Source organism: Lepeophtheirus salmonis, chromosome Z (genome assembly GCF_016086655.4).
Source record: "Lepeophtheirus salmonis chromosome Z, UVic_Lsal_1.4, whole genome shotgun sequence".
NCBI lineage: Eukaryota > Metazoa > Arthropoda > Copepoda > Siphonostomatoida > Caligidae > Lepeophtheirus > Lepeophtheirus salmonis.
Genome location: NC_092584.1, coordinates 18,969,871 through 19,114,049, shown reverse-complemented (window position 1 = coordinate 19,114,049; position 144,179 = coordinate 18,969,871). Strand labels below are relative to the sequence as shown.

The window sequence follows — 144,179 nt, the reverse complement described above, 5'->3', positions numbered from 1 at the left end:
GCGGGAAAAATACCCGACTTTATAGAAAAAATGCGCAACTCGTAAACAAACAAACAGATTAAGTAAATTGCTCATAAATTTTGCTTTTCTTAGAGAATCTGTCATCCACACATGATACTCCAGTTCAAGTATGCGCACTTTTGGACGTAGAAAAATTCCCATCGAAAATCTCCATGCTTCTGGGCGTATCTAAGGGATCTTTTTACAATTTGAAAGGCAGAGATTGAGTTAAAAGAATTCTAGAAGTGGTAGGGATAATATTCTTGATGCTGAAAAGGTAAAGTAGATTGTGGAGGCCAATCCTTGGAAGTCCTTGCCCTCTCATGCTCACAAAACTCATCCCATTGATAAGGGAGATAATTATTGATGCCAATGTTTTTTTTCAACTGGAACAAAAAAAAAAGATTAATCCTTTGAGATACAAGTACCACAACATACGAATTCGAAGAAAGAAATCAACACAAATCCCACTCCGTTTCTAGCAATGATATGTAGATGCAGGAAAACCCCCGATGTCGATCTTCAAAGATACTCCAAGTCCAACAAAGACTTAAGCTTATAATTATCCAGCAATTATAACAGTGATCCTTACCATTATCCATCCTCTTACGCACTTTATACTTGGAGGGTTCCTCCTCAAGAATGAAGGACTAATGGTAACAGATTTGGAAAGTAAAAACAATGTTCAGGTTAACGACAACAACAAACCTTGCACGTTAAAAGTGCTTAGGATTTTCAACCCTACCTGTGTAGTCACATTATATCTGTCACTTTATTAATATACCCTAATGACTTCATCAATTTATTATACATTTATTTAGATAGATCCATTTAATGAAAAAAGTCATAAAATATCGACTTTCATTATATTTTGGTTCGTATAACATCGATTTCCTATTAACCTATAAAGTTATATGTGTGTATATGTAGCGTAGCAGCAAGCCTTCCCCTTGGACTTGCATACTTTCAACAGCTGCATTTTAAATTCATATATGCATGTATTTCCCAATACTGAATAGGGATGTGAATATTGGCTAAATTGAGGTAAAGTTTTATTTTGGTAAGAGCAAAATCGGATTGGATTTTTGGAGAACACGATGAGAGGGCTGGAGCGATACTTATGGTATCCCTCTATTAAGGCCTTTGTTAATAGTGATGCTAATCGGTAGCATTCTGGGCGTGCTATAAAAAAACAAAAAACAATATGGTAACCCTGACAATTTGAAGAATATTTTGGAAGAGAGCAGCTTAGCCGTCATGACTTTTCATTAAATCAGCTATAAACAACTTTTAAGAGGGGGAGAAGTAAATGCACAAGGGTATAGATCCTCAATCCAACTCTAGGTCTAACAGGGACTTACAATTATAACTACGTAACAAATTAATCTCTGTCTTTTATGAGCACACACAAATGAATGTTCCATCTGGTTTTGTATATCCTTGAATGTAGTTATAAAGGAAGTTCCCTCCTCAGAAACTAAATGATTATGACAACAGCTCAGAATAAGAAATGTACTCTAAAGTTTGCCAACTCCAAAAAACAACAACAGGCGAACTTAAAAATACACACGATTTACAAAACTAGAAATAAGTATTTGATCCCTTACTGATTTTGAAAGTTTGCCCATTGATACTTGAATACTGAAAAGTAGGGATGTAAATATTGGATAGATTGAGGTGAGTATCAAAATAAAATAACTCTGAGAGACAAGCTGACAAATTCACATCTATCAGTAGGGATTAGTATTGAATCGGTCTAAGAACCAAAAACGACCACAGTCCTATCAGCCTTGATATATTTTGTCAGTCCTAAAAACCGATATTTGGGAGTCTTTTATAGTAACTACATTATTTCGGGTGTTGAAGTTCTATCTTATCCTCTTTCAAAAAGACGAGATACTTGAACTTTAAAGGAGAAGATGTGTGTTTAGAGCGTATAATACTCAAGTATAGGAGTGAAGAAAATAAAATGATAGCTAGAAGCGTAGGACTGAAGAACCGACTAAATTACTTTATATGTCTTGAAACACCTATACGTGTGCTTGGGTTAAGTAAGTAAATCTTAGATAGTTTTAATTTTTTCTGAACCGATCAACGGGGTAATACGGTTCGTTAACACAAAAACGGCGATACCATTTTGACACTCTCTTAAAATAATATCTAATGTTCAAAAACAAGCTTTCCAAAAAGCAAGTGTATTTTATGAGGCATGTGAACGTCTAAACGAGGTTTCGGAGCCATAGTGTTTTTATTTATCATAAAACAATTCATACTACCTGAGCGGGGGTGGAATCATTTGGACTTCAACCGAACGACTGTCCAAACCTACTCAAATATATATTTTAATGTTTTCGAGTTAGCTTATATTTTTATATTGACTATTAGGTGCACTACAAATAATTCCATTTTTTTTTTTTTTTAATAAATGGTTTTATTAATGTGTATCTCGCTTTGTATAATTGAAATCTGTTTAAGCTTGATGGCATAAGAAATGTAAGATTTTGAACTAAAAAGAACTATATGACGTTTTTTGTAATTGTTTCAACAGGCGTCAAAGATGGACAAACGCTAAGATAAATAGGTCATATTTAACAATTATCCTGCGATAAAGGGTAAAATGCCACCCAGGCACCTGAATATGTGAATAGTATTTCTGGTCCTCATACTCTAAGAGCCAATCACACGCAATTATGATTTAGGCAATTCCGTTCTATTAATTTTGATGCAACAATGTTCACCGCTCTGGAAGGCCTAATGTCGAAAATAACGATAAAATAATGGAAAACATCCAGTCAAACCCTCATGTAAGAACTGTTTTGATTGCTAAGGAGATAAATATTCATGGGAAAAAGATTTAGAAAATTCATATGAAATATTGGACTTATTTTACTGTATCCATTATGTTATTCAAAACAAACACAAATATTATCATTTTTTTGTTGGACATCATAGTTTTGAAACTTTGATGGAATCATTTTTTGATGTTATTTAACATTTTAATTAAAACTGATGAAGCAGTAAAATTTGAAACAATAAAAAATGTAATACAGTTTCAAATTATGTCTAGAAGGATTTTATATATGAATTGGAAATGACGTCATGCGTCACAATATACTATTTTTTTTAATCAGCATGGAAATTACATAACAATCACGTCTTGTCAGATATATAATTTTCTCTTTTTGTAAAGGACAATTTCGAAAGTAAAACGTTTTTGCAGCTCAACTGTAAGATATACTCCTTGGTCAAGTTGCCATTTGTATAGAATACGAGGTCACATTGATTGACTACCTCAGCTGTAGCACTTTATTTATACGTAGGTATGTATAGATTTATAATGACTTGGGTAATATCCGGACATTAAAACAAATTACTTGCCAATTTTAGCAAAGCAGTATTATATTACTATTTGAAAGTCTCTCCTTATTACATATGCAATAAATATTTAGTCATTGTATTTTATAGATCATCATATTTTACCTATCATCATCATCATAAATGAAAAACAATAGGATTATGGAAAACGGAGGGAAGTTTTGTAGTTGCAACCAAGGTTAATAGAAATACAAAGTTGGCCCATCATGTTGGCAAGACAGGCGGATTTTGACAAAACACACAACTAATCAGTGTCTATGACATTAATATTGCTAGAATTTGCAATTAAATGTATCGTACCGACTGCTGAGCAAGAACGACAGATTATAAAAAAACACACAACCCCTCATGCACTCTGATGTCAATATTAAAAAGCGTGGTGGAAGTCAAACATGAGTCGTACACTCGTTAGTGCATAGTCTTGTATTTCTATTAACTTTAGTTGCAACTTAAAAGGTATTTTAATTTTTCAAAGCTGTTATTATTATTATTTAGCTTTTGAAGAGAAAACAAAGAGTAGTCACTTGTGCTAAAAGTAATTCGAAGGATTTGTGGTGGAGTTATACGGGCAAGTAATTGTTGGACTTGGGTTAGAATTGAGGATAGACATCCAAGAAATTCCTGCCTTTATCATTGCTGGATACGAAGTGAGTTTTGTATTTATTGTCTTGCCCTCAAAGCAGCCCGCAGTTAATATAATGACACAGTTTGACAGCTTTTCTACAAAACATTCTTTAAATTATATGGGGCACTCCCTTTATTCTTGATTTCTGTTCTTTGAGAATCCCAGTAGATTAATTCACTTAACTATTTCACAACATTTGTAGAATTTTATTTTTACTATTGGTGTAATTACATGAAATCCTTCCAATTTTTAGTCATTATTTTTCACATGTATTCTACATGTCCATATTAAAGAACTTGAAGTACACATGAAATATTCATTAGGCTCCTTAAAGGCGTTTCTTTGGGAATACTTTATGTGCCAAGTCTCAAAGCTATAGATGTAAAAAGTATCACCTAAGAGGTGATCAGACCTTTTATTAATTGTAATCAGATCAGTGTTTTTTACATATATTTTCTAAGACTGTTACCATTATTGTCTAACCCTCCAGGTGAGAACGTCAGAGTTTAAAGTAATCACAAGGGAATGTGTACATTAAAAACTTTCAATAACAATTATTTTGTTTGGCAGTTATAATTGTAAGTCCTGGTTGAACTTAGAGTATAATTGAGATCGACATCGGGGTCATTATTATATATGTCCTTGCTATAAATGAAGTGGGATTAGTACGTATTTCCTGCCTATTAACGCTGTCGTCACGTAATTTAATGAAGCGTAATTAATACTAAGCTACGATTGTCCTATACATGCTTCAAATTGTCAGGATTAATGTGTTGATGCTCATTTTCTTTTGTTTGAATACCGGCTGTTCATATTTTCTACAACTCTACTCCTGGTACAGCGAAGAATGGAAGAATCTTTAGAAGCAGAGCAGCTTAGTTATCATGACGTTTCATAAGATTAACTACAAACAGCTATAAGGGGAAGAAAATGAACATAAATCTCTCTCCAGATTAAGTAGAGACATGGAAAAGAATTACTCCGAGGTTGATCAAAAATTATACTTTGAGCCCAACAAGGACTTAAACTTATAACTCACGAACCAATCCTAAGTCATACTCTTTATTATCCGTCTTTCATAAGCACACGCAATAAGAAAACCACTCTTTAAAATACCAACCAGAAAAAAAATTCACACAGTACAGGTCATACATTATACAGCTCAATTAGGGATGCTTGATAATACTGATAATCAAACGTCATGACAACTAAGTTGAGGGTTGTCATTGCATTATTCGTTTTCAAAATATTTTAACACCCTTGTAAACTATATTTTATAGCACTACATCTACATATAACACCCAACCAATCCTCCGTCTTTAACCGAGCACATCCACTAGTGATAGCTAGAGTTGCATAAAATATGACTTTAAAGCGTGCCAGATATTTTTGTATTTGGTAAACACGTGTAATGGGTGTACTCAGGAAAGACAGAAAGTAATTCTGAAGTTTTGTGGGAGGGGTAAAAGTGAAAGTAATTGTTTGACTTAGAGAAGTATTGAGGATCAAAATTGTAGATAGTACGTGTCTCATTTACAAGAGAGGGCAGTCAGCGGTTCCATCAGTTTTATTTTTTCTTTCATTTCAACTGTTTTGGTCGTTCAACTTTATCCGTCTCAGTTCCCATCTTCGGTTTAGTTTTTTTTATACAGGTTCAGTACAGTAACAAGGACTTAAAACAAGGGCGTCACTTGAAAATTCAGGCCTACATAAAGGATATTAGATACAACCAGGGACACAGCTATCTTATACGTAGAATGTGTATTGCACCAAGTTTCAGGAGCTACCCTGAAAACTATGGTTGTTTGAGACAATGGTTTTCCATGTAGGCCGTGAGGGGAGGTTAGGGGGGGGCACAGGAAGATGGATAATTGAGGTTTGCTTTTAGTCTACGTATACATAGTACACATATTTCGTTTAAAGGGGGTATTAGCTAAATATGTATTAGTGTAGGGGGGCCTTGACATAGTAAAGTTTGGGATACCCTGACTTAAGAAATATAATAGTAAACATATTATAGGGGCCTGACAAGTATAGTAACAGACCTGGATCCATAATCTACCTGACCCTTTCCATCTTTTATTTACACAGTCTGGCCCCTGAAACCCCTTTTCTAGATCCATAAGAAGTTCTTAGCCATTTCGAGCTCAGACTGTATCACCCTTGCCACATACAAAAAAAAAACATTGAAAAAAGCTTCAATTGTACAAAAAAAAAAAAAAAAAAAAAAATTAACTTATTGATTAAAGTTAATTTATTTTTGATAATATATATTGTATTTTCTTTGTATATTCTATATAGGAACAAAAGCACTAGAACCGAGACACATAAGCAATATATTGTGGTCGTGCTTCCAGTCTCAGTGCGTCTTTGTTGGTTCCGGTTCTGGAATTACAAGAACCGCTAGAACCTCTAGATCAATAAAGGCACAACCTTTCAAAGGGTTATTTGATTCTAGAAAATATTGCTCAGCTACAATATTGATTTGAATAAACCTTTTAGAAGGAAATATTTATAGGGAATAGAGCTAAAGAATTTGTTTTGAATATAATGAATTATATTCTTAAAAAAGTAAATACTTGTAAATGAATTCAAGTATAAATAGGTAAGTAGATTATTATTTTATGAACCTCTTGTTGATTCTTTTCCTAGTAAAATTGAAAACAAATCCCATTTTTTGTTCTCCCTTAATATTAATCGGGAGTATTGGCCTCTCAATAATCCATATCCACAGTTTTTATTTATTTTTCAAATCATAAATAAAACGTTGGGGAGGAGGCGTGGATTTGGCCTTTGATGTAAATATATGCAATCACTTAAAAATAAATTGCTAAGATATTTCAAAGGATTTTTGTTGACAATTTAAGTAGGATATTTTATTATTTACATAAATATCTGAATAAGTGATGATGCTTTTCTATTTATATTAATTTTTGACAATAATGTATTTTTAAAAGAAATAAGGACAAAAATGAATTTGGTATTTAAATTGTATATAAAGAAGGGTTTTGACGGGTTTGTATATGTTCTTAATAAATATGTTTTTATATAAAAACATTGTAAAATATTGTATATTTATTCAATCTGCTATGATCTGTAGGAACAGAATAAGTGCAATGTGTATTTATACAAAAATTTATAGAAATCCCCTTTAGAAAAATAGGATATCGATTGCTTTCAAATATGTAGAGGGTGTACGGATATTGAGATGTAGGCGTAAATATATTTGTCTCTAGCTTGTCGGAGTTTTCGTGATATCAGGTTATTTTCTGCAAATTCATTCTTACTCAGCCAGATGATATCTTCCAGTCATGAAAACATTATTTCACAAATATGATCCAAACTGAGAACTAACAGAAAGGTATCCTCTAGTGAATTCAAGACGGAAAATCCTAGAGTGGCATTTCCAAGATGATTAAAGTTAGCAAAGTCGCTATCTGGAGGACTTGGAAGAAGTTTCAAGAGATAGGAGGATTTACAACTGCCCCAGGGAAGGGTTGGCTGAAATCAAAAAGAACACCAAGCTCATAAAGTCTATGAGGGAAAATATACGAAGGAATGGCAAGAGGTACATCCAAACCTTGGCTAAGGGCCATAGTATGGGCAAAATCACCATGCAGAAGCTTTTAAAGAGGGACTTGATGGTTCTCCCTTACAAAAAAAAAAAGCACCGCCAAATACTTTCTGAGACCACAATAAAAAAAAGTTGGATAGAGCTGTGAGAGAAAAATAACAGGCAAGCTGCCAAAATTGTTTTCATGAAGGAAAATAATTCCACATTGTACATGACAAACAGCGTCCAGAATGACCTAGTGTTGAGCAACGGTGGGAACGGTGATACGAAACCTGTGTACAATCACAAAACCTGCATGGGACATGGTTTGGGTAGGTAACTGAGAGGGGAAAGGATATCACTGGAGTTTATTCCATCTAGTTTCAAGGTAAATGCCAAAGACAACATGAAGGACGTTCTTGAGGTTCATTTCAACCCTTGGGCAGGGTTAGGAAAGAGCAAGATTTCTAGCATGATGGTACCCCTTCCCACACCTCCAACAGTCGTCTCATTATGTGTTCTAAACTTTTTGTCAACAGAAGAACGGCCTCCAAACACCCCGGATTTAAATCTTACGCAGTACTCTTTATGGTCCCTTCTTGAGGTAAAGGGATTATGAAGCCTCAAGAATTTTGAGGGCCTGAAGGCTTCGCTGATTAAGACATGGGACTAAATTGGTCATGAAGTGTCCTCACCACTATCAAGGAAGCTGTCTGACGGTAATTGTGAAGGCTGGAAGTAACCACGATAAAGTCTAAGTCAAAATTGTTTCTACGAAGTTTAAATATCGTAATTTCAAAAAGGAACTAGCTAGTAACGTTATTTTGGATTGTCCCAATTTTCCTACACCCTGTACAATTTAACGAAAGTTATCCTAAAAAGTCCCCAAAAATATATAATGTCATATTGGAGCATTAAATTGGGTTATGCTTATCAAAATTTGTGTATTTCATTACGTCAATTTTAGATAACAGCAGTCTTGTATTGGTCTCAATTCCTTCCAAGTCATGATCTCTGAAAAGTAATACCAAAGCAACTAGTAATTGAGAACAAAACGTTCGAGGACCAGAATGCAGTAAAACTGGATTGCTATTTTTCAGATAAAAAGTTGACTAAATCTGTATTTTTTCCTATATCTTAAGTTTATAAAAAAACCCCAGTTTTTAGAAACTTGTGTAAATAAGTAAATTTTGGCTCCAGAAAAACTGATAATCCAAATTTTTAACAAATAAACGGCTATTTTTTTGAAAATAAAAAAACAGTACGTAAAATTTTAAGAAATATTCTTTCTCTATGTTGGTATGTATCTCTGCACACTTTTTTTAAAAGAAGAATGTAAGCTTTTGAGAAGAAGAAAAAAAAGATGAGAGAATAAGGCAAAGGATTTTTTTTTACAATCATATGAAAGACGAGAGAGCGATAATGTATCTAAAATATTTTTTCTTCTCTAAAACTTATTAGTAATCTCCTTTACACATACAACAAGAATCATTCAGTATGTTTTACTGTCTAAATTTCTTAATGTCCCGGGGAACGCTGGGCAAATGTTCAAAAAGTAAAACGAGAATAATTCTTAAAATTTTAGGATCTTTATTTTTTTTATATATGTAGTAAAAGAGGTCATAATTAATTTTAATTTCTGAATGTCTCGGGCAACACTGGGACAACCTACTCTTTTTCCAAGGTTAACCCATAACGCGTGTACGACTTATGTTTGACTTCCACTACGCTTTTATTAATGACGTCATAGTGTATAAGTGATTGTGTTTTTTCTCAAATTCTGTGGGTTTCTTGCCCAGCAGTACGATACATTAAATTGAAAAATCCAGCAATAGTGACGTCATGGACTATGGGTGGTTGCGTGTTTCGACAAAATCTGCCTATCTTGCCCAGCAGTCGGTACGATACATCAGATTGAAAATTCTGGGTGCATAGACACTGCGAGAATAATTTTTAGAATTTTATTGCCTCTAATTTATGTTTTATATTAAGTAAAGGAATCCTTCATTAATTTGAATTTCTTAATGACCCGTGCAACGTTGGATAAACCTACTTTAGTATATTATAAAGAAGCAAAGTTTGTCAATTTGTCAGAGCTAAAGTCATTTTTGATTGCATGCTTAATGTGGATTCACTGAATTTATTGTACATAAAATATCTTCAACACTTTTGTTACAATCATTGGACTTTATTATATAGAAAATTTTGGAAATTTTACAATTACTACCCTAAGGATAAATTAGAAGGAAAAGGTAGAAGATATGCAGTCGAAATGCGTGTATAAGCACATCAGGGAACCCACCTTTTGAACTGCGTGACTACTTGGTCACAGAAATAAATATGAAGCAGCGAGCGTGTTTATCTTTAATTCATTGCGTCATATTAAAAAAGCAAATAAAAACGGGAGACATACATTTAGTGTTGTTAAGCTTTAGTATTTTTTAGATTGTGAGTTTTGCTGTTGTTGGCAACCTGAACCATGTTTTTTTTTTGTTTTTTTTTTAATTTACAACTTTATATATTTCTCAAGGAAAAAGTGTCCCTCTTTAAGTATGTTGATTGACGGCTAATTACTTCTAGCAATGTAGGGTATTCCCAGTAGTAATATTTAAATCAAATATCACTTTGAGCTTTGCTGCCCGCTCCAAACCTTAACATTCAATAGAGGGAAAGTTTATATAAAAACATTATGGAAGGTATCATAGTTTTGACATAATTAATTTTCTCTGTGAGAAAACTTTCACCTGATAAATTAAATTAACAAGGGGAATTCGTAAAAGTTGCATCTTAAGTAATAAAATAACCTACCTGACGAACAAAAACTTGCCTTGCAGCCACCAAAAAATTTGCAAAATAACTGATCACGCAGTATTTACTTTATCCTTTACTTTTATTGAAATTCATTCCCAAAAAGTTAACCGTGCAAATATCTAATTGCCTGATTTTCCTTTTTAGGGATTTACGACAATTAAGCTATGTAATATTTGATTTATGGTATATAAAAATAATATGTATGTTTTGACTTTTTGTTGTTTAATGGAAAAACTTGGATGTGAAAAGTAAGTTTATGACTAATTAGTAATTTTATTTTAAGTTTGAATTTGTTCTAAAGGCGGTTTATCATATCCGAGTAAGTGTTTCCTGTCAGTTAAAAAAAATTGGCATTGATTAACGAAGTATTCATTCCACAATCGTGGAAATGGCAGAGTGTCTTTGTTTCAATCCACTCCAGATGAGACAATGGTGAGTTTGCAAATTCCTTAACCCTAGAGAGATCCTTTGTCTAGAGAGTCAGGAAGGAACTGGAAGAGTCTGGAGGTAATTATGAATTTGAAAATAAAAGAAAAGATCAGACTGCAGGAGGGATCAGGTTATCAATGCAACTTTTGTAAATAAAAAAAAACAACGATGATGAGCCATCCAAATCTATGAGGTTATTGCTAGGGATCTCAATTCTGAAAAACTGATCCGGAAATATGTGGCAGATGACTTCCGATATATAGCATACAAGATACGAAGAGCTCAATTTCTGACAGAAAAGACAAATGTTGTATCTTAGAATTTTCTGTTTGACTTTGTTGAACCCCGTGTTTGGCCTTCAAGCTTACCTAACCTCTGTCCCATGGAGTTATTTGTGTGGATTGTAGCTTATAGACACAACAACCATTTTTTGTGCAAAACAAATCCGAGCTGACGTCCTGGTGGAATTCCATAGTCGCACAAAGGAAACTGTAATCAAGACCTGTTCTCGAGTGAGACCTTTATTGGCGCCAAAGGCGAGTATATTAAGTAATAAAAAATTATTTTTATTCATCTTTCTTTTAAAATCGGATGATTAGTTCAGGAGAGAATCCACTTAAAAATCAAGATTGCACCCAGTATATAAAAAAGAATAATTCAATTTGAATAATGATTTGGAGCGGAGACGCTTAGTTTACATGGAAATTCATTAAATTAGTTGCAAGCAGACTCCCTCCAGTACGGTTACTTTATACTTTGATGCTCTCTTTTCATTCTCAAGGATTATAAAATAATGATAACAGCTTTGGAAAATAAAAAATACTCTTCAGATTGGCAATTATGAAAAAATCTTGCACGTGTTTAAGATTATATTTCTTACAATTTTAGGGATAATTCATAACTAAGAGTCAAGTTTTCCGTAATGTATGAGTGAACTAAAACAAACATCAATATCCACACGACGGGGCAAATAAGTACACAAACAAAATATACGTAAGGGGGCACCACTATCCATAGGTATGTAAATAAACTACTAGTAAGTAAACAGCGCTGCCTCATTTGCTACTCCATAGAAACCCCCAATTAAAAGTTACTCCCTTTGATAAGTGGCAAGATCAGTTCCTATTGATGGTAGCAAAACCAAGGGATTGACTGTTTTCTCTTTATTTTTTGGTAGGAAAAATCAAAAATAGTTTTATGCTCCAATTAGTTAATCAAATCAAGCCTTTTTCTGGAATTTAGCTTCCTATGATGTGTCCTTGTTATGTTCTATACCTCTATATATAGTAAAGTTAAAGCGGAAATCAATTTTTCCGTCATCTTAGAACGCTCAACCAACTTTTAGCTGAACATTTTTTTTTTACCATATATTTATAAACTATTCAAGATATGGAATTGGAAGGTTGACATAAAATATAAGACACCTATAATTATCAAAATGCTTGAATATTTTTTTTTTTTTTTTTGTTATATTTAAAACATAAATTTCAATTAAAAGTCATTAATGCCACCTTAGTCATCCTAGTATTAGCTCTACAAATCTTACAGTATTGTTAATAATTAATGCAAATCCCCGCAGTGGATGCTGAAATGTATCTCTGAACATTATAAAAGCTCATTATCGATAAAGAAATCACAATCTATTAATTAACACTAAGTGAATTAGTATGATTAAGAAGTGGAAGTCTTGGATTAATATCTGTAGAACCTCTAGAAAATTTGATTTGATTTAAAACATGATTTGTGATTTTGTTCTTTTGCTCTTTGAATAAAAAATAAAATAACTCTGTTTTTATTGAATACCTTTTCAATAAATTTGGAACAAATGTGAGTGCACCCACAAGAGGCAGATGTTACAAAAATAGGATATTTTGAGATCGCACTCTTAATAATTGCTATCTGAAAATAATTTTTTATTTACCAAAGCTGTCGTAATTATTCCTTTGTTTTTGAAGAGAGAACAATCAGTATAAGATAATCACTAGTGAAAGAAAGGCGAAGAATAACTCGAAGGATTGGTTGTCGAGTTATAAGTAGTGTTGAAAATCGGTTGCATTTTTTATAGCTCGCCCTTTTTTTTTGTTGTTGTTTTTTTTAGTTGGCAAACAGAAGAGTTAATTTTCTTATCCTAGGCTGTTGTCATTATTATTTACCTCCTGAATAGTGAAATTCCTTCTTTACTTACTGCAACATATCATTGATACGTATGAAAGCATATTGAAGATTTGCAGGTGCACTTATAAGATAAAGAGTAACGACGCAGACCTGTATCTCCTTATTGTGCTACGAGTTGAATTAAGAATCGACATCAGAGTACTTTTTGCCCTTGCTCTTCTTTAATTCCTTTTCCTTCTCGTCATAGGTGATCTAATGAAACGTCATGACAGCTAAACTGATTTTCTATAAAGGCATTCCTCAAAAAATCAAGTTTACTTTGTTGATTTTTGGTTTCTTTCATTCTTAAACATGTCAAAAATGCTCCTGATTAGCATCACTGGTTATAAATGTAAGCCCCTGTTTGAAATTGAATAGAATTGTTTTAATTCCAGCCTACATCAATACTATATACGAAGTGCAATTGTATTAATTATTTTCAAGTAATTTGTAAAGTCAAGTATTACATTTGTAAGTTTGAAATACATTTGGAGCTTTAAAAAAATAGCACAGAAAATGTAAGGTAGATTTTTTATTCATTGACTCTTCATTTCATTTGTATTCTTTAGTGAATTATCCTCAATTTCTATGCACAAATTATTCTTATGAGACCATTGCAAACCCTTTAAATTGTATTTAAATTAGCCAAAATGAATTGCCACAATAAAATAATGATAAATTAACCTATTCGCCTATATTTTTTGACATATCAATTAAAGGTTTTAAGCTGTAGCTAAAATTCTTGAAGTCTAAGCCTATAATTGACTTAAATATGTCTATGAAATATTCCATTTTAATAAAAGGCGAAATAATTTGTTTGTATTTTAAATTTTCTCCCAGTTCTATAATAAATGACTCATATTAATGCTAAAAATATATTAAAATAATTTGGTCCTGATAGGGATATATGAAGTAAAAAAAATACAAACTGTGGTTGTCTCTTTTTCTTGATTTTCATTCCAAATTATTTTATGTTGACACATATCTCAATTATGTTCTGAAATACATAAGTATCAGCTATTCTTACTTACATTGATCTATGTTTTACGTTAGAGTAGTTTATGCCCCTCCTCATCCATAAAAATTATACTTTTACATATAGCAATTTTAAATTTAAAGTGAGTTTCAGAAATCATTTCAACTTAAATTTCAATTTGAGGGCTGCTAACGTTGGTATAATAAGAAAAATCTTTCTCTCCCTCCTTTTCGGAAAGCATGAAAAGAAAATTCATTTAGAGGAAAGCTTATAGTATTTGATGAATACGCATCAAAAGTAAGGTTTAAAATGTTTCAAAGGAATAATAGAATGTTACATAGTTCTAACATATTAAACCTAGAACGACAATAAAATCCTTTTTTGATATATATACTCAAATTTAATTAATTATATGTCGGAGTTGGGTGATTGTAGAGAAAAAATTCCGACGGTTCCATTCATCTAACACTGTAAACCTTTATTTGAGATGATTTTTTTTAACTCAAGTCATCTACCATGAACGGAAGATGATGAAGGTAGCTCACTACTGCACGCCAGACTCCCCTTCGCTGATGTTATCAAAAACGTCCTGGGCTACTGTTTTCCAAGTCCAGAAGTGCTTACAATATGACCACGATATGACTACAAAGCCCAAGAGTCGTAGGCCAAAAAAATTGGGCTTAATGAGGTGAAAGGAAGTTTTCCAAACCAATTCCAAGATTTCCTTGTCTAACTTTGTCAAGGACAAGGCTGTCAGCCTCTCTATTGTGTCCAGGGGTATCATGAATGAAGATGGGACCTCTCAACGAGCTCATTTGTGGCCTCTCTTAACAGAGTCCCGCCTTAAAATCGACAAATATGGTGGGCTAATAACATACAATTCGGAAAGAAGAGCTTATGGTCACCACTGAGCCTAGATCTCAATCCCTTGGTTACTCTATATAGTGGCGCATCGAGAGTCCGACATCTAAAGTGTGCCATCTAAATATTGAGGACTTTCAGGCCTCTGTCGACCAGGCCTGGGCTGCAATGTCCAAGGACTACCTCATCAGGGTATGCCAGAGCTTCCGGCACCGTTTGGAAGACATATTGGAAGTTGATGGTGGCCATATTCAGTAATAATTGCTATTAGATTGGGGTCTGGAAATCCTGGACCGGGTTCTTTAAAAATTTGGTCTAGATCGGTCGAACGAAAAAATTTGATCTAGACAGATTTTACAGATAAATTGTTTATAACATTTCATCTTCTGTTTTTTGGATTAATTGAATACGAAGTTTAAACAGAGATAGTTTGGATTTATTTTCATTCTGCCCTCTCTTGTATGTATACAGTATTTATTCTAGAAACTATCCTGTACTTTTGAGATTTTTTTGAAAATCTAGATCTAGTTTATCTAGAAAAAAAATGGTCTCTCATAATATATGAGACCAAAAAAATGGGTCCATAAATTGAGAACGAAAAAAAAATGTGTCCATAAAGTGAGACTAAATCAAAAATGACCCACAATGTGAGACTGAAAAAAATCTGTCAAGAAAAAATAACTTAAGACCGAACCGAAAAAAAAATCGGTGTTGGAACGAGTTTCAAAATTAGTAATTCTACAGAAGATCAAATATTAAGCCACTTTTGTTTCAATAGAATACAGAAAAAATGTCTTTAAAATGAATTATTTGTGTTTTATTATATGTCTTCAATGAGTCTCAATTCTTTTGAACGGACCGGACCGATAATGTCCAAAGCATGTGAACGCCTACACGAAGTTTTGAACCCATAGTCTTTTTAATTATCCAAAAAGAATTTATACTATCTCAGCGGAGCGTGAATCACTTTTACACCCAACGATTGTTCAAATATGTACTTTGATATCTCAGAAAATCATTTTCAATGGTTTGTAATAATTCTATAGTAATTATATCACTCAGAAAAGACTCAAAAACCGTTACTTTGTTTGGCAACATAGTTTTGAAACTTTGATGTGATCATTATGCATACCAATAGTGCTCAAATAAGGGTACTATATACCCGTGCGTAGTTCTAGTATAAATTTACTATGTATTTTTTGTTAAAAATGTATCGTATTAAAGGATCAAACACCAATAATATCCACAATGTTTGGAGTGTCAATTGCTACGGGGAGTACCCGATATTGCTCAAATATGTTTTTTAACTATAACGCAAAAGTTTCTGTGCTTTTTCTTTCCACATTTAGGATATAGTACATTTAAAAAAATGTTACTTTTTTGTATCTATGAAAAATTCTGCTTAAGTTTAAATAGAACCATATGAGTAAAAATTGTAATTAATTTACGGAAAATATTAAATACATCATTCTCAAAAATTACTCAAAATTGCATACACAAATACTGAAAGACTTCTTTTTATTTAAATTTTTATTTTACTAAACTTTACATCCTTAATGGCAAAGAGAATAACAAATAATGATGTGTTGTTAGATTCTCAGAAGCTGAGAGTATTTGTAATTACTGCAGCAGCAAGATAGGCTGCTCTTTCAATTAAAGTTTCGTCTCTGGGGAGAAATAAATTTTTTACTTTGACTGGAGAAGAAATTAAGTACTATTTGTCAACTTTTATACAGCATTTTATAGGGCTTGAAAAGTACTTTAAGACAATCTAAAATTTAAATTTGAGGCTTGTTTCTAGTATTTTCATCAATTATCATATTTTTTTGACGTTTTTTGCTGAATTGTTAGCTATTTCTTAGACCAAGTTGTCACGCAGTTCCAAGATATTAAGCACTAAAAAGTGAGTGTTGATCTACAAACTTTTCATTATTAATATACACTAAAGGTAGTACCTGGCATTACTTGGAGTTATTAGGGATTAGTAAATAGACAGATTTGGCTGAAAGTTGGTGTGTATGCTTCTAAGAGATGCTGTTAACTAAACATAACCTACATAAGCGCCAATAGAGTCATCTCTCGGAGTTTACACAGACTTTTCAAACGACCCTCGTATATATTTGGCTTATTAATATTTGTGGAAGAAAACTCCTCAAGAAATCAACAGCGTTATTCTCCGTCTTTCATGTGCACGCACACACAGACATAGTAAATCAATACTAAAATGTTTTCTTCTCAGGCTGTTATACGATCGCTTATAGCAGGCTGAGAAACTTTAAAACAATGTTCATGTTGGCAACAATAAGACAAATTCTTAGGATTACATCCATATATATATATATATATGTCTACTCCTTTTTTTTTAATGTGGCGCGCTCAGCTTTAACTACAAACGCTCTTTGCTAAACCTCATCAAAAGACAAATTCGCTTTTTGTTTTTTTTAATGACCTCTACTTTTCTTTTTAATAAGTTATGCTGAGCTATAGCTACAAGCGCTCATCGTATAAAACGAGTCCTCCACTGACTATCAAACAAGCAAACAGAAATACACACACGTTCGCGCCCCGGTGATTCCTAGAGAAAGAAATATACTATATGTATATGGAGTTCACCAACAGATTCCTAGGTTAGATGGAGTAATTGTAATACTATAATGTTTACTTATACTTAATCAGTGCAACTCCATCTAACCAATTAAAGGAGCATTAATAAAAGAAAAGGAACTTTGAAAAAAAATAAACACTTTTTTTTATTAATATAAATGATCAAACTACCAACATAATCAATCATTAATCAGTTAGAAGTTATGCACTCAAAAATTATAATACAAAAATTTAACTTCATTGTATTTAAACAGTTAAAATTCCACAGAAACCATTTTTAGTTTTTTAAAGTACATGAAAGCATTCTAATTAAATGCAAATATTTTTGTTATAATTGAACACATAGATATCTATGTATGTAAACAAGGCAAGTAAAGAGAAAGGCAATTAAGGGAAAGTGGATACTCATTAACAAGGTGGTTCGAAACGTCAATAGCTAACTACCCAGTCTTCATGAAATCATCCTTTTAACTGAATTATGGGAGAGGAAGAATAAGTTACATACGTCATAAAGGAAAATGATCATCCATTTTAACTGAATTCTGGGAGAGGAAGAATAAGTTAAATATGTCATAAAGGAAAATGGCGTAGTGACGTCATCAGTACTGGTATCATAAAAAGTGACATTTTGTATGGGAAAAACCTATCACTACAGCTATGAATTTCATCAAGCTAATTGGTGCTACATTGTTCATAAACTTTAAATGAAACCAGCTTTGAGTAATTGAGCCGAATTATGTCAGAAAAATTTACGTAAAATAAAATAAATTATAATAAAATAATATGGAATCAGCATTCAATTTTAAACTCTTGTTAAGAGCTCTGCATCAACTTCTTAAAACCATAAAAGTTTATTCATATACATTTGTGTTGGGAAGACCGGGCCAACACTTTTGGCTTTTGGTTCAATTACATGGAGCTGGTTTAACTACAAGGTTAAAAACAAAGCAGTGTGGAATTTTAGGAAAACTTTTTGAACTCAAAAAATAAAGTCGTATGAAAGTCCACTTCTTTGATCTATTACGATTATTTATCAGAAATTATCCTCCCAAATACGTCATTCTTTATTTTCCAATGACGTTAGAAATAGATTTTAATCAATCTAAAAACTAATAGGATGATTTCCTTATTTTTGCCATCAATGAGTCTTATGAGAAGGCCTGGTCAAAGGAAGGAGTTCTGTATCATAAACATAGATGAAAATATTATAATTCACCGGTACGTTAAACAAAATGATCCAAAAATTTACGTGGCTACACTATCAATTGGAATGTTTAGCCTGGCTGTCATGACGTTCCATTAAATTAAATGTGAGTAAATGTGAAATGGAAAAAATAAACATATTATTCTGTATCAACAAAAATGTAATATATGAAGGATTTACTCCGATGTCGATCTTCAATTATATTCCAAGTCCAAGTGTAGAAGCTGGTCTGTGCTGCGATCCTATAGAAGCTGATAAGCGTATGCTTTACCATCTTGCAAACATACCATCCTCAAACAAAGTTGTCTTTTAATTAACCTAGGCTGCTGTTCTTCTTACGCCCCTTCATTGAAGATATGGATAGAAGACGGATTACAAACCAACAACGATTAGCGATATATAAGCATAACTCAGTTGCATGCTCTACTTGACGATACATTCTGCAAATCACTACCTGCCTATCATGTGACTATACATCGTCATTCAATGGAAAGGGATATATAAGACTACTAAACCCCTCCCCCCCAAAAAAAAAAAAAAAAAAGCACAGTCAGTTTTAGACTGGTTGGACTTGCATCTGAAATCAACACATCCACTATTGCCTCAGTTGAAAAGTTTTTGTGCGAGATGTACACCAAGAAGAAATTGACATCTGTAAATGAAGTACAGTTCCAGTTGTTTTTAAAAACAAGTACAAACCAAAGAAAGGTGAGGAAGGTATCACATGTGTGCAAATGTTGGATGGTAGTTTTTTACAACCTTGTTCAAGATCACTACTCCAAAAGATACATCGCACTCATTTAGTTGCAAGAATATGGTTTACTGCAACTAGATTGACCCAAGCAGAATGATCTCCCAGGAGTATGGATGGAAGAATGTAAATGGTTGCCACTAGTTTGGGTGGTTCATATATTGGATAAAAAGGGTGAATTCAGTTTAAAAACTGAAAATTTGCATGCCTGAATTTTGTCCCTACTAATGCTACATACTTCAAAATTACATCCCAACAAAATCTCAATCATAAAAGTAGGCAATGAATAACTTTGCTTAGAAAATGATCTTAATGAAATTCTATTACTTTTTTATTTTTTTCTTTAAGTGCATGTTGACAAAGATGACAATACTAGTGAGGAAAGTGAAGTCTTGGTTTTTTTAAATGCCTTGAGATAATACCACACATTGACGCAAGTTTTGTCTATATTCTTGAAGCTTCAATGCCGTAAATTCAACATTATTTGGGGTGTCTTGGCAGGGGGAGTCTCGGATCCTATTTTTCTCGTCGTAAATTTTTGGCCAGTCTTGGTTTTTTATGAGGTCCTGAGATAGCACTATACATTGATGCAAGTTTTGTTGATGTACAAAACATCCAGAGGCTATTTTCAGGTGAGTCTAGAGGCCAGACGCAGCAGGGGGTCTGGCTGACAAAAAAAATTCAATGTTCTAGGTGACAATTAATATAATTAATTATATATTAATATAATAAAATTAGTATAATTAATTTCAGAGGGTCAAACCTTCTGTACCTTATCGGGTGAAATCTTCCAGGCCAGGCTCTTGGACTACTAGTATGTTTAATATTTTTTGGCAAAAAAGTATATAAAATCCGATGCTGCATGGGGTGTTGTTAAATAAAAAAGAAAGATGCGTTCTATGGTTAGGAACAGGTAGCAGGAGATAAATTCTGACAAGAAATCGAGAGAAGAACTGCAAGGCCGCCCTCACCTTAAAAAGAGATTTTTTGGATGCAAGTGGAAGTTATTTGATGCCCCACAAACATCTAAGGGAATAATGGGCTTCCTTTTATTCAATTCAATTCATATTTAGTCCATATGGACACATGGAATATATATATGAATATCCTTCATTTAGCATCTACTATAAAACCTAAATAAATTCCGAATTTAATTACGGTCTTAATCGAAGCATCATTTCGAAGGTCTCATTAATTTCTGTCTCCTGTAGTCTGGGGTCAGCATTTGCTCTCTTTTCCGTCTCAAAAAATGAGCATTCCCTTTACAGACCAGTATTCCGATTTAATCGTAGGGATTTCCATCAATTTCTCCATCTCTGGAGAGATACAACAAATTACTTGTATTAAGGATTTAAATATGTAGCCTTGAAGTTTGAAGCCCAATGAGAGTGGTTCTTTCTTACTAAAGCACAAGGTCTTTTCTGAGAAAGAAACCGCTGGTACTTTGCCAAATAGAATTGTAGAATCTTGTAAAACCCTTTGTTTCTTAGGAGGAAAGCACCCGATACAGTTATTTGGACGAACAAAGGAAGACTCCCGAATGAAACTTGATTGTCTAAACTCAATTCATCCTTCCCAAAGACCTCTTGGTGAATTTTAGAATGAAAATCCTCTCAAACATGAGACAGGAATGTTCCTGTAGGTATCATGCGACAGCGGGCAGCAACGCCATACATCCCCCATTGTGGGAGGGAGTTGACTAGCAGGGTTGCAAGAACATTCCTTCTCTCATAATTCTAAAATGATTGTTGACATGGTTAAAAAGGTTCCTTGAATGACAAGTAGCAGAGTTGTCAAAGCAGACCATTCTTTGAAGACTCTGATACATTAATCTTATCACAAAAATAATTAAACTCTACCTATCTACCTCTAGCGGACAAAAAAACTAAATTTTGACCAAGACATTTTTCAGCTATTGATGACGTTGGAACTCAATGGATTTTTTCCTCCTCCGGCCAATCAACCAACACATGAAAGCCCGTATGCTTCTGTCACATTGCAATTCATGTCAGCCCAGTGACTTATTCTTGTCATTACTTGGTTCTACCTAGTAGCGAGACGCGACAGTTAGCAAATAGTATGTTCAGTAATCTTCCTGTTTTCCCCCAAGATGTTGCATTTTCTATGAATTTATTCATTTGCTTATACTGAAGATGATTACAAGAGTTTATCTATATTACATAGATAAACTCTTGTTATCATCTTCAGTATAATTAAATGAATAATATTCATAGAGTAAAGCTGAGTTAATTATTTTTATTTTAAGTTAGAAATTAATCCTATCAGATGTTTAGCTTAATATACCTGAGTTTTCTTATAATGGTTTAGTCTCTAGGCTCTGCAGCCGATCCTTTAAAGGAGTAGACTTTTTTATGATCATGCCAAGATTCATTTTTTATATAACAAAAATTCTTCTAAAGATTCGTCAATCTCTTCCGATCATTTCCCTTGCAAGGATTGTAAGGCTTTATTGCCGAATATCTGAGACATAGTTGAAAATTATAGACTTTGGAGGAGTTTGATTTATATCAGGAGGTCTCTAGAGGATATAAATACTATGAAGTTGAGGAAGGATGTCTGTCGGTATCCTCTTTGCCTTCTAAGTCGTGTTTTGTACAACCAAAAAGAAGTGTAGGAAGATAATACTTTGAAATTAGGTCGATGAATCTTCCGATTCCATTGAAGTAAAGGAACCGGGTATCTCCTTCTCAGAGGAGTACCTTTGTTTGACAAGAAAATAAATTATCTCGGAAGAAATTAATCTCTCTAAAAAAACTATTGTAAATAGTTATAGACATTTTTCAACTGTTTATTATTTTTGTCCCCGTTTTTCTACTTGGCTTAAAGCTTGTTAAAAATGTAGAGGGCGCCACTATAAAAACCATCAATCGGATTAAATACCATGTCCTCCTTTTTTCAAACGAGTTATTCAGCAATTTTTTTATTATATAATACATTGCTTATCTTTGATTTAAACACTATTCAATTTTCATAAAGTTTCGATAGATTCAGAGTTAAGGTATAATATATTCATCATATTCTTAAAGATCTCATGTACATATTTGTCCAGCAAATTAATAAGCTTTGTGAGTTATATCAACATTATTTCGCCATTAATATTCTGTTTTCAAATTCTTGTCCCCCCCTATGTTAGATATTTTTGGACTTCCAAGTACCTCTGGTTGATTTGAGCAATATTTGGATATATATGAGGTAAACTATAGTATTTTATCTATTAAGTGGCCGATTTTTTGTATGATATACATAATGGCAATAGTCATAGTTTCAAGTGCAAGATACATTCTTCAGCATTAATAAGTATGTATGCGTTGTTATGTTTGTTATGAAGATCTTTTCAAATTCGATGTGCCATTTAGTGTTCAAATAGACTCAACAAACTCATGAAAAGTGTGACAATTTTGAATGATAAAAAGTTTTAATTTTTGCAAAGAAAAATTGCAATTACTTCGTCTTTTTTATTTTATACCCAGGTAAGGTAACTTTGGCGTCGTCATTGCATTTTTAAGCTAAAATTAAATAATATTTATTATACAAAAAATATAGAATTGATTTTTTGTTAAGAAACATAATCCAAGTGTGTAATTATAATTCATTAAAAAGGATATATATAATCTGCTTTTTCAGAATATATGTTAAGAAAACAGTTATGGAAATTAAACTTACTAGACTTCTCTTATTAAGTATACGAAAGAAATATATTATTAATACTTATAATTTACAATATATAATATTTAATGATATATTTTTTTTTAAAATAATAGAAAGTCTACTTTTATTGCCGAAGGCAAGAAGATCACATTCAAAATCATACACCACCTTGGAATCACTATGTTAGATGGAAAGGTAATTAATGTCCTGTATGACAGGGTCTACAGAATCATGTATTATATGTAAAAGAAAAGAAAATGAAAAAACAATTCAAAAAGAATTTAAAAAACAAATAAGCTTAATAGTGGGTCAACATAGAGTGGGAAGTGGAGCTAGAAATGACGGCAACACTACACGAAGAATCGTTCAAATTTCCCCATAATTTGCTGAAATTACTTTAGGTTACATTAAGTTCATGAAAAGGCTCAACACTATTCTTCAAGTGATATCTGCAAACACTCATATTACTGTGTATAAGTTTCATGAGTATGTATACTTTTCAAAACGGGGGATAATTGATGCCTCCCTCTATAACTAGAGTCTTGATTCATGGAAAAGAAGTCATTCAATCACAATTTTTTCCAATTGAGGTCTATTCTGAAGAAGTACTCCATAAAGAAATTAGAAATACCAGACTAACTCACACAAGAATTAAACCCCTTACAGATTAGATTGACCATCTTTTGATAGGCAGTGACGTTAAATCATTATTGTATATTGATACAGTAAATGATGACTCTAATGAGGATTAGACTAAATATATTCGTATGAACAAATAAATTATATTTGCATAAATTTCAAAATGAAGGATTTACAAATCATTTGAAATCAGTCAAATCTAATATGTTTTGAATAAATGGGTTATTCAAAACTGAAATTAAAACTTGAATGATAAAAATAAATATGGTTTGGACCACTTGTATGGAGAAATAAAGCACTCTGCCCCACTCAGAACACCACGCCAAGATATACTTTTTTGACATAAATGTACACAGCTACACAAGCCACAACAGTTCCTTATGATGAGTAGGAGAAAACAAGAGAGAAAGGTAAGATTTATCATCATTGTTGGTAGTTTTTTTTGTATGAGTTATAAACAAACATAAATGCTATTAAGGTATTCCTTTCTACTCACTTTTCAAAGTTCATAATATCCTACCTTGGACCATGGAAAAAAGGCAATAATACATAATATTTCTTGGAAGATCCATTGTCTGTAATGTTGTTGAAGAAAAAATGATAATGAAACTTGGCCTTTCTTTCTTTGGAGAGAACAAAATTCTATTGTTGTCCTCGTATTGCTCTTTATTTATTATTATTATTTGCAATAAATGTCTTTTAATGATGGTCAAGTATTTCATTGTTAATTTATTTTTATCAAGTATGTAGGTCTTATTATTATTATTCAATAGAGAATGTCAAATTGATAAGAGCTAGTTCTACGCCACCAGTTGTGTATAAGATGTAAAATACAAAAGAGCGAAAATGTACATGGTCACCCTCAAAATTTGAAAAATGTTGTGCATAAAATCCCCTTAGCTCTAAGGACTTTTTATTAGATCAGCGGCAAGAAGCCTTAAGAGGACGAAAATAAAACCAAATCCACCACATTATACAGCAAGGACATATAGGCTGGAATTATCTACTACGATGCCAATCCTCAATACTACTCCGAGTCCAATAAGAATTTACCAGTGTTAACTTCGTCAGCTATTTTCCTTTTCGTCTCGTCTTCGTAAGCAAATAGTCTCGACCATCATTTAGTCAGCTTTCACCTTCGTCAGAATTTCGTCTGCGTCATAATATTGTCTGTGTCATAGCTATCTTTTATATTATCTTCGCCAGAGTTTAAATTTACTTTGATTGGTGTTCTATGATGTATCAGTTATTTAAAATTGAGTAGACTATCTTTTAAGTCGTAATGATTTGTCAAAAAAGCATACAGACTATAAAAATATGGGTGCCAGTATTTGGAAAAACTTTGTAATAAATATTCATTTCATTTTTTCACCTGATCATTTTGAGTTCAGATGTAGTTTATACAAAAACCATTCAATATAAATTAATTTACTTTCCTAGTTCACCATCTTCAAGTTCGAATCCATGAGGTGTCTAATTAATAAAATAATCTTACGGTATACTTTCTAAAAATAAAAATAAACCTTTCAATTCCGTTATTTATAAATATATATATATACTAGTAAAGGGTTACTTGGCATTGCTCGGGCCTCGGTGGGCATTCACATTGAAAATGGTCAAATTAATTGAGAAAATTAAAAAAAAAAAAGTAAATACTTTTATATATGGGAGAGGGAGAATATTTGTTTCGGAGGAGACATGTTACACTAACAACAACTTTAAAATATGAACTTATCTAAGTATCCTGTTCTTATGCAATTGAATGTCTTCCTTTGTATAGCAAATCAACATGAAGCCCTGGTTGCCAAATGCTTACAGTTATAGAAAATTTCCATATTGAAATTTTTTACACAAAAAGTAAAAATTTTAGGGAAGTGTTTGTTGAGATATATATTTTTATTATAAAACATGAGATTTTAATTTTATTTTATTAAATATCATAGTCTAGCATGTTGTTCCATTAATTAACATACTTTTAATATGTTATTTGTTTCAATATTCAGTTCACATCATTTATTAGGATTCCAACATTATGGAGGAGATTTGTTACACCCTATTTTTATTATATATATATATATTATATTTAATTAAGTTTTGTTATTTGTGTAATTTAATATTATACTTTAATTATCAATTACAGTAAATAGTAAAAAAATATTTTTTTAATTTTATTATTAACTATTCTTCGTTTCTGTAAATGTTTTATTTGTTTATCTTATATATGTAATTATAAGTATTTACTTTATGCTCACACACTCTAATAAAAAGCAAAATAAATCCTTGGAAACATGAAAAAACTCCCATTTGTTATAACAAATTATGGAAAAACTGCCATTTGTTATAACAAATATACAGTTTTTACATATATAATCCTGTTGTAACATGTCTAATCCTACCCAAAGTTAATAAAAATACAAGGTTAGACCATCATGTAATCGAGCTTGCTAGAATTTTCAATTTGATGTATCGTACCGACTGCTGGGCAAGACAGGCAGATTTAGACCAAACATGCAACCAATCATATTCTATGACGTCAATATGACTAGTCTATTCAATTTGATGTATCGTACCAACTGTTGGGCAAGAAAAATATATTTTGACAAAACATGCAACCCCTTATACGCTATGACGTCAATATAAAAAAGGCGTGGTGGAAGTCAAACATGAGTCGTACACGCGTTATGGTATACTATTAACCTTGATCCTACCCTGTACAATGTCTCCTTCTAGTGAATCAAGTATCCTACTTTTGGTTAGCTTCGAAAACACCAATAAATGGTTATTAATTATTACACTACATCAATAATACTTTGGAATTATTTGTCTTTAGTAACTACCTATATCGTGTTGCACAGGCGTTGAATTATCTTTTAAATTGTGAAACTTATGACAGTTTAAAAGGAAAAAAGGATTTTTTGAAACATGTCTCTTCACTATTCCCTCCTACATATACTAAAAATTATAACATGATTGTTTCGTTGTTCTCGAAAAGGATCCTGATAATTCTAATTATTATTCTCTTAGATTTAAAAAAAAATACTACTTATTGGCTCTTGCAACCTTAATAGTAGTATTATGAATATATATAAAATAAAGTGTTATAAAATTTCAAATAACACTTCTCCGGATGAGAAGTCCATATTTATTTTCTTCAAAAAATTCCAAATTGAAATTCGGGAAGAAAATTGCAAAAACCTTTTTTGTACTGATTTTGCAAAAAAAAAAAGTTGTGACTGATATTTATTGGAATTGTAAAGAGGAACTCAAATCTACTAATATGTTTTTTGTACTTGCAAAAACAAAAAAGTTAGGATGAAGTAACCCTCGATAATTGGTTCATTTTTAAAAATATTGCAAAAGATATGCAATGAAATATTCGAAAAATTGAAAATACCATATTTTATTATAAAACCATAAAGTTTTATATATAAAATGTACCATTTTGTGCCATTTCTTTAAAAAAAATTGAAAATTTACCTATGATGAAAAAATGAGAAAAAAAATGAAAATAATTAAAAAATTATTCAGAAAAGGATAGATATTGCAGTTAAAAATCCTTTTTATGGGTCAAACTTATATGCAAACGAATTTATAGACAAATTTCTACAAACTTTATTTAATTCACTAATCCATTTTTTCATTGAGCCGATTCATTTTGACCGATTTTTTTTTTTTTTTTTTTTTTTTGCACATAACTTTTTTGATTTTGAATAAATTTAGAAAACGTAGTTATTCGTATATAGTTGTTCTTTTGAAACGCCAATAACTTTTTGATTTATAACTCACCCCCCTATCTAGTCTCCTTGAACTGCAAAAAATGTTTTGTGTATTTTGGGTATAGTATAAGGCTGACCAGGTTCGAATGAGGGACCCACGTAAAATTTTAGCCTCGGTTCAACGGTGTGTGCATCTATAAAGGACAGACATTCTCTTTTATAGTTATACAGATAAGTACTGCCATCTGTAAGCTCAGAAAGTAAACTTTTCAAATCCTCATAATGTAAATATATTGTTGAACAAACGAAAAAAATCCTAATTTCTTTTTTTTTTTACTTCATAAACAGTGTGCACCAAAAGTTTATACAAATTATTTAAAACTGAATAAAGAAATATATTTTTAAAATTGTTCATTTATTACGAAGAAAAATAAGTTGTGTGAACGTGTGAGAGCTTTTATTTGAAATCCTTAGTGTCTTCCTAGCATAATAAACGAACAAACACTAAAATTGCTGCGTGCTTTGACACTGGGGACAAGATCAAGGACATTGCCCAACGTTTCTGAGTCTCCACAAGTCTGTAATACAATGTCAAGAACAATTAGAATGTCACCAAGAACTTTTCCGATTATCCTTCAAATAGGAGACCACGCTCAGAAGGCAGAGAAGCCGACATCAGTGCAGTTAAGGCCAAAATTGAAGCTGCTCTCCGTAGTAATATCCGTCAGATTGCTAGAGAGTTAAACACTGACAAAATCCCACGAGGCTCATCGTGGGGAATAACCTAGATCTCAAATCAAAAGCCTGCTTCAAAGTTCAAGGACGGACATCCCAACAGTCCCATAAAAGATTTGAGAGATGCAAGAAAATTCTCAACAAACTGAGGTGTACCTAACCTAATTCACCAAATCTGAATCCCTTGGATTACTTTATGTTGAACGCCTTAGAGTCCAAGGATATTACACTGTAGAGCCCACCACCCCAAAGTTGATGCCCTGAATGGCTCTGTGCCCAGAAAGTGGAACAGCATGGCCGCAGTGAAATACGTGTGCGACAAGGTGAAGTCCCGTATTTAGGCTTGCATTGCTGCCAAGGGAATAATTTTTGAGAAAAACTCCAAAAAGAACAATTGAAAAAATTATTTGTGATAATTTTTTTTCTGAATTAAATACATCATTTTCTTATTTTTGTACAGATTGATTTTTTTTTTTTTTTTGGCTTTTGCAAAGGACTTTTGATACACCCCTTATAAATACAACCAAATATTTCAAATTTTATGTTTCATAGTGAGGACTTTTCTTTCACTCCTTTATTCCTATAGCAACCGACAATGCCATGATTTAAACCTCTTGAGTGAGGAAGTAATGCAGGTTGCCAACTTAAATTTATATTGTTATTTTACACGCTTCGGAAGCCAATTTTTATTAAAGTCTCTAACTTCATGCATGCAAGTCTGTTGTGGCTTCTCCTTCTTTCTTTGACCAAAGGGATTGGTGTATGAATAACTAGGGTTGTATAAAATATAACTAAAATAGGTGCCATTTTTTTTTTTTTTTTTTTCTAGTTCGCAATCTGAAGAGGGATTTTCATTTTTTAGGGCTATTATCATTATTTTTTCAATCTTGAAAAGTTAAAACCTTATTTATTCGGTTAGTTAACTCTTTGGAACGGTCGAATCTGCCCTTAGTACTGTCGGTCTTTGGAATTTTTCCTAAAAAAAACTACAAACGTACAAAATTTTATTTGAATAATACTAAATATGTGGTTTGTCTACACTAAAACAATCTTGATCAAAAATTAAGAAAAGTAGAAACTCCAAAGTCATTATCTTACTTCATATTTACACATACAGCCCAATATTTCAAAGATATATTTGTCAAAGTTAAGGTACCCAAGAGTTTTATATAATGTTCAAAAAATTGTATTGTTTAGCATTAAATATATAAATTTTATTTACGTAAAGAAAAACGATATATATTTAAAGTGCTACTTATTACATAATCACTCTAAAAAGTGTCATGGATAATTATTAAACAATAATTAATATTTTAACTAATAAAAATGTTTAAAGGATCACTATTTGAAAAATTATAATTAAATAAAAGAAAGTTATTTACACAAATTTTAACTCTTTGTTATTTCATTATAGTAGAAAGTGTTGGGTCGGTCTAAAAAGAAATGTGTCCAAACAGTCCGGTCCTAATAACATTTTACAGTCGTAGGACCGCTCCTTATTCTTCTTTCATATTAACTGCATCAGCTGAAATGACAAACTTACTAAGTCATTTGAGTTGTTTAACAGAACTTCTTTCAAGGATAACTGATCTAAGTTTAAAGTAGGGAGTTTGTAGTTAGAACTTATTATTATAGGTTCTAGCTATTTTTCTTTATTTCCTTCGTTTTTAAAGGGTGATTCAAAACGAGTGGTTTTTGGGTTGTTGAAATAAAACACATAAAATATTATATTATGGTCAAAACTTTATTATGAACCGAAAAAACAATTCTTTACAATTATTTCTAGAAAATAATCCCCTTCATATGTTAGCCGCAGCTCCCCTTTAAATGTTCCATTCTTTCACGCCAATTTTCGATGACGCATTCGAGCATTGTGACCGGAATCTCACGAATAACTCGCTCAATATTTGCTTCAAATGCTTCAATCGTTGCTGGTTTATCCACATAGACTTTTGCTTTTACGTAGGCTACTTTAAGTAGAATTTGCAGTTTCTCAAAAAAATATTAATAGGAATAGTTTGTTCATAGAAGTTGACGATAATCTGTATAAGAATAAAAAAAAACAATTTTAAACAAATTATTTTAGCTTGTTTTTAAATTGATGGGCTGCATATTATGTCAGAATAATTTAATGCAATTACATACAATAAAATATCATTTTCAATATACTTACAATATAACAAAGAACAAAAACAAACAAAAAACTAAATTGTTGCATATTTTTTGCGTGTTGAACTTTACAAAATTAAATATTATATAAATACAATCATATTTATTGCTTGTTTAATATGGAATGAATGAAATCAAAATGAGAGATAAAGAGGCAATACATAATACAAACAGATGCATATTTCTGAATTAACATAAATTACATATGCAAAAGCCTGTCCATTACTTTTTGCACTAATGAAAATAGACAAAATTAATGATTTGGAAATAAAATGTTTAATTTAATATTTCAATAGTTTTACATACATACAATACATTAGGAAGATATTATAATACTACTGCATGAGGCAGACAGGGGATGACGACATATGGACACACACAATATATGCACTGCATGAATACATATTATACTTGTATGCAAGGATAATATGATATTTTAATGATATTAATATTATATCATGTAAAGAACCGCCATCAGGAATGGGAGTCTTTATTTCCTATATACAGCCTGCAACCGTTGTTTAACAAGGATTTTTAAGCATTGCGACAGCTGTGTATGTGCAGGTAGGAGATTGTTTCTTGTTTTGGGGTCTAGTTAGAAGTGTTTGCCGTTATTTTAAAAGAAATTAACAAAATATTTATTCCACAATTGTGGAATAGGCAAAGTCCCTTGCTGTCATTGTCACGAGACAATGTGAGATTGCAAACTACTTAAACCCGGAAGTTCCTTAGTCTGGGGAGTTAGGAATGAACTGGAAGAGTCTGGAGGTAATTATGAATCATCAGCAAAGCGTGCTGATCAGAAATGAGGTCAACCTGCCAGAGGGATATCAATGCAAATTTGCAGAAAAATATTGATGATGAGCCATCCAAATAAATGAGGGCCAATGCAAGGAATCTAAACTGCTTAAAAAGGCTGATACGGATCCTTTTCAGCTGGGAGGTCATTCGTCGGGCATCCAGACTTTCTCCATGCCACGCTGCAAAGAAAACGTTGACGTCATTGTCATAATTTTTAGGTTGTTGGGCCCAGTGTCTTCAAGATCATTGGATCTCAACCCCATAGACTTATTTGTGTGAGGTACAGTTGACTCTCCCCCATAACCGCCCCTCCTCTCCACACACTAAAAGATCGTTCTGCAAAATCTGACCTCAGGATCCGAGAGAATAAACTGGAATCTCCTAAAGGAGACTGTCAATGCAATCAAAACAATGCTTCCACGACGGTCGGATGCGGAGATTGCCATCATTTTATCTATATTTTGGACAATATTCCTTGCATCTTTAATATCATAACTACAGGAACGGAATCAATGAAACCAAAATGGTGCATGATTGGCTGTTAGAGTATCTTGACCATAAACACTATTTATACTTTTGCCTGGGTGGCTTGGATTTTGGCCTTTTTCGAAGAAAATCTGTAAAATATAGCGTTATTTTGCTAGTGTCCATTTTGGACAACCACACAAACAGTACTCATCAAACAATCACAAAACTAATTCAGAAATTATTTTAATACATAATCTTATCTTTGTAACAACATCTACCGTAAACCGATTACATTTATACAGTACAAGATACACAATAACTAAGCCATCTATTGGAAAAAGAATTTATTTCATTTTACTAAAAACATACCGGACGTATAAGTAGTTATTAAAATACTCATAACTAATCAGTATGATGTTGTACATAGAAAATTCTATTTGATAATATTTTTTACTATACCAATGCACGGCTCTTCAAGCCTGGCAAGGTATGGTATCTGAGGACCTCGTTGTAAACCTCTGTGTTGACTTTCTCGTTAGCCTTGAAGAAGACGGAAGGCATCTTGCTATCGTTGAACGCCGAGGACTGAGCTAAATGTTTGTTCTTGAAGGTTCCCTTGCCCAAGAAGAAGTTATTTCTTCTGTTCAGAACAGTGTCCACTTTGAAGATCTTATTGTTGGAGATCGACTTCTCCGCCGAGGATATTACTTGGACATTTTTGATCGTACAAAAAGAAAACAAACATCAAATTGTAGTTTTTGTCAGTTCTTTCAAATAACACCAAGTATAGCATTATCAAAACTTTTAGAACTGAATCTAGACGTCCTGGAAGAGGATTCTAATTTTTTAGTTCTCACCCTGTATGAGCCAGCATATGTTAGGGTAGAGATAAGATGGATCTTGGACCTGGATCTAAAGAACCACATAAGTAAACTTGTATTATTCAAAAGGACTCGTGACCCAAATTGGTATCGGGTACTAGAACTTTTATGGATCTTAAAAAGCATATAATATTGCTTAATAAAGATAAAAGGGTTATTGTACCTGGATCTGAAGTACTCTGGTATTTTATAGGTAAACTTGTATTATCCAAAATCAGGGATCCCAACAGGCTTCGGATAATCAAACTTTTACGGATCTTGAAGCAGATTTTTAGGATTTTTGAAAAAGATTATCGATATTGCATCTCTATTTATCTTGATTAGTACTTTGAGCGACATCTCCATAAACAGTTACATCGCCTGGTTATTCTCCAATGTGATCAAACAAAATTTGTAATAGTAATAACATTGGGCTATTCATTTTTATAGCATAAATAATCAGTAAGAAAGTGAACTTAATCCGCATCCTATTTTATCTAGGACTTTGGATAAAATCCTCATAAACTTCAAAATAAATATTCTTCCAATTTCGGTCTTGGACTCAAAAGTTCGAGTATCCGAATTGTATTGAATATTTACGTCTAAAGATCCGAACCACCTGGGAACTTGAAAATGTGAATTTGTCCTGTCTCTACATTCAACTTTATTCCTATTTCCATTATAGCTTAAATCAATACTTTATTTTCCATTAAAAACCTTTTAATAGACATTTTTCTAACCTATAAAACCTAGGGTTTTTTTCTAAAGTCACCCTATAGAGAAAAAAGAGATAACAAATTAGGGAAATACAGTCAGAAAAGTGGTCTAACGACCACCTGTTTGATGTATGTAAATCCACCAAGTGGTTATATTCAGTTTTCAAATGTAGAATTCTTACAAAATAAGTTTCTTATCTACAGAGGTGGACCCCAAAGCTTCATTACAGTTTTTTATATTACGAGATTACATTACGCAACCAAATGATAGCTGAAATAAAAATAAACAAGTTTTGTTACTATAGCATGTCTCAAAACGTGGACGGTGTCAATACCAAGAAGATTTCACCATCCAGAATCCCTACAACATCAAAAGAATCAATTTCAGCCACATATAGCAAAGAAAAATTAAAACTTATGCTGCAACAATATAGTTGATAAAATGGCCTGCTTCTAGGTGGCCTCCTACAGACCTGACCTCATCCTCAAGGACATTGTAGTTTAGGGGCTCTAGGAGAAGAATGTCTGCCGCACGTCTCACCCAAACTTGGACATACTCCGAGTTGCCAATATGACAGCGTGGTATGCCTTTGACACGGTCTTCATCATCAATAGCAGCCAATCTGTTGGTCGGCGTGTCAAGGTTGTTATTGCTTTTGAAGGAAGATATAATTAATAATAACTACATCTTAATATAGTATTTAAGCATATCAAAAATTTTGTTTTCCTTGCCTCAACGTTTAATACAAGTTTGACTGTATTTTGATCTTTCTCGTTTGAAAATATGAAAAAAATATATATATATATGGGCAATTTGCACTTCATCAACATCTCCTTAAGTTATTCCTGCTATTTACTTTATAGAAGAAATTAAAAAAATAACAGGATAAATATTTTTTATAGGTTAGAAAAATGTCAATCAATATTATATTATGCAATATTTAAAATAATGGTTGATTTCATCCCCTATTAACTAAATAAAGAATGCTTTCATTTTTTCAGAGATGGACAGAGATGGTCGACCTAAAGATGACATCACGTCATCGAAATTCAAAAAAAGTTGAAACACAAACCCGAGAAATGTATATACATAAATAGTTTGAACTTTTGAGTTATTTTAGCCCATACCCAACTATTATAAATTAAGATGGAGTATCCACACAAAAAAGTCTTGCTCCAATGATTAATAACAAAAAAAAAAAAAAATACAGGTATATGTTAATTTTGGTTCCATTTTGTTCGTCTCTTTTTTTATATCTAATAAAGTTATTTATTTAAAGAAGGAAGATTTTTTTTAACTTATAGTTTGTTATTTTTGCCTTCAAAGAAAAAATTGTATATAAAAGAAATGTTAAATCTATATTTATAATTAGAGTTGTAGCCTTTTTAGCGTGAGAGTTTTTTTTTGTTATGGCAATTTATTCTTGAGGAGAGAACATATAAGTATATAGTGAAACTAAAAATGTGTTTACTCATGAATGAAAAGGAGTAAGCACGTCGTTACTTTTATTCTATTACGGAACCTTTACCAAAAAAGAAACAGGAAAAATGCTCAAAACCGTCTACTAATAGCCAAATATGTCAATTAGACTAACTGCTATTTACCTATTAAGTATTCTGATACTATTACTTTTATATTATTGTACCACAGTTTTTCAAATGAATTAGATATACATAGTAGTGTAGGGGTTCGCTCTGGGCATCCTTGGCCGGTCTGAGACCGTAACATTGGACCAAACTAATTTAACCAACTAAAAGCTCGGTCTAGACTGGTGTCATAGAAAAAATCGGACTAGATCGGTCTAAAGGAAAAAGTCGGTCTAGATTGGTACAAAATAAGAGTTCAGTCTAGATCAAAGTGAGACAAAAAAAAATCAATACACAAAGTGAGACATAAAAAATGGGTCAACGATCTGAAACTGTGGTCTGGACCAAAATATACGTTCAAATAGATATAGAAAAAACACTTAAGACCGAACTGGAAAAAAAATTTGGTGCTGGACGGAGTCTCAACACTAAAATATATAGGTATTTCATGATATTAAAATCCTAGATAGTAATTGATTCCAAACTGTATTATAATATTACTGAGTAAAATTATTTTACTAAAATTGTAGCTATACAATATTTGTATTTATATATGAGAGCCAAAGTTTATTCATCTGATCTGCGAGCCACACTTGGGAACAACCTGACTATATTGTATAGTCAATTTCCTGCTCAATCCTTATCATCCTAGTAAGAGAATAACAATCATAATTTTCTGGATCTTTCTAAACAACAACGAAACATTCATATTATAATTAATAGTCGACAGAAGTATTTTTTGAATAATTGTTCAATTTTTTTACCATTGGCAATGTGATAGCCCGCTCTTTCCTTGGTCGTAGCGAGGCCGGGTAACCCTTTGCTAGTAAAAGAATAAAATAAAGCAAAGTTTGTTTATTTTCTATTTTTTCCGTAATGTCCTTTTTGAGTGTACATATTTTAGGACTGCATAGATACTTGGTATAAAGAAAAAATATGAGATGACTACTCATTTTTAACTATGAGCGTTTGTTGTTCAAACTCAACCAGAGAGCGCTTTAGGGTCTAAAGTACTCATCCCGTCATATTTAAAAAATTAAAACTATTATTATTAGTGATGTAAATCGTGTGTATTTCTTAGATGGCCTCTTTTTGGGAATTGGTAATCTGAAGAATGAATTTTCTATTCATCAGCTGTTATAATCATTATTTAAGAGGTGCAATTCTTTTCCAACACCATTGTATTGTATTCAAAGCTTGACTGTGTGCTCAATTTAAACAGGTAGTAACATATAGGATTTGTAAGAGTGTAATATTTGTGAGTCATTGTTGGACTCGGAGTAGAATTGTGGATAGACATCAGAGTAATTCTTGGCAATATCCATCTTTATTTCCGTCTTCTTCTCCTCCCTTATCAAAGCTGATTTTAGTTGATCTAATGAAACGTAATAAGACAGTACCTCTAAAACATTTTTCAAATTATCAGGGTTAACAGGGTTAACATTTTGATTTTCGGTTTAACATGACCAAAATAAATAGGATTTTCATCACAAGTTTGTTTTTATTATTTGTTTATTCTTGAGGAAATAACATTTAAGTATTGAGTAACATCGTGTGAGTGTGTTTATGAAAGAACAGAGTAATATTGAGGATTAGTTGAGGAGTTATCTTCAATATTATCAAAGCAGAGTCTGATTGTTTGTCGACAACCTAATAACTCCGAGCAATACCAGGTATTCCCGCTAGTATAAATAAAACCTAACGTTAGAGAGAGAAAGGTTTAATTGATTTTATTTGGGAGCCCCATTTTGAAATCCAATGGTTTATTATGTTCCTTAGTATTAATGATAAAAGGGTTTTCGTTTGTATTAAATTTGGTTATTTCGTCTTCTTTTCAACATGGCAACAACGCAGAGGACAATGATGTCACGCGTTTTGAATAAGGTTCATTGTACAATACACCTACATTAATACTTGAAGCAATGTCAATGTACAATAAATACATTAATACTAAGCTGATAATAAGAATGATATTGCTATTGCACTTTAGCCTTAAGTACCCATAAAAAATAAAAGATTGTTTACATTTTATATTCACTTTCACACATACACTAACTACTATTTACAAACAAGTAAGTTTTTAAAAAATTACATAGAGAAACGCCTCAAGCCTCATGCCTATATGAATGCTTTACTCCCACATAGAATCTTATTTCAGTCAGATAGGAAAAATAAATCAAAGATATTTTGAGAATTACTTTTTTATCACACAACATTCTTGGTAACAATCGGGGTTTAACGTTTGAAGATACAAACAAGATGCAAGGGGTTTACTATTTTTCATATTACATACATATTTGTATGTTTCGTACTCGACAACACTTTTTTTAATGAGCAATTCAATATTAACTAAGTCACCCATTTGTCAATCCGTCTAGTCTAGTTTCGTGAGATTTCCTCAAGTCTTTTTTTTTTGTGTGTGTGAGATTTCGTCTGATCTCAGATTACCTCAAGGCATTGTTCCCTCAGATTTCGTCTCATCACTGTTTAGTCTCATTTGTTCTCATTTCGTATATTCTCGTTGTATCATATTTCTTCTAGTATCGTTTTATCATATTTCGTCAAGTCTAAGTCTAGTCTCATTTCGTCAGATTTTGACAAGTGTTCGTTTCTTCGGAATTTGTCTCGGCTTTGTCGTGTCTCGTTCCTTTCCATTTATTCTGATTTGTTTCTTCTTATTTTTTCAAGTCTTCGATTCGTTAAATTTGGTCTCGTCTTTGGTTAGTCATGTTTGATCACATTTTTCAAGTCTTGTTTCGTCTCATTTCTTCAAGTCTATAGAGTACTTCTTTCAGCGTTTATATTTTATTCAAATCTTAACATATACAAAAAATACATTTGAATTATTATATACATTAGGGACCAATAACAAAAACCAAGAGTAGTGCTCTTTGTCAACAATATGCACATGCCTGCAATATTTCAATACTACGACTACATTATAATTTCTTATATAAAATATATCTATACGATTTACATCAAAGATAACTATATAAAGTGCAACCTAAATACACACGCCTACAATAGTTCATGAATACGACTACATTGTTATTTCTTAGGTCAAAATATGTTGATGATATACATAATAGAGCACAATGCATCCGGTGACTCGTTTTTATATATTCAGGCATTCCGTTAGACAGACAGACTAACCTTGTTTTATAAATATAGATAAATGTCAAAAATCAATTTTGTTCCAAGTTCCAAGCCCAAAATTTCAAACTTATTGGACAAGGCAATCACAATCTTTTGAGGATTTTTAGCAAGCCTTTTATAAGGCTTCTTGACAACTCTAGTATATTTATATATTAGTTTTTCAAAATATATCCGGCATGGAGTCCTGAATCAAGAAAGAAGTCGGGGTCAATCAAAAGGGTGACCTCAATAACAGACTGTCATTGAACTTAGATTTTTTTCCCAATTGTGCACAAAAATCAACTATTAAATAAATAATAGTTGATGGGAGTGACTAAGTGGCAAACTATAGGCCATGTTTATGGAGTGTTGTTATTGATGAACTTATATTGAGTGTGTAAGCGTATTGTATCGTTATTTATGACAACTTCTCTTGTCAAAAATATCTACTAAATGTATGAATGAACTCTAGTGAACTGTATTGATAGCACAACTAATTTATATTTTGTAAATGTTTTTTTGTTGTTACAATTCAATATTATACAAGTTACATAATTTTGTATAAGTATCATGTGTAGAGTTGTAACATATATGACCTTCCAGATACAAAATGGGATTAGTGTTTATTTTACACCTGTAGCTAATCAAATAAAGCTTCACGAAAGCAAAGCTGTTCTGCTTCAAAATATTTTTTTTAAATACGGAAAATCCTCAAGCTATAGTAAAAAAATTGAGCCTTCCAGTATGTCAAACAAAAAAATAAGCAAAATAACGTCACAAATACAAATTTTATGATATATCGTTATCACATTTTTATACGAAGTTGAACGGAATTTTGTTTTTTTGCCTCAGTCTGTTTGTAAAGAGATTACGGAAAAAGTTACAAATCGATTTAAATAAAATTTGGTATGGAGGTTATATTTATTAACAGTATGACCCCATTAAATTTTGACATGTCAAGATCGCAGGTGAAGTTTTAACAAACCATTATTATTATTTTTAAGCGGGATTACGGATAAAGTAACAAAACAATTTTTGTATAACTTTGTAGGAAGGTTACATATGTTAACAGTGAGAGGCCATTAAATTTTGGGGGATTGAGGTCAAAGGTGAAGGCTACACAAAATGTTAAAACACACAAAATCGACAATAACTTTTGAAGAAATTGAGATGCTTAGCTCAAATTACATTTTGAGAGTTCAAGGTCCTACAAAACAAATTGAGATACTGAAGACAAATTAGTCTCATTTGTTGTTAATTTTTAGGGAAAGGGATCTTTAGCGGAGGTTGGCACTCAGCCGAGTGCCCATTCCAGAGTGAGAGAGCAGCATTATATATTTTTGGATTTTTTTAAATTTTTGAGCCCATTAATTTAAAAATTTTTGAAAAAAAAATCAAAAATCCATAGCAGGTCAGTAAAAATTAAGTTTTGGGTAAAAAAACTTTGAAAATCCACAGTTATTAATAAAAATTAAATTTTTTGGAGAAAAAGAATCAAAATTCAGGCGTCACAAAAAAAAAAATTTTTAGTCAAAAATTTCAAAAATTATATTTCCAATATTAAATTTTTAGAGAAAAATTTCAAAAAACCTAAGCTATTTACACAAAATCAAATTTTTTGGAAAAATAAATAAGAAAAATTAAATTTTCTAATTAAAAACAAAAGTTACAGCCCCTCCAGTCCACTCCTTGAGTACGCAGTTTGACCATTTTTGACCTCAAAAAATTAATGAATTTTCTTACTAAAGACCTGTTCCAGTCTTGCAAACATACTGTCCATCGAAAAAGTCCTAAAACCCCTGTTTTTTTGGTTGTTGTTTTTTAAATTCAAATTTTGAGGTGTTAAATGTAGGAAATCATTTCTTTTTTTATATAAATATCGCTAAGATAGTCAGTCAGTTACTTTGAAAATTAAAATAATTCTTAATAAATTCTTTTAAAAATCGGAAATCTTTGATTTTGACTGATGTAAAAAAATTTAAAAAAAAGTTCTTCAAAATAGACAAGGACTTCAAATGCAAAAATAATAGAAATTATGACACTACATTGCAGTGACAGTGGAATTAATTTGCAAGTGGGGACCAAATTATATAAGGGTGACGTCATCAAGTGTGCCCTCAGGATTTTTGGGGGCCGTGACTAGAATTTTTCTAAGAGGAAGTTTGGCTTTTTTAAGATAATATTTTTATTTCATGCCAAATTGGAGAAATGAATTAATTTTTTGTAGAAGAGAGAAAAAACATTTTGAAAAATTTTAGAATCATGTTTATTTGTAATATACTAATTTTTTATTGTTTTGTTTCCAATTTTACATTATAAATTCTTTAGGGAAGACGATCATTGTATCTTACGATAACGGTAGAAATTCAGTCAAAGGGGGGGGGGCGCTTGGCCCTATGGTTCCTGGCGCCACTGTTCGGTATACAACCATGAGGGAATAACATGATTTTATAACAACTATTTATGAGATTGAATTTTGGAAAAGTAGGATTCATACATAAAATTTTGAACTGCGTTGGTATAATCTTTTTTATGATGTTTAAGATGTTCAACATGTGGTGATTTCTTCCATTTTTGTACATATATTTCTCTTCCAGCTTCACGTCGAGGCTTTAATACTTTTTCTTCCAGGTACCGATATGGTAAATATACATCAGAGAGAGAATAAATGAAGAGCTCTGGGCAATTTGACTTTATCAACTCATCTCGACAGAAATCCCCACTCCAGGTTCTGTTGATAAGACTAATATTCACTTCTTTTCCCTGAAGACGTCTCCAAATATTGATAAATCCCCGTTCCATCAAAAATCTATGTAGAATGAATTTTAAAAAAATCTGATTAGTCATAGAACTCGCTACTTTTAACCATAAAAGTATCTGAAGATTAAATCATTACTCCATTTTACGTCAATAAAGAAATGCACCTTACTAAGTTGTACAAGTTATCATTCATGGGCAAAGGTTCAGTAAATTTATGAAACTATTATTTACAATTACATTTCAGAGATATTTGCTTCTCTAATCGTGTAGAATCTTCTTTGGATTGGTCAGATGGAGTTACAATGGTTTAGTATTAATAAACATTATAGAATTACAATTACTCCATCGAAGGGAGTCTCCAGGATTATATAAATCTCTATATATATTTTTTTTTTTGTTGGGGGGGGGATTTTTTTTTAAATCACAAAATAAAAATAGCTATTGACAAAAATTTCAAATATTATATTTTTTTCCAAAAAATTCGAAAAAAAATTAAACGTTTTGGAAAAAATTTCAAAAATCCCTAGTTATTCAGAGAACATTAAATTTTTAAGAAAAAAATTTTGGAAATTAAATTTCTAAATTCCACAGCTATTCACGAAAAAATTCAAAAATTTAATTTTTTTCAAAAATCCACAGTTATTCATACAAAATAACAAAAACTTTTACAAGAATACTGAGTTTTTTTTCTTAAACACATTTTTTTTTAGAAAAAGTATTAACGAAACAAAGAATCTTCCGTTTGTGGAGCCCCTATGTTTTAAAATCAAGTGCGGGTCGGGTCAAATGCCCCAATGTTTCCGACAGCCCTCTGGACTGATCGAATTCGAATCATTACACAATAATAATTTAGGAATAGAATGTTAAATATCTTACATTTTACAAGCAATAATTCTTTGCCATAGACTGTAGCCATCTCTTCCACAACAAATCCAATATATACCCATAAATAAAAAAACTTGACTGATTGTTCCTTTTGGGCTTGGCGCTGGACATGAATCAAAAATGTGGCCCTTAATGTTCAGAGGTGGGAAACCTTTTTGTTTAATGACATGATCCATCCCTTGATAAACCAGAATACCTGGAATGATTTTTTGGTATATATTTATATCTGCATATACATTAAATAGCGATTGTGTGTGTCCTTTATGGGTGCACACGCCCTTGAACCAAAGAGTTTTAAATTTTGTATGGTACCCTCTTTGAACCTGATCAGGCTAAAACGGGGGTGCCAATTTTTGGAGAGTCATATAAGGTGGGCTTATTCTGTACCCAAAACACAAAAACTGTCTTAGGAACTCAAGGAGACTAGATAGATGGTTAAGTTAAAAATCAAAAATTCACTAGCGTCTCAAAAAAACAACTATATAAATATGTACATCTTCTATATTTATGCAAAATCAAAAAAGTTATGGACAAAATAAGAAATCAGTAAAAATTGCACTTTCGTTTTTGTTTTTCTCAGGAACAAAAAAATGAACTTTCAATGGAATATTGGATTCGTAGATAAAATAAAGTTTTTCAAAATTTGTCTAGAAATTCGTTTGAATATAAATTTGACACATAAAAGTAGTTGTTTAACTAAAATATTCATTATTTTCTGATTTTCTTTTTTTTTGTTTTGTTTTTTCTTCTTTTTTTCCATCAAGTTTCAATTTTTAAGAAGAAATACCACAAAACGATGCATTTTTTACAAAAAAATAGAGAAACTATTAAGAGAGTATTTTTAATTTTAGGAACATTTCATTACATAACTTTTCCAACATTTAAAAAAATAAACCAGTTTTGGTGGCTTACTTTTTCGACGACATTATTCTCCATAAGTTTTTAGTTATTACAACTATAAAAAAAATATTAGTAGCTTTGTTTTTCTCTTGACAATGCCAATAAATTATTATTTTTTGCGAAATTAGTGCAAAACAGGTTTTTATGCAATTGTTTTCGCGAATTTCGATTTGGCAATTTTTTCACAAAAATAAAAAATGGACTTCTCATCTAGACAAACAATTTCGTGCATATATGTTGCTATGTTATATGAAGTTTATAACATTAAAAAAATTCTTAATAATATATAAATATATATTTATTATAATGCTCGCCTACGCCAAAAGGGTCTAAAGGTTAAGAAGAAATAATATTGACAATTGTACATGTAATTTCTCGCTACTTCATTGGCCCAAGCAACTCTAGGTAATCCTTTGCTAGTAGATACATACATAGACAAAGGTGAAAATCCAGTCTGGAATGTTCATGTTAAAAAAAAGAAACCTAAAATCAACATGGTACCCTTGAAGAAATGTTTTGGAGGAGAGAAAGAATAATTTTCATGACGTTTAATTAGCTCAGCTATCATCTGTGACAAGAGAGGAAGGAGAAAAGGATATAAACAAGGACATTTGCTAGAATTATTCCAATGTCGATTTCCAATTCTACTCCGAGTCCAACAAGGACTCACAATTATAACCCTGCAACAAATCCTCAGGGTTACACTCCGATTTTTATGAGCACACACGAACGTTCAAACAGGTTTTGAAAATAATTGAATCTATTTAGGGAAGGATGTTCACTACTCAGGAATTAAGTAATAATAATGAAAACTGCTTAGGAAAATAAAATAAATTTTTCTTACTACCAATTACACGTTAACGGCCCAGCTAAAAAACACACCCCATTAATATCATTGTATATGTATATATATACATATCAATTGTATATGGACTTGCCTGTATCCGAAAAATTATGCATATAAATGGGTCTTTCATGTAGATTATGCTTTTTAAGCTCTTGTAAGAGTCTTTCACTTAAATGAGGAACTCTAATCGTCTCTAAGAAGATAAATCTTGAAGGGATAATGTAGGAAAGAGTAGAACAACCGGCTTCGTGATAGATTTTAGCGTATTTTTCTATATTTTTATGATTTGCACCAGCCCAGCCAAAAATCAATATGAGTGGTTGAAGTTTGGTGTCTTCAAGTCGAAATTTTTTGTTCATTACTTCATCCGGTTTTATGGTCCTTACAAAATTAGGTTACTAAGCACTCGTTTTAAATCTTATAATATATGTATAAAGCATACAATTTGTAATTCATTTAATTAATCATTTGCCATAAATTGAAGAAAAATAAAATAGGAAGTAAAATAAAACATCGAGCTCTTAGTAATACCTAAGTTTGTAGTCGAAATCCCTAAAGAAATGTTCCTTTTCATCATCTCTTAAGAATTCTTCTTGCTCATGAACTATTTTTCTTGGAGAAAAAACATTGAATGAGGATTTTTCTTTGGGATTTGTAGAGGCTGATTTCTCTGAGTGTATCATGCAAGTACTCAAGTTTCGGCTTAAAGAAACGGAGCACTGCCTTCGTAGTGTTAATAGTATGCGATGATTCATTTTAATTTTAAAATTATATATTTTTTTTTCCAATAAAAGGCTCTGTATGTAATTCTAAAAAAAATAAAAGAACCTTAATTAGTTATAAGTCTTTTGAATCATTGTAATATATACTGAAAAATAAGGAATTTATACATTTGAAAAAATTGAACTGATGACGTCAAATAAAAGGCCCAAATAGTTTTTAATATTGAAGCAATTTGATTTATATCACATACTAAAACATTTTGGCAGGTATATTATAGGGACATATTTTAATGGGATGAAATGAGTCACTAAAAAATGTTGCCTTGGCTCCAATTTTTTATCTTGATTTTTAAATTAACTTGCATATGATTTCTAACAAAGTTTAAACATAAATAAATATAGACAAATACGTTTGGAGTTGAATTTAATCACTCTCAGGGTTTATAATAAAGAAAAATATGATGAACTATTATTTAAAAAAAAGCTTTTTAAGCTTGACGAAACAATTTAATATGAAAAACACAGAAAGACTTACCCTGTGAATATATATATATGTTATATAATGTAGAACAACTCTTCACATGAAATATTAATGTTATAATGAAATTAAATAATATTGTAACTAAGATTCAATTCGTACAACTCAACATGTTATATTCAGTTGAACCGGGTATGCGAAAAAACAGCAAACTGTGTTTTTTCTCGCTAAATAATATATCCTCTCAATAAAAAAATATCACGTTTCTTGTATATTCTCTATTTATTAGAAAATAATTTGGGCCACATGGTTTACATAAGATAAAAGTCTCAAATAATTAATCAATGCAGAGCAATTTAAAAATTACCAATGGATTTGAAGACATTTTTAAAAAGGTGTGATGACAAAATATTCAATAATGGATAATATAAATCCCCAATTCTTCAATATAAATAAACTTAATATTATACATTTTTGGGAGAAATTTATGGATATACTTGACCATATCAATGAATTCTACTAATATCTGGAGTGGGCCAAGGGTCAATCATTTAGCCTCGTGATGGGGAAGTGTATCTTTTATGATTAAAAATCAAATGGCAAAACCTAATTGACTTTGTACAATATTACACCCTTTTTATGTCATCAACATAAGAGAATCTATCTGAAGTCACGTGCTACAATTAATATACTTTCCACAAAAAGTGTTATAAATAAATAAAAAATGTATTTCTGTTCAAAAAGGTTGTTTTCGTAGAAGAAATATTAATTGTAGCACGTGGCTTTACATATATAGTAACATTGGATTCTCGGATCTTGATGAAATGAAAAGGCAAAGCTAGACAAGGCAGTCCTTGTAAAAAGGGAGTAATATTGTACAAAGTAAATTAGGTTTTGCCATTTGATTTATAAGCATAAAAATTACATTTCCCTGTACATGAGTGTAAGTCATTGACCCTTGGTCCACTTCTGATATTTTTTGAACTCATTCACCATAATACCATTTCAGAAGCTTTTTTTTCTGGAGCAGGACTTGAATATTCCATTTTAGTCGGATTACATCTCCAATATTATGAAGTAATAAACTTTGGAAACGTAACATTTTAATGTAACCAACTCAAACAACCTCTTTCTTTCACATAATATTAAATAATAATGCTGGGAGTACAAAATTGTTAAATCTAGCTATTTTACAAAACTTAACGCTTATTTTGTAAACATATATTACCTATTTACCTAGGAAGAGGATATGTACTGAATTATAATTATTATCAATTATATTAATAATATTTGATAAAAAAATATGTATAAATTAATACTCCGAATTCTCAATAGGTTTGAAGTATATTTTTAACAGAAGGGATGTGTTAATGATGTTTAATTATTTTCATAAAAAAGGGTAAACTTTATTAGATAAAGGATCTTTATTTTTTTTTAGTTTAAAAAACCATACAATTGCTAAACCTAAACTAATTGAATAACTGTATTTCGATGAGAACAGTCCTACAGTTAATCGAGTTGCCAAATGCGTCTTCTTAATTTTAACTTATAACATATTAAATGTAATAATCTGAGCCTAAAAATTGCATCGATAAACAGGAACATATGTTATGAAAGGATGTAAAACGGGTTTTACATATCTGTGCCTTCACGGGCCGGAAAAGATATTTGTATAATTATTGTAGTATTTCATGAATATTCTTTTCTGATTCAAACAGTCTATAATAAGAATATTAAATAATTATTTAAAATCAGTATGTTATTCAGGCCTAAAAGATGAATCATCTTCAGTAATATATATGTTACTTATTGTAATGCAGCTTTTGCACGACTTGGCAAAATTTGATATAATATATACTGTTATTTATTTGTACAAGAGAATCCAGATATTGATAGTGCAAAAGTTGTTTTTACAGATTAAGCTCTATTGTTTTGTTGTTTTTTTTACTGGAGATAAAAAGTGCAAAATATGGATAGGTTCAAATAGAAGAAGGAGGGGTAAATGGGACAAGACAAGCCAAAAATGAGAGCTCTTAAGCCATCATTTAAGAGGGATGACGATGAATTGATGAGTCAGGCCTACCTAGAAGAAAAAGTAGGTGTCTAGCCCTAGATAAAATAAGCTCAGTTCTAGCTCTCTATTCTTTTTATTTTTGCCCTCTTTTCTTCCAATGGCAATAGGCAATATTTATGTATGTTAGTAGTTAAGCATGGAGGTGAATGCTGTATTGTTAGGTAGCCAAATGTGTCCCAGTTTCGCTGCCTCCGTCTTCTGTAGCCTTCTTCCTACTGCAGAGATGATTTTGTATTTAATAGTACATAGAAAAAGAAGTATGAACTTAATGCATGAAGAAAAACAAGGTCTGCGTTCACATTGCTTAGGCCGAAAAGATCAGACGCCTTCTCTCTTTTACTTGAAAGAAGTTGAAGGTAACTGAGGGAAGGTCTATTAAGCCAGCAGGCTATGAAATGAATGAAAATGGTCGTACATTCAAGAAGAAGCCAGCTCACGCGAGTTCGTACTCTTAAAAAAACAAATAGTAATGTAAGAAGAAGGGATTCCTCTTATGCTCATGCCTTTTCCCTGCTGTGCTTGTTGTACTGTAGTAGAAGTTTAATTCATCTAGTGGATAAGGAAATTTTCCTACATAAATCCAGTCGAGAAACTAGTGGCTGAAGTGATTGAGCCTAAGAAGGGGAAAGAAAGAAAGAGAGAAGAAGAAAAAGAAAAGAAAAAAAAGAGAAAATCAACTCGATCACCAAGATTCACTCATTGATTCATTGGTAAGTTCAATTCCATTCGCCCTTATCCTCAGACCCAATATATCCTCCTCTTATTAACGGTGTCATCTCCAAATATTGTTAATAACAATTAAGTGATTCGTATCATATGCCTACTCACTTGGAGATATTAGATATAGCAGCTACCTAGCAAGCCTCTTGTGGGCTGGACTAACTCCAGGACTGGCAGTTCTGGCTGCCTTCTTGTTCCTTTCTGGAGTTTCTCTCTCTTCTTTTTTCTTCTTCTTGTTCTGTTTCTGTATGAACTGAAGGAGTTGAAGTGAAGTGAATCGAATTCCTTGTGGATGCGAACTTCTTCCTATTGAATGTTTGCACTCAAAGAAAGGAACAAGATTTTTTTTTCGTGTGAAGAATTGAATGTTTGACAACTACGTCCTCAAATCAAATAAATAATGATAAGTTTAACCAAAAGACTCCTTGAAAAGGAAGAGGAGGTAGAGAGGTCGGCTTCTTCTTCTCGACGCCGTGTTTCCATTCGAGATCAACTCCTTGTTAAAGAAGTAGCGGAAATGGAGGAGAATATACCTCAAGGATCACAAATCAAATTCTTAGATCCCAACGTTCTTCATGATTTCCTTGTTTATATCCGTCCTGAAGAAGGATTTTGGCAAGGGGGAACTTTCCAATTTCGCATTATCATTGGTCATTAGAATGATGAGCCGGGGATATACTCATTCATTGGTAGGAGGAGGAGTGCGTAATGTCCCGTGTGCTGTTGGGATTACCTCTAATCCATTCCGGGTTTCATTTCAATGTTATTTGAATCCTCAAGTCCAATATGGACATACCGAGAAAAATAATTTCATCTTTTAACACTTATGTATCCTGTGAACCCGTGGACCGGAAAATTCGGGCTATTACTGTATTATTCATGGTACAGTCATTGTCCTGAAAACGTCAAATCCCCCCAATAGAGCGTTTTCAATGACGTCAATAATAGCATCATGATTGAAGGAGACGCCAGTTTTGAGATCCATCTAAAGACTTTTAACCTGTAAAACGAACAAAATTCCTATTCACAAAAAATAATCAAATGGCTTTATGAGTTTATAAAAAGCTGTATTCAATCATGAATACAGCTTCATGCCAATGATATATGGGGATATTTGAATATAATTTAAGTTACATGTACTAAAAATGTCTAGATTTTGTACAATTATTATCGATGTGGGACGAAAAAAGTAGGATAATTAGAGAAAAATATCTTATTCTTTCTTATATATAATAAAACAATGCAATAGATGGATATATATAGACGATAGATAGTAAGGTTCAAGTCCTTTCATTATTTGCCTGTCCCATTTTTGACATCCAATAATGACTATTTTCCATAGCATTTATGAAAAAGGGGTTTTTATTGCTATAAAACTTGGTTTTTTAGTCCCCTAAAATCTCTGACATCAAGAATGCTAACGTCACATGAAAACGCTCTACAGTAGGAAGTGAAATTCAAAAACTATTATTTGTTACATAGGACCTTAATGTTCGTTTTCCTTCTTACTCTATTAAAGAACATTTGAGAGGATGTTTTCTTTGGAAAGGAAGAAGCCTTGTAGTAATATAGCTGATATTATTATATAGAAAAAGTGAAGGGGGAAGGCAAAGGAAAATCTTCTTTAGAATGCTAGCTGTTATTTTTCAATGCTCCTTATTCGTCTTTTTATTTTTTTTAAGAGTGCTGCGCAAGCAAGCATGATATTCTAACCTTAATTTATTTTTTTGCTTATACGCCTCTATGTATATATTTTTTAATTTCTGAAATAGAAACTTTTGTTACCTGCGCCACATCGTATATTCCCGAGGTGGTACACACTACTCTGTTTCTGTAATTGAACCATTTGCCTAGTAGTTGTAAAAGAAGTTACTGTTTTGAAGGTGTGTCATCCTCCTTTGCTAGTTACTCCGTTTTATGATAATAGAGTATTTCATCTTCTGAAAACTTCATATTCTAATTTTTTTTTCATTTTAAGTAATGCCATTATTAAATATTACACGGTTCTAGGAAGATTGCCCCCAGGAATATTGGCAGCAGTTATACGATACATATTGTGATTCACCAATAATCATAAGGATTTATTTTAAGTGATTGTGGTGATTTTTTTACCTGTTTTGAGGTCCCACAGTTATCCTAAACAAATCCTGTGTGTCTGGACTCTGGAGTGCAATTTGGGTTATTTTATTGTCACCCATCTGCAGATAGAGAAACTATCAGTGGGTCCTTAGATGGGTTGATGAATCACTTATAAATGATGTATATTTGAAGGTAACTTAAAACTGATGTCAATATTCCTCGGGGAATCCTCAGCACACGATATTACACATATATAATAGAACAATTCTTATGAGTATGTCCCCGTCTACTATTACCATAATTTATAAATATTAGGTGAGGACTACAACATTATTCCACCAACCGTCAAATGTCAAACAAAACTTTGGCATCCTAATATAAATGAAAGTGGTGATGTTTGTCTATCAATTCTTCGTCAAAATAGTGTTGATGGCTTAGGATGGGCGCCAACTCGTAAATTGAAAGATGTGATATGGGGATTAAGCTCCCTTTTTTCGGATTTGTTGAACTTTGATGATCCTTTAAATAGTGAAGCAGCAGATCATTATCTTAAAAATAAAGACGAATTTCGGAAAAAAGTAAAGGAATACGTCCAAAAATATGCTAAAAGATAAATATTTTTTTAAATAAACACTGAAAGGATCCATTTGTTTATTTAGAACCTATATTGACATATTATATCACTCATTTGATACCGGAAGAAAAAAATGATACAAATATGTGTGTTAAATAGGCCTTTTTGACTCTGCTGTTTAAATCTTACATTTGTTAAAGAAAATGTGTAATCCAAATCACAAGTGTTAATAAATTGATATATTTGTTAATCTCTCTTACACCATTTTTTTTTTTTTTTTTTTTATGTAATGCATATATTTTTAGACTTAATTATCTCTCTCTCTGTCTCTATATATATATATATATATATATATATATACAAATTTGATACGTATTTTGAAAAATAAATAATAAGACCTGACCACCAGACACTCCGGTCAACTTATATGGCTAAAAAACACTTGATAAATCTTGTTGTTTCATTCAATGAATTGTATTTTTTGTTGCAATTAAGTGTCATACTGGTTTTTTTTTCTTTTTAGTTGGTAATCATCATCAAGATGGGTTCAACTGAGGAAGCCTTCTGTTTGAAGTGGAATGACTTTCAAAAGAGCGTCACTTCTTCTTTCGCTGAACTAAGAAGGGATTCTGACTTGACTGATATTACCATTGTCGTAGAAGGAACTCACTTAAAAGCTCACAAAGTGATTCTATCCGCCTGTTCTGGAGCTTTCAAGGACTTGTTTCGTTCTGGTATATCTAAAGATCCCATAGTAATGTTGTGGGATGTTTCAGCTGAGGACATGGAAGCATTGTTTAATTTTATGTATCAAGGACAAGTGAATGTCGTTCAAGAGCGACTGAATACTTTTCTAGACTTAGCTGAAAGACTGAGGGTTAAAGGACTTACGAATAAGTCTGCAGAGGATGAAGAAGACGAAGAAATACACAAATCACCTCGTCGCCCAACTTCATCAGTTCATTCAAGGTCCAATACTCCAAATACTACCACCAACACCTCTACAAGCAATGATCATAACAGAAAACGCCTTACTGGGAATTCTCCAAGTAGTAATAGTTCAAATAAGAAACAAAGGGTTAAAGATGAGTCTGATTCTGAGGATAAGTCTGTTGATAAAACACATCCGATTGTAATGATAAAACAGGAGAGTGGTAAAATATCAACTGGCGGCACCGACGGCGACGATCGAAACGATGGAATAAATGAAATGGATGATTCTTCATACGGTGGAGAGTATAACAATGACTATTTTGATACGGAAGGGGAACAATTTACGGAGGATATGATACAAGGAACTTCACATGACTTCACCAGTGCAGAATCCAATAAAGGTATGTATTGTCTTTTTTTTTAATCTAAAGAAAAAAGATCTATTGAAAAAGACAAATTAGGTTTATTATTTATTTTTTGGGGAGGATTGAAGTATCGGTGTCGGCTATATTTTAATCATTTAACACATTAGTAATGAATTTTTGTCATAATAAGTCCATACGCATCCAAAAGCGGATTTTCCTTTCTTTTTTTCCTATCAAGTCATTACTACAACAACTGACTATGAAATTTAAGAACCGATCTTGATTGTGAGTCTGGTAGGGAATAAAATCTACTTTTAAAGTAAATTAATTTCCATTTAGTGTGTTTTATTCGCTGCGGATTCATTTTTAAAATCTTTGTAGCACGCATAACTCATCATGAGAAAAAAAAAATGAAGACTTTTTTTGAATTGGCCCTTTTTTTGTTTTCTTTTTATAGAGGGAAAAAAGACCTGTTCATTCTGTGGGAAGAAATTATTAGCTAGTAGCTTACGTAGGCATGTTGAAGATAAACATATTCCAAATCAAATACCTTGCAATGTATGTGGAATGTTATTGAAATCGGGAAACCAAGCATATTATCATCGAAAGGTCCATCAGAGACTCGAAACTGGGCGACTAAAGTAGAATATACGACGGCTTCGCAATATTACTTGGTGGTAGTTTTGTATTTATACATACACATTCACTTTGTAAGCGGTTGGAATTTATTCGGAAAAAAGTACTTTAAAAGATAAAGCCGAACATTTTATTCATTATTTATGAAATTCCTAGTGTTGTTTTCTTCATATGGAGGGAAATTATTTGCGGGTTCAACCATTTTCATGCCACCATGCATACAATAATTCATGATATCCACTATATTATTCTCCCAATTGCTGGTTTTTTAATTATCATTATTATTTATTTTTTTGAAAAATAATACTATTTACAGCTGTGTCCATTATTTTAAATTTAATTTCCATGCTATACTGTATCCTTATACTAGAGGAACTCCACTCATTTGTATTGATTATATATGACCAAGAAGTTATGTCTCAAACAAATGTAATCTTTGCAATTTGCATATTTTATTGCTTACTCACTTTTATTAGTATACATATATTTTCCTAATAGATAGATTTTTTTTAATAGTAGGTGAACGTTTATTCTCTAATCCTTTTAAAGGATTGTTCAAGCTCGTTCATACCTGAAGAGTCAATTAATAGTAAGACACTCATAAAAGATTTATAGTATCAGTTAGTAGACGATCTGTGCGCGTTCCTTGTACGAACAAACACTGTTGATGATAGACAGTTGTGAGCAGTGTGAGTATTTGTTTAGCCGGTAAAATCAATAATAATCAATTAATGATAAACAATATACATCTCTAGCTAACTCACACTGTTAATATTATGATTATTAAAGCTTTCTACTACACTGAGAAAATAGTTGAACGTTGTTCGTAATATGTAGGTCGAGAATCACTGTTTTAATATTGTCCTTGGTTTAGAGGGGGGATTTTCTCCAACCACACCTACGTTTGTATTGCTCTGAAGGATATTCATATCCCGTCTCCCACACTACATATATGGAATAATTATATTTATATATATTCCATATTATGTTTAGGTATGTGAAAATTGTCGAAATCCTCGTGGGCTTCATTTAAAAAATATATATATTAGTGCTCTTATTAATTATTTCTCCATATTTTAACATTCAAATGTATTAAGGAGCAATATAGTTTGTTATAGGGATCTTTGTCAGCAAATAGGTCGTTTATCAAACTTGCAAACATATACTTTTCTTTTTAATTTACGCTCACGAGGATTTATACCATTTTCTTACGCATCACATAAATTTAGAATTTGTAGACTCTTTTTACAATTAATTATTAATATTGTTGGGACAAAACTTCTTATTTTTCCAAGCTATCTCCCTTCATTTAATTTCAAACTACCTCTCAAATATCTGTATGTATTTGTACTTTACTTAATAATCCTAAGCCTCAAGGTGGTTTTTGTTGTTGTTTTTTTTAATTTTTTTTTGTTAGAAGGTGGATATTTTGAATTATTGATGAACCACACTCTCTTATCAAATAAGCCTATTTTTTGTTACCTACTACTTTACTCTAAGTACTGCTGGCCTTATCGTAATTCAACTCATCATAAGTTATTCATGTTATAATTAATTAATTATTACATATATTACCTAATTTGTTGACCCATTTCATACACGAATACATAATGTAATTAGCAAGCTATTTAAAGTTATAAACTCAAGCTTATTAATATTATACTTATTATATAAATTGTTTTCTAAGCAGCACACATAATATAATATGTTATTCCTGATTTTTTTTTTATCAAATACACAATATATAATTATAATAATGTGCTAAGCCTCATAAAATACAGATATACACACAATTTTTAACAGAATTCAAGTTGCTACTTTTTATTTTAACTTGTGGCTTTCCTCTATACTCTTACATATTTACCTGTGATTGAATTCTATGCTTCCCTCTATTATTGTAGATTATAATTATTACTTTTTTTTTACAAGTCCATAATAAAATATTTTAAAAAAACTATTACAAATCATCATCATCTCTGTCGTATTTCTATCATTATTTTGTATTACATATTAATTTATTGACTTACTCAGTGGATATGGGTTGCGGAGCTTTCTTATGTTCTTGATGTATGTTTCACTTGGATTATTCTTATTCTTCCTCTTAGCATAATAAAGAATTGGGGTTCCTTTTTTACTAATTTTTTCTCAAACATTTCTCCTTGCGTTGGAACTTTTGATTTCCATCGGATATAGTTTTTCTTCACTATAAACTACTTATGCCGCACCGAAATAATTTTGAAGTATGGGATGAATCCCTCAGGGTTTTTGTAAAGTATCTTTTCTTATCTTACTTATGACCAGGAGTAGGGATAATTAGTTATCCTTCGATAATTAATATACCTACTACATAAATTAGATGTTTGTTTTTTAAGTACCTTAATAGTAATAATAATTTAAGTAACCATCATACTAGAATAATGTGAACCAGAGCAAGCCAATCATCATCATCCTAATGGCTGGTATTTTTATTCTTTTAGAGTCTCGACATGAAAACTGCTCTTGGTGTAACAGATCGTTCCGCAACCTAAATCAACATATTGATGATATCCACTTAGCCACTCCAACCCCGTGTCCCCTATGTGGTAAAGTCTTCTCTTCTAAACCTAAAATGCTGAAGCACAAAACGTTAAAGCATCATGGGGAAGCGCGGAGTTTGTCATCATCGTCTTCCTCTGCCCCAATGGCGCCTCCTCAACCTTCAAATTGTCCTTACTGTGGAAAATTCTTCGACACACGACAAGGAATGAATGGTCATACGGCGCATTGTACTCTCAGACCCAAAAGCATCGTTCAGAGTCCACATAGCAATCAAATAATAACAACATCCTCCTCTGAACCTAGCATCAGCAGTGGTGGCAGTAGTAGCAACAGCCTTACGACCGCTGGAGGAATTACAATGGCAGTGTGCCCTGACTGTGGAAGACTCTTTCAATCCAAACACCAAATGTATGGCCACCGTGCTCATTGCAAAGCCAGAGTTCCGCCACCTCCCAAAAAGACTGTTATGCCTCCACTTCCCACGCAACCGCTTCCTGTACATCAAGCAATGGCTGGTCTTTCCAATAATCAGAATTTTAAAGAGGAAGAGGGCTTTGAACTCTTGGATAAAGGGAACATGATTTGGGTGGAATAAGGCCTAATGATTATTATCATCATGACTCCTCCTATTAATAGTAGAGAGTTTGTCGTCGGTTTGCTTCTATCTAGTATTCTTCTTTCTTGAAAAGTATGTTGTTCAATTAATTAGTATTTTTGTTATTCTTTTTATTCATTTATTATATAATAATTAATATTATTGAAAAGGTTTTTTTGTGTGTAATACGAAATTTTATTATATAGAAAATTTATCGTTATTAGATAACTATTATTATTAAATGTGTCTCTTTGTATATATATATTTCTATATATTGTTATACCTTATTTGTTTAAAATTTAGATTAACGTGTGTAAATTAATATTTATGGAACACAGGGATCTTATTAGTATCTTTTTTTTTTTTTTTTTTTTTTTTCTGTTGAAATATACACATTTTATGTAATTATGGTTCAAACATTCGTTGTACATATTTCATTCATTTACGTAATAGCCAATTCGCACTATAAGGTATTTTAAAAGGCTTAGTTACTTATTTGCATGTCATCGTCCTTCACTCCAAACCAAATCCCTATCCTCCTTGTTTTTAATTTGATGATTTTTTAAAATACTCTAGCTCCTTTTTAGAACCCTGTTGTGGAATCAATCAGTCACACAGAATCCCAATTTTTGTTTTATTCCTCTTTTCAGGTACGGCATCTACTAGTCAAGGAATATGTCCTTGGTGTAACAAATCTTTTGTAAAATTGAATCGACATATCGAAGATATTCATTTCCCTGTCCCAACCAAGTGCGACGTCTGTCATAAAGAATTTGCATCTCGGCACAAGATGCAGAATCACCGACATACAGCACACAAATCCCGACCAAATATTACAAGTACTAACACTACTGTGTCCTCTTCTCCTGAGAGTTTTTGTCCATATTGCCAAAGAGGTTTTGATTCCAAACATAAGATGCATGGTCACATAGGAAGATGTTCTCAAAGGCCTTCTAGAATTAATTTGCAATCATCATGGAATCTTCCTTAGTCTGATGCGTCTACAATTAATTTATTAATTCACACTGTCTTTTTTTACTTTTTATTTTATATAATTATATATATTTATATTTACGATTGTAATGAATAAAATATCATTATTGGGCATTTGATATTATAATATATTATTGTGTTTTTAAGGAATGAAATACACAGAAATATGCAATACTTACTTACTTAATTACTTGAATAATCGATGGACTAACACAATAAATAACTGTTTATACATTCACGATACAATATAGCAATGAGATATTAGTAAACATGATATCCTAATGACGAAATAGGCTTAAAATAATACACTGGTTGAGTAATTGTCATCAAAAATATACAATAATTTAATTATTTCTTTCCCTGGAAAACGATCGATCCCTTGAGGGTGTTCGTGAATCACGTCTTCCTCGATTGCTGGTTCTTTTACTTCTATCATCCCGTCTTCCAGATGAAGAGGACCTACCACTATCATATCTTCGTCGATAATCTCTACCACCGACCCGACGATTCCTCTTTTTCCGACTTGACATCTCAACCTATAAGGAAGAGAGTTTCATTATTTTATTTGATGAGTTAAAAATCAGTAATTATTATTACTGTTGCTCTAACTCCGCAAATTCGAGATCCATCTAATGCCTTGGATGCGTCCTCAGCATCCCTCTCGTCTTCAAATTCAACAAAAGCAAAGCCTGGAGGGTTTCTTGCAACCCACACACTTCGAACTTTACCATAGCGACGGAATACATCCTCAAGTTCATGCTTGGATGCATTATCACCCAAATTACCCACATATACTTTACAATTATAATTTCTATCCCTGTTTCCTCGACTCATTTTCACGTTTGATGCTAAGGAGAGAGAAGGTTAAAATTGGATTCCTTTTTTGCTAATATATCAGACAATTAACATATGTATGTATATATATAAATATATACATACTAATTAAAGGAATAGAACATATTCATTAGATAATTATGTATAGAGATATGAATTATATAACTTTTGTCTTACAAACCTATTAAAAAGAACTTTTAGGGAATTCGAAGTTTTGGGTCTTTTAATCGGTAATATATTAGAGCTGTAAAAAACGAGTCGATTGCTACTATGTATGTATGACTGATTAGCCTGGTTTACCAGGATATGCGCGGAAAAGAAATGGCGGAGCGACGAAACAGCAAAATTAAAAACTTGGATGTGTGTGTGTGTATGTGGAATAAAATCATTGAGAAAATCATCGAGGATTAAAGAAGGGAAAAATGAAATGAAATGATCCATCATCTGAAGGCCGAAGAAAAATATAAATTTTGACATATAACAAAACCTTCCAAATCATGAGTTTGTGTAGTAGAATGTGTGTAATTGTCGGAAGGGAGAAGTATCCTTTTAAATGATGACGGATTAGCATGCATATCTAATTTTTTTTAAACGAAAATTATACGAAGATCATGGATCAAATGACGGAAGAGTGAAGAAATCGATGATGGAAGTTTTTATAAGAAATAAATAAATTCTGAAAGTTAAAAAACATTATTGAAGAAGTGAATAAAAAAAATAATTAATAAATACAAAAATAATAATAATAATGAAAAATAAATGAAAATGATGATTTCCGTATCATTATTTCAATAAAAAAGCCTTAAGGAAGAAAGTCATAAAATGAAGGAAAACCCCTTTGATTTGACATAAAACTCAAGGAGCTATTTTATTATATATGTAAATAAGTCGCAAAATAATTAATGAGTTTTTAAGTTTATTATTAATGCATACATGTGGACTGGCTACAACTCGGAGTCCTTTGATCGAAAATCCAATTGGATCGTATCATAATAATTAATGTTAAATAATGACTTTACAATTTTTTGAATAAAAATGAAAGAACAAAACATATTTAAAACTACAAAATTGGGATAAAATAAAAGACAATAAGAGAGACTAACAACCTAGATATTATAATTACTTTGTGATTTGATTATTGGCAGCATATTACCTTGATATATTCTTTAAAGAAGATGGGGGATTGATTCCTTTTTCCTATATGACTCCTAATAATTATTATGAAGTTGAAGACTCTTTCCTTTTCTTTTGTTATGATTCCCTAAGTTCTACTTCTCTTCTACCTTTAAAGCTTTATCTTGTTAAAGAGTAGTTGAGCTGAGTGAGGGAGGCTAGCTCTAAGCTCAGGCCGGCTCTTAAGGAGGATACAAGAGAAAGGATACAGATTGACGATTTCTCACTTACATTTCTACGATGAAACTTTCTACACTTCCTTTCTCCTCCGTCCGTCTACCTACGCAACTACTGAAATGGCCACTCAGTGAGGGCTGTTGTTACAGAAAAAAAGTACATGCGCTTACATTTTCTGCATACAATACATTCTTCTTACTAGCTATAAAATCAATTATCTCATCCATGGATGACTTAGGGATGTTAAAATTGTCGAAATCTTTGTGAGCCTACATTAAATAAAAGTATATATTTGTAATCTGCGAGATTTTAGTGCTTTTATTAATTATATAAACCTATTTTGAAAATTCCCACGCATTATGTTATAAATGAGCCAGGCTGGAGCACTAATAAAGCTTTAAACGAATGTATGCGATCAAAATTTGTACATGCTATTGGTCATAGAAGCGCTATTATATCCGCAAGGAGTATTGAATATTACTCAGACCATAACTAACTATGAATTGACTATGTCAATAAATAAATTAACAAAGTAAACTCTGAGAGGGGAAGAAAAAGTTGCATACAACATAAGGGAAAATGTCAAAAATGTGATATCTTAAAATACGACATCTTGCATTAGGAAAATATACCACTACGACCTTTTATCACCTCAAGCTTCATTTCACAACTTTTTTTGAAGCTTAAATTAAGAAACACTATTTGCTATCCGTGTATAATATGTGGTCTATCAAAGTTGACAACAAATACTTTTCTTTTAGATGTATAATCACAAGGATTTAGACGATTTTCACATCCCTCTCCATGGTAGAGAAAATGATAATCCATTATGATACTTCCATAAATTAATCCCTTTATGTACGTACTCCTTTATTATTATCATAATAATTTAATAATCCCCTTTTCGCTTCAACTACGACCGAATACAAAAAAACCCCTATCTATCCGGATAATTGGTTCTATTGTTTGTAGATAGTTATAAGACTAACTAACATTTTATTCTTTCGGCGAGTAATTGGTAGACTAAACGTGGTGGCGTGTGTACTATAGCAAAACCTGGATTCATGGTGGGGCTTAACTTGATGCTTTTGTAATCAAAATCATCTAACCCTAGACCAAGATTGGTCTGGTATTTGTGTACTATTGTGAGATACATAAATATCTTGAGATATGATTGTCCCAAATAAAATAAGTTATTTTTAGGTAAAAACTGATTTCTGAACAAAAAATTAGATTTTCATGAGGTGACGAAACGTGAGTGGCTTTTGAATGTTTCTTTTTTTTTAAATTTATTTCTTATTGTAAAAATGACTCCAACTTACAAGCTCCGATCCAGAAAAGTGACAAACTCGTATATCGAGGTACGTGTCATTCAAATAAGAATGTTTGATACTCTTCAATTTAATTATTTATGATATGATGAAATACTAGGTCATTTTTATTTACTCAACCTTTTCTATTTACATAGTATTCGTAAAAAATGAATAATACAATTATGAAGGCGGAGGGGGTGGAGGTGCAGGAGGCATTGGCGGCCTTCCAGAAGGAGGTAAAGGAGGCCGTGGATGTCCAGGAGGCGCTGGAGGTAATGGCGGTCCATTCCATGAAGGAGGATAACCAGGACCATTTTTCCCAGGAGGAGGTGGGGGTGGCGGGAAACCTTGCATGGATGGAGGTGGCATCCAATTTCCGCCCATTGGAGAAGGTGGTGGAGGAGGCCGATGCATTCCATTCATGGGTGGAAATTGACTCGGAGGCCTTGGAGGAAGCATTGGATGAGAGCCAGGAGGTGGCGGTGGCATATTCATGACTGACGAAGGGGGTGGAGGAGGAGGAGGTGGCAATACTGGAATGGGCGTGGGCATGGGGACAGGGGGAGCATCTGCGAAGAGTTGATGGGGTCTGTCTGCTTGAGACAATGGATTTTGAGCAGCAAGGAGACGCTCTGCAGCAGATCCATGTCGCTCTCCTTTGGCGTCTTTCTTGAATGCATAGGATAAGGAAATGGCACGATTGCAAAGGTATTGCCCATTCATCGCCTCAATGGCGGCATCAGATGCCTCAAAACTTGCGTAGTTGATAAATGCAAAGCCCTTGGAATTACCCGTTTCTGGATCACGTTGAATCTACCAAAAATAAAAATAGAAAAAAACCTTGAGTACATGAACTTAGTTTTGTTGTTCCACTAAATAATCTACAACCAACAAATATCAAAATGACAATTGCTACTAATGATCAATGGAGCAACATATTAAGTAACCAATTCTTATTAGGTAGTTTTAATTACTTTGAATGATTGAACTCAAAGGTTGCTACATGTCAATGATTGTCATGGCTAATACAAAAATGAAGTAAATAATATAAGAAACCTCTGAAATAAAGGAACTAAGAATGGAAAATGGATGTCGTGCTCTACCTTTGGCGTTGTCAGAATGACACCGAATGCGGAAAATGTGTCATAAAGAAGTTTCTCATCCACTTCCGGATCCAAATTTCCGATAAAGACATTCGCGCCCACATCCAAATTCTTTTGATGAGCGGAAGCTTTGTTCACTCGAATGGGCTTTCCGTACAGTTTGATCATGTTCATGATTTTGATTGAGTAATCCGCGTCTTCTTCCGTGAGAAACTCCACGAAGCCGTAGCCCTGATGCACCATCGTCACACGGTCCTTTGGGGTATGCACGTTCACGACAGGTCCAGCTTGAACAAAAAGTTCCCATAGGAGAGAATCCGTTACTTTTTCGTCCAAACCCCCAACATAAATCGTCGCATCTAAAAAATAATGTCAAATGTAGGAACAAACATTACGAGTACGGATCCCTCTTGTAACTCATACCTTGATTACGCTCCGACACGGGACCTGCAGCCATCTTGTCTCCTACAAATGTCAAATATTGTCTAAATCACTCAGGAGAGTAAGATAGTCATAGACGTCTGGAGAAGATGCGGTGTAATAAATAATAATACGTAAATGCGGTAAATCTATGTACAATTCAATGGATGAGGTTTGTTGTGTACCTGGGATGATGATATTTCAGCTGTTGCTTAATTAAACTATTAATTCTGGCTAGATAGCTACATATATGCTTTAGCTACATATAAAGATACTAAAAAGGAAAGAAAATGGTTGAAATAAAAAGTAAACCAAAATTATGTATATAAATATTGTTCAGGATTTACGTAACCTTGATCAAAAAATATCAATACCCTTCGTAGATTATTAGGGCTTTGTATTTTTGTTTTTAAATAACTTTTATAATTTTTTAGAGCATAATTATGAATTATGGCTTTATTAATATTTTATATTTCTGGTTTATTCTAAAGAAAAATACATAAGCCTGTCCGGAACGTTGACTTCTATTAAATTACGTTACGTCAAAAAAAAAAAAAGGTCAAGAGATGAAAAAGCGTCGTATTTACTGAATTTTAGACGAATGAGAATTAGAGCTAAGAAAAAATATTCTTGATAGAAATACATAACGCCTCTTTCCATTATAGTTTCTTTAGTTACATAGAGGCAAAATATTTTATATTATTTGATCTATAAGGTGTGTCCATAGGAAACTCACATCGCAGTCTGCTAGACGTTATCTGGCAACATTTTTAATGACCTCACAACGGTGCCAAGTTCAGTGTTACTCACTAGTGATGAGTGTTAATTAATAATTATAGATTAATAGTAGAAAAAATTTATGATATTCTTCTAAATTTAATTTCCCTATTTATGTATTCTGTTATTTTATTTTTTTATCTTATTGATTCATTCGGTTTTATTATGGACATGCAAATGCTATATCGTTATAGAAGCTTCAAAATCCTTCTTATTATTAGTTAAATAACTAATATTGGTCTGGATTACATATGGATAATATATATATGTAGAGAGAATAGTCAAAATCATAAAGCAAAATTGTCTTATTCAAGGCATCATATTTGGTTATATTAGTAAAATAATTACAATGAACTCTATATTTATTATATTATGAGAAAATATTATGATGTATTAGCACAATTAGTTTTATAAATTTGACTTTCTGCCTCAATTGACTCCGTTGTGATGTCATCCAAATAGCCAGTGAGTAATGGCTGTTGTGTCTGTTTATTTTTCTATTATCTTAATGTATATCATATTAGTGAATGCCAACTGATTGGTATTACATGAGAATCTAGCCATTTTTTCCAACTAGACACTTTTCCTTTTTTTCTCCTGCCATTTTTTCCGATGCCATTTTTTCCCTTGATATATCAGTTTAAATGAATCTAGATATTTCTTCCTTCTACAAACTTTTCCTTTTTTTCTCCTGCCATTGTTCCGCTGCCATTTTTTCCTGGAGATATAAGTTTAAACGAACCTATCTATTATTTACACGTAGACATTTTCCCTTCGTTACTGCCAACTGATTGGTATTACAACAGTTTAAACGAATCTAGCCATTTTTTCCACCTAGACAGTTTTTCTTTTTTTCCTGCCATTTTTTTCCCTTGATATATCAGTTTAAACAAATCTAGCTATTTTTCCTTCTACAAACTTTTCCTTTTTTTCTTCTCCCATTTTTCCTCAAGATATAAGTTTAAACGAATCTAGCCATTTTTTCCACCTAGACAGTTTTTCTTTTTTCCACCGTGTTATTTTTCCGATGCCATTTTTTTCCTTGAGATATCAGTTTAAACGAATCTAGCTATTTTTTCGTCCTACAAACTTTACCTTTTTTTCTCTTGCTATTTTTTCCTCGAGATATCAGTTTAAAAGAATCTATTTATTATTTACACGTAGATATTTTTCCTTGGTGATTGCTAACTGATTGGTATTACATGAGTTTAAACGAATCTAACCATTTTTTCTACCTAGAGACTTTTCCTTTGTTCTCTTGTCATTTTTTCCGATGCCATTTTTTTCATTGAGATATCAGTTTAAATGATTCTATCTATTTTTCTTTCTACAAACTTTTCCTTTTTTTCTCCTGCCATTTTTCCGCTGCCATTTTTTCCTCGAGATATCAGTTTAAACGAACCTATCTATTATTTACACGTAGACATTTTTCCTTAGTGATTGCCAACTGATTGGTATTACATCAGTTTAAACGAATCTAGCCATTTTTTCCACCTAGACAGCTTTCCTTTTTTTCTAATGCCATTTTTCCGTTCCTATTTTTTTCCTTGAGATATCGATTTAAATGAATCTAGCTATTTTTTCCACCTAGACACCTTTCATTTTTTTAATCAATAATAATATATTGGTGAACTGATAACCGATAGGCGATAGGTATTATATCAGTTTAAAATAATCTCGCCATTTTTCCCACATTACTCTTTTCCTTACTTTTTCTTCCGCCATTTTTCCTAAAATTGATCAAACCTTCACGTCATGCTGATATAAAATATATATATACAACATATAATAGCTATATAATAGCTAAAGTTGATAATCCTGTAAAGAAAAACGCGTGCAAGGAGAAGAAGGGGACAAAGCCTTATGGTGTTATTGTTTAAAATACTGATGTGATTATCAACTGCCTGCTTTATTATGATTTTTGAGAGTATAACAAAGTATTTATTAGCAGACTTTGACGTTTTTATCCGTTACAGTAGATTTCATGACGTCACACTCCATGAAATTGTAATTCATTATGACCCCATATTCTCAGAGTAATAACTAATGAAACGACAAAGTAGAGTATTTCGAAATATATTTGAAGTTCCAAGTTTAAAAAAGAAGGCTTAAATTAAATATAATCTACATACTAAAAAATAAACCATCATACATTTATTTGAAATATACAAAATTAAACAATTAGAATCATATAACTAATAATAACAATAAGTTATAAATACAGAATATTGAAATAATAGATTGATCCAAATAATATTTTCTTGTTCTGACATCGGTTAAATATGTCATAAGTTTAGGTTGCAAAACACAAACCAGACGTGGAGTTTAATCAAAAAGATCATCACATCTTTTTCCTCGTGTGGAAGTTGCTATATACAATTGTGCACAGGATAGATATATCTCTACCGATGGGATCTAAATAACTATTAATAATAAAGTACATGTCAAAATTATAAAATTAGCCAATAAATATACTAATAAAAAAAATGTTAGAATTAAATCCATCTGTTCTTCCAATCTTAGAACGAACAGCTTTTAGAATCTTACTTTCATTTATTTCCTGTTTATCTAAAAAAAGAAATGTTAATCAATGCAGTCAAATTTGAAACCTTAATTACTTATCTTAGATATAAAAATAAGACTCCTTTATAACTGATAAGACAATAAAAGCAACCATACTTGACTGAATGTAGCTTTCTAAAATGACATATTTACTCCGAATAATAATATTTTCCCCCCAACAGGTAACGTGGTTGGAGTTGGTACTTCTCCAGATAGTATTAGAACTAATTGATAATTATAAATTTCATTTATTTATTCAGAATGACTGCTAGCCAGTAGTCAGTTCTCTAGCTAGAGATAAAGACTGGAAACATAATTTAGACAACTGTTGACTGCAGTCCTTAAATTAAATTCATTAATTTTTTCATTCGATCATTGAGCGTTTTCAAGTGACGCTACCATTGCTGATATCGCGGCTATCTCCCACTTTGGGGGCCTAAACAACCTAGTTTTATTACAATTAAAACGCTTTCTTCCTCTTAAACCAATATATTCCTCTAATGCCTAGTTTTATTATATATCTAACCCAAAATATATTAAAAATAAAATGTGTTATTATATTATTAAATATAACAAAATAAAGGATAAGATATTATTCTCTAGTTACTTATCCTGCGTTTCTTTTCATTAATCGGCCGAAAAAAACTATTTTAGAAATTTAAACATCTCATTGGGATTTTCAGTAGATATTACTTTGAATTAATTCAAAATCCCTATTTAATGTTGCCATCAAGTAGTCTGTACAGATGTCAAGGTTATTTTTACTCATAAAGCCATTTCATGGAGTTTCATCAAGATTTAAATACTCTATTGATTATTATGTTTTGTTATTAATAGCAAAATATCAATATTTTGTTTCAAAGTAATGACGTCACAAATAATAATGAGCAATGAAATAAATGGACTACAGTGAACAGTTGATTCAATTCTGTCGACTTATTATATAAAAATATAAATTATAAAAAGTCAAGCGTATTGTCAATGTATGTGTAGAAGAATTTATAGGAAGCAATATTTCAACAGCTGAGGCCGATTTTTACATCCCTAGCGAAGATTCTTTAAAATCTAATGAATATTATTGGTAAAGAAGTCCTCACTAAAATTGCAGGTCCTAAAAGGTGAGGCTCTAAATAAGAATCATAATCCAAATATCTTTAATAATTAATTATTTGAGTAGGTCTTCCCTCTGGAACGCTGCAAGACATAATTCCCGGAGACCGCCAAGATATTTGGGAAGAACTAAGACACAGTTATTAGATGTGTGTATGAAATCTAGTGTCGTCGTCTGTGCCTTCATTTCTGTTCTCATTCTACCCGTGGGAGGTTCAGCCATTTACAAGTGCGTTTCGTTCTCCCTTACTTATTAAATGAGTCTTATATTTTATTGTCTCATTGTAGTTTTTGGAAACGGAGCAAAATAAATCCTCATCAAATCGAAGAGGAGAAACCAGATCTACTTTCAGAAGGGAGATACAACAAAGCCTAAAAATGGCAACTTCCTCTCTATTAGTACAGTATATAATTATTCGTGAAGATTTAGTAAGAAGTTTAGCCTGGCCTCTTGGGGCTGTTATAGCCCAGGGGTGTCATGCATGTGTTGCGGTTATCCACGAATTTTATCATGATGAGGATACAGTCAAGTACTTGAGGGATATTGATAATATGCGAAAAGTTGTCTTGAAAGTGAGTATATTATGTACACAGGAGCAAGCATTAAAAATAAGTTTGAGTAATATAATGATTCTTTAATCATTATACAATTAATTAACTTTCATTTCTAATCATACATTCATCATTCTGATTCATCCTTCAAAAATGTCCTAAATTGCACGTAAAAAGGTCCCTCACAATTAAAGGAAATATATTTGAAGGGCCATATCGAAGGGAAATAAATCCCCATAAATCAATTAGAAGGCCCTAGATCGCAGGTAAAGCAGTGGTCAATTTTTAGTTTACTGTAGACTCCCTAATGAAATTTTCTAAACTAATTAAATTTGAAATATTTTTGACAGCTTACAAAATGATTATCACTTTGATAGGGATCTTTGTAAATATATTTGGCTGTTTCAATAAGAACAATTACTTTTTTATATTCACAAAACAGATTAACTTTATTCTAGTTAAATTTATAAACATTATTATTTAAGTCCTAGGGTGGAGGGGGGCCGGTCATGTTTAGGGGTGTAGCTAATTGCAACATATACATATCATGATTGGAATAAAACAGATCAAAAAATAGGAAGATTATTACTTACATAAAATTTCAAGGTTTAATCATTAATGAAGAAGGTTATTTTGATGCTTTGATAATAATCTGTCAATATTCGACCTCAAATTAGTCGGAGCTTAATCTCAAATCTTCACATTCAATTATTTGTAAACGATTTCGTATTTTCTTTAAAAAAAGATTAATAACATTTATGTATAAACATGCAAAATAATCGTTTATTATTGGAATTATGAACAGAAAATTTACGTTTTGTGAAATTTCCTGACTTTGTGTAATATGTAGATCCTCAAATTTGTATTTTGGCAACATAGACCCCTGACAGCTCTATATTCCTACATATAGCCCTTTGAAAACCAGCCTTCTAGATCAAGAGTGTCAAACCCATGTCTTATGAGACAAACTTGGGATTCAGTCGTGGTATAACTATTTACTATTAAACTCTATTCTTAGTTCTTGGCATTTGTTAAGATGACAGAAAGTTTTTGAATCTAATTTAAGACTCAATTCTTTAGCAAACTATCCTGGATATTTTGACCCATTCAAGAAACTGAATTAAAAGTCCAGTATGGGATAAAATATGTCTCAAATATCGGAATGTTTACTTGTATACACAAAGTAAAAAATAATTATTAGGGAAACTTTCAACTTTATTTTGATTTTTGTTCCAGATTTTTTTATATGTTCACGTACCTTAAATTGAATCATTAAACCTTAACAATGAATGTCTATCTTATTACCATCATATATTAGTTAATCTACTTTTTTTTTCAGATTAAAGACGAAGAAACGTTGTCCACCTTGTCCAAAAAACTGAACGATAACGAAATAAAGCATAAACTCTGGACTGAACAACCTGAGAACTATCCAACTTGTATTGCACTGAAACCGTATGAAAAAAGCCGTGTGCATCCATTTTTAAAACATTTAAGATTGTGTGATATCAAAATATAAAATAATATTGCTTCACAGCCAATGCTATAAATTGATAAGTTTTCAAATTCATGTTTTTAGAGGACATCAAACACATTGATTTAATATGAAGAATTCAAGCAGAGGAATTGTAGTTTTAGAATGAATATATATATTGATGACAATTAAACATAATGAATCATAATACATTTTCTCATTAGTATATTTAGTTTCTAATAGTCCACCAATTTCGGTCTTTTGGCATCATCATCGTCACTTTCGTATCTGCAAAAAGAAAACCTTCTGAAATGTATTCTTTTTTACAAAGACATTTTACAACAAACCTATCTCTACGACCCCTAGACCTTCTTCTGCTACTGGATCGACTTCGATAACGGCGATCATCATCCCTGGATCTTCTCCTGCTGTTATAGTATCTCTCACTATCATCGCTAGATTCACTATAGTCCCTATGTCGGCTAAACCGGTCTTTCTTTTTATACTTTGAAAATACTTCTTTCAGTTCTTCATCACGGCAGTTTTGTTCTTCTCTTTGCCTCTGTTTCCTTTCATACTCGGCTTTTTTATCAGCTTTAACTAAAATTAAAAATAATATGCTATTGTTCGTATGGGAAATGAAATCCAAATGCCTTACATTGTTTCTTTAGTTGTGCTTGTAGCTTGCGTTGAATCTTTGCTTTGACTGTATCTGATTTTCCCTTAAAAAAATAAAAATATAAAGGATCATTTTTTTAAAATATGACTTTTCCCCATAATTTAAAGTTAGTTAAAACTATTCAAGGTACATCATAGATTGATAATTAAATATCGCTCTAGGATTTTAAATATAACAATAGTAGATATGTTGTACACATTTGTAAGCCAGATTTGTTGAATCCCTACTAAAAATGGGTGAGTTCGTTGGCATCAACCCCTAAAAGGAGAATAACTACTTTAATCCATAACTAATAATGCGCAACATGGCATTTGAACGGGGGTGTAGCATACGTCTAATGTGTAAGACCCTGTATTTAAATGAGGTATCTCCCAAATAGGGAATCAAACTCCTGGGCTTGAAGATCGATCTATGTACATAAATATATCAATGATAATAATTAGTGGTACTCTGTATAAAAAGTACCAGTGCCGTAGTCAAGAACAATAAATACTATTACAAAAAAACATTATTGGGGTGCCTTAGTCCTCAGATGATTACGGTCCAGATTACTCGACTGTAGTTCACGTCCGACTGACAATAATGAATTCTCTTATTACGTATTAAAGTTTACTTATCCATGAAATTCATCATCTTAATTTTTAAATGATGACATCGGCTCTTTCATATTTCATTATCCGAATATGATTACAATCAACCAAACCTGGCTTAAAACATCATAATAAAATCTTACTTTGTTTGCACCATTATTTGATGGCGTATTTGGTTTTTCGTTATCCATTTGTGCATCCGACCTAGATTTTGTTCGGTAAATAAAAAAATTACATTTAAAAATGAACCTAAATGTATAATATAGTACTAACAGTTCCAATTCATCAGAGCTCTCCTTTGCAAGTGTTGGCTTATAATATCTCTTTATCGGAGGTGACATTGGCTTCTCAACGTTTTTTTCAACCTTTAAAAGTTCAGGAGAACTACTTGAATTTCTTCTTGCGCGATACTTGGAACGGTATCTTTTAATATAAACAAAGTATGGTAATATTAAACTTTCGCTATATAATATGTATGAATTTTCAACACAAAATCAGACTCAATGATCTAGACTTGTATTCTTCAAGTAATCATATTTCATTTCTACCAATAAACTATTCGGATTAATCCTTCGAAGACGCTCCAAATTAAAGATAAAGGTAGGAAAAATTACCGGTCACAGTCGAAAAAATAAATCTATTTAATACCGTAATGGAGACAAATGAAGTCACATAAAAGTAAGGCTTTAGACCTATGATTCCCAACCAGGGATCCTCTAAAAATTACATAAATATTAAATAGAACATTCGGTTTAGTATAATTTGTGTATTATAAGCTATATGAAAATATTCTAGGAGGTACACAGAGATGAAAATGTTGGGAATCACTGCTTTCGACTATAGTTAACATTTTTGAGCATCTTTATTTATCAAATATATTTGAATATAAAGCCCATGATTGACCGAAATTTCTCTAATTTTCCTTATTTTTGTTGATTATTTTTTTTGTGTTGATAAATTCAATTAAAAAAAAATTACCGTGGTCCATTTTTGTTATCTTCACTTGAACTTGAGGATGACTCACTTCTAGAAACTCTTCGTCGTCTTCTGTCATGTCGAGAGGAGGAGGATGACACTTTTCGACTCGATGAATTGGATCTGTAGTGATCTCTTCTATTCCTACAAAATATTCATTTGTAACTAATATATATGTTTATACGCGATTGCCAATGAATCGCTTTCTTTTTATGCATCATAAGTATATAAATAAAAAAATCAAGTCATGTAAGTAAATCGCCTTAATTTCAAATTACATTTTTTGCCATAAAGCTAAAGAAAGAAAACAAGAACCTTGTATTGAATAAATATATATTAATCAATAGTGTAAAAATAACAAGATGATATTATCATGAATAATTCAATACGTTATTTGGAAAATACGGACCAATTACCATAAAATACATTTTTTCAAATGTCCTAAGATGTTGCCAACATCATATTTTAATGCAATGAAAATATGGACAGAAACAACCATAATCTAATTTGAATACCTTGAATTGCTCTAATCAGATATTTCAGAATCACATCTGCGAACTTTGGTAAATAATTTACCAATTTCTCTAAGCTTTGTAAAAAGTATTTATCTAACTAATATATTAATACCGACCGTGATGAACTCTTTTGAGGCAATTTCGGTCCAATCATCCCGCGGTTAAAGATTTGACTCCTTACATGTTTCTTGTTTGAAAAATTAGATTGCTTTGCTAAATTTGTAGACTCACACTCATCTTCAGAATCATTTCCAAAAGACGTGATGAATTCTATTTTTCCAGCATTCACAGGAGAGTTTGAACGTGACCTTCCAGATGATGAATCCCCGCTATCAATCTTTCGTACTTTTTCCTTTGTTGCTGAGTAGCTGGGAATTGGAAAAGGGGATTCATTAGTATGTTGTTATAAATAATTTGAATAATTAAACCAGTACTTATCAAACTTTTTAAATTGTCACTTATTTCTAACAAAATAAGTATATATTTTTTTAAATAAAAATAATTATGGAAAATTATTTCGCTGCTCTACTTAAATTGATCCGTGCCCTCTTTTTGGAATGCAACCAGGGCCAGTATTATGGGTACCTAGGGGACAAGTGTCAAATGCCCCGCGCTAGGTAGAATTTTAAATATACATACTGGAAAGTAAGTGCATAAATAATAATAAAAAAATAGACATTATCTAAAAAAAAAGACATTTCAAGAAACTAAGTTGATTTAAAACAAAAACCATTCCATGAAATATGCACACTAGTTATTTAAAAAAGGGCACTCGGAGAAAAAAGAAAGGGCCCCCACACTTATTTTCTAAAAAAGAAAATGAATTTTACGTCGTTTTGTAGATATACAATTGTTATTCCTAATTACGGATTATTTTGGGTCCAAGGGTTGTCATAAAATCAATTGATATTATTCATGGTCCTCAGATAATAAAGTCCAGGGAGACTCATGTAGGATATAAATTTACAAATGGAATCGAGACTGATGCCATCGAAATCATGTTGGGCGGCAATAAGCGCTCATCACACAACACATCAATCTCGCTTTAATCTTTTTAGAAAAGTTTTGTGTTGGTCAAGCACAAAATAATCCGCAATTACTAAGAACAATTACATATCTACTCGTTACTGAAATATGAAATTAATCCAGGTAAACTTATTTAATTTCTTACAATTTTTTTTAAATAGGCCCACACATTAGTCTTTGCCTACAGCATTTTCCTACTAAAATCGGCCCTGAGTGTACCCCACAATTTGGAGAAGCCCTGATAATAAGTAAGTGGAAATACCTTGGGGTACTTGGTCTAGGATATATGAGAGATTTAGATTTAAGTAGACGCCTCTCTCTACGAGATTTTTTCTGTGAGAATAAGGCCTTATCCTCTTCTCTCTGTTTCTCCACGTTGGCAACACGAGCATCCTCGATATCTTGCAACAGCATCCTTACAAACTCATCTTTGCTTAAATTATAATTCTTCCCAAATTTATTTAAGCTACATCGCGCCTCATTATCCAGGGCATTGACGTCAACAGTCAAATCTAAATCCAAATCCGAGTCGTCTGAATACTTATCAGCTTCATTATTATTTTGGACTGGCACAACAGGTTCACTATCCTCATACACATATCCAATCGCCGATTTGTATTTCTCATTCTTTTTCTTATCTTCCTTTGCCTTTGCAGCAATGGTACTTCCGTATTTTTCTTCGTAGCTTATCGTTTGAAGAAACTTTTCTTCCGGGACTACATAGTGGGATGTAAAATTCAAGAATGAATTTGAAAAAGAATAGACATAAATCCTACTTTTAAGAAAGTCATTTTGAATCAGTATTCTATAGCGTTCGTAATTCGTTAATCGCATCTCTTTATGATTATCTTCCTCCTTAGAAGGACTTCCTACCACTTCAGGTATAAAGTCAAGATGTGCTCTACCATCAAAACGATCGATTAAATTATCTTTTTGTCCTTGCCATGGCATCCTATAAGATAAAGTAGAAATAATAGTTTAGAGAAGTTGTTAGTTGAACTAATACATATCGTGGGTTTGGAGCAAAAGTGTAGCAATTTACAATATTATTATTTTCATTTAGTAGATATCAGAGGTGGGAGGAAAAGTCATCATACTGCAAGTAATTTACTCAAAAGTCCATTTTAAGTCCTTGCATATTTTCATCGACTTCTCAGATTCTTTTATATTCATTTAAAGTCAATGATTACAATATAGAAGCCATGGTATTAAAGAGTTCCCTGAGTTCAGCATACAATAGTTTTCGAGTAGTATATCACTGATAGTGAGGCGCATAGTCGCACAAATCTGTCAGCCATTACAGTTTACAACTATCTACATTTTGATAAAAAATATTGAATATTTCTGACTAAAAGTGGTATGATCAATTGTACACTTTTGCATCCTGGGTTGGCCCACGATATGGAAGTAATGAGAAAAAAGTCCTACATAACACCATTTGATGTTCCACTCATCATTGTTGACGACTGATCAAAATGAAGGCGTGCAGATTGACCATGAATTTGAAGAAATTGATTTGGATCAAGTTTCTGTGAATAGGATGAATAATATTACATTATTTGTTTGCTGTTTTTGAGTAAAGAGTGGGATTGTTTCAAGAAAGTGTATGAACATTAGTCTGATTACATAGATGAGCAAAAATTAAAATGATATATAAGTCATCATCAGTAAATACGGGGAAACATTAATATCCCATCCAGTTGCTCTTAACTATGAATTAACTATATAGATTTTTTTATATTTCAAATGTAGATGCATTCTTGAGAATAAAAAGATCCATAGACTGATTATAATTATATTCTAATTACATACAGTTTTTTCATAAAAATCTCTTCTTCTTTCGGCTCTTCTTTTATGGTCTACCATTAAACCTATAGCAAAGAAAATATTAGAATGATTGCAATTGATTTAAAATGCACTTTTCTATCAATTAAAAGTTCCCAGTATTTAGAACTTCTTCTTACCCCGTAGTCTTTTTTCTTGTTTTCTAGCTTCCGCCCACATATTTAAGAGTGTTGAAATTGGTCCTTAATCCACAAAAATTAATAGTGATCAGGATAATATTAATATGACCCCTCAATTAATTATTAAAGTCATTCCTTTGGCATCGTTCCGTCTCTGTCCTTTGAATTGAGATTAATGCCATTAGTTACCCATTGGCTCTCTGTTTCTTATTTTTCTTTAAACAGGGGAAACTAAAATTAATATTTAAAACGCGCTCTTTTTTTGTGCTTGACGGGAGAGCAAAGGAATGATCTCATATTAATAAAGCAAATTGTTTAAATTCAGACTTTAACAACTCAATTCTTATCCAAGTCACAAAATAATTGTATTATTTTTTTAGAAAGTTGAATTGTTTTCAATTATCATTTCAATGACATAAAATATGTGTTCTATACTCTTAATTTAACCCGATTTAGCATGAAACACATATATTATACACTATTACATAATATCCATCCAAGTCAATTTCTATAATGAGCAAGAGCAAATCAATTTCCTGTAGAACTAACAGGTTTCAAAAATTGCTATACAATAATAACCACCTACTTAGTACTTTTATTAATCAAATTAAATCAACATTTGTCAATATATAAGCTTCAATTTGTGCTTCTGAAGCAAATCGCCAACTTCATGAGAATATTAAAAGGAAAAGTGTTTCAAATAATTATTCAACTGTCATTTTTTCACAAAAAAGTTCGATTGAATTGTAAATTAACCCCATTTTATCTCCAGTTTTAAAGTGTATATTGGTCATAATATGAGGGATTTACTATATAAATTATGCTAAGTTAAAAATATATAATACATGCTATATGTGATTGAAAGGGTAGTTCTATAAGGATTAAACTTTTTATAAAAAGAAATGTAATTATTTTATTAAATGGTTAAGTATTGAGCTGTTAAAGTTTGAATTTAAAGCATTTACTTTATGAATATGAGAGCATTCTTTTGCAGTCCCGTCAAGCACAAAAAGAGCGCGTTCCATATTCATTTCAATGTTCCCTGCGAGTCTATTATAAAAAAGATTCTCTCTTACTCTCTGTTTATAAATAAATTCTCTCTATATGTATGTATTCTCTTTTTCGGCACTAGCTAACATATTTTTAATATTATTAATTCAATTTTTCTTATCTTTCTTTCTTATTATCCTTGATCAACCAACAACGCTTCAACTTATTATTCATTTAAATATTATGTTGTCACTTCATCTATTCAATGCAACAAGCCCTGCCCATTTGTACGATAACATTGAGCCCCCATAATGAGTATAAATTACATTCTCAACAAACAATATAAATGAATTAGAATGAAGCTTTGGCATTTTGTATCATTTAATCTATTCAAAGGATTCCGAAACAACTAAAACGCCGCTTAATTAAATAGCTAATATAATAAAAAAACTTTTTTAAATTATTATTTATTAATTAGATTTGCACTAGTACGAGGGATTGATTTTGTATCAAATTTGACTGATATGATAGAAGGATTGTTGAATAATCCGTAATTGATCATTTGCCCTCTATTCTCAACCAATCCATGCAAAGGATTCCGGAGCAACTAACACTTCCCATTGAATGAAATAGTTAATATAATGAGATACTCCATTTAATTAATGTTTATTAACTTGAGGGATCGAATGAAATATAAAATATTTTTGAAGTAGTAAGGATTGAAGTTCTTAATGAGTTATATAAACCTTGATGTGATCATTGGGCTTTTATATATTAATGTATGTGCGTATATTATATCAATTTGAGTGCTCTCCACTTCAACTTTCCTTATCAAAATAAAGAGAAAATGCTGGTATCTAGATAAAATAATGATGGTGGTTCAACTTTTGGAAGCTTTTCAATTGCATTTTTAATCATCATGACTCTACAAAAGGGTTGACTACAACTTGGATCTTTGTATCTCAATTAAAAAAGTAATTATTGTATGGTTAAGGACTACAATCCACTGATGTAATAATATCACAACTTCTCTCTCTCCCGCTCTCTTTCTGTTGAATTCACAATAGTTTGTTAGTTACTTATTATTATTGTATTATGTACGTACATAGATAGATATTCTTCACAGCTTTCTCTCTTCCATGAAAGTCTCTTGCTCTTATTCAAAGATCGCCCAGTTTTTGACGTTAGGCCGCTAACTAAATCCTCCCGATCATCTTTACTACTCTGCTACTTTTACCAGATTTTTTACATACACTCAGACAAATAAAAACAATAACACTAGACTTACTTACTTCTTACTCTGATAATATTTTGTTCGTTCGTTCATCAACTAACATGTGGAATATAATTGATTTAAGGAGTAGAATGTTGAAGGAAGTAGTTCTTTATTGCTTCTATTATTGATATTCATATTTTACATATACTTCTCTAAGTGAATGATTGTGTTAAAAGTGACTAAATCAACCACGGAAGAAGAAGCCCTGAGCTAAATCAACATTGCCTCCTACTCCTCTCCCCATTCCTCTATCATTCTTTAGCTCCTACTATCCATTCACCCTCCTAATTAATCATATATCCAAATGACTAAAGCATTTCGATTCGATTGGCATAGAGACGTTCCTCGTCCACTCCAAAATGGAGCTTTCGTTGATAGATGGACAGAGGTAGGTTGATTTCCTTGTTGTTATAATCTCTAAAAATCCTTAATAACTTTATAATATAAATAATTATTAGGGACACATCAAATACTATTTCTATAATTAAGCACACAACCTCTCCATCTTGGATCCTGCATAAATAATGACTATTTTTATAAAACATATTACCTCTACAATATATAATAATAATATGTGATTTGCCTTCCAATTAATATTATTATGTATGTATTAGATATCAATAACATCTGTTATTCTATGCTGTACTAACAACATAGGTAATACTTTCCTAATTATGTTGTAGGTATATATATCTAAATAAACAATTCCTGTACGGAATATCATTACGTTTGTGTAGCTATGATGAGGATTGTACAAACAGTGCTTTTTTAAGTTTTACATATTGTGAACTAGTATTTAGTTAATAAACACTTTCACGGATTTTTAAAAGAAAAAATCATTTTACAATGTCCTATTTACATACATTATGTATTTATGATATTTTGCTTTTGTTTTATAGGACTACGACAGCGAAGTGGATTGTGAGCTTAAAGTGGATGATTGCGGATTTTTCATTTATTGGAAGAGTGAAAATAGAGTAAGTCGCATTTTTTATTAAGTTAACTGCCAGATAGATTGATACAGGAATATTGCGTACTAGAGTCTTTTACTAGAGACGGATGTGGCCTATCAACTCAAAGGCAATCTATCATGATTCTTCTCAAAATTGATAACATTTATATTCTTCGACGAGTTATCGTTAATTTCAATCCACAAATTATTATTATTAAGTCTTTATAGGCGCTGTTAATTGCACTTAAAGTAGCCAAAATTGATCAAACAATCAAATAATATTTGGAGGGCTGAGGGGCAAATTGTTGTAACTCAAATATTACTGTTCTTCCCTATATGTTATCGTAAACGTCTAATATTTAATGTTAATACTTAAAAAACAGAGAAATTCAGACTCTTGAAATGAATTTCTTTCATGCCCTTTATTGTAAAAATTGGAAAAAATCATTATTCATAATGAAAGAAGGAAGTTTCCGAACTTAGTTATGTAAAATAAATATTTAAGTTACAACAATTTGGCTCTCACCCCAGAATTTGTACTCTTGGAAGAATTATTGTTAATTTTTATAAGCAAATAATTCTTATTGTCCCTTTGCAGACGTCGCCAAGAAGATCCCAAGAATTTTAGTTGTAGTTTACTACCGTTATTTGATTTAAGAGAATAATTTTGGCCCGTATATGACCTTTCAAATATTAATCGGTCAATTTCTCATTCTTTTAGTGGCAATTAATTTTAGCTACTTTAAGCGTGCAATTTGCGGCAAGGCCAAAGGGTTGATAAAAATATTTTTTTTGTATTGACAGCCCACATATGAATATATAATATCCTTGAAAATCTGAGAAAAATTAAGGTATTATTAAAAATTGTTGAATTGGAATTGAAATCGGTTTCAAATACTACCTACTAATTATTCCTTTGAACAATTATGAACATTTTTAAATGTAATTTAAGACGATAATAATATATAATCTTGTCTTGTTTTAGGAGGGGGATGTACTTGAGCTATCTCAAGTCAATGATATACGAAAAGGTGAAGTTCCCAAGGTAAATAGTATACGAATCTTCGATCTAGAGTTCTATTCTAAGTGATTCAATTCTTTGATTATTTTTTAGGATCCAAAATTTTCTGCCACATTAATACGAAAGCATGGTGAAAACTTTTTCGAAAAGTCTATCATTGTATGTTCTGGCCTTGATATGGTCAATATAAGCACGACTAACTTTATATTTAAGGATCATGAAACTGCTGAGGTAGATATATTTAACTCTAAGGTTGTACATAAATCGATCTGGGGTTATATTGGTTTTGATTCTTGAACTGCTAGAACTCCACCAGACAAACTCAAACTGGGATAATATTTCTTATTGGCAGAAAGTTAAGGTGGATTATTACATCTATCATGAATGTTCCGACAATTTATTAATAAGACATTTGAAATTTTTAATTTTCAAACCTCAACAATTTTCCTTTTTCAAAATGAAGAAGTTCTGTGATGACTAACGTTTCTAATGGCACGTTAGTCATTTTCATGTATTCCAATTTTAATTTATTATGCACTTTCACTTCTAAAAACAAAACATATTTTAAATCACAGAACCTTTTTACTTTGAATGGACCATTGTTGAGGTTTGAAGATTATAATATCCAAAGTTTTTAGAAATAAATTATTATTTATCTAACTACGTGTACGTACACGCATGATAGATATGGCAATCCACATTCAGTGAGCAACGCTCAAGATTCTTGAGCTAGAGCGGATGGGCCTACAGGATTTCGTTAAGTTTTTCATGGAAAATGGTCTCTAAAAAGAGGAAAATATTAAAAATGAGCGTCCGATTGAACACGAGACAGAGAGAGCTCACAAAATGAGTTAGTTATTTTTTGAGCGATCCTGATGCTTTGCTTATCGCTAGGGAGGGGATTTTGTAGAGAAAACAACAGAGTTAAGAGATTAGAAAAGGAACATCGGTTGTTGCGTGTGATTTTTTTATTATTTTTTTAAATTCCTGAATATATCGTTGTAGTATTAATTGGAGGAAGGATTCCCGATTATTTTTGGTGTATTAATGAAATACATAACAAAAAATATATATTTCTATGCAACTATAATATTTACCTTTGCACTCATGATATTTTTAATGTGGAAGATTCTTTATTGCAGTAATTCATTTTCTACTCCCTTCCCCCCTCACACACATCAAAACATATATAAGGCAGCTGATGTTAATGCAGGTCTTAATTGGGTAATAGTATAAGTCTCGCTCCCACTTTCTCCTCTCGCTCTCCAAAAATCCGATCCCTATTTATTTGTTAAATAATATAAAAAGTAGTACAAAAATCGTAGTCCTAAATATTCAGGCAGCATTTGTTGCCATCTCCTAATAAAATTATAATTGGACCAGTAAAAGTTTGAACCGATTGTGTACAACCTTTGTTTAAGCCCTTACTTGAATCTCTAGTTTCATTTCGTATATTATTCTGACTATTTATGTAGATTTGGTCTCAAGGCCTCAGATCTCTTACCAATAATGTCAAAATGAATAATGTTTGTCCTAAAATCAATCTGGAAAAACAGTAAGTCACGTATGATAATTTCCATTTTTTGTATAAATATGGTTTATTTATAGTTGGAAACGCTTACGAATGACGACCACAGTGGATGGTAAAGTCTCTGTTCGGTCTATTTCAAAGACATTTGCCTCTGGAAAAACAGAGAAAGTGGTTTATCAAACTTTGGCAGAAGTTGGTTTACCTTGTGGAAAGGTAATTCATGTGCAATTTTTTAATATGCATTAATCAATTGTTCCTTTTAATTTCAGAACGACTCCATAGAACTAGAAGAATTTACATTCCAAAAATTTTATGAAATATACAAAAGTATATGTCCTAGAACTGATATTGACACCCTGTTTGAATCTTTGTAAGTATCAAAACAAGGGTCCTGCTAAATTATTTTATAGGCAGCAATATCCTGTTTAGTCCCATTTTATTTCAAAGGTCTTGAAAGTAAATCAGCATGAAAGAATAATTAAATGTTAATTCGAGTCATTGACACAGGCGGAACCAATTACTTGGACTCTTCGGAGTATTGCTCTCTGTGTGGTATTTTAATGGTTAAAGAAATACCGTCATTTTGTTGGCAAAGATGTGTCTGAATACTTTTGAAGGGTTATTTATCCACAAATGAATAGTTATAAAAAATCTCCCTGATAATTTGATGCATATTTTGGTGGAGAACAGCTTAGCTGTTATGACGTTTCATTTGTCTAGCTCTGAGCAGCTATGAGATGAACAAAATAAACACAAATCCCACTCCGTATCTAAACAGGATTACTCCTCAATTCTACTCTTAGTTTGTCCTAGAGGGACTTACGTTACAACTCATCCACAAATCTTCAGTATTAATCTCCTTCATTCATGAGTACACTTTATAATAAGATGACATGAATGAAAAAATAACAATACCAGCTTTGGAAAATAAAAAATAAAAATCCTGTTCAGGTTGCAACTACAAAAAATATCACACTCGTCTATCGTTATATTTTTTTACAACTATACATATATTTATATTTCACTTGTTGGGGTAAAACAAGTGAATTTTAAATTGACTTCCTTAATTTTTGATCACAGCTCGAGTCTCTTTTTAACAGAGTCACAGCTGTTACGGACTAATTCGTCCGGGATTATCTACCATGCAGTTTCAGGAGCTAGCGAGTCCTTGGTGGATCTGGAGATAGAGTTGGTTATCTTCTCAAACTGTCCCTACAAAATATTGTCGTAACTGGTCCGTAGTTAAAATTTACTTATTTTTTTCACGACTAATACAATCAAACCTAATTTCGGTTGACTCACGGAAAGCAATGTCTTTAACTCACATAACCTCTTAACATTATCCATGAACTAATTAGACTAAATTAAAAATCCGTCCAACTAGCTTTGTACCACGCTTCCAATTTTATCGATTTTATAAAATGAACTATTTTTGTTTTGCAGAACCAATTCAAATAGTGAAGAAATTACAGCAGCCTCACTGATTGATTTTCTGAACGAGAAACAAAGGGATCCAAGACTGAATGAAATACTGTATCCTCATTATAACTTAAATCGAGTGATGGAAATAATATCCACCTATGAAAGCAAGGAAGAATTAGTTAAAAGAGGTATCATTTAACAACATAGTAACTCATTAATAAAGATTAAAAAATAAAAATAAATACTGAATACTGTTGTGTGTAAAATAATTATCAACCTCCCTCTGAAAGAAGAATTATCCCCTATATTTGGTGTAATTTTTTTTTTCAAATGCATAATAAAATAATTATGTATTTTTTTAAACAAAATAATGATATTTTCCCTGCAATAATGTTATTTTAAATGTAGAAGATACTCTTCTCTATAGCAGTTATTCATTTTCTCCGCCAAAATCATGTAACAAGCATCTGATATTAATAATATTCTTAATTAACATATGTCTTGCTCCCGCCTTCTCTTCACCCTCTTACACAATTCCTATCTCTAGTCATAATTAAACTATGTACCATAAGATTTTAATTGATGATTTAATTGATTTTTTTTTTTTTTTTTTTTTTTTTTGTTTATAATGATATTTTCGTTTTCTTATAGACTGTAAGTGTGTTAATAATTAGATTGCCAACTGAAATATTCATTACTATTTTATGCGCACCAGCCTCCAGTATTTTTTTTACTGGGCACTAATTGATTATGTGGCTTAAAATCTAATCTTTTCAGGTGTAATCAGCAAAGATGGTTTAACAAATTATTTAATGTCTGATGAAAATGCTCCAGTTTTCTTAGATAGACTAAACATTTACCAGGATATGGATCAACCACTTCCCCATTACTACATTAATTCTAGCCATAATACTTACTTAACAGGGCGGCAGTTTGGAGGGAAATCAAGTGTCGAAATGTATAGACAAGTACGTCAATTATGATTAAGGATGTGAAGTAGTTAGGCAGTTTAACCAATCAACATTTAGAACTCTGATTATGGAAAAGAAGCAGAAATATCGACTATTGACAACAAAATACGAGTAACATTTTATATGTAACACCGTTTCCACAATATAAAAATTTAGACTAATTTGTTGGGGTCTGTGTTCTAAGCGTTAATTGATTCCAATCAAGTTAGCTGTTTTTAAGTGGAAACAATTCCCTGCATCTGTTCCTGAAGAACAATCCTACAGGTGGTATAATTGACTACCAAAAATACCAAGTGTCAATCGATTTTTAATATAGATTAATTTTTTATGATAGTTAGTTTTGTGTTGATGTGACACCAGGGCCGGACTTAGATTTTTTTTTGGAGGACACTAAAAACTATCTAATAATTTTTTGATTATTCAAGTCAAATTTTGTTTATTTGTCCCTCAAATTTAATATTTCTTGACCAAACTTAAAATTTAACAGCATTAACTTCACTTTCTTACAAGTGTTTTCCAATTTTGGTATTTTTATTTTATTTTAAGAGGAGAATTTGCCGTAAAAAGTCAAAGTTTTACTGTAAGGTTTTAGTTAAAGATTGTAATGCCCCCCTCTCCGTAGTCACGAGCCTATATTGCTCATTTAAGGATAGCCAAAACGTAGAGAAAAATAACAGTGTGGGATTAAAGAAGGAAACGGGATTGGGTCATATTTCCCAGCACTAATGCTATTTTTCATGTTGAAGAAAGTAGTATAACATTTTCTACCTCCAAAATCATAAATATAAGAGCCAGTTGATATTAATAAATATTTTAGTTAAGTAGTGCCATAAATCCTACCTACTCCTTGTTCTCTACGAATTGCCCATCCCTACACATTATATTAACTGCACCTCAATTTTTATTTCATTTCTTAGGTTTTATTAGCTGGGTGCCGTTGTGTGGAATTAGATTGTTGGGATGGTAAAGGGGAAGACAATGAGCCAATCATTACCCATGGTAAAGCTATGTGCACCGATATTCTTTTCAAAGATGTGATCTACGCCATAAGAGACTGCGCATTTGTGACATCAAATTATCCTGTTATACTCTCCTTTGAAAATCATTGTAGTCGTCATCAGCAGTATAAAATGGCCAAATATTGTGACGAAATTTTCGGTGAACTCCTTTTAAAGGAGCCTCTTCAAGAATGCCCAGTAATTATTTTTTATTTTCTTGTGTTATAAATACTAGTGACGACTTTCGCTCTGGAAATCCTTGACTGGTCTGAGACCCAAATAATTTAGTTCAAGCTTGGTCTAAACTAGTTTGTGGTAAAATTCAGTGCACAAAAAAACAAAACAAATGGTCTCTATCGGTCTTAAAAATATAGACCGTTATTTTAGAAAAGGAGATTTCGATTCAAAATTTCAGTCTGCGGTTTGCAGAGGCCCGTACTGATTGAAAAATAGATTAGAAATTTTCTTTCCTATAAGGTCATTGAAAGAATATAAAAGAATATATTTTTTTCAAAGGAAAGCGTCAATGAAAGATAAACACAATTTACTGAACAAGGTCATAAGAAGGCTTGATCTTTTTTAAATTCTTAGATTCTCAAATTTGTGTACGCACAATCCTTTTCGAAATCGGCTATGCAATAGTTAAGAGCGGCCTTGGTGTTTGGACCGAAACATCCGTCAAGAAAAAATTACTTAAAATCGACTGGAAAATATGTTCGGTCTTGGAACGAGTCTCAAACATAGAGAATATACCGAGTGACGAAGTTTTAATTGAGGGCTTTGTTGTTGCTTAAGCTTGGATCAGCGTTTGTGTGGGGATTTATCCTATATTTATATCCTACTTTTTTAATAAAATAGTAAACGTTATTTTCTCATTTCAAATTCAATTATCATTCTATTCTTAAATTTGTTACTTTTATATGTTCACAGCGTATTTTGTTTGCTCCGAGATTTTGTAATATTAAAAAATGGAAAGGAAAAATCCATTTGGGGGGGGTATTCCATAAAGATTTGAAAAACTTTGTAAAATATAGATGGATATTCTTTTTAGAAGAACAAACAATTTTCAAAAGTTTTAAAGAATTTTTCCCAAAATTGATTTTCTCTATCCATTTTTTTCAATAGTTGAAAATCAAAGAGTACAGGAAAATATGTCAAAAACAAACTGACAATGCAAACTACATGCGTACCAACAGAGTTAAAAAATAAATTTTGGACTCGAATTGGAATTAAATGAGGAATTAGAAAAAATATGGTTTCTCTACATATTTTTGTTACCTCCCTCATCAAAGTTGAACGTTTTGGCCTCTGTTTGTTTGTTAGTCACCGGGATTAGAGCAAAGTTACAGATTGTTTTTAATCAAACTTGGTAGGAAAATTTGTATATGATCATTAAATTTAAAAAAAGTTATAGGTGAAGGTAACACAAATCGTAAAAAATGCATAATCAACCCTAACTTTAGAACAACAGATAACATGGATTTATGCGATTTAATCAATCTATACTTATCTATGGTCTAAATAGTCAATACGAATAAATATTTATAGCATATATTATCTATAAAAATAATCTAAATGACAATTAATAATGTATATTACAATCCAATTTCAGCTCGTTAAATTTCAACCACTGCCCTCCCCTCAACAACTTGAAAGAAAGATTATCATAAAGAACAAAAGATTGAAACCTGAGGTTGAGAAACAAGAATTGGAACTATTTTGGAAAGGTGAACTAGCAATCGAGGAGTCTGAGGAAGAAAAAGAAGATGCTTCAGCCACACGCTCTGTCGAAGAAAAAAAAACTGAACTCATAGGCCAAATTCCTCATGCAACTACTTACCAAGGCTCAACGCAAAATGTCCATCCTTATCTCTCTTCTATGGTTAATTATACGCATCCCCTCAAATTTGCTGGCTTTAGTGAAGCTGAAGAGAACAATTTAGCTTATAAAATGTCTTCCTTCGCTGAAACAACGGCACTTGGCTACTTAAAAGAGCAAGCGATAGAGTTCGTTAACTATAATAAACGACAGCTGAGTCGGTTATATCCTAAAGGAGCGAGAGTTGATTCTTCTAATTTTATGCCTCAAGTAAGCAGTGAATGTTTTGTTAGATTATATCTATTATGCGTGTATATTATCTAAAAGTTGCAATTTCTGATTTAAATTTTAATAACCTGTAATTTAAGTATACCACTAGCCATTTGAATGAATAACTATGAATTGATCCAAGCATTTCATTTTGATCTATTAAAATGCTAATGTTTATACGTCATGAGCAAACTAAAATATATATATGCATATATATTATCCGCAAGGTGATGGGATAGTCTATAGCTTGTTGTTTAAGCTAGTTATTTAAAAAAAAATGTCGCATGCTGAAGGCCCTCTATGTGAGTTACATACACCCACATATTTTACATTATCATTCAGGGTGTTTTATTATTTTACCGCTAGACTGCGCTACTCTTTGTTGCTTTGTTCACAAAATAATACAAGTAAACAACGGTCAATGCAATGTCGGTTCAATGGATTTCCCTCCAATAGATCCTGTAAATGAAAATGATAGAAATGGGTGAACACCCATCCTTTGTTTTTTAAACTATTTCTTACCAAAACATTTTAAAAAATCATTATAGAAAATAATTTTGTTAAAAATATAAAACAAAATTTCCAAAAAAATAAGCAAAAGTGTCGCACTTTTTATTTGCTCACAGTAAAATCGGGCATGTTCATCTCCATCACTTTAACGTAATATATAAGGCCTTGCACTAAATGATTTTCTAAAAATAAAAGTATTCAAAAATTTATCTTTGCATTAGGCCTCACTCACGGTACAGCTGATTATGGTGTTATGTATATATGTATAATATATCTGTGGGCATTTGGACTATTTAATCTGCCACGGAATAAGTGTCCGTGCATAAATGTGTTCTAATAACTGTAGTTCTTTTAAAAAGAACACTTTTTGCTGCTAAATGATAATTGTAAATTCTTGAACGGTAAGAACTATGCCCCCCCCCCCGGCACTAGTTATAATTAAAAACAATCCTGGACATTTGTTCATAAGTTCATCTCACGATAAAATTGGCCCTTTGGTACCTCCTTGATGACGCTCTAGTTATCAATTACTGATTATGATCACTAAAGTTGTTTTTTTTCTTTTATAAATACGACATTAATTTGTCGAACATTGAACTTAAAATCAATTCAAACTATTAAGTAGTACCTATTTTATTCATCCTTCATTTAAATTCCTTCATCTTATTTATTGATGGCAATTTGAACAAAATCAAAACTTGTAAAATAAATATGTGGCTGTCAAGATAAAAGCTAGCTAAAATTATTTTTTTCAATAATTGAGTAGGGATTTTATTCTTACTTTTCGACGAATGATCGTCAATTGCTCAAAAAAATTATTTTTATGACCTCTTTAGGTGTGTCGCAAATTGCACTTAAATGAGCTAAAAATGATTGTTTCAATAAAAAATTAGAAATTGATTGATTTTATGTATTTGAAAGGGTACTACATATAAGTATCTTATATCAAATAAAGGCTATCAACTATAGCTACCATTTGAATAATAAGACAACAATTGACTCAAATATATTTAAAACATTTATGTCTTTATGTATGAATGAATATATTAAGTAAAAAAATATATATCTTTGGATTTTATCCTTTTTTTGATTTTTGTTTAAGATTCTGATAATATTGACGTACCATATATTATCTACAATACCAAGAAAATGAGACTATATACATATTTTATTATTAATTTAGATATTTTGGAACTCTGCGTGTCAACTGGTATCCTTGAACTTTCAGACGCCAGATTTACCCATGCAACTCAATCAAGGTAAATTTGAGTATAATGGAAATTGTGGATATCTACTCAAGCCAGATTTTATGAGGCGTTCTGATAAGCAATTTGATCCATTTGCTGAAACACCTGTTGATGGTGTGATTGCTGCCCAGTGTAGTGTGCAAGTAAGTTAGTTATGGAACATGTTTTTGTATCTTTTGATCAAATAAATCCTATTTTTATAGAGAGTAGGAAAGAAGTAATTGAATGAAAAGAATCGGTTAATAAATTTCCAAATGAATTTAAGTGCAATCCAAAAAAATATTTTAATTTCTTAAGACATTCAATAGAGGATTGTTTAGATTCAATCCCCTTTCTCATTTCATAATTATTCTTCACTAAAAAGTAGCCACTTAGTTGGTCAAAAAAGGAAGAACCACAAAAGAGTGGATTTTCCTTGTATTATACTTCAAATCATTTACTAGATCAAACTTTTATTTATTTTTAGGTAATTTCAGGCCAGTTTTTATCCGATAAAAAAGTAGGGACCTATGTTGAAGTTGACATGTATGGCTTGCCAACTGACACCATAAGAAAAGAGTACAGAACTAGAGTTGTGACGGGAAATGGTTTAAACCCTATTTACAATGAAGAACCATTTAGTTTTCGAAAGGTAATCATTTTGATTCACATACAGCAATCCTCTGTACAGTCCGTAAGAGCGGGTGTTGAATTAGTCTTGCACCACCTTCCATGCTGCATTTCATTTTTATCTGAATAAAGTCAAATGAACTCGGACATGGTAGACATCAGAGATATATATTTATTCAATATATATATATAACGCAGGAACATGATTTGTGAGCTTGGCCGCCATTGGCGGAAATGAAAAGCTCCAATTGAGGCCCGTATTCGATGAGATATAGCTGCAGCTTAACTTTTTATACTCCTTATTCACGGATGACTTGAGGTCGGCAATGTTGCTGCGGTGGACTTGACATGCTTTGGACTCCGCTTGCCACCAGATACTCAAGTTCAGCGGGTTAGAGTCAGGGCACTGGGGTGATATTTGAGGTAATTAAAAAGAATCCTACAACGCTCCAGTCATAATTGCTGATGTTTTTTAGTCAAGAATGGCCTCTCTTCAAACTTTTTTGACCTCTATCTATCAACTTTGAACACCTTTGATATGATTGGCAGGTCTAGGGACTTCTTTTTGCTAATTCTACCTCAGGCATGGTTGGGTTGGCCTCAAAATAATAGGATTATCCTTGAGACCGAACATATCTAGAAGTGCTTGCAAACGCATTTGATGTTGTGGTTGTTGATCCCAAGCCCTTTGACCTTGTCCGAAGTGTCATGGCCGATGCAGATCAAAGTTGCAATCTCCGAACTTTTGTTTCTATCTTTGTCCGGAAGTGAGATATATTTAGTTGCAATATTTCGTTGGAAAGAATGCAGCAACCGCTTTTCATTAATGTGCTCAACTTCCTGATTGAAACTCTCTAAACCTCTCAAAAATACAGTTAGGTAGGTGGTGCAAGACTTATTCACTAGTTGAGACACAAGGTCAGTATCAGTGGTTAAGTAGGAGAAAATGTTTGTTTCTCTCTTATGATGAATATTTATCGGAGGACCAAAATTTTGAAGGTGGTAATTTACAAGTTGATAAGCGTAAAAAAGTAGGATTTTAAATCTTCTTTTCTGAAGAAATAAAAAAAAGAGAGGATTCGATATAAGATTTCTTATTTAAAAACAAAACAAATGATCATTTTAAAAAAAAAAAATCATTTCGAATATGTTCTCAAGGAGTTGCATAATTTAAATCCTTTAGGCAAATCCATTAATCGAAGGGAAATCAAAAAAAATATTTTCTCAAATAAATTAATACAAGATTTGAAAATTCGCGTACTTTTTTTTTTATTATCAAAATTTTGTAAATCTCAATTGTAGAGCTTGTAAAATTTACTTCTCGCTTAAAGCCGTGCCGCGAAATAACATTTTATAATTTTCTCAGTTCTTCAAATTAAAAACCGTGCAAGAGCTAAACTGTGTCCGGACCAAACGGGGTATTGCTGTATTTATATAATTGTTAATTTTATCTGACTGGACTAGATGGAATGTATTCGTTAATTAAGTTATCTTTCATCACGATGTTGGAAGGGTCAAAGTATGCTAAAACAAAATGTTTGTCTCTTCTAATACTGGGGAAAGGGAGGCACACTCAATAAAGCTTAGGAAATAAGTGGTTGATCCCTTGTCGATTTCATAAGTTCAATGATAAAGATTACCTATGGGAATGAGGTCTATAGGCTGGGTAGGTCATTCCATGACCTTACTGTGCTCTAAACACTTTTTAAGTCCATAGAATGTTTTTGACTCTTAAAATAAACCTACCACTTAAATTATAGACCGTTCTTTTCTTTCTCAAAGAGCAAAATTACATAATAGTCAAGGGATAAAAGCCCTATTAATATAGTTAAATTGTTTTTTGAAAGTGAATTAATACCTTTTTGGCCAAAGCCCAAGCAGTACTGAGGATTTCTTTACATTTAAATTAAAGAGATAAACATTTTTAACCCATATATTGATCTATATTTCATATTAATACAACACTCAGATTAGATGTGAAGAACAAAAATCCCATTATTTTATTACTTTATGCAGGGGTCGGCAACCTATAGATTGCGTGCTAATGCTGGAACGCAGAGGCGTATTGACTGGCACGCGCAATTTAGAATATATTTCCGTAGTTTGTGTGTGTGCTTTGACCATTCTTATTTTTGATAGTGGCACGCTCATTGATTATAATTGTTGAAGTTGCCACTCCATGTCTCAAGGGTTGCCTACCTCTGGCTTAAGGGAATGCATCAGGAATTCATACTTGCTATATCGGGTGTTGCATTGAAATTGGGACACTCTTGTTGTTAACTCTGATAACTCGAGGCTCTGTGAAATAATTACGCAGCTTAAAATTGCGACACAAACTGCTGAGTCATAGTTTGTTTTCCTTGAATTGCACGTCACTCTCACGGTAAAAATGAGCTCAGACAGAGACGCTCTGATCTAGATCTCTGGGCTAGAATAACTTTCACAGAGATTTCTTACAGCACCTTTATCTTCAATCGCTTGCCAGTAATGAGATTGAAGATAAAAATAATATAAAAAATGCAAAATCGGCAGTGTTGGTCAAGAAAATTAGACGTGAGAGGCATGATTTCGCGACATGAAGGAGGGGTGAGTAACATTTAGACCCCACCTGAAGGGCATCATTGTCGTCGAGAGTGACTGTATTGAGAAGTAATTGTTTTCAAGGATTGTGTAAAGAAAATTGGAAAAACTTAAAGCTTAGGTCGGCCTATTTTATTTTTATATAAATCTATGCTATTTAAATTATAATTGAAAAGTATCCCAATTTCCATTGAACAACCGGTATGTGCATATGTAATGAAATATGTATTGAGGTTTAATCAAAATAAACCATTATGTTCTATTCCCAAATAAAAAATTCAATTCTCATTTTATTCTCAATTTTTTTTATAGTTATGTTGGTAATAATGTCCACAACGCTAACAATTATAGTTTTTTTTTAGACAGAATATAAGGTTTGACGTATTTTGGTATACTCCACGATTTTCTTTTTTTTTTTTTCATAAAAAAAGTAAAGAAAAAATCCATTTTTAAGAAGATTCGATAACACTCTTTACAGATTTTGAAATTTAACATTTATATAAATGAAAACTATTTTCTAAAAACAAACAATCTTTCTAATTTTTTAAAAGTATTTTATCCTTAATTGATTTTTTCTTTCCATTTTTTCAAAAGTAGAAAATTGCAAAGTCCACCAGAAAACGTCTTAACTTTTCATCTGCCAAAAAACAAACTAACAATGCAAACTGGCTGATTCAATTTGAAATGAGAAAATAACGATTTTTTTTTCAGAGTAATATCAGTGGCGTTCGCAATATTATATTTTTTGGGAGGGGCTTGGTTTTTTAAGTTAATTTTTTTTTTTTGAGAAAAAATTCAAAAATCCACAACTATACACTAAAAATAAAATAAAATAAAAAAATTTTGGAAAAAAAAAATCCGAGATCCACAGTTATTCACTAAAGATAATAAAAAAGTTAAACTTTTTCGATAAAATTTCAAAAATCAACAGATTTCACTAAATAAATAAAAAATGTTCAATATTTTGCATAAACTTTCAAAAAATCCATAGCCATTCTCAAAAAATTTCAAAAAACTAGCACTATTGTAAAAAAAAAATTCAAAAATCCATAGTTATTCACAGAATCATCATTTTTTGGAAAGAATTTGAAAAATTAAATTTTCTAGTAAAAAGCAAAACATCCTTCATTGGGGGGGGGGGCACAGCCCCTCCTACCACCCCCTGCAGACGCCCCTGAGTATGTAGGAAATATTTTTTATTGTCGACAAACTGTTCATTTAGACTAGACGACATTGACACTGATATAGACATATTTCATACATTACTTTTTACATTCAGTAATTAACTATTTAACTATAATTTTGTTTTCCTATCATTTGCTTCATCTTTTAGATCGTTTCTCCAGAATTAGCCGTGTTACGATTTGGAGTGTATGATGATAACGGGAAAATGTTAGGGCAAAGGATATTGCCCTTTCAATATCTTCAAGCTGGATATAGGCATATTGCTCTGAGAACAGAAGGGAATTTTCCAATGTCGTTACCAATGCTCTTCTGTAATATTGAGCTTAAAGTTTACATTCCCGAGGGTTTAGGAGGTAAGAATGAGGAAATCATGCTAATGCATGAGCTCATATCAAAGGTGTATAAAATATGACATAGACCTTGGGAGCAACTTTTTTTTTTTTTTTTGCGGTTCCCCAAGGTTAATAGAAATACAAGGTTATAGCATAACGCGTGTACGAACTACGGGTGACTTCCGCCACACTTTTTGATAATGAAGTCATGGAATGCGTGTTGTCTTTTTTGTCATAATCTGTATCTCTTGTCCAACAGTACGTAGTAGGATACATCAAATTGAAAATTGTAGCAATAGTGAGGACATATAATATGATTGGTTCCGTCATTTTGTCAAAATGGGTCTGTCTTGCCCAGCAGTCGGTACGATACATCAAATTGAAAATTCTAGAAAGCCCGATTACATGATCGTCTAACCTTGTATTTCGATTAACCTTGGAGCAACCGGAGCAGGTTCCTTTATTTTCTACTAATATGATAATGAAAGAGGGAACGATTATTTTTTATTTGCTTCATGTGTATATGTTTTTTTAATTTTTTAAAGGTATTATTATTTTTATTTTATTCTTGAAGAGAGAACATAATAGTATAAAGTAATCACTAGTACGTAAATGAAGAAAAATGCCACTAAGGATTTGTTTCAGAGTTATACCTAATGAAATGTAATTCCTTCATCTATGAGGGTGGTTTGAAAAGTTTCTGACCTGAGCGTTAAGATGGTTGCACTCGTAAATAAAAGCCTGTAAAATCCATCAACCATCTGTTGACGTTTACTCACTAAAATTTACGCATATTCAACGCGGAGTCGTTTGAGTGAGTTAATGTCTGTGTTTATGTGATAATGGACAAAATCAAGTATCGCTCTGTTGGTGAAGTTTAGGTGCAATAAATCCGAGTTTTGGGGCTGATTAATTACTGTAGGTAAAACTTGGATATACTATTACACGCCTCAAACAAAAATACAGTTCAAAGAGTGGACTGCAAAGATTTCCGTTCAATAAAGAGGCAATCATCTTTTTTGAACATATTTTTACTATTTCGACAGGTTACATAGATGGGAGTATCACTGTGATAAGTGTGTTGAGTTATATGGAGATTATGTCGAAAAATGAAATAAAAAAATCCGAAGAAATTTCTGTTTGGTTAGGTCAGATACTTTTCGGACCCACCTCGTATTAGCTGCTTGCAGCTAATTTAAGGAAACGTCATGACAGATAAACTGCTCTTCTTCTAAACATTCTTTAAATTATTTGTCGGTTTCATTTTTTTAAGAATACTGGCAGATCCTATTATGCTCAACAATGGTAATAACTAGTGCGTTTCGTTCTGAAGGACAGAGAGTAAGAACGAGGGTTATACATTCTTTCAAAAAAGTACCGGGAATTGTTAAATAAAACACAAATGTCACATTTAAAACTTAAAATTTATTGATCAACTTCGAAGTAATCTCCATTGGATTCAATACATATATGGCAAAAAATTTCGGTCCTCGAAACATTTTTAACGGGCACTTTTTGGCATTGTCTTTAGCTCCTTCCACAAATTTTGTTTTATGGATTCTATAGACTCAAAATGGGCTGCACGGAGTGACAATTTAAGTTTGGGAAACAAAAAAAAAGTCACAGGAAACTAAATTAGTGGTCAATTGATGGTATTTATTACGTGTTTGGCTGTGAATTCGGTCACAATTGTGGCTCTGTGCTATGGGGCGTCATCGTCGTGTAAAACCCACGAGTTGTATTTCTATAATTCTGGCCGTTTTGACGAATTTTCTCACGCAAACACCTTAGTACCCCCAAATAGTACTCCTTATTGACCAATTGCCCCGTTGGAACGAGTTCATGATGCACCAGGCTGAAGATATCAAAGAAAACAATGAACAGAACGCAGCATGTCTTTGACGATCTCACGGCCCTCCTTGAAGGCTTTGCACCACTCATATGCACGATTTTTGATAAAACTAATTCACCGAAAGTTTTTCCTAACATTTTATACGCGTCAGCAGATTAAATTTCTTTCGCGACACAAAATTAAGGCAAACCCTTTGTTCGATAATTTCGTTCATTGTAAAAATCGTGGAGCAAAAGTGAGATAGATTGACTTATCCTGCTGTTGCAAGCAAACTGGTCTACAGATTACGCTCAAACTTGGCATCATAATGAAAGAGAGTGCTGGCGCCCTATTTTAAATGAAATTTAAATTAACAATTCCTGGTAATTTTATAACAGAATGTACCTTGTTGGACTCGGAGTAGAATTGAGGATTGACGTCGGAATAATTCCAGTCTGTATGTCTTTGATATATAAAGAGAGGGTATTTATTGCCTTCCTTTCCCGATCTTGCAGCTGATCTAAGTAAACGTCATGGTTGATAAACAGCTCCCTTCCCAAACATTTTTTTCAAATTATCAAGATTAGAATGTTCATTTTCGTTTTTTTTTTGTTGTTTTTTTTACATACCAGCAGGACATATTTTATACAGCACTGGTTCATACTAAAAATTTACTTTTAAAGGATTTATGGACGCACTATCCGATCCAAGGGCATACTTATCCGCAAGGGAAAAGAGAGCAGCACAGTTGAAATCCATCGGAATCGACGAGTCTGATATCGAAACCAATTTAATAATTGGAAAGAAAAAGAAAAATGATTCTGGAGTTCCTGGACTTAATACCAAAAATAAGGATGAAAAAGGTTTGGATAAAACTAAAATATTTTGTGTCATATGTGGACCGTCAAGTTAGAAGGATTCTTATAAAATTTAATGTGATGCATTTTATATACTTGAGAGGCCTTATAAAGTTTCTTAATAAAATGAATATTTTAAACTATATTCAGAGGTGTCCGGAGGGGCTGGGTCGAAGGGGCAGTAGCCCCCCCTAAATGAAAGTATTTTTGATTTTTACTAGAAATTTTTTTCGTCATACGGCCAAATAATGCATCAGAGAAAAAAAAATTAAAATTACAAATTTCAGTTTTGAATTTTTTTTTCCAAAAAAAGTAATTTTCTGTAAATAGTTATGGTTTTTTGTTTCTTTTTTTTCTAAAAAATTAAATATTTGAAATTTTTTCCAAAAATCCAATTTGTATGAATAACTGTGGATTTTTCACTTTTTTTTCAAAAATTTAATATTTAAAGTATATTTCCTAAAACTTTAATTTTCTATAAATAGCTATGAATAATTGATTTTTTTTTTTTGTAAAAAAAGTGATATAATTGAAATTTAATTTTTTGTGAATTTTTGATTTTTTTTTTTTTAATAAATTTAATATTTGTAAGTTTTTTTCCAAGAAATTTTCTATATCCTACCCCTCCTCAAAATATAATCAAAAATATTTGTTGTAAAATATAATGTTTTTTATAAAATATTTGTTGTAAAATATAATGTTTACGCCCTTGAAAGTAAACATTGTTGAGTGGTTCAGCTCATCCCAGAAATGAAGAAACACTGCCCAGAATTGACGGAAATAAATTGGGACATTCTTTTATTCCTGATTTTAATGCAAGATTGTCTTTGTCTTAAAGGATCAATATTAAAACAATTTTGAGCTCAATTCAAGAAAAGCAGAAAATCCCAGTTAATTTTTTTTACTTCATTGATAAAAACAGCCAATTATTACTCATCGACATATTTGAGTCAATTATAGATTTTACATTCCTTTGTGAGGAATGATTTAAGGTATCCAATAATTGCAGCTATCGTTGAAAACCTTTATTTGATTTAAGGTACTTAAATATGGCCTTTCACAAAAAAATCTATCACTTTATCATTATTTTACTCTGTCTTTAAGTTGTACAATTTGTTGATAGAAATTGACGATAATTAGTTTAAAAATACAAAGGTCAATTTGGAGGAAACCCATATAAGTTTACTTTTATGTTGACGGTCTACATATGTTAATTGGAACCTTATTTGATTATATTTTTTAATATATTTTTCAGAGGAAATGAAGTTTGATCCCATCACTGCAGAGTCTCTCAAATCCGAAAAAGGATTTCTTAAAACTGTTAGAAAACATCAAAAAGAGCTGGATACCCTTCGTAAAAAACATATTAAAGAAAGGACTGCAGTTCAGAAAACACAGTGCAATGCCATAGAAAAACTAATAAAATCACGTGGAAAGTAAGGACTATCAAATTTTGGGTCAGTTTTAGGGGGGGGGGCTAAAAGTAGAGTAAAATAACAATTTCGATACTTGAGAAGGAAAAACAGTTGGTTTCCTTCTTTTTTGTTTATTCTTTGATAGATCGCAGTGTTGTCCCCATCTTGCACTGAATAATGAATTTCCCGCCTACTTTTGGGCGTAGTTTAAAAAAGTGCATAATAAAGGGAGTAAGAAGAACTATGAATTATTGCGGGTTCTATGTACTCCAACAAAAATCGACCTTAAGCAGGGGGCGTACACAGAAAGTGGACCTGAAGGCCTGTAGACCCCCCTCCCAATAAAAGGAATTTTTATCTTTTTACTAGATTGTTTTCCGTCATTCGAGCAAATTCTCCAGCAGAGTAAAAAATTAATATCTGAATTTTTTTCCAAAAATGTTAATATTTCTTTGAATCGTTATAGTTTTTGAAATTTTTCCAAAAAAAAAAAAATTTATATTTCAAGTTAAAAAAAAATATACCTATTTTTAAAATTTTTTCACAAAAAAAAATAATTTTCTTTGAAAAACAATAGATTTTTGAATTTTTTTTTCAAAGTTTAGTTTTCTGTGAATAGCTATGGATTTTTGCAAAAAAATTCCCTAAGAAATGGAATATTAAAAATTTAATTTTAGAAAAAAAAATCCCAAAAACCAATCCCCCAAAAAAAAAAAAAAATATATAATGCTGCGGACGTACCTTTAAAGCCTCAACAACAAACTTTTCCTCCGATTGAGAAGGTTCTATAGGGCAATGAGGCATACTTTGCCAATTGCTCTACTTCACAATATTTTCCCTATATACTAATGCTAATAAAGATCTCTATAGCAGTTATAGACTTATTAACCCCAAAATCATACTACAGGCTATTGTTTTTAATTCAGTGGTACCATATGCATTTTCTTCGCACTATCAGAAATGCCCGCCCCTGCCCCCTGTCACACTCACAACTGGGGACCTCTTTTCTGAATAGAATTTAAAAAAAAATTCAAACTGACAATACATTTTGTAAAGAAGTTCATATTTTATTGACCTTTTCGTTTTAAAACGCCCTTTTAAAACAACAAATAGAAAGATGCAAATAAGAACAAGTGTGTGGCGATAATGTATTTTCTTTTTTTCAATATTGCAATAGTATGATAAGCACATCTATTGATATGAGTACTATAATTTATATGAATTCAAAAAAGTGATAAAGTCCGTAGTAGCTGCGGTTAACTGAACCGGATAAAAATCGATTATTTGGTAACACTAATAATAAAAAATACTAAGACGTCGTGACATGAAAATTATTTCTAAAAAGTACTCTATAAGTATTCACGTTGCGAGTTGGTTAAGAAAAGGCCTCACCAACTAAAATCGATTATATTGATGATATCAAAATTCGATTTAAAGTTAAAATAACGCAGGATGAAATTTACGGAACTTATATATAATATGTTCATGTAAAAATTTAAACAAATGTCAATCATATTAATAACTTGTTAGATAGTTTTTGACTCTTTCAAAAAATCCTCTTCGGTTTTTCATTCAAGTTAAAAACTTAAAATTTCAATTTTCTTTGTTTCATCAAAAAAAAAAAAAAAAATACCAACTTGCTTTTATGCTATCGCCATGTATATTTAATCATGTCATATTTAAAAAAAAAAAAAAAACTTTCTAGCAAAACTCAGCGTTTCATATTAAAAAAGAAAAGTGGAGCACATTTCTATATTATTAAAGCAAAGTTAATCGATGCTTAATAAATCCGAACAATGCTGAATACTCTTTCTATTTTGTTGTTAAGAATAGATGAAAATAAAATGATAATGACTTTTTGTAGTTACTACATAAAAAGTGGTTTTTTTTTTTAATTTTCACAGTCTGTTATAATTATTATTTTATTATTGAGGAGAGAACATCATAGTATAAAGTAATGACTAGTGCGTAAAAGATGAAAAGTAACACTGAAGATTTTTGCGCAGTTCATATGTCCTTGTTCAACTCGAAGTAGAATTGAGGATCAACATTGGAGTAATATTTATAGATATATCATTTGGAGTGGGATTTTATCGTTTTGTAGCTAATTTAATGAAAGGTTATAAGGTTCATTCTTTTTTAGCATACTCGCGGATCTTATTACTTTTAACTAAGTTGATAAGAGTAAATTATTAATAATCTTGTTTTATTAATCATTCCACTCCATTTTGAAAATTCTAACGTATCAACTGCGAGCAAGGATCACCATAGTTACACATATCTCTGTCAGCCGAGATTTCGTCTCCCAATGTTACCAGCCCACCTCAGTTTAACCCAATATTCACATCCCTATTCAATAGTTGTAACTAGTAAGCATTCAGGTCCGTGAACATAATTTTCTTTGGGGATTTAGGTAGAACAAGAATTTAGGAAATGACTTTTTATTTAAATGATGAATTTGAAGTTGTTTTTTGTTTTTTTTAAATTTGGACAATTAAAAAAAAATCCTACCAAGGCAATTACTTATTTGTATACATTTTAATGTTAAATATCAAAATTGTGAGAACAAACAAAATTAGATGACATAGGAACTATGACGATCAATTAAATTAGTATTAAAAAACCCCAAAAAATTCCAGGGATGTCGATGTTTTGAATGATATTGCTGTCAAAGCAATTGTAATTGAGCAAACTAAGCAATGGTCCGACATTATCGAAAAACATCGAAGGGAAGAATGGAATGTTATGAAAGCACACCTTCATAGTGAAGAAGAAGTTTTACGTCAGCTTATGGAACTTTCACAAGCTCAGCAATTAAAGGATCTAGAGGCAAACTTTGAAAAGTAAGTCACATGTATATATAAAAAGCTAGAGTTGAAAATTATAAGTATTTCCACGCCTCTAAAATTGATTGTAGATGGGGATCTCAATAGTGTTTTTTATTTTTCAAAATCTCGTGTCCTTATTCCTTCATTCATGAGGAGAGTCATGTCAAATACGTGTGTTCATGAATAACGGAGAGTAACATGAGTAAATGTAAGTGTTTGGATCTAGTATTGTGAATAGAGTTGTATTTAATATGTTTGAGAATACGAGTGAGAGCGACTTAATGGGCTTGCTATATGACCAGGATTTTTTTCTTTTCTAAGGTTATAGTAAAGATTGGCCCACGAAACTTTCTCCTTTTGATATCGCTATAAAAAAAAGACGAATGAATATTTTTGAATCATTTTGTATTTATTTAAAAGCCTCAACATTCCGATTAATGATGAAATACCACTTTATTCATATGGCTGCCATGGGTAGCCTTACAGTAGCCCATTCTGTATACCCAATTTTTCAATACATGGTTAGCGTAACATTTATCCTTGACGGTTCCCCACAAAAAAGTCCAACGGAGTCAAATGGCAGCTACGAGGTGGCCAGTTAACGTTGCCGTTTTGGTATTTGATGCGATTGTCGAAGACAGTGCGCAAAACATCCACTGTAACGTTGGCTGTGTGGCACGTAGCGCCATCTTGTTGGAACCAAATGTCGTCGATGTCTTCCTTTTCCATTTGGGGAAACAAAAAATCTTCCAACATGGTCCAATAGCGCTCACCATTGCCCGTAACGACAGCTCCTTGCTCGTTTTCTCATTTTTTCGCTTTCGGCAACAGCAGCAATGTTTTCGATTGAGTGCACTGGACGAACACGGGAACGCGTTGTTTTATCCATTAACGAACCAGTTTCACGCACACGCTGCACAAATTTATCCACAAACTGCCTGGAAGGCGCTTTATTTCGACCGACGTAATCTTCTTGCAGTTTCGTTTGAAGGCTCTCCATTTTGGGAGTAAGTCTTTGGTATTTTCCAATTTTTCCCGAGCGTACACTTAATTATTTCGTAAACCGGAGACCTTTTACAAAATATTAAACAAAATGAAAATGTTACTACAGCTGTCAGACGTCAAAAAAGTAGTAGTTTCAAATGCAACCGCTAGATGGGGCACCCGTTAATTATTCTTGGGAAGAGAACATCAAAGTTTAAAATAATAACAAGTGCGTATACTCATTAATGACGTAGAATTACGCTGCCGATTTGTTGAGGAGATATATGCAGTGGTCTAAAATTATCCTTTAATAGTCTGTTCACATATTGTGTTAAAATTGCACTTCAATAGCAGTATTTGGAAAATTTGTTTGGTGTAGAAACTCCACCAAACTCCAAATAATCAGAATCCATCCATGACCATCCCCCGGTTTGATTTTTAACTTTTTTCGAATTTCGATCACATCTAGCGTGGAAAAGTATTCATATTATATGAAAATACCCAACGTAAAATTGCATTGTACTACAAAGTCATCAAAAGGACATACATTTCAATCAAATCATCAAAAAAAAACCCAACTTTTTACTTAGTAAATATAGATACAAAACTTCATTTTCAGTGGATTTGCATAAAATAATATTGATAGACATGGATTTAAGCTATAAAAACGATAAAAAAAGTTTTATTCTAAAATTGTTCTGTGGAACAACATTTAAAAAGAGAAGAAAAGTTACGAAAATTTGATGATCCACGTATAACGTGCATTATTTTTTTACCTTTTCAGAAAATATAAATGAATAATTTTTTTTGTTGTTCTCTCTTTTTGCTCTATAGTACAGCTTTAGAAAAAAACTTTATAAATGTTTTTTATAGGTTAGAATAATGTTTAAGGCAATGTGATTTTGCATAGGTTAGTTGCTTACCATACCACAACTTTTTCGCAATAGCCTCAATCGAAATTCAAAGTTGAAAAACAGACCGGGTTATTTATCAACTCTACTACTCGTTATATTTAAGTGTAAATCCTTGTTGGAATCGGAGTAGAATTGAGCATCGACATTGGAGTAACTCTTACATTTGTTCTCGTTAGATTCGGAGTGGGATTCTTGTTTATTTCCTTCCTTTCAAAGTTTGATTATATATGTATATATTTTATCTTTTTTGAGGGGGGAAAATTTTAAAAAAAAATCCAAAACTTATAATTTTTGGGTAAAAAATTGAAAAATTAATTTTTTTGGAAAAAAGTTTCAAAAATTCAATAATCCATAGCTATTTTCAAAAATTTAATTTTTTTAGAAAATAAATTCAAAAATCAATACTTGTTCACAAAAAATTATATTTATAAGAAAAAAAATTCAATTTTTCTATTAGATTTTTTTCAAAAAAAATTCCAAATTGTAAATTTTTTGGGAAAAATTTAAAAATCAATAGCTATTCACAGAAAATTATTTTTTTTGGAAATTTTTTTGAAAATTAATTTAAATTTCAAATATTAAATTTTTTGGAGAAAAATTTTAAATAATTAAATGATATTCCAAATATTTAATTTAAAAAATCAAATCAAATATTCAATTTTCTAGTAAAAAAAGGAAAAATCCTTAATTGGAGACCCTACAGCCCACCCTCTAAAGTATAATTAGAAGTTATGTCTAAATATATTTTACTAAAGTATTAAGGTCTTCATTCTTCCCAAAACACTTTTCAAATTACCAGGATTTCTATGTCATTTTTTGGTGTTTTATTTTACCATAACGAAAAAGGCTTATAATTTACAACTCTAGGGTTATAACAGATTCTGTTTGAACATGTATTAATCATCTGACGGATAATTTTCTGAAAGCTATTTTGTTAAACGATATTTGGCCAAAAAAGTTATAATAATAATTTAACAATGGAAGGCGTTCGCAGGATTATTATATATATATGTTACGGGCAATATGGAAAATCGGACATTTTGCAAAATGCCTGGGCAATCTATAAAATTTGCAATTGAGTGGTCAAGGGTAATTTTAACTTCATGAAATATTATCTTACTCTAATCCTTAATGATACAATTGCTTGCATTCATTTTACCTGACAATGTAAATGAAGTTGAAATTACCATTGATCACTCCATTATAAATTGTATACATTGCCCGGGCATTTTGCATATTCCTGCTCTGACATTTTAAATTTCCTGTATTTTACTAAATGCCCGATTTCCCACATTGCTTGTAACATATATATATATATTTGTTGTTTTTTTTGGTTTTCTTGGCTTATGAAGTTAAAAAAAAATCGAAAAATTAACATTTTTGGAAAAAAAATTAAGAAATTAAATATTTCTGAAAAATTAAACTTTTTATAAAAAAATTTCAAAAATCCCCAGTTGTTTTCGAAAAAAAAAAATGGAATATTGAAGTTTGTAACTTTTCTTCAAAAATGAATAGTTATACTCCAAAAAATTAAATTATATGAAAAAATTTCAAAAATCTAAAAATATTTTCAAAAAATTAATTTCTGAAAATGATTTTCAAATATAATTTTTTTAATTTTAAATATTAAATTTTTTGGAGAAAAAGTTTAAATATTACATTTTCTAATAAAAAGTAAAAATTCCATAATTTGTGGGAGTCCCCGCAAAACCTCAAGTTCCCCGCTACAAACGCCCTTCCAATGGTTTATGGAGCATTAATACGGTTTAAAATAACAGCGAGCGTAGATTAAAATCTACGTCGAGGCATTTTCCCGCTTTTTTTAATGAGAATAACTAAAGTCCCGATGTCGAATTTTACCCAAACTTCTTGTTAGATTTAAAAATATGAAAATGGAAGATCGCGCTTTTTATCTAATTACAAACTGAATAAAAAAATTTGCATTCCAAAGCAGTTATAATTATTCTTGAAAAAAGAAATAGTCATAAAATATTTTTTTATCCCATAACATTCAAAAATAGTTTTTCAATCCGATATTCCGATCCAATATTTGAAAAATGATTAATGTAGCTGTATTCTTCAAAACATTTATTTTATTATGCCACTATTGGGGGATGTTTCCTTTGCCAACATATTATAAACAACAAAAATGGGAGATGCACCAGGGCATTGGAATCGGCAAGACTCGACCTTTTTTGAAGTACCGAAATCGGCTCAATCATGTCAATTCCACCGATACTTATGCTTACTTAATTATATGCATTATTAAGTCAAAAAATATCCAATTTTATTATTTCGAATGGTTTATCGATAAAAGGAAGTGAGGAGCATAGTATAGGCTAACTTAGGTTAAGACGAGGGTCTCCTACTTTTTTTTTTGTTAAGACTGATCTAAGCCTAATATTTCTTTCGGGTAAATCTAGACGGAATTTATTTTAGACCGCTTCCAACCAAACTTCTTTTAAGGACCAAATTAGTTCAGTCCCCTAAAATTATAGACTAGCTTTCTGAAATAAACCTATTTTTGATATGGTTTAAAGCTAAACACTAATATATATATATATGTATACTGTATAAATTTCCTTATTTCAGGGAAAATAAGGAAATGAAGGCTGCTCAAGCTCGTCAGTCAGTCGAAACCGTCAAAAATGTTCAAAATGATAAAACATTAAAATCCAAAGCAGAAAAGGACAGAAGAATTCGCGAAAAACATTCAAACAACACAAAAAAATTTATAGATGAACGAAAAACAGCGGCTTATAGACAAGATAAGCAACGTGCAAAGCTTAGAAAAATACATGAAGCACAATTAAATGATCTCACAAAGTATGTCCAGAATGTAAGTAGAATATAATTAATTAATTGCCCATAAAGAATAGGTACTTGATCTCATTAGAGTATAGTAATAAGTATGGGAGTTTTACCTTTGACGTAAGGTTTATTGTAGTTGTAAAAAAAAAAATTACCTAAAATGAGTTTAATACTTTTTGTCATCATTTTTCTCAAATTCTTGAGGAGGGAACATCCAAGTGTAAAGTACATGTGTTCCCGAATGTCAAAAGTAACACTGTGGATTTGTTACGGAGTTATAAGCAGTGATGCTAATCCGTATCATTTTGGGCATGTTAAAAAAACGAAAATCAACGTGGTAACCCTGAAAATTTGAAGAATGATTTGGAAGATATCATCCGTTTTCATTGTATGCACAATTTTGAATGGCTAAATTTAAAATACAAAATTTGAGACTTTTTACAAAATGTTTTTCAAAATTGGAAAGCTTCCTTCACTTTAGGATAATTTAATATAGAATGTATCTTGAAATCCTTTAGGAGTATTTATCGTTTTATAAATGAAAAACACTAATTTTAACAATTTGACAGACTTATTCTTGTTTTTTGAATATTTTTTTTTCTTCAAAAAAATCCAAAAATTTAAATTTCAAAAAAAATAAATTAAAACAGCCACAGTTATTCACAAAAATTTCAAATATATAATTTTTTGGAGAAAAATTTTAAAAATCCTTAGCTATTCAATTTGGGGGAAAAATTTAAAAATTTAATTAAATTTCAATTGTTGCTTTTTTAAGTAAAAATGCAACAATTCCTTTGGGGCTACAACCCCTTTAGCCCATCTCTTGACAGAGATCAAACAATATATCTATCTATGTATTTACAAATTAATATGTATATGTTTTCTTTTCTTCAAAATAGGCTATTGAAATGTACAAAAGTGAAGAGATCGAGCATCAACTAGCACAAAGACAAGAATGCTTTGTTTAAAAGCAAGGAGCATAATACATACATGAATGGCCAGAGGATAACCACTAAGTATTCATATTTGTCATACAACACGTTTATATATCTTTATTTATTTATTGATTAGTTTATGTTAATTAATATTTCCTGTGATTAAACTTTTTGTATTAAAATACTGTAAGGAGTAACTTTATTTCTAGTAAAAACAAAATGGATATATATTTATATATTATATGAATATGGGTACGATTTATAATTTGGCTCATACGTGGGGCTTTTATTTGATTCTTTTATCTCATTCTGGTAGACTATTTTCATCAAGGCCTTGCCTCACTCGCTTAAGAATATAGGGAGTATTCGGTTGTGGGCTAGCGATGTACCCAGTTAGTGTTCATAATGTTGATTGGTTGATTAGGAATAGGCTCTTGTTAAGCTGCTCTGAACACTTTTGAACAATAATACCATAGTTGGCCCAAAACTACCAACTTATTTTGACCCTGTTTCTTTTCGTATGAAAGATGTTGTGATAGAATAAACTGAATGATGTGTCATCTTTGACTTTCCAAAATATTTAAAAAAACAATTAAGCAACCTCTACGAACTTTAGATTAATGGGGCATAACCGTTGTTTACTTATATTAGTGGAGCGCCGTCTTGCGGCAAAATAATAAATGAAATAACATTTTGATATAAAACTCACATAGAGGTCCCTGTGAAAAATGTACGTAACTTCCCCAAACTACAGACTGTCACGCCACGTTGCGGAATATATATATACTTTCTAGTTTGCTTATGCCTTAATACATGCTGGGACCATATACTAGGATCTATCCGGCTTAAACTTAAGTCGAAATGGAAAGCTGCTACAAATACCATAATTATTGGCCTCTGTGCTCTTACCCCAAGACCACTAGAACCCAAATGGTAAAAACGCAATTTTCGACGGATAGATCTAGTACATGATCCACAAATGTGGTATTATTTGAAAGATTCCCAATTTTCGTCGGCAGATACATTTTCTGCGTGTTTTCTTGAAAATCACTATAGAATAATAGGAAAAGAGGATGAATCTTTCAGCCAGGGATTTCAAAGGATTTTGAAATCCTGAAATGATGTGTTTAAAGTATTTTTTAATCGCAAGTATATATTTAATCGAGGAAAGGTACTTTACGACACACGCCTCTAAAGAATCGACTAGCATGTACCGATGTACAATGATATTAAAATATTTCTGATATTTGTATCATAAAAAATAATGGTGTATCATTAGCTACCACTAACTTTGGAGCTCCCAATTTCAGGGGCTCGACGTCATAAAAAATATTTTTGACGGACAAATCTTAAACAAAGTCATGTTCAAAACTTGAGAGCCCATTGAAGCGGTCATGATAATAAACAAATATATATGGGAATATTGGTACCTTGACGCTTTCGAATTTATTTATTTTGACAAAATATGAATGTATATATATATATATAGAGAGAGAGAGAGAGAAAAAGATTCAAAGTTCATCCGTAGACTAAGTATGACAAACACACTATGCATTGTACTGCGATTATTTATCTTATCTATATATTTACTCGTAGAACCGTGGTAACACATAATCCCTCTAACAGATTATTGTATAAAACTTTAAAATTCAATTAGTCAATATTCCAATTCTCATTATTCTTTAATGTTGAAGAGGTTGCTACTATAGTTGGATTTAAATATGCTCTAGTTTGGAAACTCGAAGAATTACACAAAAATCCAAACGGATTCATTTTTGGAACGGATCAATGAACATATAAAAGTGAATTCTCACATCTATTGTACGTGTGTAATTTTGAAACGCACCAACAAAACGTTTATGTAAAAGATCTTTGCACTCTATAATCTACAAGCCTAAATAATTACCATTTTCAAAATAAAGAGTTTCTTTGATTTAAAATGTGTCTTGTTTGTAGGAGTGAAAATGAAACGATAAATTGAATTGTTGAAGCACGTACGTGTCTACAAATAAATCTTTTAGTTGCATTTTCACTTGTCTAAGCAAGAAACAACAATTTAAATCACATCACCACTTTATTTAAAAAAATAATTTTTTGAGGTTTGAAGATTATATCATAGTTCTTGGACATAACATGTCCATTTTCAAATATGTGTACGACAGATGTAAAAACTCACGTTTATAGCTCAGGGTAAAATGATTTCCCAACCTCAACAATAATCAATTATCTTTTTTAAAGTGAAAGGGTTCTTCTCTGAACACAAATCTTATTTTATTGAAGTAGGAGAGGTTCGGAAAATTACCACTACTTTGGATGATCTTGAAAGAATATAAAAGGTCTCATTGTGTGGAGGAGTTGAGAGTTTGTCTCCTGTTGAGTGTCGGCGAGGAGGGGTCGAAGTCTATCCCTGGACTAAGGGATGAGGCAGGAGGAGATCATATTACATTATGGTTCCAGGTTCATCCCTTAGTCCACGCATCGACTCTGAGTTCCTCCTCCACCTGATACTCGATAACAGGTAAACTCATAACCTTCCCCAAATAATAAGATATTCCATCAATTTTGATGGTCCTCCAAAGTATATATAATTAGATTCGCTTTCTTGTTATTGAAAGGTTGCGATGATTGAATTTCAACTCTCCCCTTTTCCTGTATCCAATTTCGAGAAAGAAAGAGAAAATATGATGTGCAGTCAAAATTGCAAATCGTCGATTCCTCAACACCTTCTGATGCGTGAGGGTTGACAAATGTAAAATTAGTATGAGTCAAATTATAAATCATACCCATGTGTAGATTTTAACAAACTAAGCAAGTTATACCAATAAAAAGGGTAATAGGTAAGAAGATGTCAGTAAGGAAGCCGTGTGAAAAATAAACACATACGATGAACTTATTGTAGATTACTACATTTTTCTTTGACCTTATCCCAATGCGATCCTTTCCAATATACATGGCCACAGGATGAGCAAATATAAAAAGTGTCCATGCTGTTCGTAATTTGATCAGGAATATCACTTATCTTTAAATGAACGCCGGAAGACGTTGTGACGGAGGGTAGAGAAATCTTGTGGACTTCTCCAATAATAATTTCACGTTTTGAAGAAGTTATCTGACAATGACTCAAAAAAATCATTTCGGATTGAGATATGACAATATACTGATCCGAATTACAAAGAACGCATCTCTTGAAAATATCCTCTTCACTCACTTTGATATCAAATTTCCTGATAATTTCCTTTACCTAAAATAAAAGTAAAATCAATATTACTTCATATTAATAAAGCAAAGTTTGCCTGTCTGAAATATATGAAAACAACTCATGGGATCCACTGTATATAGTGCTCCATAATGTACATCCTAAACATATTTTGAGCTAATAAATAACAATTTATTCGTATTAATCAACTATTGCAGGAGTGTGCATATCCCATCGAACGTGTATATAGGGTGCACATTAAAGTTTCCGCCCTAACAAAGACATTTTTTCATAATTTTTTATCTTATTTTTCTACATAGTCTCCTTTTAGCTCTTGTTTGAATTTATTTAAATATTAGAATTTCAAAAACAAATATTTAATGAGAGCTCGATACTCGATTTTGTTAATTTTGACAAAAAAACGCTTACATTTGCTCACTCAAACGACTGATAAATGACAACAGCACGTCCAAATTAGCTGAGACTTTAGTGAGTAACTGTCAACAGATTCTAGATAGATGTGACTAGCTTTTATTTACAAGTGCTACCATTTTACCGTAGAGGTCGTAAACTTTTCAGACAAACCTCGTATATCAAAAATATATCCCTGATGTAAATCATATAAATATTCTTGATATACATATGAGTAAGAGCTCTAGTTAAACTCATTTAATATACAGGGTGATGACTCAAAAATTAGAATCATCTTCGAGGCCGTTTAGCCTCAGTTCTAAAAGTCTGAAAATTTTCTACTTTGCGCCATTCAAAAGAACTGACAAAAAGCTACAATTTGATGTTTGTTTTGCTTTTGTGCGATCAAAAATGTCCAAACAACAAGTCAAACAGCAGAAGGTGTGCGATCTCCTCCGCCCACTAGTCGACCTGTTTTGAACAGGTCGAGGGACCAAACTCACAGCTCAGGCCTTAGTCCTCGGCGCCCAACGTCAGTAAGATGCATCCCCACTTCATCAATGCCAACGAGAAAGTCAACACGGACATCTACTACAAGGTCCATAGACACAATGGCTTGCCATGGTTGAAGAGCACGTTCCTTAGGGAGAACTATGTGTTTACCCAAGACGGCCCCCGGCATATACGTCTAAGAAGGTGCATCATTTCTGCACGGAGAACATGGCTGCCTTCTGGCTTTCGTCCTCGCCCGACGTGAACCCCTGGACTTTTCTGTTTGATGCCTCTTGGAGGGCAAGACTTCTCACTCGAATGCCAATGCCCTGAAGGCCGTGATCATGGAGGAGTGGAACAACTTGTCCTCAGACTTCATCAAGGCCAACTGTGCTTCTATTCAGTCCCCGTATTGAAGTCTTCATTATGAATGGAGGAGGACATATTGAATAAAAACTGAAGAAAATTGTTGAATGACCAACTTTTGCTTCAAAAGTTTGCCATAAAAATGGCACAAAATAAAAATATGGAAAAGTGAAAACGGCTATTAAAATTTATATTAAATATTTATTATTTAATTATATTCTCTCAAGGAGTTCGTTCTAAGACGCTTTTGAGCAATTTTTTCAGGATTCCAACTAATAAACGTGTTCTGGCCCTGTCTGATAAAATATGTTATATTTGGGGGAGGAAAAAAAGTTGTTTTAATTAGTCGAAACAAAAATTACATACTCAGCATATATTTTTATCATACAAAGTGCCATGCTTTACACAAAATTGTATTGCATAATATCTTGTAATTAAAAAAAGCTATTATGCTTTGTCAAAAAAATATTTCTTCAATAGATTTCTCATAAAACATTTTATCATCCACGTATCAGTTAACTTCACAATTTTTAATTGCTAATAACTTTTGAAATAAGGGATACATCTTATTATAGAACAGATCTATGATGATTACTTAGAGCTCACATTTTAGTTTCAATTTAATCAATCAACTTATCATATCACACCATCAACTAACAACATATATATTAGGAGAAAATATAATATAACCACCATCGTAGCAAACATTCTTTAAGGAAGGCCTATTCTTTTGTGAACAATTGGATTGGTGGCAAAGTCACGGTAATCCTATATAGCTCATCTGATTTCACGCTACTCAAAAGCAATGGCAAAATTAAAAAAATCAGATAGATCAATTGCAGAATATCACACAAAGAAAGGGAATAGAAGGACTCGCTTTAACAAAGCAATTATATCTATTGAGGGGGAATTTGACTTTTTATATGGCAATGCCAAATTTGTTTTTTAGGAAAACGTCTAATTCAAATGATTTGATGAATAGAGAAAAATAAAACTTGAATTGCCTGAACATGAATTACATTTAGCTTATATTTTTAAAATGTATTTTTATATAAATATTAAAATATTTATAAATAAATACTAAAATTGTCAAATAAAGCATGGAACTAACAATAACTATTCAGTAAAAAAAAATTAAACATAATTCATACGATATGTAAAATGTTTAATGCCACCTTTTAAAAAAAAATAAGTATAAATAATTAGTTGTTGATAGCATGTTTTATGAGAAATACATTAACCAAGTATTTTTTTAGACAAATCATAATAGTTACATCAAATTACAAGGTAATTTTGATAATGAAATTTTTGTTAAAAACAGGGTACTTCTATGACAAATAGATATACCTTAAAAAATTTCGAAAATGATATTATGAAGCAGTGGCTCTAAAGCAATTTATTTTTTTCGTAGAGATAACATGTATTTTTAGACAGTGTTAGTAGATATTATCAGGAAAATCTATAGCGCAATCAACCCTATATTATAATATTTCAGTTTGTGACGGTCGAGCTACATTTTGTAAACTAAGTATATGTATAGTATAAAATGACTACAGGGATAAGCGTTTTTAGTGCTATAAACGCTACGCCACTTATTCCTGTGGTAATTTTGATGGAACTTATTTCATAAAGCTCTTAAATAAACAAAATATTTTCTTCCCATTTCCCCAGAGAAGTTATAGATTGGTCAGTAATATTCACATAAATATATCCTCACCTGATCCTGTGCTTTATTTGATATGACATTGTATACGGAAACATCTGGACGAGAACTAGCAATTCGATCAACTATTTTCCCTCTGCTCAGAATGACTCTATTACTTTTTAAAGCTGCATCAGCTAAGAGTTCAGGGTTAGATGTTTCAATATACAAAGTATCGACTCCGTAAGCTCTAAGTTTTTTAGCAAGTCCATGAAGCATGTTATTACAAACAAATTGAAGAGAAGATGGTTCACTTGGATTTTCAGAATTTGACGTATCATGTTTGGCAAAATTAACAACAGACTCTCCTTTCTTTTTTTTGACTCCGTTTTTTGGGTTTTTTAGGAGAAATGTGAGTACCTTCAGGGATTAAATAACCAGAACTTTCAGGTACAAAAGTACTACTAGTCCTTCCAAAATATCTTTTATAATCAGGATGACCTCGATCGTTAAAAGATACATCTAGGAGATGTTTAACTATTTTAAGCAAAATATAAGCATCGAGTGCTGCATAAATTAGCTGATCGTGAAGTAAAGGCCGTCGAATCCAGTAAGAACGCTGATATGATTTGTCAAGTGGTTTCCCAAATATAGATTCAACCAAACCAGCTAGTCCTTTTAATTCAGAATCATACTCTGTATAGTTGATTAAGAGAACTTTTTCCACAAAATGAGCTGTCTTTTGAAGATCCAGCACAGTAGCTTTTACATTCATCTCCTCGAAAATGACATGCGTCCCAGATAAGGCTTGAAAGTCTGAATGAATTCCATATCCAAGAATCGTCATCTTTTTATTTAGGAAATAATTGTTTATAAAACCTATCAGGAAATCTACACAATCTAACAAATCTATTATGTCTATAATGTAGATTTTTCATCAATAGCAATTTGAATCAATGCAACTTTGCTTTTTAATGAGCCAAAATCCTCATAGAACTCAGAGTCATAACCGCTTATTTTTTCTCCATCTAATAATACTCCTAAGAATTCATTATAATTTTCGGTATTCACAAAAACAATATTGTTATAGTTGATATCGAGAGTCAAATATTCAACAGTAGATAAAGGGGTTTTCGCTCTTGATACGAATCTGTTATAGCTCAAATCCCATCCATATTTATTATTCCAGAAATTGATTTCGTCTTCATCCTTGAAGAACTTATTTCCTATTGCATGTTTAGCACTTAATCGCATTAAGGGATATTTATCAATGTTATAAGCAACAATATCTCTCCAGTCATTTAATTCTAAATAAATTGAATATTATATTAAGAATAATTGATAAATAATTATAGAATAACTTACGAAACTCCTTTTTAATGTTGATGTAATAATAGAGTGCACCTTCCAATTTCTTTCGAAATAAGTTTGGTGCGTAGTGTTCAAAATTGCTTTCACTATATTTCCAAATCTTAATAAGTTTTAAAACAATTTTATTCAGTTCCTTAGTCGTAAAAAAAGCGACGACTCCAGAATTGTATTTATTACAGTTATTTTCAGAGGCTGTATCTAAGGCTGCAAATAGTTTAACTTGAAGTTCCATATTCCTATTGATTTCCTGTGTAATGATATCTAGTTTACCCCTTGCAATGAGAGGGATTGCAACTTTAGTTAGAGCATTTGGATATGTACTCAGGATATTCAAAGAGACAATGGCGTGAAAAGCATGGAGATACTTATACCCTTGAATAAGAATATCAATGTCATTAAGAAGGGCACTGCAAGCACTCTCCATCTCGAACATAGCAAAAGCCTTATTTCTATTCTCCTTGGAGGAAATTTGGACAATGACTTTGAAGGCCTGGCGTTTAAAAATTAAGTCCAAAGGTGCCTTGAAAGGAACGGGTGGGGGGGCCACCACATATTTTATAATTTTACTCTCTTCTTTCTTAAACGTTAGTACCCTTTTGATCAATTCGAGTCGGAAGATGGGTTCATTCACCATGAGTTCCACCAACTCGGTCGGAGTCTTCCCTTTTTTACACCAGGCTAGCAAAAGATCTACCTTCAATTTATTCACGGTGTCCGGCCTCAAATACTCCGATATATCCACATTCATCCTTGGTTATAAAATTTATAATCCACTCCTCAATGACCAATAATGTTAATAATTAAATATAATATTAATTCATATATATCTTGGACTAAGCGTTGTATAATTGAAAATCTAATCAAGTGTCGCACTCTAAGTCGTCAGTCGTCACTTAGCATGCCTTATATTATTATTTTTTTATATATTTAGTAGCTAAAGACCCCTACAATGAAGATTACTTCATAGCAACATAAGGATCTGTAGAACTTTATGCACGCAACCTTTGAACAATTATTTGTAATTGCACAATGATCAGCAAATGTAATCTGTCAACACAAAAGCAGTCTTGAAATATGTTTCTCAATATTGAGTGTGGATTACATGATGTGTATTCTTCGACAAATTATCCTCAATTTCTATAAAAAAATTAACCCTATTAAACCTTTGTGTGTGTCGCAAATTCCACTTAAATTACCTAAAGATAATGGTCACAATAAGCTAATGAGAAATTGAAATATTTTATTTAAAAATGATCATATTGTGACCAAGATTAGTATCTTAAATAAAATAAAGTTTTTAAACTATAACTAAAGTTCTTGAGTATCTCCGATCCACAATTATTGCTTTAATTATTACAACAGAGTACTGCTATTTTGCAAAAATGGCTGTAAGTTTCGTTGTTAAGGACCACATCAAAGATTTATAACTAGTCTCTATTCTAGTGGTATATAATCCATTAAACAAATAGCTAAGGTTATATTATGAGTTATGTGAGCGTATATATTCAAAATAACTCATTTGATAACAGACGTGTCACTCAACACAAAACTCGTTTTATGGCATAATAATATTTATAAAATATATGTCTGGAATTTTATATAATGAATATCTTCCTTAGATGATAATGATGTATGCAAGTACGACTTGTATATGAACGAATTTCTTGTACTTAAAATGCCTTATTTAATTACGACATTGGTCATTCTAACACCCAACTATTAATTGATAAGTTATCATTTGACTTTGATCTATTAAAACTACATGGTTATTCTGTATTTATGAGTAATATAGGTAACTGTGTGCCTTTTAACTTGATAATATGCCACATAATCCTTATACATATATCTAGGTATATTAGTAATTTTCGTTAAAATAGTCTAAAGTTAAATCATTAATGTAGACTATTATTGGAATATTCAATTATTGCATTATCTCTATAAAAGATATGAAGTAAATCCTTCTTTTAAGATAAGTCATCTCATTTTTTTGGCTGCAACTTGTACAAAACAGAATATATGTCTTAAACCTCATCTCCTAAATATTATTAATTGTTATAATTTGTGATACTATATAACTTATACAGTATATAATAATAATAATTAGGAGATGAGGTTTAGTTATTTAATGGGTTCCTGGGCTTCTTTTATTGTTGTTGCCGTGGGTTTTAATGTTTCTGATGTCTCAAATCAATATTTAATAGGATTAATTTGCTAAGATTTTCATGAATCATGATTCATACTGAACATTATGTTTAATAATACATATACCTGTGTCTCGTCTGTGGAATTGATCGCTTTCCTCAGGTTCATTTCATTATTGGCATTTATACTAATGTCTAATACATATAAAGTATATGTATTACACATTAGTATACTATTGTTACATCAGATAACAGTAATACTAATAAGTAATATTATGAGTAAGAATTACTTCATTATAAGCAATTGTTCAATAATTTGAGAATAATAAGGGATAGACTATGAATAAGTTTCTACAGATTTAATATATTTAATTCCCTAGCAAGAGATAGTTAATTAATCAATTACCTTAATATACAAGGCCCCTTATCCATACAAGGTTGCCCTTATTGGTCAAACGGTTCTTGTTCTTGAACCGATAGAACCGAAAAAGTCGAACCGAGACAGCAATATATTGCTTATCGGTCTCGGTTCTTGTGTGCTTTTATTTCTATATAGAATATATAAAGAAAATATTCTTAATCTTATTATAAAAAAGAAGTAAGCTTAAAGTTTAATCCTGCAATAACTTAATTTTCAGAGTTTCCCTATGGTTTTTTACGTCGCTAAGATGATTCAGTTGTATCTGAGTTCCAAATAGCTAAGGGATTCTTGTGGACTTGAAAAAGTGGTCTTAGGCAACAGACTGTGTATATAAATGATGGAATTATGGATCCAGGTCCGCTACAAAGCTCGGAGGGGACCTATGATATGATAGTTATAATTTTCCTTAACCATCGTTCTCCCAAAATTTACTATAGTAAGGCCCCTTTATACGAAACATGTACTGTAAATGTGTCGACTGAAAGCAATTTTAAATTCTCCATCTTCCTGCGCCCCCCTAGCCTCGGCTCACAGCTCTCACTTTGAAAACCATTGTTTTAAACAAACTTAGTTTTTGGGACCTCCGTTGGAACTTGGGGCACTACGCACTGTATATAACTTATATGACCTAAGGTAGCTGCAGTACTTTTTATTTCTAATATCATTTCCTAGGCCCGAATTTTCTTGAGACACCCTTTGTTTAAGTTACTGTTACCACTGAGCCTGTATAGAAAAAGAACCAAGACAGCTACCGATAGAACAGCTGAACCTGAACCGAGCATAACCTTGTTAACATCTTATGATTAGTTAATAAATAATAGTTATTAATTGACGTTATTATTTAAGCTATGTAGCTAGTACCGGTTCGAACATATACTGCACCCGTTCGAACAATGTTTCGTTGTAATCTAGCTTATGACGTCATTATTGGATGTTGTTTACACTGTTTATTTTCCCTCTGCGTCAATAAATAAAGGGATCACTTCGAAGGTAGACGAAAATTAAGAAATAAAAATGGTTTTTCTAAAGGTCCAAGGTCAATGTTTCTGGAGAGACGCACAAAATTTGGCGGATCTTCACAAGGAGATAATTGAAAACAAGGATCTCCATTTCTACGTAAGTCAAAAAAGTACTTATAATAAATAATTAAAAGTAGTCTTGGAGCGTACTTTCAAACTTATTATAATTTATATTATTAATTATGTGTAATTACAAATTCTTTTATAGGACTGGGATAACTGTCAATTTTATAGTTATGGAAAACCTCTTCGTGACGTGGAAGCGAGTTTTGCTCCCAACAGTACTGTTGAGGCAGTTTGGGGACTTGTTGGAGGAAAAGGAGGCTTTGGGTCCATGTTGAGAGCCCTTGGAGCTCAAATCGAAAAAACCACAAATAAAGATGCTTGCCGCGATCTATCTGGAAGAAGACTCAGGGTATTATTCTTAAGTCGTTTTTTCAATGATTGTGATTATTAAATGTGTTTACATTTAATTTAAAAGAACCTATTTCAAATTCGGATTATATAGAGTTTAGTTGAATGACTTATCCAGTTGATTCCACTTTATTTGGTCCAACTGTGGAAAACATAATTTAATGTTAGCCTAATTTGATCGAAACTGAGTAGTATAATGAATTTAAATTGCACTTTTTAAGGAAAGGTAAACATTTGTAAAACTAATATAGATTATCAATCATTTAGCTGATAATCTTAAAAAAATTAAAAGTAACTAACTTTGTTTATAAATTAATTCATTTCCATTGAAGAGATTTACTGTTGTTCATTGTGGATATTAAAAAAAAAAAAAGTTGTTAAAAGATTTGCTGAAAGAATTTGAATTATCAGAGTAGTGTTCCACGAACCACACTTGTACAGATACTAAAATATCGAAACAAGCTTGCTAATTTCCAAGTTCCCATTTTATAATTCACAAATTTTAAATGTGATTTTTGTTTAGTTTGAATATAACTGAACCAATCACAAGACAAAAGTTACAGATCACAATATGGTCTGATTAAGTGGAATCTAGTGTATTTCATGTTAATAAATGAAGTGTTAAATATATGATAAATGCTTCAATCAGTGGCGCAACTAGCTCCCTTCTACGGGGCTCATCCCCCCCCAAAAAAAAGTTTCTGAAGCCCCCACCCATGTTTTTTAATCATATATATATACATATACAGGCTCCTCTGTCTAAAATGCACACTTTTTGATTAAATAGATATATATATTTAAAAAATATCATCAAATTTGGAAAATTTAATTCATAAATACAATTTAGGGATACATTATTTACATTCTTAATCATTATAGCCGCCTTTTGCCTTAATGACCATGTTCAAAAATATAAAAGTCTCCAGGCGGAAGAGTCGGGGCTCCATATTTTTGGTTATGACGCTCTTATTTCTCGATTGATTTCACTTTTTTTGTTAACAATTTCTTTAAACAATTGTTTAAGGAATCATTTTATAGTGTTGATAATTTTTGGGGCTAAGCCTCCCCCATCCAAATGATGTACACTATCAATGCTTTAATTATATATAAACTATAGCCTGAATGGTTTTAGTAAGTAGGTTCCATTAATACTATACTGTAGGAGATACAAGGTGTGTGTCATTTCTACGAACTAACATTATATTCTTTTCTCATGTAAACGGGGGATTTTATTAAAATTTTATTAATTGAAATTAAAGTCTTTCCCTACTAAATTGGTGTATTTCATTTTATATTTAGAAAGTATAAGGTTCGAATATAATTAATATTCATTAGCCGAAACATTTATGAAAAATTATATCATCATTTCCCGATATTCATATGATATAAAAACGTATGTTTAAAAATTCATTGAATAATGATATATATGGTGCATCAACATAAATACATTCTGGAACAAAAATAAAGAAAATCCCAATTAATTTTTTTACTTCATATATATAGAGCCCAATATTTTATAGACATAACTGAGTCAATTATAGACTGTGTATTCAAATTTGTGGAATGAGTTGAGATACTGAAGAACTTTATCTATAGGGAATAACTTTTATTTGACTTATGAGACTTATATTGGACCCCAGATATGGTCAATTTTAGAATTTCTTATTTTTTTGTTGTCAATTTTGACTAATTAAAGTAAAATTTGCAGCACCCCCAAAAGATGATTTAGAATAATGCGTTGATTGAAATGGATGATAATTCGTCGAAAAATTATCCAGACTTTGAGAAAAATCGTTCTAGCTTGCTTGTGTGTTGACGGACACATATAATGAAAAATTGTTGAAATCACATCTTTGTTCTAAAGTTCATATTTCTATTGGTGTCTTATATAATATAGATAAAATCTAGTTATATAACTGTTAATTTATATTTTCTGTTTTTTAGGACATTAATGATGAAGAAAAGCTGAAAGACTGGATTGCAAAACAAGGAGATCGAGAAAGGGAAGCTGCTGAAAAGAAAGAGGGAAAATTAGAAAAGCTACGTAGAATTGCAAATGGTGAAACTAAGCATGAATTTCATGATCCCGACTATGAAAAATCTCGTGAAGAAACGGCTGAGAAAGTTCATGAAGCATTTGCACATGCCATTAGTCTGAAAAAAGTTGAGTTACTTCCCAAAGTATCATCTGATGCTCTTAAGCGAAAAAGTGGAGAGAAAGAATCAAGTGGACCAGTCGCCAAAAAAAGAGGAGCTGTTTTCATTGGAGTTGATATTTCCGATTCAGATCTTGAGTCAAGTTCCGATGAGGAGGATGATAACTCAACATAAAATTCAACAAGATCTTAAAATTTAATTTGATGTAATCCTTTTGAAATTATTGCATATTTTATTGGGTATTTTGGAATATATATATTTAAACGAAGGTATATTTTTATTACTCTTCTTCAAAATCAGATTTTATCCATTTCTTAATTTTTGTTAAAGATTTTTTACATGTTGGCCCACCACATATATATGAAATCGTTTACCAATATAGTAGCTGCGCTCATAACGTATGTTTTACAATCTAGAGAAGTCATCTGTGTTATGAACATACTAAAAATAATAATCATAATCTAATGTCTTATAAGTATTTGTCACCTGCTAAAAAATACGCAAAAAAAGAAAACAAGAATGGGTACTCGATATGTCGCGATCCTAGGCCTAAAACCTTTCCTCCTAAATGTATATATGATTGTTGCTGTAATTCAAAACATTTTGGTACTTTGTTGGACCTCATATTAGACATATATTTTAGTTTATTTATTAGAAAATATATACAAATAATTACTGAGACTTTGTGTTAGTAATTAGTGTTTAAAAACTTGGATAAATCTGAATCAAATTTAATTATGTAAAGTCCGCACTCTTTGATTTTTTTCAATTTATGCTGCAAAAACCAAGAGATTAAATTTTATAAGTGTTATAAAGATATTTCTAGTGTTCATTTCGTCAACTATTACTTAAAGCAATGTATTTGTCAATGAATGTTTTTTACTGCATGACGATTACGAGACAAAGATGTAACCAAACAGTTTTGACGAAATAAAGACGCGTCTAAAAGTGACGAAAAGTTTTGAAAGATTAAAATTTCCAGAAATTATTGTTAAAAATAATATTTTTGATGACTTAATTATTTTCATTGGTATTAGTTGTAATCAACAATTTACATAATGTACATGAATGCATTTAATTGCATTGTCAATCTTTAAAAAAATATAATATTCAATTATTTGTAATTCTCATTTCGCTATTATAGCGAAATGAATGGAATGTATAACTCATAGTTACGGTCGTACGACTCTCCCTAAAAAGAGAATAAGTCCAGTTTCCCTATCTTTAATGATGAATAAAAATGGATGATCCACCGCGAGGGACTCTACGTCAACCAATGAACACGGTACAAGTGTCATGGAGGTTGCTCCAGTCATTTCACTACCCTCTTCATTAACATGAATTACAGCTTTTTGAAAAACCTCAGATGCATAAATCTCTCCTGGTGTTCCTCCTACACCAGACAAATCACATTTTCTCGAAAATAAGTCAATGATTCCTTGTTGTCTTAGTCCTTCTTTCATATCATGAGTAGATTCAATTTTGAACTTGGGTAGATATAATTTAGTCGCCTTTTTTATTCCCGTTATCTTATCAAGAATTGATGGATCAAATGAATCAGAGGATATTTTAGTTTCTAACTCAGAGAGTCCAAACGTATCCATTGGAAGTAATATGTACATTATCATTCTGTTACCTCGGTAAGGTAAAGCAATTACTGTTGATTTCAATTCATCATTATGCACGGGCGCAATATCCATTTCAGCAAGCATTGTTGGGACTTCAATGGTTTCTTCAGGAGAGACATGGAAACGTTGTTTCATGGTCAAATTAGGGTCAAACTTTTCCAACCATTCACCCTTGAAATATAAAGCACTTATCAAGACACTAACCGTCTCAGGACAAATTGAATTTTCTGAAATCATGTCCTGAATTTTTTCGTGAGTTTGATAAGAGACCCAATCATTTATTATTTTTGTTGAACCCATTATATCACTGAAATTAACATATTCAATATCAGATGAAAAATATTTGGATGCATCGTTTATAAATGTCTGATTTATTTCAGATGAATTAGATATAAAAATACCATTTGCTACCGCTAGATTAGAGTTTTTATCTAATTTTCCAAGATTAGATAATTTTAAGTATGCGGTCTGTAAAAAATCGATGTCTTCTGTGATATTTAATGCATGGTTAATCTCTTGCAGAGTATTCTTTTTTGCACCCAACCTTATCAATAGCAAAAGATTTACTATTGTAAAGATTGAAAGAACTGTATTCTCTCCAGGACTTGAAACTTTGTTATACAAGGAAAATCCAAACTTGGACGAGTCTTGGGAAATGATGTGAAGCTCCTCTGAGTTGTGAGAATTCATTATTATTTTAATATTTATTTTCTTATTAATAAATCAGACTGATTTTTTAATTTTTATATTAAATGGAGCTAGATAAAACAAACGGAGATAAGATCATATTCAGTATAAAAATTGATAAAGGAATCTTATTAGATAAGCAATATGTCTAAAAAACCTATGGAGAAGGTGGAATTAAGCCTTCATACTGTAAGTCCAAGTTAAGTCCCAACACTTTGTTGTGAAGTCAAAGTCCTAGAATATTTTCATCTCGTCTTCAGATTACTTTTAAGCTCATTTCAAGGTCATAATAATAATAAAAGACTCATAGTGATAAAGCTTTTCTTAAGTGCAGTATAAAATAATATTTGAGTCCAAGTCGAGTCGAAAGTCTAAGCTATTGAGTCCAAGTAAAGTCTGGAGTATTGCATTGTTAGATCGAGTGGAGTTGTAAGTCCCCACGTTTTGAATTAAGATACAGTTATTGTTAGGTCGGTATAAAAAACTATAAGGACTAAAGTCCTATAAATTTGGTCAAAACAAAATTTGTGAGTCCTAGGACCGGTTTTATAATTTATGATAAATATAACAGCTGAAATGACATAGATATTAAATCTTTTCATCAATTTTAGGAAATAATGTCAAGGAAAAAATGGCTGTGGAAAAAATGGATAAGTGTTTAGGTGGAAAAAATGGCAGGAGAAAAAAAAGAAAATGTGTCAAGGTGGATAAAATGGCAGAAGAAAAAAAAATGAAAAATGTTTAGGTGGTATAAAATGGCTAGATTCGTTTAAACGAATAAACTGAGCATTTAAACAGATATCTCAAAGAAAAAATAGCAGTGGAAAAAATGGCTGGAGAAAAAAAAGGAAAAGTGTCTAGGTGGAAAAAATGCCAGGAGAAAAAAAAAGGAAATGTGTCTAGGTGGAAAAAATGGCAGGAAAAAAAAAAGGAAAAATGCCTAGGTGAAAAAATGACTAGATTCGTTTAAACGAATATCACTCAACCTATCACCAGTAATATTAAGAAAAAGAAAAATAAACAAATATGACAGTAGTTCGAATGGAAGAAGTGCTAATCATTAATTAATCACTTATTTCCCCCATTACTCATGGATTGACGAACAAGCATTAGCAATTATATATTGTATATTCAGAAATACAAAGCATCTAAAATTTTACAGAGGTGGAATCTCCGTCCCAAGGAAGGAGTCCACCCTGGTCATTTTCATCTCGTCTTCCCTCGTGGAATTCGGAATCCGAACTTCTTTTGATATGGATAGTCAAGTTATAAGTCTCTTCCTGCAATTTCCTCCATCTTCTTTTGGTTCTAACTCTAAGGGAACATACAAGTCCACTTCTTCCGGTTTAATGATTGAAGAATGTTCTTAGCCCTTAGTAATTGTCAAATTAAAAGCACATCTGAATACTGAATTTTTCTCTCTTAGGATGATTCAATTGTTCAAATGTGTTGTTTTTATATATTTTTAGTTTATGGGAGTAACTTCAAATTGTTGTAGCACCTATTAGTATTTGTAGTTAACATATCTTACTTTATATTTCACATCCAGAGCCTTATATCTGAATCACAAAGGGAATGAATCCCCTCATAGTTTCAACCCTTGAATATATTCTTTGCTATATATAGATGAATAGATATCTACCCTAAGTAGGAATCCACTCTACTCTCGTATGAAGCTTAGCTTGGTTTGGTTCGCCTCTTAGAACAAATTTTCATCCCATCATCATCTCCGTATATATCAGAAATCGAGCATCTCTTGTTGAGGATAAAGTATCACAAATCTCTTCTTTTTTCCTAATTCTTTGAGAATTTGGAAGTATTTCTGTATTTAATGAATGAAGATCGATCTAAGCACATCTAAATTAAAAATGTGTTGCTCTATTTATCCAAATGTTTGTGTGTAATATGATTCAACATTAAGATAATAACTAATATTCATGTTGTGATAATCCTAATAAACATATTTTACTTTATATGTTACATAAACGACATGAAGTATATTTTTTTTATTCCATTAGAATTGTATTATTTGGTAGAGGGCGTACGACTTTTGTCCGGTAAATTTGTAGCTAACATTTTCGCCCCCTACACTTTTGCGGTTTGCAATTTTTCATCGACGATATTTTGTCGCATGGCATCTTTGCCGCCTTTTTATATTTTTATAATATGGGTTCGAAACTTACTGTTGTATTTCGACCCTGGGATATAATGATTTATTAGATCCCAGCTGGATCAGATTAATTATATAACTATAGGAGAAGAGAAAAAAAGGAAAATAGTGATGGAATAATTAATAAATAATGATGAAGAAGTAATCTGTAATCCTGGGCTGTTGATGCTTTATAAAGAGAAGGAATCACCGATCTGGGATGATGAGTCTATTTCGAAAGCACTCATTGACTTCTGGGACGTTAATGAATCATAGTTGTAGCCTTACACAGTTGAGGCTTAAAGAAATGGAAGAAGTTCCATCATTAAAAAGAAAAGAATATTTATTCATTAACTATAGCTCTTGTCTGAAGATAGTGGATAGCTTCTTATTTATCTACCATATCTACTTTTACTATCAACGAGACTATAGATCACGAAGGTGCATCTCTTTTCTTGGATTCATCTCACTTGGCCTTAGTCTGATTCAAGGAGCTCTATATAATGGAGAGTGCAAGTCTTTTCATAAAATATATAGGTTGATATAAGAAATCATCTTTAGTATACCTCCATAGCAAGGAAAACTGCTTGATTTGATATAAAATTATAGGTAATAATCTAATTATAATAAATTATTCGATTAAACAACTTTTTATTTGTGAATCTATCGCATGTATTCATGAAAAACGTTCGTTTGCCAAGAGGAATTCATATATTCGTCTCCTTGCCTCTTTTTTCGTTAAGGACTCCTTAACAAGGTTCGATTGGCTGTCATCCTCATTTAATATTTAGATAATGATCATAAAGAAGCTCGACCCTCAAGGACTGAGTCACGAAGAAATGGAAGAGCTCATATCATTTTGTAGCGTGATTTTTGAAGGGATAAGCTCTTTTTCTATTCGAGCTGCAGTCGTATTTGTTTATTTTTCTTTTATCTTAATATATTATTATTTTGGTGATCACTTCTAGCCATTTTTTCCACCTAAACACTTTTCAATGAGTTTTAATACTATCTGGGGGAGTAAAAGTTCCAATCGCGCAACCTGCTATGCTGAAAAACATCATTTTTGATAATAGAATCCACGTGGTGAACTCATTCTACAATTATAAAGCTATAATATTTGTCGTAGTTTTAATTTAAAAAAAATATGACGTGGTATTTTAAGTGCCTCTTCCATTTGGGATAATATTTGAATTACTAAAAAATTGTTTTTGAGCAAAAAATGATAAATTGACTTATTGAATACAACTCAAAATCAAAGTACATATATGGTTAAGGATTGTCTAACGTAAAATTTAAAAACACTATTACAGGAATCCTTTAAAATGATATGATTTGCCGTTTTAAAAAATTTATTAACCTCAGATCGGGTTTGTACAAGATTATGTAGTAAGTTTCATTCAAATAATATGAAATATTATATCCTCTACTGATCTTTGAATAATAATATAATTAAATAAAAATATGATAATTTATTTATATGTTAGTTCCCTAACAGAAAGGGATGGAAAAATTCATACAAACTGTATTTATTATTGATATCCCCAATTTATGAGCTTTGAAGTTTATGTAATTTTAAATAATGACATTTAAATGAGCCATAAGTTAGTATTGTGGCATGTATTTAGGCACGTAGTTGAATGGATTTGGAATTAGAAAAGTTTTATTCAAATAGTATGAAATATTCCACCATTAATATTAATTAATTCATGAGGATGGACAAGATTCTTATAAATAGAAATATATTTCTAGTTACCTTGGCTACATTCAATTCCTATGAAGTAAAAATTATGGCTGATGAGTGACCCATGACTCATGAGACAGTAGAGGCTTATGTATTTACTCATGGTGTGCGTTTGTAACAAAGATAATATGTATATTTATCTATAAATAAGAGTTGTAAATTTAAAAATAGCAGCAGACTCGGAGCCAAGATCTTTAAATATTATGAATCCAACCTCAAGAAACTATTGGAATCATACTCTAGAAATTGAATTTAAATTCTCAGTCCTTAAAATAATAATTAAAAATAAACAATTTGATTGCAACTACACATATATAAAAATAAATTATTCTTAAAGTATAGTTTGGAATAATATTTTGTGATCTTGGCTCTGAATCCAACTATTTATATTATTCGACTCCAAATCCATTTAACATAGTGTGCAAATACACTCCACTCTACCAACTCTATGAATTAATCATATTAGCCTCCAAAAACCAGTCGAAGAATAATATTTCATATTAATTAATTATTTGAATGATACTATACTAAAAAATGTACTACAAAATGATCTTCTACAAAAACGAACTAAAGTTGATACTTTATATTTGAAGGACAAATTCAGCGGTTTAAATAGTTATTTATATAATATTTTGAAAATTAACCCTAGAAAGCCCTTGAATATAAATCTACTTTGATTTTGAGCTGTATACATTAAGCCAATCTATCATTTTTGGTCAAAAGGAATTTTTTAGTATTTCAAATATCCTCCCAAAATGAAAGAGCTGCTTAATATACCACGTGATGTTGATATAAAATGACAACTACGACGAATAATATAGCCTTATAATTGTACAAAGTTCATATGTGCTCACCACGTGGAATTTATCATAAAAGTGATCTTCAATTAGCCGTTCATACTTTCGTCTCTTTACCCTCCCCAACAATGTTAAACGAAGGTTATGTTTTCTTCTCGGTTTATTTGTTTGTTTTTCAGCAGGATTACGACAAAAGTTATGGACAGTTCACTGTTAAAAACACATAATCCACTAGAACTTTGGAACACATTGGGATACATAGCTCAAGTAAGGATAATTTTGTAGGTAAAATGGTGGTACATCATATATATTTTCATAAAAACTTTGTGAAATTCCCACATAAGGTCAAAAGATGGTCAATATTTCAAAGTTTAGAGAAATAATATGGAGAAAATGATTTTTAGGAGAAGGTATGCGGTCTACCAATTGCCCATTCTAGTTTTGTTTGTTTTTCCCCTTTTTTTATTGCTCTCCTTGACCTTGGGTAGACGAATTAAACATATGCCTGCGAACAAATTCCTCAAGTCATGGGCTCTTCTCGATGGTCAAACTATGGCTGTTATCATTATTCTTTTACATTTGAGAATGAGAGAACATCTAAGCAAACAGTAATCATTACTGCGTGAAAGACGAATATTAACACTAAGTATTACATATATTATCAGCTGCTTGTTATATGATCTTTGAGGGAGAAAATGAATGCCTACTATAAAAACAATAGCCCTCTAAATTGGAAGTAGGATTTGTACAGGGAAAATATTATAATTATATTGAAATTCATGTATATTTATTCTATTATGCAATTTTAAAACAATTTACACTAAAAAAAAAAGAAGGCAAGAATGCTTACTTCAGTGTGAGAAGTTAACACTATAGTGACCTATTAAATAATTAGCAAAAAGGAAGAAAGATCACATTCGTTAAGACCTCCTGAACAAGGTTGGACTGGCTCTCATCCTCATTTTAGATAATGACCACTTTTCTATTCATAATTTAAATTTTAGTTGTTTTTTGCATTACAAAGAACACATCCCTATTGATGATGTTAGGGATTAACGCCTGAATGGGAGATTTTTTTTGGTCTTTTTGGCACGAATTGAACTCCAATGTAAGCACTTGACTTATTTAATAAAATCATACCTGGAACTTGAATGTCATGACTTGAGGGTACCATAATTATTTTATGAAGCAAGGCAAATATTAACATTATTTTGAGGGGAAGACTTTCTTTAAAAAGGGGGGGAAAGAGGAAAATCAATGTTTGCAAAAGATGGTTCTTGATAAAAGTTTTAATACATTTAAGATCGCATTAAAAGTGGTTTATAAGGAATACATGCATATTTTTTTTATATGATTATAAAAGTTAAACGTTTATTTGCTTAAATATATATAAAAGGAAGTTTATTGGGACTAATGATAACAAAGCCAAAATAAAATGATATAAAAGTTGTTAAGAAAACAAATTAGTTAGTCAATTATATTACATACATGAACTCATAAGTATTTACACTTTAAATTTCCCGGGAAATTCCGGGTTGAGATAGTAAATAATTAATAGATACTGTGAAATATTAATAATTTATCTTTATATTTGAAGAAGAAAACATACATTTGAAGCTAGCCTAACCTTAAGGAACTGCTAGGACAGGGCCGGTCTGCCAGTTAAATAATAACGAATAAAAAAATATGTACCTCAAATATTTTTACACATCCCATCAAAAAATAACTGGAGATTTGTCAAAATATTGTTTCCTACACGTCAACAAATTTGTCCGCTAGGGCCGTTAAGTTTAATTGAATACTACTAATAAGTTCTATTGATATTATTCTGGAACTGAGAATGTAAATTTCTTAGAGTGCGAGGAAAGGGCGGGAGCGAGACTTATAGTGCTACAGCTGCCTGTTACATGATTTTGAGGTAGAAAATGTTTAATACTACTCTTTGTTGCGTGTGCTCTTTTCCTTTTCTTTTCCACCATTACTTAATCGGTCGTCGTGGTATTAGCATCTCCTTCTGAAAGGAGAATTCTTGCCTATTTTTGGTGTAAATTGTTTTAAAAATAGTATATATATGCATTTCAACAAAATTATGATTTTTTTTTCCTGCATTTATGTAATTTTAAATGTTGAAGGTTCTCCTCTTTATAGCAGTAATTCTTTTTTACCCTCAAAATTATATAACAAGTAAATGTACCATATATTACGCTCCCGCCTTCTCCTTGCACTCTTACAAAAAGCCATCTCTACTCATATTGCATGTCTACAACCATGGCTATACCATATAATACCAGTATTATATGGCTATACAATCGATAAAATATATGTTTAGAACTCATTTTTAAAAGGAGTGTATGTAGTTAAAGCTCAGCTAGGTAGTGTTCTAAAGACTAAAATACTCTTTGGCTCCTTACAATAAATATATATTTTTAAATTAAGCTGTCATTATTATTCTTTCATTCTGGAGGAGACAGCATTTAAGTATTGAGCTACTATGTGTGAATATGCTCAGGAAAAACAGAGAGTCACACTGAAAATTTCTTATTGAGGTATTTTCTATATTATGGAAACAAAGATTGTCTGTTTGTCCACACTCAATAACTCTGGGCAATCCCGGGTACTGCCACCAGTATTTCCATAAAAAATGAAGAGTTTTATAAAGACAAATACATATACTCAAATTTACAAAAAATACAGTGAAGATACAACATTCAAATATTTGAAGCGCCCTCTATGTTGTTAAAATATATTTATAAGTACTATAATTTGAATGTTTGAACGTCTTACTCCCTTCTTCTCCTCGCGTTCTTACAAAAGTCCCATCTATAGTTATCACCAGAGTACATAAATATATAAGGGCTCGGTGGCCACCCAGGATCACCTTCGATTATTGTTAACTTTTTTTTATGTATGTTTATATCACCAGGTTTTACATTTGAAAGAATAGGTAAGAAAGTCCAAGAACATGAGGGCTTTTGATGCACTCTTACACCTATGTAATATAGATACACGTAATAATTCTACCCAAATTAAAATTCACAATAATGTCCGCCTACATCCACAGAAAAACATTTTAATTAGGATTTTTTCCTTCATCTATAGATCGACACATTGCTTTAAGAGCAATTGTATTATATATTAGAGTGGCCCTTTTTCGAGTTCATCCCTTAATGTGTGACATTCCCTTAAATTGTATACCATTTATACATACTAAAATTTTTATAAGTTTTTATACATATTCTAGTGAAGCTTTATTAGATTTTACCAAAACCACAACATCCAGAACAACAGATGGTAAGCCACAGAGAGAGTTGATGTCCCCCTCGTTTTTATAACCAAAGTCTCTGCCCAGAATTATGCCCCTACAATACCTGTAGACCCCAAAATTTGTTTAAAGAAGAGAAAGTGTCGGTTTAACACCCCCACACCTGGCCTCTAACTACCATTCCATTGATTACTTCTTTTAGGGGGAGTTACTTGATGATAAAAGCCTCCAAGGAGTCGACACTGTTGTGTGAATTGGCGGAGACTTTCCTCTCTAACTCGCCCTAAAAGAAGTAATCAATGGAATGGTAGTTAGAGGACAGGTGTGGGGGTGTTAAAACGACCAATTATTCAATGTATACGATCCCTAAAGTCTCCAGCACGGACGTGGTCAAGGCCTTCAAATCCTTTAGGGATCGTATCCATTGAATAAATTGTAAAAATGTTAAAGACATTCAATTAATTTTTTCTTTTGTACTGTTAGAGCTTGTAAATAATATCTACCTCTAATTGCTACCCTTATTGATCAGGATAATGCTCTAGGTACTCCAAACGACCCTGCACTTTACTCCGTTCAGTGTGTTTACAATCATAGAGAAAGCTGGATCGGTTATTTTTGATCATATGATTGCAAATTTATTGACACATGCTTTGAATTATATTTTAAATTCATATTCATTCTATAAAAAGGTCATATTTCTATGTTCTGTACCAGATATGACATCTAGGCCAAAGCATTTGAATGTCTGAAAGTCACAAATGTAACACGTTTGAAACTTCATTAGTAGATATTGCTCTTGACTATATAAAGAATATCTACATATACAGAAATTAATTTTCATATCTTTAATATTTCCACCTTTGTCGTTAAGGGATAATATATTTTTTCCCTGTAAAAAAAAAAAATTCTGGTGGGGAAACTTACTTTGTTAAATTTTGAGGCTTCTCAGTGCATTTTTATTTGCAAAAACGGGATTTTTGGGTAGAAATAAGCTATCAAAATTAAACCCTAGTTGAAATAACAGTTAGTGAATAAAAAGGAGGAACGTTTTTTATAACCACTTAAGTTAATAAACATAATATGTTTTATTCATAAAACAGATACTAAAAAAATATTCTATGTAAATTTGCCGGCAAGTTTTTTTTTTGCCATTGTTCATTTCGCCTCGAGGGCAATTTGCCGCATGACATATTCGCCACCTTCTTATGTTTTTATATTATCAGTTCTAACATAACTTTTGTAAATCAATCAAATTAATTATATGTATAACTAGCTAGGAGAATAAAAATGAAAAAAATTAACAATATGATAGACAAATTATTTATCACCCATTGATTTATTAATTTTATAATCAGCTCAGTTTTTCTTTGATTTGGAATTGTATACATTCAGTCAATCCATAATTTTAGGGGATTTCAAATATTATCCCAAAATGGAAGAGTTGCTTAAAATACAGCGTGATTCTAATGTAAAATAAGAACTGCGACAAATATTACAGCTTTACAATTATTGGTCAACGCTCATAAGAGTTGACCAATAATAATTTATCATCAGATATGATTTTTTTCACCACAACAGGTTGCGTGATTGGAGATTGGACTTCTCTTGATAGTATTAAAACTCCTTGACTATTCTAGCTATATCATTAATCTGAGCGAGATATATTAGTAAACTTCATACCGAAAATGTAATAACATACAAAGGCAGCGAGTATGTCTTCTTGCAACAAAATCTCCTCGAAGCAAAATTACCGGCAGCGAAATGTTCCCTGCAAAATTAACGGTCATGGGAAAAATATAACAAGTACATTTTTTGACTCATATTTGCCTTCAAAATAAAATAGCCTGTACTACTCCAAAAATGGCCAGAAAGACCTCAATCTTTAACAAAGTGGTTATTTTAATGTTTCTTAGGAGAAAAGGTCTTTGTGAAGAGGGGATAATTTTTTTACACGAAAATGGAACAGTCTACATAATAATGTATATAGCAAACATCCTTATTCAAACTACCTATAGTTCATGAATCAGGCATTGCAAGTAGGCAAACAGTGCGTGTAAGAATAAAATATAATTGTTATTTTTATGAAAAATGACCTTATTTGTATCTATAGGTATATACTTAGTTATTTTTATGACCTTTTTTCAACCTCCAATCCACCTACTTCACACCTCACTTGAGTTTATATATATATTTTTTTTTTGCATTTTAAAAATTATGAGCAATTTCCCTAATAAACAAACAAATTTTCAAAAATACATACTTAATTTGCAGAAATCTTTTATAGTTAATAATTTATTTTATAAGGTCAAGGGTACATTATTGGGCCCTACCAACTACTAATCAAATCAACACTAATATAATGATTAGTGTTGGAGTGAAGTTCGATATCAAACAAACAAAAATATTTCTTATTCAATTGATAAAATCTATGTTGTTGAAATATAAAGTCAGTCTGACAGTCAATTAATTATTAATCAACTAATGTAAGTAGTAATTTTACATATGTATATAGAAAAGTTATGTCTGTATAAAAACTTCGATACCTTTATTGTATCACGCAAGGAAAAGGTCCAAAATCAATTGGTATTTAGCCAATGCTTCTCGACTATGGAGTTATCTATATCAATAATGCAAAGTTTATCTACCTGTATGAAAACAGTCAGAGGGTGAACTGTATATAGTGCTCCTTTATGTATATCATATACCAATACAGTATATAAAAGGGAGCAATATATATCTACGGGGAGCACTATACAAACATTTTTAAATATCGCAGAAGTTTAGTTCAAGTCATTAAAAAAGAAAAAAAAGAAGTACTTTATACGAAAAAAAACCCCAAAAAACCGAATGTGTGTTAAGTTGAGATTAAACAACGAACTAAAGTACTTCCTAGCTTATCAAATCATATTAATTGTTTTTTAACTACCTGTTATTATATTTTTGTTTTTTTCCTGAGAAGAGAACATCCAAGTAATGAGTGAGTAATCTCATGAAAAAGATTGAGTAACACCGAGGGACCACTATATAAAATGAATTAAAACTCGCAGGAGTTCCAACCATATTAAAAAAGAGAAAAAAAAGGTAAGTACTTTATGTAAAATTTATAAAAATGAATGAAAATTCTTCTTATTATCATTTTATTCTCAAGGAGAGAACGTCTAAGTATTGAGTAAGTAGATACTTGTAAGCGTGCTCATGAAAAATTGAGAGCAACACCAGGATTTGTTGGGGAGTAATTTTGATATTATTAAAACAAAATTTCTATTTTCGTCGATCTTTAATAACTCAGAGAAATGCCGGGTATCATCCCTAGTAATCCAATAATTGTTGAGAATTGTTTACATCTTGAAAGGAGCTAATTTTAATTCAACCAATCAACGTTCAAAGTATTGATTAGGAGAAAATAACCAGGGAGAAAAAATCAAAATGTATACCATTATACGCTCTGTATAATCACTACAAAACATAAATTAAATTAATTACGTTTGTCATATTTAGTCATTAACATCTCAGCCGCATTAATAGCATTTTTGTTAACTGTTGTGGGTAGGATTGAACATATTGGGGCCATATTTGGCTCACTAGTCCTAGTTTCGAGAACCTCTGATTTCAACAGCATATTATGAAATCTAAAAATTCAGAAAAACAGGGCGCCAATTAGACAAAGAAAAAATTCCACCCTAAAAATATGAAAAAAAAATTGAAAAGGAATTACTCAATACAAATGTAGAAACAGCTGTAGATAAGATGAATCATTATTTGAATATTTCGAGTTTTGATCATTTGTTGTTTAGTCGAGTTTTTCAAATTTAAATTGCGAGCGAATTCGAGTAACAACTTTAGTAGCATCGAGTTTTTTTTCTCGACATTATGAGCTCTCATACGTTTTAATCAGAATATTTCATGTTTAATATATTCAATTTTACTTATAACTTAGTATTGTTGTTTCTAGGAAATTTAATTATATGTACTATGCGGCATTCAGTTCAATGTAACCTTTCCCATAACTTGACAAATGGCCAGCTATTAAAATAAGTGCATTTGTGCATATTTTTGAAATCATGGGAATATTTATAATTATTATAGTTTTCTTTTAATGGATAAAAAAAAAGGATTGTAATTCCAAAGAATAGATGAAATATTTGGATCAGGATATGAATATATGATGATCGGCTATCTGAGAACATGCAATGATATACTTTTCTGTAGTTAAGGTACTACGAATCTCAGAAACAATATTCTGTGTCAAAAGAGTTCTCGGCATTCAAGATTTTCATTGGCAATTATACTCAACGTTTCAAATCACAAATTGAAGTCTGGCTGGAATTACATCACATTCCTATAATGGGATTGATTAGCAATGTGGACTACATTTTCCTTTTCCTATATGAGTCAATTTTTCATTTATTTCTACAAAATTCTTTGCCAGACTCTGTGTAAATTGCGCATTGAGTGACGAAAATGACGTTGCTAGACTTCAATGTATTTGGAATTCCATAACAGAACAAATAAAAAAAAATACTTATCAATCCAAGACATGAATCATTATAGAAACTAAATCTTTTAGTTAAAAAACATTGATCTCATAAAAAATGATTTTTTTAAGCCGTTATAATTCGTCTTGAAGAGAGAATAACTAAATATAAAGTAATCACCAGAGCGTATGCTCATGAACTACGTAGAGTAAATGCAGGGTACTACATCTATCATGTTTTTACTCACAATTTATTGCTATGAACGATGCATATATAATTTTCAAACATCAAGAACTCTCCCTGCCAAAATAAAGATATTCTGGGTTTTAAAATCTGTCTTGTTTGTGTAGTAAGAAAATCCCACGTTTTTATTTTTTGTACTTCCGAAATGTAATTTATGATGTCATTTTCCCGCCTACAAACAAAACACATTTTAAATCACACAACCTCTTCATTTTGATAGAGTAAGTTGTTGAAGTTTGAAAATAATAATACGGAAAGTTCATGTTAGAATAGCTCTCAACATGCTGAAAATCCACTCTACCTTACAATTTACAATAGTTTTGTTCTTGCAAATTGTATCCTCATAATTTTTGCAAGTCTCGTTGTATACAAGATTTTCATAAAGATGTTCAAATATAGTCAACTTACAAAATAAAGGCAGTCTTTTTCTATGACATCAGTAATTGGCTTGGGATGAATTATTATAAATAAATTCATCATATACAATTTCCTTAGCTTTAAAGAGCGACGTTGTCTGTTCATGAAGGTTGTTTAAGTATTCCCTGGTAAGTTCGAAGTTATTCAAATAGAAATAAACTGCTTTTAGCTAAGTTTTTTAGCGCGTGACGATAGTTGCTGAATCTAAAGGAATTTGGTAAGAATCAGTAAAGTTCACTTTTCTTTGCCCAATATGCAAACACATATCTTTTTACTTCTGAAATGAAATTATTTTCCCTTGGGAATTATTTAATTACAAGTTCAGCAGCGTTATGAAGCCTATTAGCTACATATTTCAATTGGCAGTAGCTTCTTGTGATGTCTTGCCACCTTTTATACAGTATGACGACCATCCGTGATGAAAACTTTAAACTCGTTTTCATCAAAGTACAAACGAAGAGTTATTTAAATACTCTGAACCACAAAATTTGTAATAGTAATAGTATTAACAATTTTAATGTCCATCACATTGATGAGATAAGGGCAATCCAGAAAATGAGTATCCAAAGGACTCATCAATATAGCTGTCATTGATCGTTCCTGATTGTCTTTAGTCTTATCAAAAGCTAAGAAAATATCCTTAACTCTAATTCCCCCCCCCCCATTTTGGAGATTACATCGTAATTAACAAACTTCATTAATGTAATTGGAGTCATTTTACTAGGGACGGTATATTTCCTCATAAATTTTGAGAAATTGCGCGGAACAGAGATATATTAAAAGAAACAAGCATCCTTCAGAGGTCGGCGTTCAAGGGCGCCCGCAGGATTATATATTTATATATATTTTTGGGAGATAACTTGTTTTTGGAATTTTTGGGGAAAAAATTTCGAAAATCCTCAGCTATTAACAAAAATTAATTTTTAAAATTCATAGTTATTCTGAAAAAATTTAATAATCAACTTCCTGTTTAGAAAAAAATTAAATTTTTCAGATTTTTTTTAAAACTTTAAAAATATCACAGGCCTATTGCTAGTCTCAAAAAATTAAAAATTAAATTGAATCAAAGATATGAAATTTTTTTGATAAGTCCTGAGTTGCCAGAATTATCATGAAGGGGATGTTGTTTATAGTCTTTAATGTTCTTGATATTGGACAAGGTCATTGAGTATCAATTGAATCTGAATAAGGAGGATTTTATTAGGTGTACATGCGTCCGTCCAGCTCTGCTTATTCGAGATATAAACGTTTATCAAATTAGGACATGGAATTCTAGATATCTGGAATAAAGACGGCATTTTCTATTTGCCAATTTAAGTAATTTTTTTTTGTATGTACAATGATAAATATGGGGCACATTATGTTGTGTTTATCCTTTCTAAAATAGGGTGGCATTCAAGCCCTACTAATAAGGTAGTCAGATAATAAACTACGGAAAAAATAATAACGCCGTGATGTACGTTCATAATAATATTAAAATCATTATTCACTTCACAACTTTTAAATTAAATAAAAGGATTTAATGTTGTACATGTGAGTATTTATCAAAGAATTGGTCATTCAGCATTAAAATTAGTATACCTAGTAGGGCCCATATAAGGAAACATTCCATATTTTGTTTTATACATAGTAATAGGTATTTTTTGAAAAAAAACAAGAAACATTGATTAATAAGTATAAGGGCTCAAAGGTTAAATAATAATATAATGTAATCCTCTATTGGATAAAATTTCTCTCTAAAATAAATATTTCATAGATATTAGTTACAGGAGGGTAGAACTTACAAAAAATATTATGCATGAGATATTTCCATCTTGGGTAATGGTTTTTTATAGAGGTATATGAGGATTGAGCAGGAGAGGGAAGTACACATCATGAGTTATGTGAATGAATGATTACTTTGCTGCGAAACAAAACAGAAAAATATACTTTTTATTAGAGATTATCATTTACACTTCTCATTTCCGTAGAAATCTACATATGATATAAAATATCTTCACAGGTTCTTCATCAAAATGAAATCGATTGGAGAATCATTTATCAACTGGAACATGTGTATTGTTAATAAGTAAATAAGAAAATCTCATCATGTAAATATACTTCAGTACTTAATCAAGGTTGAGTGATTGAAATTAATTAATATTGGATATATGATCCATAAACATTTAGTAGCAAAACAAAACAAACAAGAGCTAGCTTACGTACAAGTTGAGAGAATTACACTTGAACGTGATTGATGAATTCCCATTTGTGCACTCCTTGAGACTCGGAAAATCCCGACTGAAGTCTCTAAACTGTTGGGAGTCTCCAGGACCACCGGTTACGTCGTCAGTAAGTGCGAAACGATGAAAAGGAAGAATCCCTCTTTCAAAAAGGCTAAACTAGACCCGGAGGAGTTAAAGAAAACAGCCCAGGCCAATCCCCTCAAGTCCTTGAGAGACCATACACGAGATCTCGTTGTTTCAATCTATACTGTGCAAAAAACTATAAAAAAACTGGCTGGAAAGAGCTTGTGAGGGTGAAGAGGGGTTTGTTTACACTTTTGGCCCCTCTACAACTTTGATGACAACCCCCTCAACTACATCTTTTGCGTGCATTTTGCAACATTTTACAAGGCGTGCAGTATCCGTTATACAAACATTGAGGCCCTCGATGTCCTTGTAAGCCAGGGCGCCATCAGGGGAATACATCTGTAGCAGGTGTCAGGACATCCACCACCACCTGGAAGCTATTATTGTCGTTAAGGATGGTTACATTAATGTTTAGGGGAGCTCAGACACACATCTATTTATAGTGTTTTAAAATTCAAAGTGTTCAGATTTTAATGGAACATCCAGTATGAAAACTTATTTTCACAAAAATAATTCCACAATTAGCAAATCCTTGACTCTTATAAAACGGGGTACATAGTGAAGTCAATCACTCAAACTAACTACATTTAGCTTCAGGCTCTCTCCTGGCTCTGAAACTGGCATAGACTTTGCTGAGGAACATAAAATTAAAAATTCTTGCAAGCCCAATTACATGATTACATATATCTTTCCTAAAGATAAATTGTGCCATTTTTGGAGGAGATGTTTTTAAGGAAAAATTTTCAATTTTTTAATTTTGATCTTATACTTTTGTGTGTATTTATGTGACTTTCACCTTTAATCTTGACCTCAGATTTCTTATTATACAAAGTATCTTTATCAAACCTACATAATGACAGCAATTTGAGCTCTCTACCTTAATATGTTGCAAAGTTATTGTTGATTATGTAATGTTAATGTTTTGTGTTACCTCTTCAAATTTAATGATCTCTTACTGTGACCATTTATAATCTTCGTACAATGTTAGATGAAAATCGATTTGTAACGTTTGGAGTTACTCTGGTAAAAAAACAGACAAACATTGGCAAAAACATACCATTCATTCAACTTTGTCTGCGGTTGTAAAGATGACACTTTCTTTTTTCTAGAAAAGGCCACTCTTAAAAGCCTTAGTCCCCTAAATGCCATGTGTTTTGTACAGTCTTGTAGGCGTTCCGTTCATTTTTTTCCCGTTCAGCGTTCCAACATTATTTTCGTTCTGTTCCGAGTTCCAATCATATAGTAGTACCATATACACTGTACTACGTCAAATCATGACTTCCACTTTGATATTGTCAGGGAAGACTCATTTGTGAATTAGTACAAATGAGCTACAACTTACTCAAATCGGTTCATTCATTTTCGAGGCGGGGGATATAAAGTAAAGTATATGAGATTTGATTCGTGCCTAGAACATGTACAAGACAAAAACAAAACAAAACTGGACCATGGATTTGTGGAGAAACTCGTGGAACTACGTTCTCAAGGTGGTTGTCTTGCCCTGGGTTAAGTCGAACTACCCAGATGGAAACTATGTGTTTCAGATGGACTTCGCTATATTCCCACGTACCATGCAGCAATGGCTAGAGGCGAATTTTGAATTATTGAACTAGTCAAATTCATATGTTCGAGTTAAGGTAGAGTTATAGAAGCTTTCATGTTCAATAATAGCCTTCTAAATGTGCCCATTTCACCCCCCTGTCCCACTCCCCACAAAATAGGTTTCCCAAGCGTTCGTTTTTGCTTAATCAGCCTTTTAAACCATATTTAAATAAGTAAAAAATATATATATAAACTTTGATTTCTTGAAATTTTTATAAGAACTATTGGAACGAAACGCTAAAATCTCCATTTTAGCGTTCCCAAAAAATTCATTTCCCTTCTTTGAACTCACGTTCCATGGAACGCCTTTCAATTTTTTTCCCCGTTCACAAGCCTGATTTTGTTAATATTCCACTTTAGAACAATTAAATCCCGGAATTCCCGGGGAAAGCGGGATCTGAGGAGATACACTCAATTATATTCATTTTATAGAACTCCGGATACATCATGTTTGCTAACTCCATTGTTCCAACATTTTCTTAATAATAATGTTAGAAATAAAGAAAAAAACTAATTTAAAAATTAATTACGTATTATCTTAGATCACATCTATCACGTCAAGGCTCTGCATAAATGTAATATGTAGTCAAATGATCAACGTTCCACTCAGTCATATGATAATATCCAATGCTTCCTTAATACAGATGAGATATTTATTATAACTTTTTTGTTATCTCCCTCGTGTGTATATGTATTTTCTTAATTTTACACATGAGATAGTTTGTAGAATGCGGTTCATGTCGTTTTCTTATTTAATTTGAACTGAGAGGAAAAAACAAATATGAACAACCACAGTCAGAAAGAGGGGTCAAAAAGTCATTTAATCTTAATAAGGTGCTGGTGGTTGTCTAATGGTATAGGAGTTGAAATGATGACTAAGAAGCCAGGAAGATGGTGGAGATAGTTGTATAAATAATAGATTAGTCATGGTCTACAGAAAACGCCTTCTGGATCAAAAAGTTAATAAAGTTATTACTCGTTTGCAGAGCGTGGAAATTACAATTAATATGATTCGTTTCATGACTCCATTGTATGTTATGTGGGTACTACAAATAAAGTCTTAAATTACCTACATATTCCTTGGTTTAAGCATGTATGTTTCATCCCATGATGGTGCCTTGAAGGAGGCTAAGTATATACCTTGTACGTAAATGTCGTAGATTTTTTCATTTCTATTTCTCAATTGTATAATATTGAATCTTTAATTACGAGTAGGATTTGATAGCAAATCCAGGACCATTGAGTCTCTAGTTACAAAAAGCTGAATGGCTATTACTAGAGTTGTATAAAATCTAAACTGTATGCACAGGGCATTTTTTGCCGGCAGAAACGTTGCCTTATATACAAACTTTAGTGAAGTTTTGGGCATCATGGCTATAACATGAATACTTTATAAATAAATAGCATTCTGTATCAAGAAGAATATAAACGGGAGTTACTCCGATGTCGATTCTCAACTCCAACGGGGACTACACACTTTACTCTCCATCTTTTTTGAGCTCAAAAACTAGTTCTTACATTTTATAATGAGATGTTCATGAGCACACACTCGTGGTTACTTAGATGTTCTCTCGCGCAGAATGAAAGAATAATGATGGCAGAAGTCAAAAATAAAGAACACTTTTCAAATTACAAAAAATCTTGCACACGTTGAGGTCAAATTGTATACAATTCTGGGGATCAGACATCATGGCTCATTGACTCTTTTTTTTCAGGGCACCCATGTCTTGATGGCGGAATCTCCACACTCTCTTTTAAAGATATGCTATTCGTTTAAATTTATTTCTTCAAAAATGACTCAATAAATATCTCTAAAAAAGAAATGAAAAGAAAAAGGCTATTTGGCATTTATAAAAAAAAAAAAGAAAAGAGGCAGAACATTGAGACACTCCAAATGACTTACAAAATGGACCGAATAGAATCATAGGCACACTGTATTAGTTTCCCCTCACGTCATAATTTCTTTTTCTATCTCGAAATTGGAAAACTATATAACAGAGGGTTGAAATTCGATAATCCTAACTTTTTAATATTAAAGAAATAACTAAGCAAAGTAAAGGAATATGACACAAATAATATACTCTTGGATTAGGAGTATAAGAATTTTGATTTTTTTTTTGAATAATATTAGACATTACACATTGGAGGATCATACAAGTCGATGAAATGTGTCATTATTTGGAGGAGGCTGCGAAATTGAATAAAGTAAAGTATTACTTAACTGTGTCTTAAACGTAGGATTACACATTTATTGGGGTTTGTCCTGTATATAAATAATCCACTCCACCTCAAGGGACTCCGAGTCCATCTCCCTAACTTTACTACTCCATAAGAGACAACGTTGCTTTACTTTACATAGCAAATTTAACATCTTATTATTAAAAGGGTACGATATTTGAATTTCAACTTTCCCCTATCCCTTTCTCTAATTTCGAGATAGAAAGAGAAAGTAGGACAAATTAACTAAACAGAGTATCCCAGAATCATCAAGATGATTAAGTAATTGCCTCGGGGCAAGCAAAACTCTATAACTCTAGTATATTGATCTCTGTGATCCACCATACAGCTCCTTCTTAAACATATTTTGGATGTTTCTAGCAGTGTAAAGAGGCGTGTATTTACTGGAGAATAAATTTTCAATCTTGATAGTTTTTCTAGAAGCCATTGTCGTGCAACACCTTAAGGAGGATCATGACTTTCTAGGCAATAGAAAATATCTTTACCTCCACCAACAAAGTTGAATGAAGGGGACGTTTGGGCCTCACTTTGTTTGTTAGTCACCAAGATTAAGGGCAAAGGTTACGAATCTATTTTGATTTAACTTGGTACGACGGTTTTATATGGTCATAGTGAAAAGCTATTGAATTTTTGTTAGGTCAATATCAAAGGTTCAGATTTAGATTATGTGTTTGCCCTTGTTTGTTTGTTTGTTTGACTTTTGGTCACCAAGATTACGGCAAAAGTAACTGATTTATTTTAATCTAACTTGGTATGAAGGTTAAGGTCAAAGGCATAATTAAAATGATAGAAAACCTTTTCTTGTTGTTAAGCACGTTTCCCGCGTTTTTTAAACACACTGTATATATAATCAAAGAGTTCCTTTTTCACAAAAAATCAAACGGATTCAACCAAAAAAGTTTTTCAATTAAATTAAATCTACATTTTGCTTGTACCTATCTACGAGCATATAATACAAAAAGTTTGTTTTTTCTTCATCCTCTCCATTTTCCCCCTCTAAACAAACAACAATTGATATATTGTGTAATTCATTAATCAATCTTAGATTCATTTAAAATACAGAAGGTATATATGTACATTTATGGTATACAAATATATGGAATGTTGAAGTATAAAGTATGTAGTTTAAAAAAAATAGCATCAAAGTCTTTTAACAAATTTCTATTTGTTTTTATCGAATTATACTTATTTCTTAAATCTGTCTAATAATTCACTCCTTATGGCAAAGGAATCCAAACTTTTTCATTAGAACAGTGCCCCTCGACGTATTTTTTTAAGAACATGTTTTTATGACTTTCTCTTAGAAAGACATTTCTTGAAAATTTTTCATGACTTTTGTTTTAGAATTTTTTTTAAATTGATAATCCTTTTTGAGGAAAGATATTTTTCATGAATTCCATGGATTTCAACGTCCAGGGAGGGTTAGAAGCACTGCTTGAGTTATAGAGGGATACCATCTCTCTCCATTGACAATGGTCAAAATAATCTTCTCAATAAAAATGGTCGTAAACTATTCCACTCTAAAACAGGGATCCCTGTACACATATTGTATTAAAATTGCACTTTAATCAACTGTATTTTCAAAACTTTCTCACGGAGGGAGAAACTCCCGAACCCTCCAATAATCAGAATCTCTCATTCGATTTTACGACTCAAAGACTGGTTAGATGACATACCCTATGGCAAGTATCACTCATCCGTGAATTTTTTGAAGGCCAGGATCGTACGTGAGGCTAAGAAAGTGATCTTGCTCACGTCAGGAACGCCTTTGTCATTTTCAGGAACAAACTAGAGTACATGGTTGTGCCTGACGGATGCAAAATCGAATAGTATGTTAAAAGGTAGTAGACATTGACCATGTTACTCTTGTTATTGATTTTGACAAACTTTGTCCGGATCTGTTAGACACTCTATTCTTCAGCGATAAATTATCGTCAATTTTCGAACAACAAATTATACTAATTAACCCTTTGGATAACCTGTAAATTGCAATTAAAGTAGCCATTATTGGTCTTCATGATTAAAAGAATGAGAAATTGATAGATATCATTTAAAATAAACTATATTGGGATCAATATAAGTCATTTAAATCAAAAATAGTTTCTAAGCTATAGCTAAATTATAATTATTATTTAGCTTTAATATTGGAATTTGGATTATATTCTAGTCCTTATAAAGTTATATTGAGTCAATTATTTTACTTTTTAACTATAAATTAATTATGTCAGGTGATAAGAATTATATGTTGGAGCCTTCGGATTATGCTTTAGTATCTACGAACCTGTAACCTGTCCTTCAAGGGAACAAACGATATTTTTGAACATGTGAATACTCATTTTGAAGGGAATGAAAATAATGCCCCTTATAAACCATCAATCAGAGTGTTCTTTTAGAGTTACTTTCATAATTTATCAGTAAAATAACTAAACTAAAGTTAATAGTTATTTATTAATATTAGAATGAGTAAAGAATATATTTCTACCCTTGTGACTTAATTCTAGCGTTTTTTGCTATTAATAAACAAAATTATTCTAATTTAGAGCTAGAGTTGTTATTTTCTTGAAAAAAGTAGAAATAATAACAAATACTCCCTCTGGCGGACAAAAAAAGTAAATTCTGACCAAGACATTTTTCACCTGTTTATTGTTTTCATTCTCGTTTTGCTACTTGGATTAAAGGTTTAGATGTGATTAGCTTTTATTTACGAGCCCTGCCGTCTTCACTTTGTGGTGGGAAACTTTCCAGACGTCCCTTGAATAAATAATTATATTGGGATTTTCCCCCTTTCTTTGATTTCTGTTAAAAGATTGTTCTTATTTTGACAAACCAAATATATATTAGTCATTTCTATAAGTACATTATTCTTACTAAGCCGTTGGTTGTGCGGTCTATTGCACTTAAAACAGCCAAAATTGGTCGATTGAATATCATTTATTTAGTTAAATTGCCCAATGTTAATCATGCGTTAAAAACTAAAAAATGTGACGTCAGCTGATACCCTTGTTGAATCATTCAGACAGACTATTATCCCCTCAATGTATTTTTCGGATATCAATATATATCTCGTTAATAACAAAAGGTGAATGGATTATGATACATGCAATGTTATGACTTCTTCCACAAATGTATATATCTTATGTTTGAATGATGGATGAGTTCTTATCTCTCCCTCTCCTTGAGGGTTGGTTCTCATTACAAAAGTAAAAAGCCTTTAACGATATGTGTGTACAAACAAACGAAATACGAGGGGGAAAGAGGGATATCTAAAGAACGGAGACAATAGAAACCAAACCACACCCCTCTCATTAATGGCAATAGATACAAAACTCATTATAGAACCATTTTGAATTACAACATCATCATAAAATAATAGTTCTAAAGTCAATTTCTATCATTAACGATGCAAGAATATGGTTATTATATGTATACGTGAATATAAGTCAAGAAGGAGAAAAAGGGGTGGTGTCCATGAGATGTATGGAGAATGCCCTCGAACCTGATATCTCCCCCCCTCCCTCCCTCAAAAATAATTATTCGTAATGATGAAAGAACATACATCGTATCAATTTCCACCCAAAATAGTATTATATTATAATCGTATTCTTTAACATAAAATCAAAAGAATTTTCAAACGATTGTAAAGATTTAAATTTATACTTTATTCATTAATACATGTGACGCGTCAACACAAAATCAAGCTATAAGGATTTTTTTTGAAATTGAAGACGAATTATCGTCAATTTGTATAAATACTCTGTTCTAATTAATCTGAGCAACAAGCCTATGGCTAATTTTGGATGTGATGTTGGGACCAGGAGGGAACAAAACCTTCCTCCAGGATGGTGCTGATGTATTCCTTGGTGTTGATTTTCACCCCATCTCTGCCACGGGCTCCCAAATGATCACAGACTGTGGCTTCTGCACTTTATTGACTCCATTGTCACCCAGCTTACCTTTTTCGGCCAGAATCCGATCCTTTTTGAAGTTAAAAGCCACAGTGAAAATTTTCTCATCACTGAACACAATGTTGGGAGCCGTGCCAGTCCTCAACTTCTGAAGAATGCCATTGCTTCTCTCAAGTCTTTTAGTCTTGACCTTCCTTGACAGGTGATCTTGCCTCTTCAATTTGTAGGGATACATTCCTAGGTCATCTCGGCTAAGGTCTCTCATTGTTGTTGCACCCATGTTGGAATCTGTGGCAATCTTGGTGAGGTTTCTTCTGGGATTTCTTGCAATCCTTATCTTGATTACCTTAACGACTCTGGGCATCCTTTGGACCTTGGGCTGTCTTGATAGATTGATTCTCCTCGTACCTTTCAATGGCTCTCTTGGTGATCGTGGGGTTGACCTCCTGAGTCTTCAGATTCCTCAAGATAGTGGTCCGTGATTTGCCTTTTAGTTACTTCTTTATTATAGTCTCTCTCTTGGCTTCCATTCTAGTTAAAAAACTGTTTGTTTTGATCTAATTTCGGCCCAACAAGAGTTTAAACATCGCAACCTTACATATAATGATATTATATAAAGTTAACTTAACAGGACTTTCCGTGGACCCTATATAGCTTGGATCCATTCATTTTCTAAGGAAAATGTTTTGGAGTGCTAATTCGTTTAATTCCATAGTTAAATCGTCCATTTTTGAGCCAAAAATTCATTCATACAAGCTATTACTTAGAATGATATAAATTATAATTAAAGATAAAAAAACCAACTGACAAATTAAATCATCAATAAATCAATAGTCATTATATTGTCACCCTCTCTCCCAACATAAATCATAATGACAAGGTGTTTCTGCTTATAAGCAAACATTAGCATTGAGCAGGAGATGGTTTATGAAATATTTGTATGATTTGGAGGACCTATATGAGGAAGGCAGTGTTTATTCTTAGGGAAGAACCTCTCACTTGAGAATAGAGTGATCACCTCCAACATAATGTAGTGTTGGGTTGGATCTGAGCCCCTTATGGTTTTTAGTGAGCAAAATTAATTCCGTTCTTTAGAAAAGTTCGATCTGGATCGGTCCGAAAGAGAAAATCTGTATAGATTATGGTGTTATATCACTAACACAAAAATATATAGGGTATTTCATTTTGAGTTGTTGATCATTCTGCTTCTAATCAGTGTTCTGAACGTTAATTGGTTGAATTAGAATTAGCTCCTTTTAAGCTGTGAACAATTCCAAAAAAAATTTGGGGAACGAGGTGAGATATTTTACAAAGAAAAATTTGCTCAGGATTTGTCCATCAAAAAAATTAAGTGGGATCGATCTCCTTTAAAATTCGGCGCAATACTACAAATTAATTTAGTCGATGACTTTATGATTGCCTTAAAATTGTAAACATGGCCTTACAATACCGTGTCATGAATTTCAATTTGATACACGAATAATATTTGTACAACTCATAACTGAGGAAAGTAGCAAAAATAGTCTAATATAAACAAATATTTCTTCCCAATTTGGTCAAAATCTGAGATGTTGCTGTTAAA

General features: G+C 31.7%; 11 protein-coding genes and 1 long non-coding RNA gene across 16 annotated transcripts; 6 read left to right on the top strand and 6 right to left on the bottom strand.

Annotated features, from left to right (window-relative positions):
- Positions 1 to 40,080: 40,080 nt before the first annotated feature.
- On the bottom strand, positions 40,081 to 45,491 carry LOC121130289 (transmembrane protein 53). The gene is given in 6 exon segments (XM_071893819.1): positions 40,081 to 40,370; positions 40,373 to 40,647; positions 41,475 to 41,679; positions 43,322 to 43,611; positions 43,762 to 44,039; positions 45,432 to 45,491. Coding segments are annotated over 6 exon segments (1,134 nt in total). The 5' UTR covers positions 45,477 to 45,491; the 3' UTR covers positions 40,081 to 40,329.
- Positions 45,492 to 46,847: 1,356 nt separating this feature from the next.
- LOC121130271 (uncharacterized) lies at positions 46,848 to 55,361 on the top strand. 2 transcript variants are annotated; one of them, XM_040726031.2, is made up of 3 exons: positions 46,848 to 47,214; positions 50,401 to 51,211; positions 54,289 to 55,361. In XM_040726031.2, the coding sequence occupies exons 2-3, from the start codon at positions 50,419 to 50,421 to the stop codon at positions 54,942 to 54,944; spliced, it is 1,449 nt and encodes a 482-aa protein (XP_040581965.1). In that variant the 5' UTR covers positions 46,848 to 47,214; positions 50,401 to 50,418; the 3' UTR covers positions 54,945 to 55,361. The 2 variants fall into 2 exon arrangements, with proteins under 2 accessions (XP_040581965.1, XP_040581966.1); XM_040726032.2 differs by lacking the exon at positions 46,848 to 47,214 and adding an exon at positions 47,927 to 49,107.
- On the top strand, positions 47,243 to 50,400 carry LOC121130273 (NEDD8-conjugating enzyme UBE2F). Its single transcript, XM_040726034.2, has 2 exons — positions 47,243 to 47,874; positions 49,619 to 50,400. Exons 1-2 carry the CDS (start codon positions 47,625 to 47,627, stop codon positions 49,915 to 49,917), a joined length of 549 nt encoding a protein of 182 aa, XP_040581968.1. The 5' UTR covers positions 47,243 to 47,624; the 3' UTR covers positions 49,918 to 50,400.
- Positions 55,362 to 55,970: 609 nt separating the features above from the next.
- On the bottom strand, positions 55,971 to 58,241 carry LOC121130274 (RNA-binding protein 1). Of its 2 annotated transcripts, XM_040726036.2 has the most exons (4): positions 57,925 to 58,241; positions 56,953 to 57,447; positions 56,535 to 56,785; positions 55,971 to 56,473 (listed from the first exon to the last, which is right to left on the bottom strand). In XM_040726036.2, the coding sequence occupies exons 3-4, from the start codon at positions 56,769 to 56,771 to the stop codon at positions 56,282 to 56,284; spliced, it is 429 nt and encodes a 142-aa protein (XP_040581970.1). In that variant the 5' UTR covers positions 56,772 to 56,785; positions 56,953 to 57,447; positions 57,925 to 58,241; the 3' UTR covers positions 55,971 to 56,281. The 2 variants fall into 2 exon arrangements, with proteins under 2 accessions (XP_040581970.1, XP_040581969.1); XM_040726035.2 differs by lacking the exon at positions 56,953 to 57,447 and having other exon boundaries at positions 57,925 to 58,229.
- Positions 58,242 to 59,541: 1,300 nt separating this feature from the next.
- On the bottom strand, positions 59,542 to 61,162 carry Spx (Spliceosomal protein on the X). The gene is made up of 3 exons (XM_040726033.2): positions 60,961 to 61,162; positions 60,538 to 60,896; positions 59,542 to 60,247 (listed from the first exon to the last, which is right to left on the bottom strand). Exons 1-3 carry the CDS (start codon positions 60,992 to 60,994, stop codon positions 59,615 to 59,617), a joined length of 1,026 nt encoding a protein of 341 aa, XP_040581967.1. The 5' UTR covers positions 60,995 to 61,162; the 3' UTR covers positions 59,542 to 59,614.
- A 4,035-nt stretch (positions 61,163 to 65,197) lies between these two features.
- Positions 65,198 to 67,508, top strand: LOC121130155 (putative peptidyl-tRNA hydrolase PTRHD1). Its single transcript, XM_040725891.2, has 4 exons — positions 65,198 to 65,414; positions 65,474 to 65,635; positions 65,695 to 65,979; positions 67,298 to 67,508. The coding sequence occupies exons 3-4, from the start codon at positions 65,785 to 65,787 to the stop codon at positions 67,475 to 67,477; spliced, it is 375 nt and encodes a 124-aa protein (XP_040581825.1). The 5' UTR covers positions 65,198 to 65,414; positions 65,474 to 65,635; positions 65,695 to 65,784; the 3' UTR covers positions 67,478 to 67,508.
- Positions 67,509 to 67,584: 76 nt separating this feature from the next.
- On the bottom strand, positions 67,585 to 75,012 carry LOC121130153 (CLK4-associating serine/arginine rich protein). Of its 2 annotated transcripts, none has more exons than XM_040725886.2 (12): positions 73,182 to 75,012; positions 73,030 to 73,088; positions 72,646 to 72,746; positions 71,994 to 72,169; positions 71,480 to 71,933; positions 70,308 to 70,559; positions 69,680 to 69,820; positions 68,975 to 69,124; positions 68,845 to 68,905; positions 68,091 to 68,154; positions 67,780 to 68,032; positions 67,585 to 67,720 (listed from the first exon to the last, which is right to left on the bottom strand). In XM_040725886.2, the coding sequence occupies exons 1-12, from the start codon at positions 73,219 to 73,221 to the stop codon at positions 67,669 to 67,671; spliced, it is 1,803 nt and encodes a 600-aa protein (XP_040581820.1). In that variant the 5' UTR covers positions 73,222 to 75,012; the 3' UTR covers positions 67,585 to 67,668. The 2 variants fall into 2 exon arrangements, with proteins under 2 accessions (XP_040581820.1, XP_071749919.1); XM_071893818.1 differs by having other exon boundaries at positions 73,026 to 73,088; positions 73,182 to 73,390.
- Positions 75,013 to 75,418: 406 nt separating this feature from the next.
- LOC121130151 (1-phosphatidylinositol 4,5-bisphosphate phosphodiesterase) lies at positions 75,419 to 103,651 on the top strand. The gene is made up of 19 exons (XM_040725883.2): positions 75,419 to 75,835; positions 76,347 to 76,424; positions 77,385 to 77,444; positions 77,514 to 77,651; positions 78,896 to 78,975; positions 79,029 to 79,164; positions 79,221 to 79,321; positions 80,395 to 80,561; positions 81,151 to 81,341; positions 82,262 to 82,540; positions 83,955 to 84,431; positions 86,125 to 86,331; positions 86,655 to 86,819; positions 90,711 to 90,915; positions 93,409 to 93,588; positions 94,838 to 95,018; positions 97,637 to 97,840; positions 102,316 to 102,562; positions 103,434 to 103,651. The coding sequence occupies exons 1-19, from the start codon at positions 75,752 to 75,754 to the stop codon at positions 103,500 to 103,502; spliced, it is 3,249 nt and encodes a 1,082-aa protein (XP_040581817.1). The 5' UTR covers positions 75,419 to 75,751; the 3' UTR covers positions 103,503 to 103,651.
- Nbr (exonuclease mut-7 homolog) lies at positions 103,638 to 111,837 on the bottom strand. Its single transcript, XM_040725888.2, is given in 5 exon segments — positions 103,638 to 106,710; positions 109,652 to 109,987; positions 109,989 to 110,509; positions 110,512 to 110,883; positions 110,942 to 111,837. Coding segments are annotated over 5 exon segments (2,334 nt in total). The 5' UTR covers positions 111,696 to 111,837; the 3' UTR covers positions 103,638 to 106,359.
- Positions 111,838 to 114,429: 2,592 nt separating this feature from the next.
- Positions 114,430 to 117,367, top strand: LOC121130205 (splicing regulator SDE2). Its single transcript, XM_040725965.2, has 3 exons — positions 114,430 to 114,625; positions 114,737 to 114,943; positions 116,887 to 117,367. Exons 1-3 carry the CDS (start codon positions 114,524 to 114,526, stop codon positions 117,271 to 117,273), a joined length of 696 nt encoding a protein of 231 aa, XP_040581899.1. The 5' UTR covers positions 114,430 to 114,523; the 3' UTR covers positions 117,274 to 117,367.
- Positions 117,368 to 117,709: 342 nt separating this feature from the next.
- Positions 117,710 to 119,417, bottom strand: LOC121130203 (alaserpin). Of its 2 annotated transcripts, XM_040725964.2 has the most exons (2): positions 119,129 to 119,268; positions 117,710 to 119,034 (listed from the first exon to the last, which is right to left on the bottom strand). In XM_040725964.2, the coding sequence occupies exon 2, from the start codon at positions 119,025 to 119,027 to the stop codon at positions 118,272 to 118,274; it is 756 nt and encodes a 251-aa protein (XP_040581898.1). In that variant the 5' UTR covers positions 119,028 to 119,034; positions 119,129 to 119,268; the 3' UTR covers positions 117,710 to 118,271. The 2 variants fall into 2 exon arrangements, with proteins under 2 accessions (XP_040581898.1, XP_040581897.1); XM_040725963.2 differs by having other exon boundaries at positions 117,710 to 119,417.
- Positions 119,418 to 119,708: 291 nt separating this feature from the next.
- On the top strand, positions 119,709 to 121,403 carry LOC121130206 (uncharacterized). The gene is made up of 2 exons (XR_005868623.2): positions 119,709 to 119,843; positions 120,026 to 121,403. It is a non-coding gene; the product is annotated as an uncharacterized lncRNA (long non-coding RNA).
- The last annotated feature ends 22,776 nt before the right edge of the window (positions 121,404 to 144,179 follow it).

What these genes read in the sequence shown, in the direction of transcription:
- LOC121130273 (XM_040726034.2), top strand. Translation starts at nt 47,625, where the DNA reads ATGATAAGTTTAACCAAAAGACTCCTTGAAAAGGAAGAGGAGGTAGAG. An exon ending in CCAATTTCGCATTATCATTG is followed by an intron (nt 47,875 to 49,618) that starts GTCATTAGAATG and finishes TATAAATATTAG; the next exon opens with GTGAGGACTACAACATTATT.
- LOC121130271 (XM_040726031.2), top strand. Translation starts at nt 50,419, where the DNA reads ATGGGTTCAACTGAGGAAGCCTTCTGTTTGAAGTGGAATGACTTTCAA. An exon ending in CAGTGCAGAATCCAATAAAG is followed by an intron (nt 51,212 to 54,288) that starts GTATGTATTGTC and finishes TTATTCTTTTAG; the next exon opens with AGTCTCGACATGAAAACTGC.
- LOC121130274 (XM_040726036.2), bottom strand. Translation starts at nt 56,771, where the DNA reads ATGAGTCGAGGAAACAGGGATAGAAATTATAATTGTAAAGTATATGTG. An exon ending in TTTGCGGAGTTAGAGCAACA is followed by an intron (nt 56,474 to 56,534) that starts GTAATAATAATT and finishes TCTTCCTTATAG; the next exon opens with GTTGAGATGTCAAGTCGGAA.
- Spx (XM_040726033.2), bottom strand. Translation starts at nt 60,994, where the DNA reads ATGGCTGCAGGTCCCGTGTCGGAGCGTAATCAAG. An exon ending in CGTGTCGGAGCGTAATCAAG is followed by an intron (nt 60,897 to 60,960) that starts GTATGAGTTACA and finishes ATTATTTTTTAG; the next exon opens with ATGCGACGATTTATGTTGGG. An exon ending in TCATTCTGACAACGCCAAAG is followed by an intron (nt 60,248 to 60,537) that starts GTAGAGCACGAC and finishes TATTTTTGGTAG; the next exon opens with ATTCAACGTGATCCAGAAAC.
- LOC121130155 (XM_040725891.2), top strand. Translation starts at nt 65,785, where the DNA reads ATGGCAACTTCCTCTCTATTAGTACAGTATATAATTATTCGTGAAGAT. An exon ending in TGCGAAAAGTTGTCTTGAAA is followed by an intron (nt 65,980 to 67,297) that starts GTGAGTATATTA and finishes TTTTTTTTTCAG; the next exon opens with ATTAAAGACGAAGAAACGTT.
- LOC121130153 (XM_040725886.2), bottom strand. Translation starts at nt 73,221, where the DNA reads ATGTGGGCGGAAGCTAGAAAACAAGAAAAAAGACTACGGG. An exon ending in TCAAAATGACTTTCTTAAAA is followed by an intron (nt 71,934 to 71,993) that starts GTAGGATTTATG and finishes CCCACTATGTAG; the next exon opens with TCCCGGAAGAAAAGTTTCTT. An exon ending in GATAACAAAAATGGACCACG is followed by an intron (nt 69,125 to 69,679) that starts GTAATTTTTTTT and finishes TTATATTAAAAG; the next exon opens with ATACCGTTCCAAGTATCGCG.
- LOC121130151 (XM_040725883.2), top strand. Translation starts at nt 75,752, where the DNA reads ATGACTAAAGCATTTCGATTCGATTGGCATAGAGACGTTCCTCGTCCA. An exon ending in TTGGTTTACCTTGTGGAAAG is followed by an intron (nt 79,165 to 79,220) that starts GTAATTCATGTG and finishes TTTTAATTTCAG; the next exon opens with AACGACTCCATAGAACTAGA. An exon ending in CATTCCCGAGGGTTTAGGAG is followed by an intron (nt 90,916 to 93,408) that starts GTAAGAATGAGG and finishes TTACTTTTAAAG; the next exon opens with GATTTATGGACGCACTATCC.
- LOC121130205 (XM_040725965.2), top strand. Translation starts at nt 114,524, where the DNA reads ATGGTTTTTCTAAAGGTCCAAGGTCAATGTTTCTGGAGAGACGCACAA. An exon ending in ACAAGGATCTCCATTTCTAC is followed by an intron (nt 114,626 to 114,736) that starts GTAAGTCAAAAA and finishes ATTCTTTTATAG; the next exon opens with GACTGGGATAACTGTCAATT. An exon ending in TATCTGGAAGAAGACTCAGG is followed by an intron (nt 114,944 to 116,886) that starts GTATTATTCTTA and finishes TCTGTTTTTTAG; the next exon opens with GACATTAATGATGAAGAAAA.
- LOC121130203 (XM_040725963.2), bottom strand. Translation starts at nt 119,417, where the DNA reads ATGAATTCTCACAACTCAGAGGAGCTTCACATCATTTCCCAAGACTCG.